The sequence below is a fragment of the Capricornis sumatraensis genome, chromosome 7 (assembly GCF_032405125.1).
Source record: "Capricornis sumatraensis isolate serow.1 chromosome 7, serow.2, whole genome shotgun sequence".
NCBI classification, from domain to species: Eukaryota; Metazoa; Chordata; class Mammalia; order Artiodactyla; family Bovidae; genus Capricornis; species Capricornis sumatraensis.
Window position 1 is genome coordinate 61,159,691 of NC_091075.1, and position 121,896 is coordinate 61,281,586.

Here is a 121,896-nt window from a genome sequence, read left to right on the forward strand (position 1 = left end):
CAACTGTTGAGCATCTGCTGGATGCCAGTCATTATGGGTATAGACAGTGAGGTGCAGAAGATATGAGACATGATTCACAGAGAATGCATAGTATAATAGAGTATTTATTGTTGAGAAATTGTTTAGTCAGGTGTTTTAAACTCCAATCTAAATGTGCTAAAGGAGGCATTTTGATTTCCTTGTCCTTAAAGCACAGTAAAAATTTCCTGAGAGTCTCAAACCATGATTGCCTAGGTTCTTAAATGTACAGTGTTTGATTTGGACAAATCTGTTACTTTCAGTTCCTGTTTCCTTTTCTAAGATGACTTCAGAAATAGACTAGTATTAATAGAGTCCAATCTCAAGATGCCTCTTTAAATTTACATCACAACCAGCAGCCAGCCAGCTCTGTGCTGCTTCCTTCTGGATCCCTTTAATTGTCAAGAATTAAAAGGTGAAGAAGGTATTCTTTCAGAGAAAGAGAAAAGGAAACAAAGCAAAATCACCAGCAACCAAACAACAAATGAACCTCAAGTTATTGTGAAGCCTTAAGTTCCAAATGTTAAATTTTTTAAAAAGCCTCTAACCACACTGCTGCTGCTAAGTCACTTCAGTCACGTCCGACTCTGTGCGACCCCATAGACGGCAGCCCACCAGGCTCCCCCATCCCTGGGATTCTCCAGGCAAGAACATTGAAGTGGGTTGCCATTCCCTTCTCCAATGCATGAAAGTGAAAAGTGAAAGTGAAGTTGCTCAGTCGTGTCCGACTCTTTGCGATCCCGTGGACTGCAGCCTACCAGGCTCCTCCGTCCATGGGATTCTCCAGGCAAGAGTACCGGAGTGGGGTGCCATGGCCTTCTTCATCTAACCACACAGTCTAGGCCAGTTTTGTTCTCTGTCACTCACAGTCCCCTCATTTCCTTTCTAAGTCTCAAAACGAAGCATTCAGATACATAATTATCTAGGGAGATATAAGTAGGAAATTTGTCTACTTTTCTTCCAATGAGCAGTACTATCAAAACAGCATTTACGTTTTCAGGGAAACTCCAAACCCCCTCCCTCATCCTTGTCTTCATTTTGGATTCTGACACATCCCTAGCATCCTCTCTGCAAAGTGCAGTTGAGAGAAATAGGATGGGTGAAAAAGGTTGGAAAGGGAAGCCCACACAGACCTAGAGAGCCAGTGACTAATTATAACTCAGGATTTTTCAATACAACATGACAAAGAGTTGTGACATTGAAAATACTTCCTATATATTACTTTGTATAAAAGAAACTTGCTTTGACCTCATTTTCTTCTCATTATCCCTCTTCTCCTTTATCACCTATTGCAGGTTTTTTGTTTCTGTCTTCTTTTTATTGAATTTACATTTTTTCATAGTGTCCTTTATACATTAGTTCTCCTTTTCCCTTTTCTTTGCACTGCTTAGTATATTGTACAAATGTATACTTTAAAGTTTCTCATACTTTTTGTTCTTGAATAGAAATTGGGCAAGAGGAGGAGTTTATGATACAAGAAATTTGTGGTAGAGTCATTGTCCGCCTCGGTAGTGAAATAGTGCCTTCTAGTGTTTACAATAACACTTTCTGTTTGCACCATTTCATCTGAAAAGCAAAAGTATTATTTTGTAATACTTTTACATTTTATAATTTTCCTACCATATTTTAAAATATATAGCTGGCATTATTATCTTTATTTTGGAGATTTAAAAACCAGAATCATAAAACATTTATTTAATGCTGACTTGATGATAGCACTTAGACCAAACATACGAAAGGATTAGAAAAATGTATTCTGTTCAATGGATTCCCCATCCAGCTGCCAGCAGTCACCAACCAGTCACGAGACAGATCATGGGTATGATTCATGATACTGGCAAGTCCACTAAAAATATCATAGACAGAGAAATGCAAAAGCTGGTTGAAGGCAACATGAACAGGAAATGTTACAAAAGAGTTGCTCAAACTTTCTATCCTTCAAGGTAACACTTTTTAGGAATGAGTTGATCGACATGTATTCTTTGGTTCTGCTGCTCCTGAGTCCCCTCACATTCTCCTGGAACTAGCCATGTTGTTTTAGAGAAAAGCAGCACTCTCAGAGAGGCAGATACATTCTTAAGAGGTTTATCAGATGTGAGAAGTTAGCTGTTGCCTAGTATTTCCCAACTTCTTGTGGATTTGCATAAGTATTCCCCGAAATAGATTCTTATTTGTTGACTATTCTGAAGACATGAAGAATAAGTAAGTACACGTGTATATCTATGGTATGATATTAGTGTCCTTATGAGAAACAGAACCATTAAGATCTGTGTGTGTATTTATAATTATAAAGATAATTATTACAAGGAATCAGCTCACATGATTGTGGGAGCTGAGAAGTCTCAAGATCTGGAGGGTAAGTAGTTGAGCTGGAAGCCCAGGAGAGCTGATGTACTTCTAGTCCAAGTTGAAAGGAACAGAAGCAGGAGAGTTAACATTTCAGTTCCAGTCCAAAGGCTGGCAGGCTTGAGAACCATAAAGAGTTGACATTTCAGTCTCAAGGTAGGAAAAAATCTCTCTGACTTGCAGGAATATCAGCCTTTTAATCTAGTCAGTCCTTCAGCTGATTAGATAAGGCCCACTCTCTCAATTAGGGGGAAATCTGCTTTACTTAATCTACTGACTCAAGTATTAATCTCGCCTGGAAACTCCCTCACATACACACCCAGAATAATGCTTGACCAAATATCTGGGCACCCTATGGCCCCGCCAAATAGAGGTATAGAATTGAGCATCACAGGTATTATCAACATATACAAATTAAAATGTGTTTATTTCTTTGTCCTGCATACTCCTTAAAATGTTTTGAGAACCATGGCTTTAGAACAAGGGTATGACTCCAGTATTTGTATCTTATTACTTCCTTTATTCAAAGTAGCATACTGTACAGTCTCTATATGAGTTATTATAGACAGCACCCTTGCTTTGCAAATAACTATTACTACAAGGAATATGAAGATAACATTTATTGAATACCAACCATCTGTTTGGAATTAACTATGTATTTATATGTTTAATTCTCACAACAATCAGTTGAAATAGGTAAGATTACTATCATTTTGAAGATGAAAAGACAAGCCCTGAGAAGTTAAATAACTTGACCCAAGTTGCATAATTAGGAAGTGGTAGAACCAAAATATGATTAGAAATATTTGACTAAAACCCCATACTCTTTCTACTCCAATTTGTTATCATTAATAAGCTATATAACTGAAGGCAAACTAACTTCTCTAGGCTTCAGTTTTCTCATTTGCAAAATGACTATGACCTAGATGATTCCTTGGGTCTCAATAGTTAGGGAGAGATTTCAAATTGTCTATGCAATATCAATCAATCTATTCTTCCTTACCAATAGAATGGGGATAAACTCATTTGGCATTCATACTTCCTTTTGCTTTTCACCTTTACCCCTAATCCTTCCTGGAATACGGACATACTGCTAGAAGAGAAGCATTATGTCCCAATTTCTTGGTGCAATGTTTGTTTTCTACTGTTCTCCTAGTTAATGATTTTTTTCAGCTCAATCCCAGAAGGCAATGTTGGCCTTTGAAACAGAGGGTCACTGTTTCACACAGTCCACTCCAGGGCAGAAGCAAGCCAATTATAGGTACAAATAAATAAATAAATAAATATATGTGTATATATATATATATATATAAAGCCATAGGTTTCTTATGAATTCAGGGAAAACTTTATTGAAGTAAATTGGAAAATACAGAAAAGTAAAAAAGAAGAAGCTTGTTATTCCATAATTAAGAGAAAGAGCAGGGACTTACCTGGTGGTCTAGTGGTTAAGAATCCACCTTGCAATGCGGGGGATGAGGGTTCAACTCCTGGTTGGGGAACTAAGACCCCATGTGCCACAGGGCAGCTAAGCCTGTGTGCTATAACAAAGAGCCCACCCACATACCACAACTAAGACCCCATGCAGCAATAAATAAGTAATTATTAAAAAGAGAGAAAGAGAAAACCACTTTTGAATTGGTGCTATATTTGGCTTCCACTTCTGCTCATAGCGGAATAATCAACCATAAAACAGCACAAAACATATCAAGCAACTATTTTGAGAGTATTCAGTAAATAGCATAGATTGCAATTTCTGAGAGAAAGGATACTCATGAGGTGAGTTCCATGATCGATCAGCTCTCTGCCTGCAAACAATTTTCTATTGTTGAATCTGAGCAGAGAATAGAGATCTTGCTGAACTGAGGAGGCAGATATGAGAGTTTGCGGCCTCTGAGCTGGCTAAAATCTGTGGGGCAATGCATTAGAGAGGAACAAGCTATACTAAAAGAAGGCTCCAGATATATATATATAGAGAGATATAAACATAAGTATGTGAATATATATATATATCTAGATATGTGAATATATGTAGCTATGTATCTCCTGTCTACCTAGACAGAGAATGCATTTGCTAAAATTCAACAACCATTCATGACATAAATTCTCATCAAATTAAGAATAGCAGAGAGTTTCCTTAGTCTGAGTAGACACATGTACAAACACTGCCGCTAGTATCATACTTAATGGTGGAGTAGGGAAAGCTTTCCCTCTGAGATTGGACATAAAGATAGACTATCCACATTCACCACTCATATTATATAAGAGGTATTAGTTAATGCAATAAGGCAAGAAAAAAAAAGATATGGAGAGTCAAAGGAAAAGTAAAACTGTTTCTATTTGCAGATTATGTGATTGATTTGTTACACAGAAAATCATAGGGAATACACAGTAAAGTGCTTTAATTATTAAATTTAGCAAGGAATCAGAGTTAAAGAATCAATGGATGTCAACATCTTAGCAACAAACTACTGGAAAATACAAAAACTAAACACTATTTTTGTTGTTGTTTAGTTGTTATGTTCAACTCTTTGCGACCCTAAGGATTATAGTCCACCAGGCTCCTCTGTCTATTGGATTTCCCAGGCAAGGATACCGGAGTGGGTTGCCGTTCCCTTCTCCAGGATATCTTCCTGACCCAGGGATCAAACATGAATAGCCTGCATTGGCAGGAGGATTCTTTACCATTGAGATACCTGCTGCTGCTAAGTCGCTTCAGTCGTGTCCGACTCTGTGCGGCCCCAGAGATGGCAGCCCACCAGGTACCCCTGTCCCTGGGACTCTCCAGGCAAGAACACTGGAGTGGGTTGCCATTTCCTTCTCCAATGCATGAAAGTGAAAAGTGAAAGAGAAGTCGCTCAGTTGTGTCTGACTCCTAGCAACCCCATGGACTGCAGCCTACCAGGCTCATCTGTTCATGGGATTTGCCTGTCAAGAGTACCAGTGATGCCTAAATACTATTTACAAAGCACTAAAAAATAACGTTATTGCAGAGTTCCCTGAGGGCCTACTGGTTAGGATTCCAGGCTTTCACTGCCATGGCCCAGGTTCAATTGCTGGTCCTGGAACTGAGATCTTGAAAATTTCATGGCATAGCCAAAAAATGAAAAAATAATAATAACATGTATGCTATGTGCTCAGTTGCTCAGTTGTGTTCAATTCTTTGTGACCCCATGGACTGAAGCACGCCAGGCTCCTCTGTCCATGGAAATTTCCAGGCAAGAATGCTGGAGAGGGTTGCCATTTCCTCCTCCAAGGGATCTTTCTGACCCTGTGTCCCTAGTGTCTCTTGCATTGGCAGGTGGATTCTTCACCCTTGCGTCACCCAGAACATAATCAGGAATAAATGTAACAAAAAGTGCCCAAGACTTCTTCATTACAAAAGAGTAAAACATGACTGAGAGAAATTAAGGATATAAATAATAGAAAACTATATGATATTCATGGGTTGGAAAACTCAAAATTGTTAAGATGTCAATTATCCCCAAACTGATCTACAGAGTCAATGCAATCTTAATCAAAATTTCTGAAGACTCTTTGGAGAAACAGACAAACTGATTTTAAATTTTATAAGGAATACATTGAACTAAAATAGCCAAAACAACATTGGATATCTTATTGTTTCAACATTATTTGTTGAAAAATTTCCTTTCCTCATTGGATTGTTTCGATGCCTTTGTTTTAAAACAGAAAAACGTGATGTTATAAGTGTGGATCTATTTGGGGCTCTCTATTTTATTCTATTGATCTATTTACTGATTTTTTTATGCTAGTACTAGACCATTTTGATTGACTTATATAAGGCTGTTGTTTCTGAGTATCTCGAGTCTGTACAGAGCGGGTACTCAGAGAAGAAAGATGGATGTGAACTGGCAGAGGCAAGAACAAACTGAAATCTGTGAAGTTAACAGGATGGACTAGAACTGAGGTGAGTCTTTTATCACCTCTGAGTTTCCAACTTTAATGATGGGGGTATAATACAAGGAATAAACTGGTGACTTTTATTGAAGGGCTATGCAGGCATCTTCCCCAGGAGGTGGAGAAGCTGGTGGAGGAGATCTGGCAGGAGCTAAAGTTGCTGTTAGTCCGTCTGCTGCCCCACACCAGCAGCATGAGCCAGCAGATAAGAGACAACTCTAATACTTGCTAGTACTCTGCACTAACATTACAATTATACAAAGAAGATGGCTGCTACTTCACTTTTGCCTTCTAAGTCTCGTGCAAAAAATCCCTCATGGTCATTGAGCTATGTGCTGGGCAACAGTTCTCCATGGTTCTCTTACTCTTCTGTACATCTTGAGAAAAAGGCAATATCAGATTGTATTATAGTGCAGCCTTGGAAGAGAGAGAGAGTGTCTTGCTCTGGGACAGAGGGCAGATTGCCTCACTCTGCAGCATAACCAGACAATAAAGTGATGTCACCTTCCAAGGCAAAGGTTGAGCAGATTTGCTTGCATTGCATGCTCAGTTGCTCAGTCATGTCCGACTCTTTGCAATCCTATGGACTGCGGCCTACCAGGCTCCTCTGTCCACGGGATTCTCCAGGCAAGACTACTGGAGTGGATTGACATTTCCTCCTCCAGGGTATCTTCCTAACCCATGTCGGGATGGAGCCCACATCTCCTGTATTGGCAGGTGGATTCTTTACCACTGAGCCACCTGGGAAGCCTAGATTTGCTTACAGTCCATTACAAAAGGTTGGGAGGTTTTTTGTGTGTATGTGTGTTTTTTGTTTTGGTCAGGGTGGGGACACAAAATGAGCTGTATGAATAAGAAGCTTATGCAGCCTGCTATGCTGTGAGTAGCAAAATCCTCTAACTAACTATAACCTTGGAGTCTCATGTCTTCTGCCAGATCCATGAACTGTGGCAGACTTTTATATGCACAGAATCTCAAGACTCTTTGTGACACTATGCACAGAAATGAATTCTGGGAAATGTAGTTCCAGCTTAGCTAAATTGACAACAGGAATCCAGTGCAGAGGGCCAGGGAGAGAGAAGGGGGAGGAGAGCCACAAAAGTGGCAAAAAGTTAGCACATGATATATCCAGAATAAAGCTATGTCAGTATACATTGTACTATTCTTTCAAGTCAGAGAAGGCAATGGCACCCCACTCCAGCACTCTTGCCTGGAAAATCCCATGGATGGAGCAGCCTGGTGGGCCACAGTCCATGGGGTCACTGAGTCAAACACAACTGAGTGACTTCACTTTCACTTTTCACTTTCATGCATTGGAGAAGAAAATGGCAACCCACTCCAGTGTTCTTGCCTGGAGAATCCCAGGGACGGGGGAGCCTCATGGGCTGCCGTCTACGGGGTCACACAGAGTCGGACACGACTGAAGCGACTTAGCAGCAGCAGCAGCATTCTTTCAAGTGAAATTTTACAAAATAGAAGGAGGGAAAAACTACTCAGACTGCTATGTAAGAGAGCAGAGTGGGAAGAATTGAAGCAGGAGTACTAGCTAGCAAGCTATCCAAATCACAAGCTAGAAATCTAGTGCCAATCAGTCAGGACCTAGGCTAATACAATAATCTCCTAAATGGTGATTCTGCCTTGAGTACAACTCTCTGTAAGTTATCCTCCATATTTCTGGATGCCAGGATGATTTTCAAAGATCCTTCTCTGATAAGTCATTTCTCCATTCAAAACCATCCACTTGTTGTTCAGTCACTAAGTTGTGTCTGACTGTTTGTGACCTCATGGACTGCAGCAGCCCAGGCTTCCATGTCCTTCACTATCTCCTGCAGTTTGCTCAAACTCATGTCCACTGAGTCAGTAATGCCACCCAACCATCTCATCCTCTTCATCCCCTTCTCCTCCTGCCCTCAATCTTTCCCAGCATCAGGGTCTATCCCAGACAGACAGCTCTTTGCATCAGGTGTCCAAAGTATTGGAACTTCAGCTTCAGCATCAGTCTTTAAAATGAATATTCAGGGTTGATTTCCTTTAGGATTAACTGATTTGGTCACCTTGCTGTCCAAGGGACTCTCAAGAGTTTTCTCCGGCCCCACAACTGGAAAGTATCAGTTCTTCGGTGCTCAGCCTTCTCATGGTCTAACTCTCACATCTGTACATGACTACTGGAAAAACCATAGCTTTGACTGTTTGGACCTTTGGGCTTCCCTGGTGGCTCAGATGGTAAAAAAAATCTGCCTGCAATGCAGGAGACCTGGATTCAATCCCTGGGTTGGGAAGATCTCCTGGAGAAGGGAATAGCTACCCATTCCAGTATTTTTGCTTGGAGAATTCCATGGACAGAGGAGCCTGGCAGGCTACAGTCCATGGGGCTTCAAAGAGTTAGACATGACTGAGAGACTAACACTTTCACTTTCTCATCCAGGCGAAGTTCAAATTTATTTACATGGCATATATGACATATGACATCACAATCTGGACTTCACACTCCACTTACACATTGCACTAGAACATTGGTCATCTTTATTTTTACACACATCATGTTTTTTACATGGTGTATCTGCTATCTGGAATGTTCTTTGCACCTTGATTTCTTGGTGCATACCTATTCATTCTTTCATATCTGTGACTGGAACATTCACAGTATTCTGTGACACTTTTCTGAACCTCACAATGAGAATGTCCTCCTTTGCACTATTTCACTCCTTTGCACATGTTTCCCTTGTTTCACACATCACACATGGTTGTATTGGGTTGGCCAAGAAGTTCGTTTAGGTTTTTCAGTAAGGTGTTATGGCTAATGCCAAGCTAACTTTTTGGCCAACCCAGTATTTTTATTGCTGTTTTTTTTAATTGATATAGCTATCTTCCCAACTAGGCTGTGAGTGTCTTAAAGGGAGAGACTGACTCATAGTTGTAATCCAATGCAAATAACAGATACGAAATGTGGCAGCTGTTTTAGAACACTTCATGGAAGTGAACTGAAAATCCTGCTACATTAAGAGAATTTAGGGAAGGCAGAGAAGACATGAAATGCTGAACATAAATCTTGCATAAATTTTACAGTGGCTGAATCCTAAGATTCCAACCCAAAGAGTCATCTCTGAGTCACCTCTTTTGAGTTTCAAAGTCCCATAAATGAAGCAACTGAACATAACATCTAACCACTTACTTTGAAGAGGATTTCTTGCTAGCTATTTGGGGAAATACAAAATTATGCAAATATATTTTTTTAATGGAAAATCTATGGAAATTCAAATCAAGTATAAAAATGCAAGGCCAGCTTACCTCTCCAGAGAGAATGAATAACTTGTAAGGGGGGGAAATAGTCTAAACAAAATTTTTGTTATTAATATAACATTTCTTATTTTTTCCTGCATTATCATTTTGTACTTTCTGGGAGATGGAACTCAACTTCTATTCCTACCATTTAAACAGGCTTCCATTTTAATTTGAAAAAGCTGAATGCAGAGAAACAGAGAGTAGAGTGGTGGTTACCAAGGGCTGGGGGAATGTGGGAAATGGGGAGATATTGGTCAAAGGGTACAAACTTCTAGCTATAAGATTAACAAGTTCTGGAGATCTAATTAATATACAGCATGGTGGTAATTGTAGCTAGTAACACCATATCATGTACTTGAAAGTTGCTAAGAGAGTTGATCTTAAGTACTCTCACCAGAAAAAATAAATGGTAGTATGGCACAGGATGGAGGTGATAGCTAACACTATGGTGGTTATCACTTTGCAATATATAAATATATCAAGTCATCATGCTTGTACACCTTAAATATATACAATGTTCTATGTCAATTATATCTCAATAAAGTTGGGGGAAAAGGCTTTCATTTTAACAATAAAGTAGTTGAATTACTGTCTGAAACTCTGCATTTTCAAGGAAATGTTGTAAATAGTATACTTTTCAGTTATTGTTCCATGAGAGAACAGCTATAAAAATGCTTCAGAATAGGTAAAATATTTTTAAAAGCAAGGTTTTATACTAAACTGCCTATGAGGTAGTTTAATAAATTAATCCAAAAACACTAACTTGTAATAATCATGTTTAACAGAACTACTACATAAAGACAATGTCACGGAAATTGAGGTTCTGAGCAAGAACAAGGAACAGAAAGTGTGATGATAACATGGCAGAGAAAAAAGCAGAATTTATCAGCTTCTACTTTGCTTCCATTTTCTATCACTGAGAATTATCATCAAATTAGAAAGGCTAGGACCTACATGGGAAAGAGGGTTTTGGGGGTTTTTTTTTGACTGAGTCACATGGCTCACAGGATCTTAGTTCCCCAACCAGGGATCAAACCTAGGCCTTCAGCAGTGACAGCACAGAGTCCTTACCACTGGACTGCAGGTAATTCCCCTAATTTTCTATAATGAGGGGGGGAAAAAACCTATAAGCCTGTGAGCACAGTTTTCCTTGGGAAACTATAAGCCCATGAGCACATTTTTCCTTGGGGAAATTATAGAATAAATAATTAAACAAATGATATGTGAATATTTAGAAAAGTGATGAACATGAGGCCTAGCTTGAATTCACTAAGAAGTAAGTGGGTCTTCCTGATAGGTTTCCTATTCTCCCTGGTCTGATCCCAGGCCCACAAGGGAAGAAAGTGGGCCTTGGAGTGGAATGAGGCTGAATTTCAATCCTACTTCCACCACTTACCAAAACTTCTCTGAGCTTGTCATGCTACCCAAATGTAATGGAGCTCTTTTGGGCTAGCTCTATTCTCACCCAGGGCTTTCTTGGAGAACAATCTCCCACGCATGGCCTTATCACAAAGCAACAATAATAATCCAAACTTTGAAGGCATTGATAAAAAATGGGAATTATATATGACAAAACAAAAACTTCACAAAAATCCCCTTACTTAACCTGGACCTTTCCCTAAAATTCCTCCCCGAGGGTATCCAAATCATCGGCTTCATTTCCAATACTCTCAAAACAACAGCAACAACATTCCAGTTTCTGCAGGTATATTTCTGTTTTCCCACCAGTCAGGAAAACAATAATACTTAGAAAATTATGTGGTTAGCCAAAACCAAACCATACCTGTGTATGTCCTAGGGAGCCTGAATTATTCTGCCATAGCAAAAATTAAAATAATAATAGTGGACTTTCCTGGTGGTTCAGGGGTTAAGCCTCTGTGTTTCCAATGCAGGGAACATGTGTTTGATCCCTGGTCAGGGAACTATGATTCCACAATAATAAAATAATAATATGATAATAATACTTACTTCACAGAATTTTTGAGAGGATTACATTTAAAATAGTATGAAAAAATGCTTAGACTGTTGACTCAATAATATTCATCACTATTATTTTTCAATGCTACTCTTACTACTGTAGCAGATCAAGAAAATGGTGCGAACCTTATATATCCTTATTTTTTAAGGCATTTGACAAAGTTTCATGAACATGGAGAGCTGGATGGTAGTACATTTTGTTGGAAGTTGAAATGATTTATGATTCCAGTAGCTTGTCAGAGGCCTCTATAGAGCCCCATCCTGTTAAATATTTTCATGAATCACTTAATATGAATCAGCATATTGGAAGCTCATTATCAAGTTTTCAGATAGTACAAAATGGGGGGTGTTTAGTAGATGATAATCTAAATGACAGAATAAAGATTCCAGAAGATCTAAAAAAGGCTGATCCAAAAGGAAATTTAATATGGGTTAATGTAAAGCCGAGTTTGTGTGCTAAAACAAAACAAAATAAACAAACCAAAAAACTCTGCTGCTTAAAAACTGAATGATGAGGCTTGGATTTACTTGTATTTCAAGGGAAAAAAAATTGGAACATCTTGACTACAAGATCAAAATTAGCAGTCAATATTGTATGAACATTAAACAGCAGCTACAGCCCTACAGATAGAATGCAGAGACAGAGGTGTCTGGTTTTGGTTTACATTCCCACTTCTCTATAGCACAAGGTTGTGGTGTCACAGCTTCAAGATACCAGCTTCTAGTCTTGGCTCCGAGCAGGCATTATCTACATGACTTTGGCAAGTCTGTGAACCTTTCTGGGAACTCCTTAATCTTGAAATTTAAGAGACGTAGTTAGGAAAGTTTGGACTAAATTATTTCTAAAAGAACTTCTGGCCACGAAGTTCAATTTCAATATTTAATTCAAGTAGTTTAAGTAATTTACCTTAGCAGATTAACTGTCACTTTAGACACGGTTGTAAGTGATATAAATCTAACTCAAATTATTTTAGGTAAAATGAATGCATATAGGCTCTCACAATGTGAAGAACCATTAATAAAGTCATGAGTAACAGAGAAGCTGGACTTTAAGAACTCTGATGTCCATACAAAGACAGATTTTGGTTCTGAGGGAAGCAAAGTTTGAACCTGGTTAGTTGATGTAGATGGGAATGCCAGTCTAGAGTGATAATTTAGGGAAAGTAGGAGAGTTGATAGGAACTAAGCTTTGTTGAAGAAGGAAATGGCAACCCACTCCAGTGTTCTTGCCTGGAGAATCCCAGGGACGGGGGAGCCTGGTGGGCTGCCGTCTGTGGGGTCGCACAGAGTCAGACAAGACTGAAGCGACTTAGCAGCAGCAGCAGCAAAGTTTGTTGAATCAACTATGTGTCAGGTTCTGTGTTAATCTATTTCAAGTACGCTACTTTTATAGAAACTGGAATTCAGAGTCATTTCAGAAACTTGCCTGAGGTTAAGCAGTAGAGCCAAACAAGGTGCCAATGGCCAGTATAATTTTCAGTGGTATGGCCTAATGACGCTTGACTAGTAATGTACTTGCCTGCGTGCTAAGTCACTTCAGTTGTGTCCGACTCTCTGTGACCCTATGGACTGTAGCCCACCAAGGTCCTCTGTCCATGGGATCCTCCAGTCAAGAATACTGGAATGGGTTGCCATGCACTCTTCCAGAGGATCTTCCCTACCCAGGGATTGAACCTGTGTCTCTTATGTCTCCTGCATTGGCAAGTGGGTTCTTTACCACTAGCGCCACCCAGGAAGCCCAATGTGCTTACAGATGTTGCTTAATGATGCTGGCACATTTATCGTGCTTACTGTGTAACAAGAACTATTCTAAGTGCTTTATGTATGTTAAGTTTTTAATAGCGTTTAGTTTTGAAATAATTATAGGTTCAAAAGAAGTTGCATAAATAGTACAGACAGGTCTTACATATCCTTCACCCAGTTTCTCCCAAAGGTTGCTGCTGCTGCTGCTGCTGCTAAGTCGCTTCAGTCGTGTTCAACTCTGTGCAACCCCATAGATGGCAGCCCACCAGGCTCCCTGTCCCTGGGATTCTCCAGGCAAGAACACTGGAGTGGGCTGCCGTTTCCTTCTCCAATGCATGAAAGTGAAAAGTGAAAGTGAAGTCGCTCCGGATAGATTTTAGATAATTGTAGTACAACAACAAAGCTGGGAATTTGACATCAGTACAATGTGTGTATATAGTTCTGTCATTTTTCCACATGCGGAAAAAATTTATTGGTGTTGACATTTTACCCTACCTCCCTTTATGTACCTTTACCTTCCCCTATTTATATTAATAATCGAATTGCCTTAATGATTAATTATGATGTGTCTTGACATCATTTAAGCATCCTGTTTGGAGTTCAGTCATATAGTCATAAACTGCATATTTATCTTTGTTGCCAAATTTGGGAGATTTTCAGCCATTATTTGTTTTTCTTTGACAGAGATTATTTTAATTTATGTATGTACACATACATACATATATTGCAAAGCTAATGCAAATATTACAGATTTTTCTAAAGAAAATATTTCTTTTAATTGTAGTAAGAATATTCAACATGAGTTATACCCTCAACAAATTTTTAAGTACACATATATAGTATTAACTACAGGCTAAGTGTGGTACAGGTGATCTCAGTTGTTAAGAGGATGCACAGTAAGGATTATAAAGCCTTTTTGGAAAAATGATCCCTTATTAATGATGTCATACCCACTCTATCCCTGATAATTTTCCTTGCTGTGAAATCTGCTCTATCTGAAATTACTATAGTTACTATAATCCTTTTGATAAGTGTCAGCTTGGTATATCTTTATCTACCTTCTCCTCTTTATCTATCCATTATTTCTTTAAATGCTGTCTTGGCCCTGTTCTCTTTCTCCTCTCCTTCAGGGCTCTGATGATAGGAATATTAGATTTTTTGTTATAGTTTCATAGGTCCTCAAGATTCTGTTAATTTTTTTAAAAAACTCCATTTTCTCCTAGTTGTTCAGAGCAGATAATTTATATTTTTCGATCTTCAAGTTCACTGATTCTTCTGACCTCTCCATTTTTATGTTGAGCTCATCCATCAGGATTTTATTTTAGCTATTGTATTTTTTTAGTTCTAAATTTCCATTTGGGTCTCATTCATGTCCTATTTCTTTTCTAAGACTTCCTATTTCTTTGCTGAAACTTTCAATTTTTAAATTTGTTTCAAGTATGATTATAGTTGGGTTTCCCAGGTGGCACTAGTGGTAAAAATCCTGCTTGCCAGTGCAGGAGACATAAGAGACCCAGGTTCGATCCCTGGGTAGGGAAGATCTACTGGAGGTGGGCATGGCAACCCACTCCAGTATTCTTGCCTGGAGAATCCCATGGACAGAGGAACCTGATGGGCTACAGTCCATGGGCTCGCAAAGAGTCAGACATAACTAAAGCAACTCAATGAACACACAAACACACATACATGCTTATGATTGCAATTGCAAGCTGCTTTATCTGTGTCACCTTAGTGTTGGCATTTGCTAATTGTCTTTTTCTCATTTGCTTTGAGGTTTTCTTTTTTTTGGTATGGTGAGTAATTTTTTATTGAAATGTGGACTTTCGGGATATTACGATAAGATTTTAGGTCTTATTTTGTTGCTGCTGTTTAGTCGATAAGTCATGTCTGACTCTTTTTCAACCCCATAGGCTGTAGCCTGCCAGGCTGCTTTTTCCATGGGATTCCCCAGGCAAGAATATTGGAGTGGGTTGCCATTTCCTTCCCCAAGGGATCTTCCTGACCCAGGAATTGAATCTGTCTCCTGCATTGGCAGGTAGATTCTTTACCACTGAGCCACCTGGGAAGCCGAGATCTTATTTAGGTCTTGTGTTTTAGCAAGCCTCCTCTGACACTGCTCTGGTGGGTAAAGGGGGCAGGGATTGCCACCTCATCACTGCCAGGTGCGGGTGGAAGTCTGGGTTCTCCTCTCTTCTTCCCTGGATGAAGAGGCATTTTGTTACTGTTGAATGAGGGTCGAAGTTCTGGCTCCTTCCATGGCCTCTGCCAGCTCTGTGGAGGAGTGCACTGTTACCATCAAGAAGTGGTGAAAGTCCTGACTCTCTACTAGGCTTACTCTGACATCACTGGGCAAGGAGGAGGCGGCGTGCCTTGGGTGTGGATGAATGTCCCGGTTCCCCATATGGTCTCCGTTGACACCTGGAGTTGGAGGATCCAGTGCTCTTCCCCACTAAGCAGAGATTAAAGTCATGGCTCTCCGTTTGGTTTTCTCTGTTACTACCCTGACTAGGACTTTGGGATGACTCATCACAGCCTGGAAACAGTGGAAGTCTTGGCTCCCCACCAGGCCTTTGTGGGAGTTGTGTGGGTGGAGCCACAGTTTATTTTCTGTGATATTTGCCTAAAGTAGAGAAGTAATTGTTTAAAGGTTTTTGTCTCACTAGACTGCCCCTTTCCTAGTCCTTTGGCTAGAGAGAGCAAGTTTTTCCTGGGGCCTTTTTTTTCTGTCTGTAATCATTGGTGTGTCCAAGCTGCTGGCTTCTCCAGTATTCAGTCTGGAATACATTTGGTGAAAATGAAACCAAGGAGCTTACCATTATATTCCTCCTTGGGTCCTAACATCTTTAGTTGGTTTGCTGAGCTTCCCTGGTGGCTCAGATGGTAAAGCACCTGCCTACAATGCGGGAGACCCAGGTTCAATCCCTGGGTCAGGAAGATTTCCTGGAGAAGGAAACGGCAACCCACTCTAGTATTCTTGAGTGAAAATCCCATGGATAGAGGAACCTGATAGGCTACAGTCCATGGGGTCACAAAGAGTTGGACATGACTGAGTGACTTCACACACACACACACACACACACACACCCCTCTATACTTCTTAGAGTCTCCTTATATTTTGTTTTATATAATATCCAGAGATTTTAGTTGCATTTAGTGGAAGGAATAAGTACATCTGTTCCATTCTCCTTGGAAGTAGAAGTTTGTGCTAGATTTTATATTTTCAGAACAATCCTATAAGGTAACTACAGTTATAGCCATTTCAGATGAGGGAGCTGAAATACAGAGAGGTTAAGTCATTTGTCCAAGATCACACAGATAGTAAGCGGGGAGGTGAGGCTCAGACTGTAGTAATCTTGTTTCAGAGCCCATGACCAGCCATTTATTTATTCATCACTTTATTCACAGACTGTTCACAGTATGACACTGTAACGGTGGTTTCAGTGCAGTGTGAAAACATATAGACCATAACTACAAACATGTTTATATCCATGAGAAAGCAGGAGTTGTGTGAGATCCATTTGCTGGAACATGAATGACAATTGGGCAGTTTAAAATGTCTGGGCACTTTAATTAGTTTTCCCTGGTTGTACTAAATGGGACAAGTGAGTTTGGCACATTTTGTGGCCTTGTTAATGTTTTCCCATCAATGCTGATTCAAGAAGATTATTATTCTGTAACTAGACCAATGATTTAACTCATGCACAGTGGTGAGGAGTGGGAATTTTATTCAGATAGGTCTGGGTTGCTATTTGGTCCAAACCTGAGCTTTTTCTTTGTATCAAACCAACAATTTTTGAATTTCCAATAGAGTTTTTCCTTTTCTGAGATCAATTGTTTGGACCTTCTCTAGCTAGTTTTTCTAAGTTTTCATCTGAGGAAATATCCTTGCGGACAATGACAGGGATCTGGCTGCTGCTGGTCCCTTTAAGGGCAGCATTCCTTGAGGAAATAACAGCAAGGTAATTTTCCTTAGCTTCCAGAGAGTGAAGGTTAGAATTCTCTGAAACGTTAGTAATTAGCATTTACAATCCTATTAAGTAACTACAAGTTAAAGAGGCAGGTAAAAGTATCACATCTGATAATTCCTGAACATAGAGGTCATTGTAATTTTTGTGAGTAAGTATTTTGAAAGTAAGGAAGCCATATTGCTTCCAGCTCATTCCAAAATCATGAGCGCTGAAAACATATCAATATATGTACTGGCAGTTTTATCCTTTGCTAAAGTTCAAGTCCATGTAAGAGCCTACAGTTCATTATGTTGGGTTGAAGTCAGCTCAGTTCAGTCACTCAGTCGTGTCCGACTCTTTGCGACCCCATGAATTGCAGCACGCCAGGCCTCCCTGTCCATTACCAACTCCCGGAGTTCACTCAAACTCACATCCACCCAGCCATCTCATCCTCTGTCGTCCCCTTCTCCTCCTGCCCCCAATCCCTCCCAGCATCAGAGTCTTTTCCAATGAGTCAACTCTTTGCATGAGGTGGCCAAAGTACTGGAGCTTCAGCTTTAGCATCATTCCTTCCAAAGAAATCCCAGGGCTAATCTCCTTTAGAATGGACTGGTTGGATCTCCTTGCAGTCCAATGGACTCTCAAGAGTCTTCTCCAACACCACAGTTCAAAAGCATCAATTCTTTGGCACTCAGCTTTCCTCATAGTCCAACTCTCACATCCATACATGACCACAGGAAAAACCATAGCCTTGACTAGATGGACTTTGATGGCAAAGTAATGTCTCTGCTTTTCAATATGCTATCTAGGTTGGTCATAACTTTCTTTCCAAGGAGTAACCATCTTTTAATTTCATGGCTGCAGTCACCATCTGCAGTGATTTTGGAGCCCCCAAAAATAAAGTCTGACACTGTTTCCACTGTTTCCCCATCTATTTCCCTTGAAGTGATGGGACCAGATGCCATGATCTTCGTTTTCTGAGTGTTGAGCTTTAAGCCAACTTTTTCAAGCTCCACTTTCACTTTCATCAAGAGGCTTTTTAGTTCCTCTTCACTTTTCTACCATAAGGGTGATGTCATCTGCATATCTGAGGCTATTGATATTTCTCCTGGCAATCTTGATTCCAGCTTGTGTTTCTTCCAGTCCAGCATTTCTCATGATGTACTCTGCATAGAAGTTAAATAAGCAGGGTGACAATATACAGCCTTGACGTACTCCTTTTCCTATTTGGAACCAGTCTGTTATTCCATGTCCAGTTCGAACTGTTGCTTCCTGACCTGCATATAGGTTTCTCAAGAGGCAGGTCAGGTGCTCTGGTATTCCCATCTCTTTCAGAATTTTCCACAGTTTATTGTGATCCACACAGTCAAAGGCTTTGGCATAGTCAATAAAGCAGAAATAGATGTTTTTCTGGAACTCTCTTGCTTTTTCCATGATCCAGCAGATGTTGGCAATTTGATCTCTGGTTCTTCTGCCTTTTCTAAAACCAGCTTGAACATCTGGGAGTTCACAGTTCATGTACTGCTGAAGCCTGGCTTGGAGAACTTTTAGCATTACTTTACTAGCATGTGAGATGAGTGCAATTGTGCGGTAGTTTGAGCACTCTTTGGCATTGCCTTTCTTTGGGATTGGAATGAAAACTGACCTCTTCCAATCCTGTGGCCACTGCTGAGTTTTCCAAATTTGCTGGCATACTGAGTGCAGCACTTTCACAGCATCATCTTTCAGGATTTGAAATAGCTCAACTGGAATGCCATCACCTCCACTAGCTTTGTTTGTAGTGATGCTTTCTAAGGCCCACTTGACTTCACATTCCAGGATGTCTGGCTCTAGGTGAGTAATCATACCATCATGACTATCTTGGTCGTGAAGTTCTTTTTTTGTACAGTTCTTCTGTGTATTCTTGCCACCTCTTCTTAATATCTTCTGCTTCTGTTAGGTCCATACCATTTCTGTCCTTTATCAAGCCCATCTTTGCATGAAATGTTCCCATTTTCTTGAAGAGATCTCTAGTCTTTCCCATTCTGTTGTTTTCCTTTATTTCTTTGCATTGATTACTGAGGAAGGCTTTCTTATCTCTTCTTGCTATTCTTTGGAACTCTGCATTCAGATGGTTGTATCTTTCCTTTTCTTCTTTGCTTTTCACTTCTCTTCTTTTCACAGCTATTTGTAAGGCCTCCCCAGACAGCCATTTTGCTTTTTTGCATTTCTTTTCCATGGGGATGGTCTTGATCCCTGTCTCCTGTACAATGTTATGAACTTCTGTCCATAGTTCAACGGCACTCTATCTATCAAATCTAGTCCCTTAAATCGATTTCTCACTTCCACTGTATAAACATAAGGGATTTGATTTAGGTCATACCTGAATGGTCCTGTGGTTTTCCCTACATTCTTCAATTTAAGTCTGAATTTGGTAATAAACAGTTCATGATCTGAGCCACAGTCAGCTCCTGGTCTTGTTTTTGTTGACTGTATAGAGTTTCTCCATCTTTGGCTGCAAAGAGTATAATCAATCTGATTTTGGTGTTAACCATCTGGTGATGTCCATGTGTAGAGTCTTCTCTTGTGTTGTTGGAAGAGGGTGTTTGCTATGACCAGTGCATTTTCTTGGCAAAACTCTATTAGTCTTTGTCCTGCTTCATTCTGTATTCCAAGGCCAAATTTGCCTGTCACTCCAGGTGTTTCTTGACTTCCTCCTTTTGCATTCCAGTCCCCTATAATGAAAAGGACATCTTTTTTGGGTGTTAGTTCTGAAGGGTCTTGTAGGTCTACATAGAACCATTCAACTTCAGCTTCTTCAGTGTTACTGGTTGGGGCATAGACTTGGATTACTGTGATATTGAATGGTTTGCCTTGGAAATGAACAGAGATCATTCTGTCGTTTTTGAGATTGCATCTAATTACTGCATTTAGGACTCTTTTGTTGACCATGATGGCTACTCCATTTCTTCTAAGGGATTCCTGCCCACAGTAGTAGATATAATGGTCATCTGAGTTAAATTCACCCATTCCAGTCCATTTTAGTTTGCTGATTCCTAGAATGTCGACATTCACTCTTGCCATATCCTGTTTGACCACTTTCAATTTGCCTTGATTCATGGACCTGACATTCCAGGTTCCTATGGAACATTGCTCTTTATAGCATCGGACCTTGCTTCTATCACCAGTCACATCTGCAACTGGGTATTGTTTTTGCTTTGGCTCCATCCCTTCATTCTTTCTGGAATTATTTCTCCACTGATCTCCAGTAGCATATTGGGCACCTACTGACCTGGGGAGTTCCTCTTTCAGTATCCTATCATTTTGCCTTTTCATACTGTTCATGGGGTTCTCAAGGCAAGAATACTAAAGTAGTTTGCCATTCCCTCCTCCAGTGGACCACATTCTGTCAGACCTCTCCACCATGACCCGCCTGTCTTGGATGGCCCCACAGGGACATGGCTTAGTTTCATTGAGTTAGACAAGGCTGTGGTCCTAGTGTGATTAGATTGACTAGTTTTCTATGAGTATGGTTTCAGTGTGTCTGCCCTCTGATGCCCTCTTGCAACACCTTCCGTCTTACTTGGGTTTCTCTTACCTTGGTCATGGGGTATCTCTTCATGGCTGCTCCAGCAAAGCGCAGCTGCTGTTCCTTACCTTGGACGAGGGGTATCTCCTCACTGCCGCCCCTCCTTACCTTGAACGTGGAATAGCTCCTCTAGGCCTATTGAAGTTGAAGTATGGGTTGAAGTAGCCATAGGTAAAAATGCTGCCTCAGAAACATCAAAAGAGTTGCAACAGCAAACCCAGCATAATATTTGCCATCAGGATAGTTTAAACAAGAACCATCAGTGAACAATGAGAAGTCAGCTTTAACTACAAGCGTTTCTTATAGATCATTATGAGGAGTCAGGAGGTGCTTCATCAGCATTAAGCAACTCTTCACAACCGCTTCATCAGGACAAAGGGGAAGTAGTAGCAAGGTTAAGGCTGCTAAAAGATCTATGTGAGGAGTGGTTAACAACAGGACTTCATAGGAGGTAACGTGGTTGACCTCAAATTGTTGAGTGATGCCAGTTCAGTAGAACTTCTATAGCATTTGGTACAAAACTGGTTAAAGGGAGTCCCACAATGTTTTTCTAGGTCTTAAATCAAAAGAGCAGTGGCTGTAATCATTCCAAGGTAACGGAGGAGGTATCTGTGTGTTCCTGGCTACCTATAATACCCTATGGGTTGAGACTTCCCTGGTGTTACAGTGAGTAAGAATATGTCTGCCAAAGCAGGGGATGGGGGTTTGATCCCTGGTCTGGGAAGATTCCACATGCCCTGAATCAACTAAGCCCATTGGCCACACAAAGACGCCACAACTAGAGAAAGTCTGTGCATACCAACTAAGACTCAGCACAGCCAATAAGTAAATATTTTAAAAATAAATTAGTTGTGATGATTAAAAATATTTAAAAAAAATTTTTTTTAATATCCTATGGGTTGATGATGGTCCCTGTATTTTTGGGCAAGTACTCAAGTATACAAAAAGGAAAAGAGAACTCTGATATTTAGGCTACCCAGAGCATGTGGATTCAAGCTCTCCTTTAAGGTCTTGAAGGTAACGTTGTCCCATTCTTTCCATAAAATGGAGTCCAGGTTGTTATTGTTTAGTAAAATATACAGAGGGTTCACCATAAGGGAGAAATTTGAAATGCAATTTCAGCAATAACCAACTAGCTCAAGAAAACCTTGCAGTTGGCATTTAGTTTTGAGTTTTAGGACACTTAGAACACCATGAAGTCTATCTGGATCTAGGTATAGTCCTTGTTTTGATCAGATACCCTCACTTTCAAACTGTGTTTGGGCAAAATGTAGTTTTTGGTGATCTTATGTTCCTTTAAAGCTAAAAATTGCATTTTATTTTTTTAAGGCTAAAAATGTTAGTACATGAATGCTGCCTTCCTGTGAGGAGGCTTGAGAAGAAGAACGAATTACCCACATACTACAACAAAGCAAGGCCTCTTGAGAATTTTATATCATTCAAATCAGCCTTCATGATTTTGGGGACATAATGACTCTCAGTAAAACCCTGAGGAATCCTCTTCAGGTGAATTGTTTTTCTTTCCAAGCAAAAGCAAAAGGGTATTGGCTAGCTTCATCAACTGAAATACTAAAGAATGTACTGCATAAATCAATTACAGTAGAGAATTTACTTCCCATGGAAATGGAAGTTAGTAACTTAACAGGCTTATAAACAATGGGGTGTCAATAATGATGCTGTTTGTCGCTTGGAGGTCCTGGACAAACCTCTACCCTCAGCCCTTAGGTTTTCTCACTGGTAAATTGAAAGTGTTAGAGAGCCTAGTACAAGGAATTATGAGGCCTTGAGCCTTCAAATATTCTATTATGGGTTTTGTGCCTTGAAGGGCTCATTTACACATAAAGTATTAATTCTGGGAAGAGGTTTTGAGGGATCTATTTGAATCTTGATGAGAGGTGAGCTATGTAAATTTTGCCAACAGCAGCTAGAAATTTTGCCCATTAGGAATGGGTTTCCAGAATCTGTTCTAGTGTCATCAGAGATGGAGCAAATAAAAAATGTCAAAGTATGGTTTGATTCACCTAGTGGGTTATTTTGACAACTACTGTCGAATTCTAGAGTTAGTTCACCCTTTCAGGAGAGAGAAAATTCTGGCACAATATTTCTCTAAGAAGTCTCAGCCTAATAAATGGGTAAGGGTGGAGAAGGTAGGAGAAAATGGTGTGTATCTCGCAAAGGGGCTAAATAAATCGGAACGGGTTCAAGGGCAGGAAACCCTTGAGAAGAGAGCCCCACTATTTGAACTGTTTTAATATTCTGAGGCAAGGGCTGTTTCATAGCGGTGGGGTCAAGCATCGAAAGTGCGGCTCCAGGGTCAGTTAGGACTGGAAGAGATTAATCCCCAGTCTGGAGAAATGTTTCTCCAAGCTAATTAAAAGTGAGGATTGAGAAGAGCCCCTGCTGTTCCTCAGAACCTCATCATGGAGAACTGGGAGGATGTCAGAAAGTCTGGTTAGAGGACTGAAGGCCCTTAGAGTGCTTATATTTGTAGTACTCTCTTTTCCAATGTCCTCGCGCTTTGCAGCAACAGAAACTAGAAGGGTTCTGGTTTCATTTAGAAGCAAGCCTTCATTTGCTGGAGTTGAAGATAATGAAGTTTGGTGGTCTTTCTTTCAGATGACTCATCTAGAGTGTGAGAGAGCTGCTTTGACAGATTAACAAAATATGGAGTGGATATAGTTTCCCATTCCATCCTGATCATTTCTTACTAAAAGTAAAGGTCCTGTGCTATGCTGTGCTAAGTAGCTCAGTCATGTCCAACTCTTTTCAACCCCAGGGACTGAAGCCCACCAGGCTCCTCTGTCCATGGAATTCTCCAGGCACGAATACTTGAGTCGGTTGCCATTTCCTACTCCAGGGGATCTTCCCAACCCAGGGATCGAACCCAGGTCTCCCACTTTGCAGGCAAATTCTTTACTGACTGAGCCACCAGGAAAGCCCAAAGATCCTGGTTTAGCCAACTGATAAACAGAGTTAAAAGCCACCCACATGGAATCAACATCTGACGGAAGACCAGACTTTTCTTTAAAAATAATCTGAAATCAATTATAATAGTCATGAACAGACTCATCAGATTTTTGCATACGAGCCTGAATTTTGGTCCAGTCAATGGGCTTTGGAAAAGTTCTAGGACTTGCTTGGTGAAGTTGCCTAGAAATTGCCCAAACCTGATTATATAATAAGCTCGCAGACTGGTCTCCTCTCTATAATTCTAGAGAGCTTCCAGGATTTTCCTAATTAGCAGTTTGTATCTAACTGCTGGGCCTGGCTTTTGCACGTAAGCATATGAACTAGCTCCTATAAGTCATAGAAATCAGGTCAATAAGTTTGAAAATCTATGTTAAATTTCTTAACAAATATGTGAGAATCTTCAGTTACTTTGCCAGAATCTTTGTGGGTTGCAGTTCAGTTTTGTCTAGGGAATACAAGAAATTAAGGATTTGGCATTTGGATCCTCAAAAGGCTTAATTTTAAAGGGACAAGTTCAAAGGAAAGGGGAGTAGGAAGAGTTTCAGAGAAAAGTAAAAGTTTGGTGAAAGAATCTGTGTCGGGGAGTTTGAGGGAATAGACAAGGTATAGGTGGCATAGAGGAGAAGGTGATAGCACCCCACTCCAGTGCTCTTGCCTGGAAAATCCCACGGGTGGAGGAGCCTGGTAGGCTGCAGTCCATGGGGTTGCTATGAGTCGGACACAACTGAGCGACTTCACTTTCACTTTTCACTTTCATGCACTGGAGAAGGAACTGGCAACCCACTCCAGTATTCTCGCCTGGAGAATCCCAGGGACAGGGGAGCCTGGTGGGCTGCCGTCCATGGGGTCGCACAGAGTCGGACACGACTGAAGTAACGCAGCAGCAGCAGCAGCAGCAGTGACATGGAAATGTTGCAGGAAAGGGAACCCCCTTCCAGGGCCCAAAAGTGGGCTCGTCTAACACTCAGAAATAAATTGTCCAAGGAGACACATGTGCTGACAAAGCAAGAGATTTTACTGGGAAAGGGCACCTGGGCAGAGAGAAGGAGGGTAAGAGAACCCAGGAGAACTGCTCTGCCACGTGGCTCTAAGTCTCAGGTTTTATGATGGTGACTCTGAGTCAGAATGACTGACTCCTGGTGGCGCATGCATTGTTCAGCCAAGATGGATGGCACCGAGAAGGATTCTGGGAGGTGGTTGGACACGTGGTGTCACCTTTTGACCTTTCCTGAATTCTTCCAGTTGGTGGTGGCTTATTAGTTCCCTGTTCCTTACCAGGCCCTCCTGATGTAAAATAACTCATGCAAATTGTTACTATGGTGTCTGGCCAGGGTGGGCGGTTTCAGTGTGCTTCCCCTAACAACTGCCCCTTGAGAGACTTTATACTCAAGATACTTTTTGGGAATTGGGGTGTTCTCTTTCTTCTGTAACATCTTTCTGCTGTGTATGGGTGGAGGCCTGCCTACGAGAGCAGAAGTCTCTCTCTACCTGATCTAACTCAAGGTATTCTGTGTCTGAAACCAGCATTTACCCTTGTAAAAACAGCAATTTAGGTTTAATCCCCTCACAGAGATTAAACAGACAGGGCCAAACAGGAGGCCTAAAAGGATGGTCATCAGTTCAGTTCAGTCGTTCAGTCATGTTCGACCCTTTGTGATCCCATGGACTGCAGCATACCAGGCTTTCCTGTCCATCACCAATTCTGGATCCTGCTCAAACCATGCCTATTGAGTCAGGGATGCCGTCCAACCATCTCATCTTCTGTCGCCCATGGCCATCACTGGGCCCTAGAAAGAGAAGGCAACATTTGGGGCAAGGGCTGCAGGGTGTGTGACTTTCTTCTGACTGGTTGTTGGTGGTGAGGCAACAGAGCGGTGCTCCAGGAATCTAGTGCTCAGCCTGAAGTTACCATCCTCCACCTGGGTGGGGGCCCCAGTTCTGCAAAAAAACTCAAAGACACTGTTAAGCGTATTTCTTGAGTAGAAATCAGGACCCTGCCTCAAGGCTGTACCATTATTTGATTGTTTCTCCTCCGTTTCCATATTCCCTTCTTTCCCTGATCAGCAATTGTTTGAATCTGCCCTTTGGGACTCAGGAAAGGTCAAGGAGGCTGAATAAAGCCTACATCCTACAAATAAGAAACAGAGATCATAGAATGGATCCATACTCCAGAGCCCCACAGAATCCTGCTCAGTTTTAACTCAGGGAACTGAGCAACTATGACTTTGATAACTTCCTGTCAAAATGGGGCATAGGACTGTTTCAATTTGGCAAATAGACACTGAATTAGAAGTATTCTTGAGTTCTGAGTCCTAGATCTGAGTCTTGTATGATTAAAATCTCAATCCCTTGGTCTGACATTTTGGTGTAACAAACCCAATTAGAAATAATTGGAGGAGTGACAACAAGAATTTAAATAGACAAAACAAATCTCATTTCTTTTCAAGAATAGACCTGAAACCCAGTCTGGACGTGGCACTTCAGAGAGACTTGGAGCCAGGTAGCCAGCTGCCTAGTTTTATAAAAAGTAAGGTTGTAGTTACTAGCTGCCAGCAAACACTTTTCTGAGAATGTCTGGTGGTATCCAAGCCTGACACAACTCAGAAAACTCAAGTATTTAGCAATACAAGGTCTAATCTGAAATTACACCCATAGTATCACCTAGTTATTTCCTTGGATGTCTGAACCATAGCTACTCTATTTTGACTTTTAATTGTAAAATTTTCCTTAATAGCCAAAGCAGATATCACTATTAACGATGTCATTGTTTTTCTAGGTATGAGAAGATGCAAGAACTGGGACTCATAAAATCTTCTCCTGAAAAGATCTAACTATCTAAAGGCCTGTTCTGCAGTTTTTCCCAGAACACAGAGTGCCTTATTCTGATTTTCACCCTGAACTCTTTTTAGGGGTCTTGAAGGTCAACAGCTGCAGTGGCCATGATTTAACCTTTCTGGAGGTAGATGGCAAGTGTCCCTTTTCAGTTGGCAGGGCCCTTTCTTGGTCATAAACTTGACCATGATTTTGAGTGGGGGGCATTTCATGACCATGTCATCCCATGGTGCTGAGAACGTTCACTCTCAGGTCTGGCAAAGATTCTGTTGACAGGCCACTCAATGTGTTATTACTGGACTGGGCCATAAAACAGTATCCAAAGTTCTCTGGACCACTTGTCTTACTAGCCTCTTGGTCCAAGAAAACATTTCCTCTTGTTGTTTCTTCCCATATCTAGAGTTATACTGTTATCATCATTGATCTCATATGGAACTACATATTGTTTTGTCAGAGGCCTCAGTCACACATTTGGCAGTTTAAGAAACAGCAATTTTGTAAAACAGGCAAAATACAAATAATATCAGCTCAGTTCAGTTCAGTTGCTCTGTCGTGTCCAACTCTTTGTGATCCCATGGACTGCAGTATGCCAGGCTTCCCTGTCCAAATAACATAGCCCAGCAGTATTAGTAAAGTCATAAGTAAGACTTAAGAACTTCCATTAGATGTAGCCCAGTATATCCCAGGTCACCTGACTTAGTCTATTCTATACTAAGAATTTTTATCTTCCAGGGAAATTATATACTAGCACTGTCTATAAGGCATATAACCCAGTTTCCTAGTGTTACTAAACTGATTATCCTTAGCATGATTTAATTGTTTCTAATATAGAGGAGACTTTCAACCTAAATTACCATAGCCTGGTGTTATCTATATAAATCTATCCCATAATTGAAGGAGATTTTTTCCCTTTGTTGAAACTTTGCTGGTTGTTCTGATTGAGCTTGAATAGTAGGAGAAAACTCAAATTTATGGCCAAGGTCAGGAGCAGGCATTATTAATTGGCCAGGTGAGGGGATCTCATTTAGTAATATCAATAGTGATCTGAATATGACTATAATCTTTCAAGTAAAATTTTTCAGGGCCAACTAGTTGGAGCCTTGGAGTAGAGAAATTCCCCAAGGTAACCCAGAACTAGACACAGGTAATTGGTCACAAAGTCAACAACTGGATTGATTTCTAAGACAAGCATAGGATCAGACCTATGATGGAAAAGCACTTGATTTATATGCAAAGGTCTAAAAAGTCAAGAAAACATTATGTATGATTATATGAATCAGGTCTAGCATCTTGGGCAAGCTGTCTATCTCTGATGTTGTCATCTTCTTGTCCTGGTGTAGTGTAGTTTCTCTTCTGTTTGAGAGTCATTTTAAGGTGAGATCAGGTCAGCTGTCCTCTCTATAGACCAGTCCAGTGTATGGGCCTTTGGAAGTGGGAATTAATCTAAGAGTCAATTTCCTTTCTATTTCACTGTGCATTAGTTAGTTAAGAGTATTTGATAAAAGGTCCTTCCATCCAGGTTGGAAACAGTCCCTTAAATTATGTCTTTTTTCAGTCCTGGTTGTAGGTCATGAGGCATCTTTATCCAAAGATAGATGACTGAGATAAGCTTCAGAAACAAACAGCGTGGTTTTAAAGAATTTAATTAAATTTTACATTAATACCACACAATAGCAAAGAACTATCCAGGAAATGAATCTTACTAGATACAGCCCTCCATTAACAAACTGAAAATCCCATGGATGGAGAAGCCTGGTAGGCTGCAGTCCATGGGGTCGCTAAGAGTCGGACACGATCGAGCAACTTCCCTTTCACTTTTCACTTTCATGCATTGGAGAAGGAAATGGCGACCCACTCTAGTGTTCTCGCCTGGAGAGTCCCAGGGATGGAGGAGCCTGGTGGGCTGCCGTCTATGGGGTCACACAGAGTAGGACACGACTGAAGTGACTTAGCAGCAACATCTTTGAAACATCTTTTTCTCCCTAAAATTACCCTTATTTTTATCAAATATAACCAAATTAAGACTAGTTTGTTTGCGAAATAAATTTGGCCTGATGATTTATATAATCATAATTGATCATAGACTTTTTGCTTTGTTGAAACTTTTATAGAGTCTCAGACTGACCTTTTAAAATAAAACAGGGCTGGGAAAGTCATGCTAAAGGCTTATCACAGATTTCACCTAACAAACCTAGGTGAATTTTTCCCTTTTCAAGGTCTCAAAAATTCCATGAGATTTCTGTACCTGTTAGTGAGATAACCTTCCTAACTCATCTGATAAAGTTACTGGAAACCTAAGAATTTTCAATCTCTGGAGGAGTCAAACAGAGAGAAAATATAATTTTTAAAATTTGTTTATAATGTATAATTTTACCAAATTACTGTCATAATTAGTTTGAGGGGAAGGTTTCCCCTACTTCTAGAAAACGCAGATTCAAACCTCTAATTTTTTCAGATAGAAACCATAAAAGTTACAAGCATATTTGCTGGTTCACTCAGTCCTTTTGTTAACTTTTGTGAAGTCATCAGCTTTCCCGTTAGAATACCAGGACATATTAGAACATTAGGAACTCCATATAATTTCTAGGATATCTATATTAGTAATATTTACCATACATTTTAACCTGAGAGGATTTATTACTCATTTGATAGTATTTCCCATGTAATTTAACCAACCAAATAAACACAATTAGTTTAATAACTTTCTTTGGGATGTTTCAGGGGCCCTCTGAAGCATCCCAAAGTTAGCTAGAGGTCAAAAGAACTCGAACAGAATTCGATTTAGGAAGTTGTGTCCAAAAAAAATCAATCAAAAGGGTTTAGAACATTCCATCAGATTTAGTCAATGCTGATGGGTGGATCATTTAGCTTGTTGATACGTCTCAATGGGTGTATATACCGGAGGCTCAAGGTCTAATGAAAGTCAACTCTGCCACATTGGACCTAGTTGGCTCTAACCAGTTTTCCTATGGTCATGTCATTCCTAACAAAATCTATTTATCTAATTGTAATCCAATCCTGATCATGGGTAACTCTTTTTAGTATTTTTTTATATATGTCTTCTACTGAAAACACATCTTAGTTTCCCTGTTTTCTACAATGAGGTACGTTTCTTGTTGACAGATTTGTAACAGAATACAGTCTTATTTGACCTCTAGTAAACCTAGGTACAACAGAAGTATTATACTTACTGATAGTTCTGAAGACATGTCTATGTTACCAGGTATCAATTTAATATTGAATATTTATTTCCCAGTTCACATGAACCTGGAATTCATTTAGTTTAATTTAAAAGTATTTATTTGTAAACACTTACTTTTCTTTAAGCCAATTAAATAGAGCTCATTTACAAATAAATCTTAAAAATATTATCCAGAGACAAAGACATACCAAGACATACGCATTTTCAGACAGACATTTAAAATGCAAGGTCTAGCTTCATTTTCTAAACAATTCTAAGTTTAGAAATTATATTGTAATTTTATATTAAAATATAAAATTCACTAGTTTATAAATAACAGTTGGAATAAATAAAATTGTTAAAGGCTTCTTCCCATTTTTTCTCAGTCTCAGGAGTTAGAGATGGTCTAGGTAAGTGAGCCTGAGAGCGGTGGTCTCAAAGCACAGGGAAAGAAAAGCAAGTTCTAACAAAATGGCTGCAGGTCTAAACCAAATGGTGACCACACAAAGCAAAATGGCCATTACAAATCACGACACAGAACACACAGACCTGGCAGCCCCAATCGGACACTCCCTTAAATGCAAGATTAGTCTCTCAGAAAGCCTGCTATAGAGACATAGAACTTCAGATGCAAGCACTAACAGAATAAAAGAAAGTATCTCAGGTCCTCAAAGATTTCAAAGAGAGGAAAGGAAACCAGATTGAAAGAAAAGGGAGGTGGAGGCAGGAGAGGGGGGCAAAAGGGGTGGCCTTACAGACGTCTCCTGCCACCTGCAGACAACCAGGTGTTATGGAACTTTACACTGAACTTCCAGAGAAGGGAGGAACTTGGCCCTACCAGAAACCAGATGAGACTGCAACAGAACCAGAATTCAAACCAGAAACCAGACCAGAACAGAAGCAGAATTTGAGTTCTCTGCCAAGAGGAGGTGATCAGCCTACAAGCCTCAACTCAGGCTGAGGCCCTTTGACCAGATTTCTGTGTGCAGGACTGGGGGACTAGAAGAAAAGTGTAGGATAGGAAAGGTTAAGGAGAGGATCTGCTGGATCATCAAAAAAGCAAGAGAGTTCCAGAAAAACATCTATTTCTGCTGTATTGACTATGCCAAAGCCTTTGACTGTGGATCACAATAAACTGTGGAAAATTCTGAGTGATGGGAATATCAGACTACCTGACCTGCCTCTTGAAAAATCTGTATGCAGGTCAGGAAGCAACAGTTAGAATTGGACATGGAACAGACTGGTTCCAAGTAGGAAAAGGAGTACATCAAGGCTGTATATTGTCATCCTGCTTATTTAAATTATATGCAAAGTACATGGGCTCCAATATCACTGCAGATGGTGATTGCAGCCATGAAATTAAAAGATGCTTACTCCTTGGAAGGAAAGTTATGACCAACCTAGATAGCATATTCAAAAGCAGAGACATTACTTTGCCAACAAAGGTCCGTCTAATCAAGGTTATGGTTTTTCCAGTAGTCATGTATAGATGTGAGAGTTGAACTGTGAAGAAAGCTGAGCGCTGAAGAATTGATGCTTTTGAACTGTGGTGTTGGAGAAGACTCTTGAGAGTCCCTTGGACTGCAAGAAGATCCAACCAGTCCATCCTAAAGCAGATCAGACCTGGGTGTTCATTGGAAGGACTGATGTTGAAGTTGAAACTCCAATACTTTGGCCACCTCATGTGGAGAGCTGACTCATTTGAAAAGACTCTAATGCTGGGAAGGATTGGGGGCAGGAGGAGAAGGGGACGACAGAGGATGAGATGGTTGGATGGCATCACTGACTTGTTGGATATGAGTTTAGGTAGACTCCGGGAGTTGGTGATGGACAGGGAGGCCTGGCGTGCTATGATTCATGGGGTTGCAAAGAGTCGGACACAACTGAGCGACTGAGCTGAACTGAACTGAAGGAGAGGAAAGAGAGAGGGATGGGGAGAGTGGTCAATAAAGTCTCTTATTCCTTACCCTGTTGGGGCACTCTGGCCAGTTGTCCGCATCAAGAGGAGACCACAGACAAAAGGGTCCCAGTTGCAGCTGCTGGGTCTGGTCCATCGGTGGGCAAGCTGGTTCCTAAGTACCCTAAGTGGTCAGGATATCAGTCACAGCGAAGAAGAGTCCCACCAGAGTCACCACTTGTTGCAGGAAGGGGGACCCCTTCCAGGACCCAAAAGTGGGCTCTTGTCTCATACTCGGAAATGAATTGTTCAAGGAGACACATGTGCTGACAAAGCAAGAGGTTTTATTGGGAAGGGGTGTCTAGGCAGAGAGCAGGAGAGTAAGGGAACCCAGGAGAACTGCTCTGCCACATGGCTCACAGTCTTGGGTTTTATGGTGATGAGATTAGTCACTGGGTTGTCTTTGGCGAATCATTCTGACTCAGAGTCCTTCCTGGTGGTGCATGCATTGTTCAGCCAAGATGGATGCCAGCGAGGATTCTGAGAGGTGGTTGAACACATGGTGTCACCTTTTTACCTTGGTCGTAGCTTAGTTCCACGTTCCTTATCAGGACCTCCTGTTGTAAAACAACTCCATGTAAATAGTTACTATGGTGTCTGGCCAGGGTGGGCGGTTTCAGTCCGTGTGCTTTCAGTAACAGAAAGGAAGTAGGAAGATGGTGCCAGCGGTAGAGTCCAGACAAAAGGGGCAGAGGGAGATAGACGAGATGGCACTGGAGGCAGAGCCTGAGACCAAAAAAGTTAAGGAAGAGCCTGAAGCTTTGGGAGCCATTTTATCTTTAACTGTTTGCCTCAGTTCATTTTAAAGTTTTATTTAAAGTGGAAATTTTATGGAGACTCCTGATAATGCTGGGAAGCCCCAAAATACCAAATAAGCATTCCACTTAGGTCTGGAAATTTTCGAGCTATTGTAATTAAATCTAGCTTTAAGGAAATTAAGTTTGAGAATTTCAAAAGCTCCCCATAATGGCCACTGGTATTCCAAACTGCCTTTGGGGAAGACAGCCCATTTAGTTAGAAGACACATGAGCAAGGACCATTGCTTTTAAACAAAATCAGCTGGAACCCTGTTGGGGGAAGCACCCTCAAAATATTTAGATAACTGGGTTCTCAATTCTTGGAGGTTTTTCTCTAGAGTTTAAAAAAATGATTTTAAACACTCAAAGATTTTACTGTTCAAACAGCTAATTCAAACTGCTTCCAAGTTAATCACAATCAATTCTAAGGAAAGAGCTTGGTCCTGGAGGAGCCAGGTGAAATGCTTTTTAAAGTCAGTTTCCAGCTGAAAAACCTGGTACAATTTCCATGAGGCAGCTTCTATTTCCAAAGGAATGAGCCAAGTGAGATTTCAGCTAGTTTTAATTCAAACAGTTTGATCAAAAAATCAGAATGAAGGGCCAAACAAGTACTGGAATACAGAACCAAGACTTACCCTGGAAGAAAAAAGCCTTAGAAACCTGAAGATCTTCAAAATGTAAACAGGATGTGAGACTGGATCCAGGAGAAAGATGCACCACCAAACTTCAGGATCAGTGAGAAAAGTAGTGAGTGACAATGGGCTCCGTTTGAAGGTTCTGCACTTGTTTGCTCATCAGCTCCAGGGTCTTCCAGGGTCTTCTCTGGTCCCTGTATGGGCCACCAAAATGTTGACCTAAAACAGACTGCCAGATATCTCTTCAGCAATGATGGGTTTATCTGGGATTAGAATATTATTGCAATTTGGGGTCTGCAACCACGAACAGTCCTCCTCATGGCAAGGGAAGGAGAACAAGTCTGTAGGTTGAAAAAGGAGTTGGAAGGGCTATAATAAACAACGAGTTCTTAGCTTTTCATTGGCTGAGTCCTTAACAGGAAAAAAAGAGTTTTTCTTCTTCCTATTGGGCTCTGCTATCACTACAGGGCATGAGAGTTCCCCATGCTGATCTTCCAGCTCTACTTAGTTGAGATTTATACTAGTTAATTTTTTATACATACTGAATTCAATATTTCTAAATAACTTTCATTAATATTTTCCTTTTGTTAACAGTCATAGTATCTACAAATAATTACAATCCTGTCCCCTGTTTTCTGATCATTGTAAGTTGAGCACTGACGTTAAGGGTGTAAGTTCTGGAGTCAAAGACCTGTGGGAATCCTTTTTCATTTCCTAGTATTTAACTTTGTGTGGGGCACGTTAATTTGACATCTTTCAGTTTCCTTATCTGCAAAATGAGGTTATTATGAGGTTAAAAGTTAACTTACATTCTAATAACATAATCACATGTGTAAAGTACCTGAGCATGTCTGACACTAAGTAAATTCTCAAAATGTTCCTTCTATTCCCTGGAACTTTGAACTGTCTAGAACTATCAGAACACTGTTAAATAGTACCCTTACAGTAATGAGATGGCTGTAGCAGTTCCAGTTCAGCTAACCTCAGTTCAGTCACTCAGTCATGTCCAATTCTTTGCGACCCCATGAACCACAGCATGCCAGGCCTCCCTGTCCATCACCAACTGCCAGAGTCTACCCAAACCCATGTCCATTGAGTTGGTGATGCCATCCAACTATCTCATCCTCTGTCGTCCCCTTCTCCTCCTTGCCCCCTCAATCTTTCCCAGCATCAAGGTCTTTTCAAATGAGTCAGCTCTTCGCATCAGGTGGCCAAAGTATTGGAGTTTCAGCTTCAACATCAGTCCTTCCAATGAACACCCAGGACTGATGTCCTTTAAGGATGGACTGGTTGGATCTCCTTGCAGCCTAAGGGACTCTCAAGAGTCTTCTCCAACACCACAGTTCAAAAGCATCAATTCTTTGGTACTCAGCTTTCTTTAGGAAGAAGGAAATGGCAACCCACTCCAGTATTCTAGCATGGAGAATCCTGTGGACAGAGGAGCCTGGAGGGCTGCTATCAACAGGGTCGCACAGAGTCAGACATGACTGAAGTGACTTAGCATGCATGCATGCATTGGAGAAGGAAATGGCAACTCACTCCAGTATTCTTGCCTGGAGAACCCCAGAGACAGAGGAGCCTGGCGGGCTGCCATCTATGGGGTCGCACAGAGTTGGACACGACTGAAGCAACTTAGCAGCAGTAGCTTTCTTTATAGTCCAACTCTCACATCCACACAAGACTACTGGAAAAACCACAGGCTTGACTAGATGGACCTTTGTTGACAAAGTAATGTCTCTGCTTTTTAATATGCTGTCTAGCTGGTCATAAATTTTCTTCCAAGGAGTAAGTGTCTTTTAATTTCATGGCTGTAGTCACCATCTGCAGTGATTTTGGAGCCCCCAAAAATAAAGTTAGCCACTGTTTCCACTGTTTCTCCATCTATTTGCCATGAAGTGATAGGACCGGATGCCATGATCTTAGTTTTCTGAATGTTGAGCTTTAAGCCAACTTTTCACTCTCCTTTTTCATTTTCATCAAGAGGCTCCTTAGCTCTTCTTCTCTTTCTTCCAAAAGGGTGGTGACATCTACATATCTGAGGTTATTGGTATTTCTCCCGGCAATCTTGATTCCAGCTTGTGCTTCTTCCAGCCCAGCGTTTCTCATGATGTACTCTGCATATAAGTTAAATAAGCAGGGTGACAATATACAGCCTTCATGTACTCCTTTTCCTATTTGGAACCAGTAGTCTGTTGTTCCATGTCCAGTTCTAACTGTTGCTTCCTGAACCTGCATATAGGTTTTTCAAGAGGCAGGTCAGGTGGTCTGGTATTCCCATCTCTTTCAGAATTTTCCACACCTGAACCCTAACCCTAACAGAAGCAGAAGATATTAAGAAGAGGTGGCAAGAATGCACAGAATTGTACAAAAAAGATCTTCACAACCCAGAAAATCAAGATGGTGTGATCACTCACCTAGAGCCAGACATCCTGGAATGTGAAGTCAAGTGGGCCTTAGGAAGCATCACTATGAACAAAGCTAGTGGAGGTCATGGAATTCCAGTTGAGCTATTTCAAATCCTGAAAGAAGATGCTGTGAAAGTGCTCCACTCAATATGACAGCAAATTTGGAAAACTCAGCAGTGGCCACAGGACTGGAAAAGGTCAGTTTTCATTCCAATCCCAAAGAAAGGCAATACCAAAGAATGCTCAAAGTACCGCACTCATCTCAGACGCTAGTAAAGTAAAGCTCCAAATTCTCCAAGCCAGGCATTAGCAATACATGAACCATGAACTCCCAGATGTTCAAGCTGGTTTTAGAAAAGGCAGAGGAACCAGAGATCAAACTGCCAACATCTGCTAGATCATCGAAAAAGCAAGACAGTTCCAGAAAAACATCTATTTCTGCTTCACTGACTATGCCAAAACCTTTGACTGTGTGGGTCAGCTAACCTAGAGGTAGGAAAAGAGGAATGACTCGGATTTATGTCCCTTTAAAGAAATCTCCTTCTCCCATCTCAGAACTCCAGCAGATCTCCCCTCATTGCTCACTGACCAGAATTAGACTTATAGAACATGCAACTGTAACTACTATCAATCAACAGTCACCTTTTGGGTCTTAGGGAGGTGCCCAGACTCCCTGAAGTACATGGCCACATGGAGGATGAACACTTGAACAAAAAGGGACTTAGCTAAGAAGGAAATGGGGCAGGTGAGGGAATCGAATTTGGACAGGCAATTAACAGTGTCCACTTCATAAATCAGCTCAGAATGTAAATGATTGAACTCACTGTCTTCTTCCTATACTAGCACCTCCACCTCTTCTCCCTATATCTGTTAATGATACCAAAGAAAATCTGTGAATCTTCTGTGCTTCCTACTTCTTGCCTTTATTTTCAAATAGTTGACTGGAAATACATTACTTATATATTATAAGTGTTTCTCCATGCACATCATTACCACTGTCTCTCAGATACCCATTACTTTTCTCCTAGAGCAGAAATATTCTCAAATATTTTCCTGTATCAGAATCTCCAAGAGGATGTATTAAAACAGACTGTTGGACCCTAAGGTAGTTTCTGATTCTAGCTCTGAGGTGGGAACCAAGAATTTGCCTTTCTAACAAATTCCTAGGTGATGTTGACACTGTTGGTCAGCATTTGGAAACTACTATTCTAGAATAATTTAACAGCTACCTAAGCAAGTTTTATCCTTCCAGTCCCTCTCCATTCCAGTCCAGCCTAATGAGAGGCATCAGTATCAATGTTCCTAAAACATATAAGTGTATCATTACCTTAAACAAAAACATTCAATAATTGCCCACTGTCTCAGATATTAAAAATTCATACTCTTCCATTGCTTCAGATAGGATTTTATAAACCTAAGAGAAACAGGTCATCTGGCCCAGACTATAGTTCTTTCTGGATTACTGATTCGAATCTTTGGTATGTTTTCTTTTTTTTTTGCCTTGCTGTGTAGGATCTTAGTTCGCCAACCAGGGATTGAACCTGTGTCCCCTGTATTGGAAGACCAGAGTCTTAACCATTGAACTGCCAGGCAAGTCCTCTTTTCTTCCATTTGTAATAACTGCTTTGTTGAGATGTAGTTCACATATAAAATTCACATTTTTACCTGGACGGATGGGATTGGTGAGGCTATTTTTAAAATAACATGTTTATTGGAATATAACTTGCATACCATACAATTCAACCATTTACAGAGTTGCATAATTACCATCATAATCAGTTTCAAAATACTCTCATCAGCCCCAAAACAAATTCTATGCCCATTAGCAGTCACTTTCCATTCCTCCCTCCTCTCTTCCTCCCCTTCCATCCAGACCTAGGCAACCAGTAATTTACTTCCCGTTTTGTATGGATTTCCTTATTCTTGGCAGTTTATAAAAATGGAGTAACACAATATGTGGTCCTTTATGACTGGTTTCTTCCACTTAGCATAATGTTTTTAAGGTTCATCCATGTGGCAGTCACCACTTTCTTTTAACTGCTGAATAATATTTCATTATTCAATATGATCACATATGGTTTATCCATTCATCAGCTGATGGACATTTGCATAACTTCCATTTTTTTGCTGATATAGATAATGTGCTTAGTTGCTCAGTTCTGTCTGACTCTTTGTGACCCCACGGACTGAAGCCCACCAGGCTCCTCTGTCCATGGAATTTTCCAGGCAAGAATACTGGACTGGGTTTCCATTTCCTACTCGAGGGGATCTTCTCAACCCCAGGGATTGATCCAACCTGCGTCTCTTGCATCTCCTGCATTGGCAGGAAGGTTCTTCACCACTGCGCCACTTGGAAAGCCCAATATGAATAACACTGCTGTGCATATTTGTGCACATACTGGTATTTTAATGCTTAAAATCCATTTCTAAAACCACAAGCTCTGAACTCTCAAGACATGTAATTTCTGTGCTATTTATTTTAAAATTAGCATGCGCTATCCTGTATTTGTAGTCATTTTTAAATGAGATATTCTATCTCCCCCAATAAATAGGTAGTTTCATAACCAGAGGCCATATCTTTTTTCTCCATGTATCCCTTTCATCTAACTTGATCTCTTGCATTATAGTTACTTGAACATCCACAAGGTTGATAATTATAGTGGCACTTATTCAAATTTAAAATTCTGCCTGGAAATAAAGATAAGACTAACATTCTGTGGTTAAAAGCTTGAGATGATTCCTCAAATGTACTGTCAAGTGTATTTGTATCTGACAAGGCTAAGACCCTTCAAGAGAGAAAGGATAGTCTCTTCAACAAATAATGCTGGGAAAACTAGATATCCACATGCAAAAGAATGTAGTAGGACTCTTATATCAAATGCAAAATTAACTAAAAGTGGATCAAAGACAGCTAAACAACTAAAACTATAAAACATCAAAAACTGTAAAAGCCTTGGAAGAAAATATAGAGGAAAATCTTATGACAATGGGTTTGACAATGATTTTTTAGATACGAATCCAAAAGCCTGGGTGACAAAATAATTGGACTTCATCAAAATGTAATACTTTTTTTGCATCAAAGGACACTATCAAGTTAGAGAAAAGTTAATGCACAAAATAGGAGAAAATATTTGCAAATCATCTATCTGAATAAGGGATTAATATTGAGAATATATATATTTTAAATCTCCAACAACTCAACACAAAACAAACAACTTGATTCCAAAATGAGCAAAGGACATGACTAGATACTTACTTCTCTAAATAAGATATACAAATGCCAATAAGCATGTGAAAAGATGCTTGACATCATTAATCACTAGGGAAATGCATATCAAAACCACAATGAGATATCACCTCACACCCATTAGGATAGCTATTGTTTAATAGAAACAAAACAAAGTAATAAAGTGTTGACAAAGATGTAGAGAAGCTGGAACCCTGCTGCACGGCTGGTGGAAGTCTAAGATGGTGCAACCACTGTGGATAATGGTATGATGGTTCCTCAAAAAATTAAACAGAATTACCAAATGATCCACCAATTTCACTTCTGGGTATATATTCAAAAGAACTGAAGCAGAGTCTCAAAGAGAATTTGTAGACCCATGTTCATAGCAGCATTATTCATAGTAGCTAAAAGATGAAAAAAAAAATCCAGTTGTCCTTTGATGATGAACAAATAAACTAAATGTGGCATATATGTGCAACGGAATCTTAAATTACTCTCTTTTGAAAAGAAAGGAAAGTCTGGTAACATGCTACAATGTAGATGAACTTTGAAAATATTGTTAAGTGAAATGAGACAGACACAAAAGGACAAATACTGTCTGATGCTACTTACATGAGGTAACTAGAATAGTCAAATTCATAGATACAAAAAGTATAATACTGTTCCTGGAGGCTGAAAAGAGGGAGGAATGGAGAGTTATTTTTTAATGGACATGAGTTTCAACTTGGGATGATGGAAAAGTTTCAGAGATGGATGGTGGTGATAGTTACACAACAACAACGTGAGTGTATTTAATGCCGCTGAAAAGTACACTTAAAAATGAGTAATAGTAAATTTTTTTTTACCAAAATTTTAATTTTTTTTACCAAAATTTCAAAACAAAAAAAAAAGTTGTAATGAAGTGTTGCAAAGAAGTCTAATGAGAGCCTTTATAGAAACCCTTGGTACTTAGTTTTATATAATGGCAGAAATCTAAAAATCCAATTATCCAGTGTCAAGAATAAGGCATTGTGTGGACTCCTGTGGTGGTCCAGTGGCTAAGATTCGGTGCTCCTGGCTCAGGTTGGATCCTTGGTCAGGGAACCAGATCCTACATGTTGCAACTAGGAGTTCACATGCCTCAATAAAGATGGAAGATCCAACATGCTGCAACTAGAGCAGCCAACTACATATTAAAATATCGAACAAACCTTTATGTTTTTTAAAAATAATTCCATTCAGCAGCGAATGTGCTTCGTCTACACACTAATCTAGACATATCTGAAACTCTAATCGGTGTAGTCAGTTCAGTTTATATTCACTCAGTCTTGTCTAACTCTTTGTGACCCCATGGACTGCAGCACGCCATGCTTCCCTGTCCATCACCAACTTCCGGAGCTTGCTCAAACTCATGTCCATAGAGTCAGTGACGCCATCTAACCATTTCATCTTCTGTTGTTCCCTTCTCCTGCGGCCTTCAATCTTTCCTAGCATCAGGGTTTTTCCAATGAGTCAGTTCTTCGCATCAGGTGGCCAAAGTATTGGGGTTTCAGCTTCAGCATCAGTCCTTCCAATGAATATTCAGGACTGATTTCCTTTAGGATGGACTGGTTTGATCTCCCTGCAGTCCAAAGGACTCTCCAAGAGTCTTCTCCAACACCACTGTTCAAAAGCATCAGTTCTTCTGTGCTCAGTTTTCTTTATGGTCCAGCTCTCTTACATCCATACACGACTACAGAAAAAACCATAGCTTTAACTAGGTGGACCTTTGTCAGCAAAGTAATGTCTCTGTTTTTTAATATACCGTCTAGGTTGGTCATAGCTTTTCTTCCACGGAGCAAACGTCTTTTAATTTCATGGCTGCAGTCACCATCTGCAGTGATTTTGGAGCCCAAGAAAATAAAGTCTCTCACTGTTTCCATTGTTTCTCCATCTATTTGCCATGAAGTGATCTTTGTTTTTTGAATGTTGAGTTTTAAGCTAGCTTCTTCACTCTCCCCTTTCACTTTCATCAAGAGGCTTTTTAGTTTCTCTTCACTTTCTGCCATTAGAGTGGTATCATCTGCTGTCTTGATTCCAGCTTGTAACTCATCCAGCCCGGCATTTCTCACAATGTGCTCAGATATAGGTTATATAAACAGGGTGACAGCAGACAGCCCTGCCATACTCCTTTCTTGATCTTGAACCAATCAGTTGTTCCATACAGGGTTCTAACTGTAGCTTCTTGACCCATATATAGGTTTCTCAGAAGACAGTAAAGATGGACTGGTATTCTTATCTCTCTAAGAGCTTTCACAGTTTGTCATGATCCACACAAAGGCTTTAGTGTAGTTGATGAAAACAGAGATAGACGTTTTTCTGAAACTCCCTTGTTTTCTCTATAATCCAGCGAATGTGGCAATTTGATCTCTAGCTCCTCTTCCTTTTCCAATCCCAGTTTGGATATCTGAAAGTTTTTGGTTCGAATAATGCTGAAGCCTAGCATGCAAGATTTTAAGCATGGCCTTACTAGCACGGGAGATGAGTGTAATTTTCCGATGGTTAGCACATTGTTTAGTACTACCCTTCTTGGGGATTGGGATGAGGATTGACCTTTTCCAGTCCTGTGGCCACTACTAGGCCTTCCAGATTTGCTGACATACTGACTGCAAAACCCCTTCATGGATCACTGCCTTCTTGTAGTGAAGGGGTTTGCGTAACTCAATGAAGCTGTGAGCCATGCGGTGCAGGGCCACCCAATACTGATGGGTCACGGCAGAGCTCTGACAAAGCGTGATCCACTGGAGGAGGGAAAGCAAACCACCTCAGTATACTTGCCATGAGACCCTCATGAATTGTATAAAAGGCCAAAAAGATATGACACCAAAAGATGAGTCCCCCATCTCTGAAAGTGTCCGATACGTTACTGGGGAAGAGCAGAGAATTACCAATAGCCCCAGAATGAATGAAGCGGCTGGGCCAAAGAGGATAAAAATTCATACTACTGGCTAATACATCAAAATCATTTTAAAAAGAGTAAAATACAGTTTTTACTGAGCACAGTGCTTTTGCTGAGATGTTTATATAATAAACATGTCTTCTGCTACTTTAAATTATGATTTTCCTTATGTTTCTTTAGTGTGTCTAAGTCGTGGGCCTTGCTAACTTCAGGACCTATGAGGGAATTCTTTTGCATATGCTTCCCCAAGCCTCTGGATAGAGGCTGAATTGTTAACCCTGGAAAGGAGTCATTTCTTAGGATAGTACAGCTGAATGCTCAGCTGTAGAGAGGGGAAAGAGGGTGTGAATCTCCACTCCAGGGAGCACCAATTAAGGGAAAGATACTGATCTATTGTTCATAAGGCAATGCCTCAGCTGACCCTTCAGAGTTTCACCTTAGTGGGGAGAACTGTAACTTTGAGTTCCTCAAAATAATCCTGATTTAGAGACTGTAGAGCAGGAGAGATTGATTAGTAATTTTTCTAAAGAGCAACCACATTCAGGAGAGTAGGGAATTATGGTTGTACCTTGGTCTATCAGACAGGGTCCCGGCAGGAAGTCAGTGGTTAATGAGAAGAATTTGTTCAAGAGACTGTTTACAAAATGTTAAAGGAAGCTAGCAAAGGCTAACAAAAGCAGGGAGCTTTTGGTGTCTCCAGGCTTGAAAGGATAGGAGCCCGTAATTCCTGGAATCTTGAAAGAACTATAGCAGTAGCTGTAGCTGCAGCTGAAGGAAACTGAAACTGAAGTTGCTCAGTCATGTCCGACTCTTTGTGATCCCATGGACTGTAGCCTACCAGGTTCCTCAGCCCATGTAATTTTCCAGACAAGAGTACTGGAGTGGGTTGCCATTTCCTTCTCCAGGGGATTTTCCCAACCCAGGGATCGAACCCGAGTCTCCTGCACTGCAGGCAGACGCTTTACCGTCTGAGCCACCAGGGAAGCCCGCAGCTGAAAGAAAGAGCTATTGAAATTGTGGCCTTTGGGAGGGAAAGGTAGCATTGTTAACCCTTGGCCTCATCTCCTGCCAGAGCATTCCACTGGCTGTGTTCAACTGGAATCCAGAAAGTAAGAAAGCTTTGTACATGTAGTGAACTCCTTGGCAGCCCATACTTCCAGCATCCAGAGGCACAGAGTAGAGAAAAGTGGAGAGCAGATTTGGAGGAGCAAACAAAGAATATCTGGCCAATTTAATGAGGCTTATATGATCTGTCAGAATCTGTATTCTGAATGAATGATAGGTAATTGACAATCAAGGGACTAGGTAGGTAGAAGTTAGTTGTGGATTTTAGTTAGCAGGAAGTCCCATGTTGACTAGTTCATGGTCTTTGAGACAACTAAAAGAAGAGGAATTTGAAGAGTGGCCTCTGGAGGACTGGGATCTTTCACTGGAGACCCAGTGATTCTAGGGTCTAAAAGAGAGCACTCTGGTTTAGAGGACAGAAAGGAATTCAGGAACTCAGCAAAAATAATTGGGATGATCAGCAGAGGGCAGTCTACCGGAAAGGTGGTTGGTATCTTGACTATGAAGTATGAAGGTCCTATAACCATGTCCCAGCTGTAGTTGCATATTCCTTGGACGGAGTGGAATTATGAGGTCCTTTCCTAAAAAGCTCCCACCTAAACAGCCTCTGTGTCTGACAGGAAGAAAAGGTAATTTATGGCAAGGGAACATTATTCTGTGCTATTGAAACAGCTTTCCCTGCCATGCTACAGATATGCTGAAAGCCACAGTGGTGGGGGTTCTGATCTCTTCTCTATATTTGAAATAATACAGTGTGCATTACAATCAATACTGTGGTGCCCACTGGCCTGGAGCTAAGTTCAACAGTTCAACTGTGGATCTGAATGCTGGTTTCCACTCTTGCTGCTAGAGTTCGTCATCCCAGCTGGGGTGGTAGGGGAGAGGAGCTAACAGGATGGGAAGGGTAGGACTCAGTGAAAGAGGGGGAAAAAAATGCAAACTGACCTTAGAATTATGACTGGGTGTTTCAAAAGGAGAGTTAAGTGAGGGGCTTGGATAGAATAGGCAGTGGTGAGGGACAAAGGAAAAAAGTCTCAAAAAAACTAGCAAAACACAAGGTCAGGAGAGGGCTGTAGGAAAAAAAAGTTCCTCTACATATAGAACAGGATATTTGAATCTGTAGCGCAGTCATAGTAACTAGGAGGAGCTACAAAAAGGAAGACTTACTTGTTTCCAATGTAGGGGAGTATTATCAATGGTCAGCAAAGCACGATTATGCCTTGCCACAATTCTTTTTATGCGAATCAACATATCAAAACACAGTGTTCTGTTAGAGACAGCAGAGAGCTGGCAGATGAACTTTCCTCCATACATCTAAAACCAATTTCACACACTTCAATAAATAAGTAATTATTAAATAAATAATGTTTATATACACTATATATTCTGAAAGTGGAGAACTTTCTAGATCTAAATCTCATGCTTCAGCAGTACATTTAAACAGTCACAGGCACCAGGGACCAAGCGGTGGTGTATGCTCAGCTGTGTCCAACTCTTTGTGACCCCATGGACTGTAGCCCACCAGGCTTCTCTGACCACAGAATTTTCCAGGCGAGAACACTGGAGTGGCTTGCCATTTCCTACTTCAGGGGATCTTCCTGACCCAGGGATCAAACCAGTGTCTCTTGAGTCTCCTACATTGGCAGGTGGATTCTTTACCAACTGTGACACCTGGGAAATAGTACAGTATGGTCAAATGTACTTCATTATACTCTTAAAGAATATACTGAGGATTCCAAAAAACATTTGTTTACATCAGTTAAAGGGCATTGTGTTAGAAATTAAAACTAAGAAATTACTGAAATATTTACTAATAAATAACTATAATAAAATCCATTATATGCTTATATAAATAGTATAACCAGTGAAAAATAACTATTTTCTAAAACAAAATCTCTTTAATGCTGGCTTAATGGAACACAGCTGAATTTTAATATATGCCTTTGCATTCAATATGTTGCACATGTTGCTCTGATTGAAGTACATAAAGAAAATCTAGCCTTATGCAGATTGGAAAGGGAAGGAATATTTTAATAACCTTTTCAGATAACTGTGGATATTATTAACACCACACTAAATCTAGACAAGTGGTAATTTCTCAAAGGTTAGCTGAAATGTTATGAACTTTTTGTACTGTTACATTAAAATCCATCAGTCTGTCTTGATCCCTGAATGGATGTTTTCCCCATGATGATTTTGTAATACTATGCATTGGTATTTGGACCAATTATTACCTCACTAATTTATGCAGATCTTCCAAATGTTGACATACTCCACTGTATAATTTCTAGTAATCACATTTGTCAATATCACCCAATTTAATCAGAAAGGTCTTTAAGCATATTGGTAAGCTATCAAGTCACAGTGGCAGACATGTTTTGTAAAACTTTTTCAGTTGAAAGCTTGAATTTATCATGTTTAACAAATTCTGTCAGTTATTTTTCCTTGATGTGATAGCTTACATTGTTCATTTTTGATAAATCATCTGCCAAATAGCCAACTCTTAAGAAAAGTTGTTTGTCTCAATCATTAAGGGAAAATGGTGTTCCATGAAAAAAATGATTAAGTTCAGCTTGCAGCTCAACCATTTTGTACAAGTGCTTTACCATGAGCTTTGGTATACAGAAGTCCTTTATGTATCCTTTTCCTGTGTGTGTGTGAGAGTCGCTCAGTCGTATCCGACTCCTTGCCACCCCATGGACTGTTGCCCACCAGACTCCTCTGTCCATGGAATTCTCCAGGCAAGAATACTGGAGTGGGTCGCCCTTTCCCTTCTCCAGGGGATCTTCCCAATCCAAGGATCAAACCCAGGTCTCTTGCATTGCAGGCAGATTTTTCACTATCTTAGCCACCAGGGAAACTCACTTTCCATGTATCATACAAAACATTGAGACTTTACTTGAAAGCTGAGGTTTAATATAATTAATAATCCCGACTGCTTCAGTGAAGACATTCTAAAGTGAAAGACAGTTTTAAATAGTGAGTGGATGAGTTTAGTAACATACTAGCACAGTAATTTTTTTGCTCACTACTGCTTTTACAGCACCATTATACCATTTTTTAAAAAAGACTTCCCTGTAGCTCAAACGGTGAAGAGTCTGCCTGCAATGCAGCAGACCAGGGCTCGATTCCTGAGTTGGGAAGATCCTTTGGGGGTTGCAAAGAGTTGGACGCGACTAACACACAAACACTGCTTTTACATCAACACGGTAAAAAGGAAAATAATGTCCTAGGTTTATTTTGATAATAGTTTAGGCATTGCAGACATCTCAGGGATCCCTCTTCCCAGGTGACTGCAGACTATACTCTGAGATGAGTATTTCCTTACCCTTGCTAGAATGTAAATCCTACCATTTGAGGATTTTTTTGATCTTGTTCACTGGTATGCCTCCAGGGATTAGATCATGCTTGGCACACAGTAGGCATTCAATAATTATTTAATTAATTAATTATTTAATGAAGTAATCAGCACTAACTTATATCAGTGAAGAGATTATAACATGCTTTCTGGAAATTCATTTTTAAAAATTTAGATATGAATAGGTAAAACATACAATAGGATACATGATGAAAAGTCTCCCACTTTGCCTTCCCCAAGGAACTTAAACTGCTATCTCAGAGATTACCACTGCTGTCAGTTTCTGATGTATTTTTCCAGTGATACTTTATGGATTCACGAGCATATACACAAACATATTCCTTTCTTCCCTCACATAAACGGTGGTATATTATACACAATCTGGACAGAATCGTAATTTTTTAAAAACAGCAATTATTTATTTATTTGGCTGCACTGGGTCTTAGTTGCAGCATGCAAGATGTTCAGTTGTGGCATATGAACTCTTAGTTGAGGCATGTGTGATCTAGTTCCCCAACCAGGGATCGAACCTGGGCCCCCTGTATTGGGAGCATGCAGCCTTAGCCACTGGACCACCAGGAAAGTCCTAATAATGATTTTTAAAGTAAACTTTTTCTTTCGGAATAATTGTGGATTTACAGAAATGTTTCAGAGAATCTTGTATACCCTATACTAACTTCTATTAATGTTAGCATCTTACATAATCATAGTACCATGTCAAAATTAACAGTTACACTATTAACAGTTACACTATTAACTAAATTACAAAATTTTTTCAGATCTCACTAGTTATGTCCTTTTGGTTCCAGGGTCCAATCCAGGATACCACATCACTTTCAGCATAGTGTTCTTTTTCTCCCTAAAACGTATTTTGAGGATTGCCTCATGTCAGTTAACTGGCAGTTGCCTCATATTCTGTTAATAGGAAGGACTGTAAAAATGGAGTGAAAGTGGAATTTCAGGGCCAGTGATTATGTGCATTTAAAAATGACCAAACTTCTCTTCCCCAAAGAAATTAGCATACCCTTCTAATTAGTTCCCCTGTGATTTGAGTGTTTTAAATTTCTTTGAAGCGCCAAGATTAATATTGGGGACTGAATTAAAGTGATAAAGGTAAAGTATTCAAAAAGTTTTTTCACACATTGAAGTAATTATTTTTAATGTACTGGTACATACACATAGCATTGCAACACTTATACATTATACCGTATTTTATTGTGCCATGACCCACATGTATAGTTGGTTCGCCTTAGGACCACTAGGGGGCTCTGCTGGAAGGGTTTTTATAGTTCTTCCGTTTAGGGGAATGTTTCCAGATGCTTTAGAATTCTAAACTCTTAAAACTTGGAGGAGATCATCTCATCCAGCTTCCTTATCTTGCAGAAGAGGAAACCAAGGTTGAAGAGAGAAACCAAGGTATGGAAGAGGGCTGGAATTTAAAATCCCCTCTTGGTTCCTGCGGCAGTTCAAGAAATTCTTTTCTTGCCATGTTCCTCCACTGAATGACTCATACCCAAGGGGCTTATTTTTTTTTACTGCCACAATTTTGGTAATTTTTGCTAAGACGGTGAATTTGTGATATTTTCCTAACAGGATGCTTTACTGATTAGTTAGGTGAAAGAAATGCATGAAATATAAACTTCTAAATAAATATTATTTATTACAAAATGTTTTCTACTCAAAGCATCCCTTAGTATCAAAACCATATTACTGGAAGCCCTAAAAACCACTTTCAAATTGCCTTTCAAATTTACTTCCCACTTAAAACATTTACTCTTTACTCATTTATTTATTCAATATTCATTGAGTGCCTACTAGCACTAGCCACTGTTGTAGACTCTAGGCTTAAAGAAGTAAAGCTGCCCTTCCTCCCCAAGAGGGATAGGTTTCTCCAGTTTTCCCTATATATTCAGTTACTGAACATATTTTAGTTCAGTGGTTTTCATACTGTGGTCTCTGAACCAGCAGCACGAGCAGCAGCACCTGGGAACTTGCTAAAAATGCAAATTAGGCCCACCTTACACTCTTTTGTTTTTTCTTAAGCTCTCCAGGGATCCTGATGTACATTCAAGTTTTAAAGCTATGGTTTTAGTTCCACAGCTTGTTATTAATTATCTAAGTAGGCCAAAGATCAACATCTGGCTTCTAAACCCATCTCAGGCATCTCCACTGAGACCCGGTCTCAATTACAACTGAGATACAACAATGACCATACTTAATTTAATGATTTGTTGTACCTGGAAAGATCCTGGGATGACTGCAGTAATAGAACTGTAACGGCTGCAGGACAAAAACGAACCGCAGTGGCTTTTCAGAACCAACAGAAAATGGGCCAGACCGAGTTCCCGGACAGTGTTTTCCGACACTAGACACAGCCGGATACATTAAGCCCGTGGTCTGGCTGAGTCAGGGCGGCGCTCCAAGCTTAGAGGGGCCGCGTGAACCCGTCAGGTTGGACTCGAACCTTCGGCTAGAGGCGAAGATCTGGAAGCCTCCACCGTACCACCTACGTTCGTACAGGGGCGGAGGCGCCGGAGACGACCCGTGAGGCCCGGGAAGCCCTGGCCCGCGCGGAAGCCGCACCCTCCTGGCTCCAGACGCCGACAGGGCGGAGCCACGCGGCCGCAGCTCAGGCAGAGACGCGGCGCACAGCGCGGCGCAGGTTCGCGGCTAAGGCGTATGGGGCTACAACGGGAGCGGCTGCGCCGCCGGGCCGGGTCAGCGTCGTGCGCATGCGCGGACCCGGCGCCATTTTGGTGGCCGGGCGCGGAGGTGATTCCACACTGAAGATAGTGCGGCGGCCGGGGTGGCAGTGGCAGCGTTCGTGTGCTCGGGTGTGAATCGCCGGGGGAGGAGGCGGTGGAGGAAGTGGTGGCGGCGGTGGCGGTGGTCGTAGCGGTGGCGGAGGAGGCGGGTACGAATCAGCTGCGGGCGGAGACATGGCCAACATCGCGGTGCAGCGAATCAAGCGGGAGTTCAAGGAGGTGCTGAAGAGCGAGGAGGTCAGAAATGAACTCCCGGACGTCCCCCACATCAGCCCAGGGCGGGAGGGCCCTTCCGGTGGCAATCCCGATATCCCTGGTAACCCCCGGTTGGCCTTCTTTGCGGCCGCCCTTCTGCCTGTGGGGAAGCAGCAGTCTCCCCCTCCTTCCGCCGCCTTCCCCTCCCCTCCCCGGGCCCTGGGATGGACGGTCTCGCGGGCGGGGGGTCTGGGGAGGAATAAGGTTTAAGGGGCAGATGGAGAAAGGGCGCTTATCATCGGGTGTGAGCTCTAGAGAGCGCCCCACGGCAGTGGCAACAGCTGGAAGTGTGGCTGTAGGGTGGGGAGGTAGCAGGCCGAGCCTGAGAAAACCCGGGAAGTGGGTTGGGGGAAGGGGAAAGGTGGTAACTGGATCCGGAGAGCCGCGTCGCTCAAAGGCCCACACTTTTCAGGGTATTCTGGATTATAGCCGGTCTGGCTGCCACCCTCCTTTCCTTACCGAAGGAGTGATTGATGAGAGAAGGATGTTCGGAGTTAACTCCCTCTCGGTTGGGTGTTGGGAGAAAAGAGAAGACCTAATGGGGTACTAGCTTATTTGAGTGGGCGATAAGGGAATTTTCACCTGAGATAGAAAATTAATTCCGTATTAGACTATTATCTCATTTCCACTTACTCCGACATTCTAGGCCTCTTTTTCGATTGACATCTGAAGCTTTTTGACTAGGTAAAGGCACGTTCGGTATATTAAATATGTTTAAATATTTTTAGCTAAGATTAGGAAAAAATAGTGGAGTGTATGAGTAGCTTATTTCAGAATACTGTTTACAAGTTATAGATGAGAGAGTCTGTCCTAAGACAATGCCTCTGTGACACTGTTGTGTTGTGCCATTTGTGCCATGAAACTTCATTATGATGTCCCCATAGTTCTTACTTTTGAAAAAGTGTCCTACTTAAAAACATGAGATTTCAGATTAATACATTGTTTCTTTATTAAGTAGGTTTATTCCAACATATATCTGAAATGATGAAAAATTTTTGTCTCAAGCTACTACTCTTCAGTCCTGTAGAAATTTTAGGTATGCTGATATTGGCCACATTTGTTAATATATTTTAAATGTTTCGGTAATTTGACTCAAAATTATGAAAGTATAGTACATTTTTCACACCCATAATCAACAGGAATGCTGGTTTGTTTTTCCTGCTTGGACTCAACAAAGATTAAAAATACTGAATGGTTATTTTCAAGATGTCAAATATCATTATCGAATATATTATTGCTATTTGTGCTTTTCTCATTTGTGAAATTCAGCATTCTAAGTATGTGATGAGTTATTGACAAGTCTGATAGCAAGCACTTGAACTTTATTTGTGCCACTGAATCTGAAGTGATTTTGTGTCTTTACAGTTAGACGTGGAGAAGATTCTTTAAAATTATTTAAAAATGCCAAATCCTAGCAGATTTATTGAATATAATAGTATATAAGTAATGATTGGTTTTACAGAGCATGTGTATGAACTCTGACCTCTGTATTTGTTCAAGTGCCAAAACTCTGAATGGAAGGATGACTTTGTGTTTTTGTGGTACAGTGCAGAAAAAAGAATCATAAATACCTGCACTGTGATATATAGTGAGACAGTGATTCTAAATTTTTCTTTAGTAAGAAAAGATTTTCCAGGATACTTGACATATATCTTCCTAATGAAAGTTTGCAGCTAGTATTATTGCCAGTAGCCTAGAACATTTCTTCTGTAGTACGGTTGTACAAGCCTGAAACTTAGTAGTATAAGACTTTAATGCTTTATTTTCTATTACTTAGAAGTAGTCACTGCTCTTGTAATTCGTATAGTCTCTGCATTATGTGAAGTGACTTTTCACCATGATATTCTTACTACTTGAAGTTTAAAAGAAATCTTGTATTGCTCTAGTAATGCATATTGTTAAAATAATACAGCCTTTTATATATAAGCAATGATGAAACCTTGTTTCAAGTAAGTGACGTAGTGTTTCAGAGGAAGAAAACAAAATCCAAACAGGAAAATTATTTTTTTAAGAACAGTGTCTTTATAAATCTGGAATGAAACTTCTTCCAGAAAGAACATTTAGGAAATGTAATTCAACTAATTACAGATAATTTAATATTGGAATTTATAACCAATAAATAGCTTTATTTTCACCAATATATTTCATTTCATTGATACTTAAGTCCAATTCTATAGGTGTATTATGTTGATTATTTTCAGTACGTTGAAGTACAGTCCACATGTTTCCTTTATATGTATGTAAATGCAGTATTTGAGTGGCTGGTATAATAAGTATTTCCTTATGTCATCTATGTAAATCTTCATTTTACCAAAGTTTATTTCATATTTTTGTGTTTACTAAGAATATTGATTGATTTTAAGGATTTCCCCTCCCCCTTTTAAGTGTCTTTGTAAAGATAGCTTACATCTGGCGGTAAGAAGTTGTAAATGGCCACTGTTGGAGTGTGTTGTTAATTAAAATACAGCCTCAAGATAAATTAAATGTGGAAAGTACAGGATAGAATCAGTGAGAAGAGGCCACCTATTAGTGTCAGAAGTAGGGAAGTATGTGTATTTGTATAGGTGAAAGGATTAACGAGAAATTGGTAACATTGTTTCTCTGTAGAAGAATTGGGTGTCTGGGGCAACAGGGATCAAAAGAATCCTTTTGAATTTTGAGTCATGCTAATATGTTATTTACTAAAAATAAATAAACCATGTAGGCCTTTTTTCCATGAGACTGTGTTTGAAAATCTGTCACTTGTCTGAGATATTAATTTATTTAAATCTGTAGAAGTAATATTTCAAAGTTGCAAGGAATAGAAAATTGATTTACAGTACACTTAATAGGTGTATTTTTAGTTGAATTACATAAGTGAATTGTAGCTTATGAGGACGGAGTAAAGCTATAATCTGTACTCATAGGTTATATTGTTATTTATTATAAATTGTTACTGGTATTAACAACCACCATTTGTAAAGGAACTAGCAGCTCCATTTGTTTATATACGTTACTGCTAATTCTCAAGAACAAGTCCTTGAATTAGATTTTTTATTTCTTAGATGAGAAAATTGAGATTCAGAGAAGTTAAATTATTTGTCTGCAAACATACACCTCTGGGATTTAGATCTAAGTTTGCTTGTGTTTATATTATACCATGTTGTCCTGACTTGTCAAATGTAGGCATACTTTTAATTATTTAAAAATAATTGAACTTGGTTTGTATTACTGAGTAAAAGATTTAAATGCAGCCTAATTTAATTGTTTAAACGTTAAGCTTTACCTTTAATTAAAGGTTTGCTTGCATTTCAGTATGCAAAATATTTTAAACTTTGAAGTTCACTGAAGTAAAATGCCCGTAAATCAGTCCACATACGCTTGTTTGTTCTCGTCCTGTATGGTACCTGTAGTTTTTTTCATATTGTAACTGCACTTTGCTAACATTTTCTAGGAGTCTCATAGGGAATATTTAAATATGTGGCATTAACAAATTGGTTTCATGAAAACTACTATTGTATAAATTTCCCTTAAATATTTAAATGGATTTTTGTACCTGTTTTCATTTTAAATTTTATGTATTTGACTATTCTGTATAGAAGTAGTTACGAATCTTTAAAGGGAAGTCTTTTAATTTCTGTTGACCATGGTTTCTCAACCTTGGCACTGTTGACGTGGGGCAGGTAATGACTTCTTTGTTGTGGGTGGTTCTCCTGTGCATTGTAGGATGTTTAGCACAATCGCTGACTAAGAGCACTAGATGCCAATAGCACAGGCAATCTTCCTCCCACCTCCCTACCATTTCCCTGCCATTGTGTCAACTAAAAATGTCTCCATACTTTGTCAAATGTTGAGAAGCACTGCTGTAGACAGAACTCTTTAGAAGAACATTTAAGACAGTTAACTATATAGAGTTTGTAGTATAATTTATCTAAAAGATGAATGGACAGTAACGGTACAAAAAAATTAATATAGCATGACTACTGCCCACTCCAGTACTCTTGGCTGGAAAATCCCATGGACAGAGAAGCCTGGTAGACCACAGTCCATGGGATCGAAGAGAGTCGGAAACGACTGAGCGACTTCACTTTCACTTTCACTACTAGCTTTGAGTGTTCTGTTTTTAAGACTTTGCCCCTGGTTTATCAATTAATTATTATCTTTTTCTTTTAAACTTTTTCCTTTCTAGTTTAAAGACAAAGGTGAAATTTCCTGTATAAACTAATGTAACTAGAATTTGAACAATTTTTTACGAGTAGAAAAGCGATTTTTTATAGCTATGTAAGTTTTTAGTTCAGTGTAGCTTAACCTTATGAGGTTCTGGGTTTGTTATTGACTGAAGTAAAAAAATTAAAAGCCTGTCCAAGTAATGCTCTTGGAGTGCATTTCTTTTTTAATTTTTTAAAGGCTTTGATCTATCTATCAATCATCTGGGATTCCTTTGCAGATCATCCCTTTGTAAAGAATATGTTTTCTTATTTCTCAGTAAATATGTTATCAGCATTTATTGAGGATATTTGCAAACAACCCTGAAAGACTTACTTGGTTGGAGACAGATAAAAATGATGGAGAGAATCAGTGCTGTGGGAATTTTGAGGGTGTGTGTATGTAGGAAGAGAGGTTGTTGAGCTCAGTTCCAAAGGAAAGTTAAGACTGAATTTCAGGAGACAGTCTTAAAAGAATTACAGGAATGCTGTATAATTCATAAGTAAATGATCTCTTCTGTAGACTCCTGAATTGGAGTTAGGGAGCAGGAGTTGTGGACAAAATTAAGCTGGAAACATACAAAGGTTGCACAGCTCTATTATACACAAACATAGTTATGGAGTTAGAACACACAAGTTATCTTTGGAGGAAAGCCACCTTTTTCAGGTCAAAATAATAAATGGTAATGTATAAAGCACATATGATAAAAGTGTGACCAACACCCAAAACAAACAATGTTAATATTACCAGCATCATCAGAATCCCCACACCCACCCCTTTTCAGTCAGTTTCATGATTTTTAATAACACAGGTTAGCTTTGGATATGTTTGAGTAAAAGGATAGACATAAGAGCATATACTATATGAATTAATTTTAAAGATTTTTCAAAAGCTGCCTTTCAAAGCCTTTGTTCAGAAAATACATTAACAGTGTCTAGAGAATGCGTTAAAATGCATTGAATGTTTTAGTTGAAAGAGGCCTTAGATCTTGGTGAAAAACCTCACCTGTAAGTTCAGGAAACTGAAGCCTAGATAGATTGATTGTTGCTCAGTGATACCTAGATCTGGTTAATGGTGAACTTCACCTGGGCTGTGTTTTTTTTTTTAATAAGATTTTTGTTTTTTTGGTTGTGAGTCGTCGTTACTCAATGTGGGCTTTCTCTAGTTGTAGCGATTTGGGGCGACTCTTCCTTGTGGGGCTCAGGCTTCTCATTGCAGTGGCTTGTCTTGTTGAGGAGCACAGACTCTACGCACACAGGCTTCAGTAGTTGCGGCACATGGGTGCATTGCCCTGCAGCATGTGGGATCTTCCCCGACTAGAGATCGAACCTGTGTACCCTGCATTGGCAGGCAGATACTTAACCACTGTGCCACCAGAGAAGCCCCCTTGTCCAGGTTTTTTGCATACCAGTTTACTCCAGCTGTTATATATGATTGCTTTATGAGATGATATTTTTCATAAACAATACTATAAAAGTTGAATACTAATATAACTGTATCATTACAACAGTAGATGACATGTCATTCAATATTGAGAATTGCATTAATCTTTAAATATATTCTGCTTTTCTATCTTGGTGTGAGAACTTGTTTGCCAGGAGGCAGAGATACTTCGTTTCCCAAGCATAATGTAGTAAGTTTAGCTTAGTGATTAAGAGTGTGGGCTTTGGAATTTCAGTCCTGGCTTTTCAGCTTAATACCTACAGCACTATTTCAGTTTTCTTCTCTCAAAATAGGAGATCAAGAGAGTCTTTTCAGTGCTTAGAGCAGTGCTAGGAATATTCAGTAAGTAGATAGTTGTGAAGATGTCTGAATTAATTATACTTTCATATTCTGCTTATTGTTGTCCTTGGATCATAAAAATTTCCTTCAATGGTTCAGTGATAGCTCTATGTGAATGTGGCTCGAGGAAAGGCTGAAGGTGATGAGGGACTTTAGTACTGATACTTCTGATAATGTTTCTTTGTGTGTAAATAACCTATGGGGACGGTGGCCGAGGGGAATGCAAAAGTATATTTGGACTTAGTTCTGAAAATGTTGGTTAGTCTTTCTTAAGGAGACAGTGGGATTATTTTGGATTTCTTCACATGACTCTGGACTCCTTTAACTGGACCATGGAATCCAGATTGTAATCCTGTGGTGTGTAATTTTGAATTCCTTTGTAAAATCCCTATTTTAAAATTGGGTCTTGGAAGCTAGAAAGTGGTAGTCGCATACATCTGACATCAATGGTACGTTCTGCTATGTAATTCTGAAAAGGTGAGGCAAGTTCATTGCGTTCAAAACCCTTGCCATTTCCCTCCATTTAGTTCTTTTCTTTTACTGCAAATTTAAAATTATAACTACCTATAGTTGAGTGCCTTCTATTGGGTATTTTATATCTATGACAGCCTTATGAGATGGGTTGCTTCTATTACAGGTAAGAAAGTTGTAGCTCTGAAGAAATTAATTTTCCACATTGTCAAGTAGCTTGGTGGTGGTGGTGGTGGTGGTTCAGTTACTAAGAGTTGTCTAATTCTTTCTGACCCCGTGGACTGCAGCGCGCCAGGCTTTTTAGTCCAAGCAGAGGTTTAAAACCAGGTCTCCTGACTCCATTTAACTTATTATGGTGAAAGAATAATCATATGCTGCTTGCTTCCAATCCATTATTTCTAAAGATGCTTTTAAAAATTACATTTTAGACTTAGAAGTTTAGAAATAATATATGAACCTTTATATCCATGGTCCAGATTTAAATAGATCTTAATTCTCATACTAGCTTTAGCCCCTCCTCAACTCCCCAAGAAATAAAACCTACAGAGGAAGCTCACTTTCTAACGTTTTCTCTATTCTGTACTCTCCTTCTTGGAAGTAACCGTTATGCTAAAGTTGAGTATATCCCTCCCATACATACTTTTTTACTACTGATAAACATAGTATTTTTGAGCGTAAGGTCACTTTTTAGTGTTTTAAAATTCTTTAGAAAAATTTCATCAGTTCAGTCGCTCAGTCGTGTCCGACTCTTTGCGACCCCATGAATCGCAGCACGCCAGGCCTCCCTGTCCATCACCAACTCCCGGAGTTCACTCAGACTTACATCCATCGAGTCAGTGATGCCATCCAGCCATCCCATCCTCTGTCGTCCTCTTCTCCTGCCCCCAATCCCTCCCAGCATCAGAGTCTTTTCCAATGAGTCAACTCTTCGCATGAGGTGGCCAAAGTACTGGAGCTTCAGCTTTAGCATCATTCCCTCCAAAGAAATCCTAGAGCTGATCTTCAGAATGGACTGGTTGGATCTCCTTGCAGTCCAAGGGACTCTCAAGAGTCTTCTCCAACACCACAGTTCAAAAGCATCAATTTTTCGGCGCTCAGCTTTCTTCACAGTCCAACTCTCACATCCATACATGAGTACTGGAAAAACCATAGCCTTGACTAGACGGACCTTTGATGGCAAAGTAATGTCTTTGCTTTTGAATATGCTATCTAGGTTGGTCATAACTTTTCTTCCAAGGAGTAAGCGTCTTTTAATTTCATGGCTGCAGTCACTATCTGCAGTGATTTTGGATTTAGTTCCTTTATTTTTAAAATGTGTCTGTGTATAGTATACTACAGTTTATGCATTGGATATTTGGTTTATTTCCAGTTTCTTGCTGATGCATGTGTGCAAGAGTTTAGGGTATATGGATATTTGGATGAAATTTTAAGTGGGTATGTCAGACTTTTTAAAAAATATCTCTTGACTTGGTCATATTTTGATTATATCCTTAGGTGTTTTCTTAGGTGCTTTGTCTCCATCTGCCCAATGAAACTGAGTTTGAGTCATTGAGGACAGAGACCTATCTTCCTGATTTTTCTATTCTCCATTGCTTAACACATTGCCTGATAAGCAAGAGGCATTTGTATTCGTGAATGAGTTTAAGGATTTCTTAAGGTCCAGAAGCTAATCCTCAAGCCCTATGAAAGTAATCTTTCATCCTACTTCTGGTACTAGGAAGAGTTGAATATGCTGATAAAGATGGCCTCCACTGAAGTTGAGTTTCTTTTGATAATGTAGTTAGGTTCTGAGTTGGGGTGATATCAGGTCTAAGTCCAAAACTTGAAAATAAGATGGAGGGAAGCGAATCTTTTCTGCTTTTTTTTGGTAGTTCTCCTTTGATGATCTCAGGGGGCATCTATTTAGTATTATTTATGACATCGTCTGTACTTACTGTTTAAGCTTTTTTTGGCGCGCTTCACGGCACACAGAACTTCCCTGACCAGGGATCAAACCTGTGTCCCCTGCAGTGGAAGCAGAGCATCTTAACCATTGGACCACTGGGGAAGTCTGATGGTTTAAACTCTTTAGTAATTCTACATCTTCTTCATTTATTCAACAAATATTTATTAAAAGTCACTTACGTTTGTTAATAAGATAGACATGGTCCATGCCCTTATGGAGTACATTATGGTCCAGTAAGACAGTAAAACATTGAACAGGTAGTTGTGTGTGCTTGCTGAGTTTAAGGAGAACTGTGAGGATGAGGTAACCTAAACTCAGGGGAAGAGTTCCTTGGAGATAACCCTTAAACTAATACTTGGGAAGATAAATTAAAATTAACTTAGTCATACATTAGGATGATCAACTCTTACATGCACATAGAAAGCTAATAGTCATTATATAGTGAAGAATGTAAACAATATAATTGCTTTTCTCTTTTAAATAAATAGTCAAATTCTTGTGAATGTAAAAGTAACAAACATTAAACTTTGATAAATATGGGGAACCATAGTCAAGTAAAAATTACCTGTAATTTCACTCCTAAGAGATAATTCTTTATTTTAAAGCAAAGTTTTTGTTTATGAAATATTTCATATATATAGAAATATATCTTAATTTTGATATTCCTTTCATTATATCTGTATATGTACATATGTATGCGTATTTTTAATTTGGTGTTGGGGAAAGCTTTGAATACAGTTCCCATGGGACTTTAACCCAATCTGTAATTTTTAAAATCACTTGAAGCTGTTTTCCCTATGAGACTGCAAGCTTCTCACAGGTAGGCATCATGTCTCATCCATCTTTGTATTATTAGTACCAAGAGCTCTTTAAAAGATACTTGAGGGCTCCCTCTATGCTAGGCACCATGATATGTGTTGGGGATATAGCAATGAATGGGGCAAGGGAAGACAGACAAGTAAGTAATAAATGCAGTGCAGAGTAGTATAGTAATATTGTACAGCTATAATAATAATACTGATGAAAATAAAATTGATAAAATAATACTGATGAAACTAATTAGTTGGTTTTGATAGGGTGTTCAGAAAAGGCCTCTCCTAGAATTGTAAACTTAAATTGAGATCTGAATGATAAAAGCGTGTCTCTAGGGGAAGAACAGTCCAAATCAGAGGAAACTGTTAAAGTCTTTAAAGTTGGGAATGAATTTGCAATGTCTCAGCAGCCAAAAAGGTTGAAACTGGAGTATTGTGGGTAAGGGTGGAGAATGGTGTAAGATGAATTTGGAGATGTACACAGGACTTAGCAGCAGCAGCAGGAGCCAGATCACATGCAACTTTATAAGCCCAGAGTAAGGAGTTTGGATTTTAAGTGACTCTGAAAGCCATTTGAGGATTTAAAGCAACAGACAGAATTTGTGTCTTTTTAAAGATCATTTTGGCTGCTGTGGAAAATGAATTGACACTGAAGATGTGAGGAAAGGTTTAGTATTTAAAGGTTGAGTTTTGCTGGATATAACAAAAGAAACAGTAGTAGTGATTTAAATAAATAGGAGTGGGGAAGGCACACTGGAGGTTGAGGAAGATGAGAACTTTGTATTATTCTTGTTAGGTTTCAAGGCTAGAAAGTAACAAGCAGTTGATGATGTGAATCTGGAGGTTAGAGCTGGAGAGAGATCAGGGCATCATAGGTATAGAGATGGTATAGTTTAAAAGTTAGGCTGGATGACTTAACTCTAGTAGGAGAATTTGATTAGAAAGGGAGGGGTCTAGGACAAAGTCTGGACTTTGTCTTGGGTCCCTGGCATATGTTGAATTGATGAGAACCTACAAAGGAGAGTGTGATGTCATTGAGGCTAAGAGAAGATGGAATTTCAAGAAGAGAGTGATCAACTTTGTAATGCTGGTGACTAGGAGAAATGACCATTGAGTTTGCAGTGTGATTGTTGGTGACCTTGAGTGGAGTATTTTCATTGGAACGGTGTGCGTGTCTTATCGCAGTGGATTGTGAGAGGAATGAGATGAACTAATTGGCAACTATGGATGGTCAGCTTTTTAAAGGAGTTTTGCTTTGATAGGAAAGGAGAGAAGATAGGGAGCTGGAGAAGACCATGACTTCAGAGATCTTTAAAACAATTTTCTATTAGCTTATCAGAGTATGTTTGTATATTAATGAATGGGAAAAATTGATTATGCTAGAGAGAGGAGGAGTAATTGAAGGTGCAAAGTCCTGGAGAAGAACAGGGTGCAATGTTCCAAATATAAGTGGAAGGATTAATCTTTAATATGAGTAGAGATACTTAGGGCAATGTTAAGTTTCCACTTGGGATTTGTGGTTTTCACTTGAACAGGAGACTTATTAATGGTGGTTGTCCCTTGCCCCTCCCCCAACAAAGGTGCTAGGGGTAGATGCAAGGAGTTTTTTTTATTTGTTTTTTAGTTAATTGGGGGAATGAGTTTAATTAGCATTGGGGCTTTGCCATATGAGTACACTAAAGGAAGGAAAGTATCGTTTGTCAAGAGTATTTGCAAAGGATTGATTATAATGAATGTCCAAGAAATCAAAACTGGTTAAGGAGGGAAGTGAGGACAGTAAAGATGATTGATAATGAGGGAGAGTGGTTCTGTTTTGATGAAGTGAGCTAATAGCTGGGTTTGGAGTATCAAAGTGAATTTATTTAATCCACAGAAGTTGGGAATCTGAGGAACTTAAAATGAGTTTTGGAGAAGGTGCAGGTTTAGGTGATGGCAAATGCAAATAGATCGGGAAACAGTGTCAGACTTTATTTTTGGGGGCTCCAAAATCACTGCAGATGGTGATTGCAGCCATGAAATTAAAAGACGCTTACTCCTTGGAAGGAAAGTTAGACCAACCTAGACAGCACATTAAAAAGCAGAGACATTACTTTGTCAACAAAGGTCTGTCTAGTCAAGGCTATGATTTTTCCAGTAGTCATGTATGGATGTGAGAGTTGGACTGTGAAGAAAGCTGAGTGCCAAAGAATTGATGCTTTTGAACTGTGGTGTTGGAGAGTCCCTTGGACTGCAAGGAGATCCAGCCAGTCCATCCTAAAGGAGATCAGTCCTGGGTGTTCATTGGAAGGAATACTGTTGAACCTGAAACTCCCAATACTTTGGTCACCTGATGCGAAGAGCTGACTCATTGGAAAAGACGCTGATGCTGGGAAAGATTGAGGGCAGGAGGAGAGGGGGACGACAGAGGATGAAATGGCTGGATGGCATCACCGACTCAATGGACATGAGTTTGGGTAGGCTCCAGGAGTTGGTGGTGGACAGGGAGGCCTGGTGTGCTGTGGTTCATGGGGTCGCAAAGAGTCGGACACGACTGAGGAACTGAACTGAAATGCAAAACGGCCAAATGGCTGTCTGAGGAGGCCTTACAGAGAGCTAAGGAAAAAAAGAAGAGAAGTGAAAGGCAAAAAGAAAAGGAAAAAGAGGAAAGGAAAGATATACCCATCTGAATGCGGAGTTCCAAAGAAAAGGAAGGAGAGATGAGAGCCTTCTTCAGTGATCAATGCAAAGAAATAGAGGAAAACAATAGAATGGGAAAGACTAGAGATCTCTTCAAGAAAATTAGAGATACCAAGGGAACACTTCATGCAAAGATGGTCACAACAAAGGACAGAAACAGTATGGACCTAACTGAAGCAGAGGATATTAAGAAGAGGTGGCAAAAAGACACAGAAGAACTATACAAAAAAAATATTAATGACCCAGATAACCATGATAGTGTGATCACTCAGCTAGAGCCAGTGTGAAGTCAAGTGGGCCTTAGGAAGCATCGCTATGAACAAAGCTAGTAGAGGTGATGGAATTCCAGCTGAGCTGTTTCAAATCCTAAAAGGTGGATGCTGTTAAAATGCTGCACTCAATATGCTAGGAAATTTGGACAACTCAGCAGTGGCCGCAGAACTGGAAAAGGTCAGTTTTCATTCCACTCCCAAAGAAAGGCAATGCCAACGAATGCTCAAACTACCGCACAATTGCACTCATTTCACATGCTAGCAAGTTTAGTTGCTCAGTCGTGTCCGACTTCAAAGTAGTGCTCAAAATTCTCCAAGCCAGGCTTCAACTGTGTGAACCGAGAACATCTAGATGTTCAAGCTGGATTTAGAAAAGGCAGAGGAACCAGAGATGAAATTGGCAACATCTGTTGAATCATAGAAAAAGCAAGAGAATTACAGAAAAACAACTACTACTGCTTCATTGACTATGCTAAAGCCTTTGACTGTGTGGATCACAACAAACTGTGGGAAATTCTTAAAGAGATGGGAATACCAGACCACCTTACTTGCCTCCTGAGAAACCTGTATGCGGCTCAAGAAGCAACAGTTAGAACCAGACATGGAACAATGGACTGGTTCAAAATTGGCAAAGGAGTACATCAAGGCTGCATTATTTGTCACCCTGCTTATTTAACTTCTGTGCAGAGTACATTGTGAGAAATGCTGTGCTGGATGAAGCAGAAGCTGGAATCAGGATTACTGGGGGAGATACCAATAACTTCACGTATGCAGATGACACCACCCTTATGACAGAAAGTGAAGAGGAACTAAATAAATAGCCTCTTGATGAGGAGAGTGAGAAAGTTGGCTTAAAACTCAACATTCAAAAAATGAAGATCATGACATCTGGTCCTGTCACTTCATGGCAAATAGATGGGGAAACAATGGAAACAGTGACAGACTTTGTTTTCTTGGGTTCCAAAACCACTGCAGATGGTAACTGCAGCTACAAAATTAAGACACTTGCTCCTTGAAAGAAAAGCTATGACAAACCTAGGCAGTGTCAAAAAGCAGAGACATTGCCGACAAAGGTCTGTCTAGTCAAACCTATGGTTTTTCCTGTAGTCATATATGGACGTGAGAGTTGGACCATAAAGAAGGCTGAACATAAAGAATTTACGCTTTTGAACTGTGGTGTTGGAGAAGATTCTTGAGAGTCCCTGTGACTACAAGATCAAACTGGTCGGTCCTAAATCAATCCTGAATATTCATTGGAAGGACTGATGCTGAAGCTGAAACTACAATACTTTGGCCACATTATGCAAAGAACCGACTTAAAGACTCTGATGCTGGGAAAGATTGAAGGTAAACAGGATGGCAGAGGATGAGATAATTGGATGGCTGAACAACAACAAAATGAAGGCTATGATTATGTGGAGATAAGAGCTTACAGTCTATCAGTATTTGGAACCCACTCAGTCCTAATCTTGTCTCCTTGCTCTTCTGTGAGAATTGAGAAGAAATGTACAAAGATGACAAGGCAGGCAGCAGTCTCTTTTCAACTATAGATAGCTGTTGATATTAACATCCTTCTGTTGTTTAATCAAATCAGAATCTTACTGTATATTTTTTTTCCTGTTAATACATTTGTGTTTTTTCTTCGGGACATGAAGTATTCTTTTTAAGTATTTAGTGTTTAACTTGAGCATTAGAATTAAATAGTATTTATATATTTAATATTTAGTACTACCCAGTGAACCATCTTTTTTTGAGCATTTATATGTTGTTTCTATTTTTTCCCACTGAAAGGAATATCTTTACATAATACTTCTGAGTTTATTTCCCTAAGACAGATTCCTGGAAAGAAATTACTAGATCACAGAATCTGAACTTATAACCAAGGTGCTTTCTAGAAAAGTTGTTGTAAATTTCTCCGGCACTGGCAGTGCATGAGGCAGCCCATTTCATCATATTCTCAACATTTAATGTGACCTTTTTTTATAAGTCAGAAAAGTTAACTGTCCAGTTTTATCTGTTTAACTTTTTTCTCCTTGGAAAAACTTACATAAACATTTGACCAAGCCCTCGTTTATCCAGTCAACTTGAGCAAGTTCTGTGTACTAGACATTCTATGGACAAGTGGTGGGAAAAAAATTTTTTTTTAATTTTTATTTGACTTTTTATTAAAATTTTCAGTATGCTTCTGTCATCACTGCCTAGATTCAACAACTGTTAAAGGTGCTGTCATGAAGACAATTTACTACTGAAAGACTACTGAAAGCTGAGCATGTAGCTCCTCTGAATGACATTCTTTTACATAACCACAGTATTATTATTCTACCTAGGAAAATTGTTAATTCCTTAGTATCTAATATTCATATTTTCCCATATCTCCCCACTTTAAAAATGTCTTCTGTAGTCTTTTTTTTTTTTTTTTTTTCACTTTTAGTAGGATCCACTTAAGGTTTACACGTTGCATATTGAACCCTGGTAATGGCCTCTTGATGAAAGTGAAAGAGGAGAGTGAAAAAGTTGGTTTAAAGCTCAGCATTCAGAAAATGAAGATCATGGCATCTGGTCCCATCACTTCATGGGAAATAGATGGGGGAACAGTGGAAACAGTGTCAGACTTTATTTTTGGGGGCTCCAAAATCACTGCAGATGGTGATTGCAGCCATGAAGTTGAAAGATGCTTACTCCTTGGAAGGAAAGTTATAACCAACCTAGATAGCATATTTAAAAGCAGAGATATTACTTTGCCATCAAAGGTCCATCTAGTCAAGGCCATGGTTTTTCCAGTATTCATGCATGGATGTGAGAGTTGGACTGTGAAGAAAGCTGAGTGCCAGAGAATTGATGCTTTTGAACTGTGGTGTTGGAGAAGACTCTTGAGAGTCCCTTGGACTGCAAGGAGATCCAACCAGTCCATCCTAAAGGAGATCAGTCCTGGGTGTTCTTTGGAAGGACTGATGCTAAAGCTGAAACTCCAATACTTTGGCCACCTCATGAGAAGAGTTGACTCATTTGGAAAAGACCCTGATGCTGGGAGGGATTGAGGGCAGGAGGAGAAGGGGACAACAGAGGATGAGATGGCTGGATGACATCACTGACTCGATGCACATGAGTTTGGGTGGACTCCGGGAGTTGATGATGGACAAGTAGGCCTGGCATGCTGCGATTCATGGGGCTGCAAAGAGTCGGATGCAACTGAACTGAAGTGAATGGCAGTGAAAGCACTGAGTTCTAGCCAGGGAATTCCCTGAGTGTAGTTTTTAGTCTTTTAAACTTTATGACAGTTCTCCTGCAAATCCCTCCATTTTTAATCCTGGAGATTTCCTCATGGTGGTGTTTTAACTTGTATTTCTTATAAACTGGGAGTTAAGGTATAAAGGTTTGACTAGATTATCACATTAAACATTTTTGTCAGGACTCCAATTGTAATGTGTAATTCATGTTGAATCATGTTAATATATATGTGTAATACCGGGCTTTCTCATTGTTAGTGATGTTAGGTCACTTGGGTAATAACTTGATTAAGGTGGGAGCCACAAGATCTTTTTGTGAAGAGATATGTTTTATTCCTTTTACAGTTAGCAAGTAAACTGAAATGAGTCAAGATATGATATAATAGTCACTTCCAATGGCAACAGAGGATTTTCTTCTCTTTTTAATCAGGGTGTGGATGTGTTAGCCGATGCTGCCCCAGGAAAATACCATAGACTGGGTGGCATAAACAACAGAAGTTAATTTTCTCACAGTTCTAGAGGATAGGTACTTAAAGTTACAGCTTTGAAAGTAATTTGAGATTGGTGTCTGTTTGAAAATTCTTGTGGTTAAAATAAATTTTATGCAAAATAAATTTGTGTTTAATTTTATAAAAGAGTTTGTGTTTAAGTGGAAGGATTGCTGTAAGTGGTAGCAGTAATGGCAGATATTCTTATCTTTTCTCTTTTTTAAAGAAAATGTAATTTTACCTCAACTTTAGATATATGTTCTTTTTCAGATTAAGAGTTGTATTTGTCAAGTTAAGGCATTTCCAGATACCTTTCTGATAAAAATTTTCATGGAACTATATTCTTGAATTCTTGGAGTAAAAACCCTCTTGGTCATAGTAAATGTTCAGTTGCTCAGTTGTATCCAACTCTTTGCGACCCCATGGACTGCAGCATAGTGAATAGTACTTTAGATTTGTTATGGTATGTTAACCAAGAGTTTGTGGAGAATTGTGTATCTTTTTATGGCTTCCCTGGTGGCTCAGATGGTAAAGAATCTGCCTGCAGTGCGGAGATACAGGTTTGATCCTTGAGTCAGGAAGATTCCCTGGAGAAGGGCATGGCAGTACACTCCAGTATTCTTGCCTGGAGAATTCCCTGGACAGAGGAGCCTGGTGGGCTGTATAGTCCGTGGGGTTACAAAGAGTCAGACATGACCAAGTGACTAACACACAAGGGAGACTAGCGAATATTTGTTCAGAATTGTGCTGGCTAAGTTTGGGGGATCAAAACTAGTATTTGTCCTATAAAATGTATTTATAATCATTCTATCTCATTTTTTTTTTTTTTGAAACTGTGAGATCTTTGGTTGTTTTTTTTTATTTTTGTAAAGTGGGATGTATGTTTGAGGACCAAGTGGCTTTTTAGAATGTGGCTGCTAAATTTTTGTCAGTTGAGGCTTTAAAAAGTCTTTTATTTAAAATGTACTAGATTTCATTTATTAATTATGGTCTGTTTTTAATATGTGGTAAACACAGGATATGGTTTAGCTTTTTTTTTTGCTTTATCTCTCTTCTTTGTTTCCTTTCTTTCTCCTGCCTTTAGTTCACATATTCTCTATTTTATCAGTTGAGCCTATGACTTTTGGTTTTATTTTATTGAGTCACAGTTTCATTGTTTTTCTTCATTTTTGTTTGGTTCAGTTCTCTTTTTAAATTTTTTTACGGTCAGTAGTTTGAACCCTTTAAACTTTCTTTTTAAATGATACAGAAGTTTGGAAGGTTAAAGTTGTTTTTTATGGCTACAGGATTTCATTATTAAAAATTTTCAATTATGGAAATATAGAGTAAAAGTTCTCATTACCCATCCATTCTTTCCTTCCTTCCCTCTCTTTCAGAGGGAATCTTTAACAACTTTTTCTATGTGTTTACATATTCAGAAAACATAGGAACTTCTAGTTTGTCAACTGAAAGAAAAAGCACAGCCTAAAAGTTGAGAATTCTGTTTTATTTGGTGGGTTTTCTGAGGATTTAAGCATGCAAGACTCTCAGATTGGTCTAAGGAACTGACTCGAAGTAAGGGAGGATCCAGGGCTTATAGGAGTTTTGCAGATAGTCGGAACATGAAACGGTTACTATCAATTAAAGAAAACTAGACATCTCAAGCACTTTTCTATGTATGGGAAGATGTGAGAGTCTGGACTAAATGAAATCATTCCTTTGTTATGTACCTTAACTATCTAGGGGCTTCCTTGGTGGCTCAGACAGGAAAGAGTGCCTGCACTGCAGGAGACCCGGGTTCGATTCCTGGGTCAGGAAGATCCCCTGGAGAAGGAACTGGCAACCCACTCTAGTGTTCTTGCCTAGAAAAATCCCATGGACGGTGGAGCTTGGCGGGCTATAGACCATGAAGTTGCAGAGAGTCCGACACGACTGAGCGGCTGACACTTTCACTTTAACTATCTAGGGCCTATATCCTGCTTTTTCCATCCTGTGTTTATTATTTAGGAAAGTTCCTGAACTTTTATAAATACAGACAAGAGTACAGACAACATTACAAGTATTTTAGGGCTTCGCTGGTGGCTTAGTGGTAAAGAATCTGCCTGCCAGTGCAGGAGACTCAGGTTCCATACCTAGGGCGAGAAGATTCCCTGGAGAAGGAAATGGCAACCCACTCCAGTGTTCTTGCTTGGGAAACACCATGGACAGAGGAACCTGGCAGGTTACAGTCCATGTGGGTAGGGTAGCAAAAGAGCTGGAGAACAACTTAGTGACTAAACAACAGCAGTGATATATTTGATAAGTTTTTTAAAATTAGTTTACCTGCAAGGAAATGTTGAGGTCTATGATTAAAATTATATTTATTTACTTTTTGTATTTCTGCTTGTTTTTCTGATGCTAGCCAAATAAATATTACAGTATTTTTGATGTGCTTGTTGTTTCTCAGTGCTTTTTAGATAATAGGTAATGACTACTGGGTTTTGTTATTAATATATATAGTGACACATTTGAAATTGCCAGTTGTTTAGATATGTTAATATCTTATTTATCATTTAATATTCTAGTATTCTTGTCTCTCAGACTTTGTATTTGAAGCCTATTGTGTCTGCAGATATGGTAATTGTTTGATAGTTTCAGGTCCTTCAGGTCTTGGAAATACGTTAGTGACCCAAGGATAATTTTCACCTTGCATTTTCTTTATTCAGGAATTTTAAAGCATATGTAGGTTATCTTATCTTTTTAGCCTCGTGTATAAATGTCTTCCATATTCTCAGCTTATGTTAATATCTTTTTTGTTTTAATATATTTAAAAACATTTTCTTACACAGAAGTACCGGTATTACTTCTAACAAATTAACCAAAACATCTTGATATCATGTAATAAAGTCCATATTCAATTTCTTCAGTTGTCTCAAAAACATGCAAAGACTCTTCTTCATTTTTGCTATCTTTTTAGTTTTTATTCTGCAGATTTTTGTAGTTGGTAATCACAGTTCTGCTGTTTTTTTTTCTTTACATATCACGAACACTTTTGAATGTTTATTTAGTATTCATTTTTTTAATTTAAAGACTTTAAAAAAATAGCAGTCTTAGGTTCACACAAAATAGAAAGAAACATACAGAGATTTTGCATAAACCTCCTGCCTCCACATGTGCATAGCCTCCCTTATCATCAGCATCCCCCACCAGCATGTGCGTACATCTGTTATAATGGATGAATCTACATCGGTACATCATATCACCCAAAGTTCATGGTTTACCTTTGGGTTCACTGTTAGTGGTGTTTACTGTTTGGACAAATGTATAATGACATGTATTTATCATTGTAGTATCATATAGTATATTTTCACTGCCCTAAAAATCCTCTGTGCTCTGCCTATTCATTCCTCCCTCTCCCCAGAATCCTAACAGCCACTGATTTTTCAACTGTCTCCATATGTTTGATTTTCCAAAATGTTAAAGAGTTGGGATTTTACAATATATAGCCTTTTCAGATTGGTTTGTTTTAGTTCTTAAGTTTTTGCGTGTTTTAAGTTTTCTCCATGTACATGTTTAAGTTTTCTCCATATCTCCTTATGGCTTGATAATGATTTTTATTGCTGTATAACGTCTTATTGTCTGGTTGTAATACTTATTCATTCAGTTGCTAAAGGACATCTCGTTGGCTTCCACATTTTGGCAATTGTGAATAAACCTGCTGTAAACATCGTTTTTGTGTGGACATAAGTTTTCAGATCCTTTTGGTAAATACCAAGTAGTCTTATTGCCAGATCATATGTTAAGACTATGTTTAGTTTTTTGACAAACTGCCAAACTCTTTTCAAAGTATCTGCATAATTTTGTATTCCTACTAGCAGTGGATGAGAATACCTGTTGCTCCGCAAGCCTTGTTAGCATTTGCTCTTGTCAGTGTGTTGGATGTGGGCCCTTCTAATAAGTGTATAGTGATATCCCATTTTAGTTTGCATTTCCCTGTGACTTGACTGGCATGTCTTTTCATATGCTTGTCATCTATGTGTCGTCTTTGCTGAGGTGTCTGTTTAGGTCTTTGGTCCATTAAAAAATTTTTTTTCATTAAGGGATAGGCATTCTTTGTGTATTTGGGATAACAGTCCTTTCAGTCAGTTCAGTCGCTCAGTTGTGTCCGTCTCTGCGACCCCATGAACTGCAGCTCTCCAGGTTCCCTGTCCATCACCGACTCCCAGAGCTTGCTCAAACAGTCCTTTTTGCCAGATACTTTTTGTGCAGATATTGTCTCCCAGTCTAGTCTTCACTCCCTTGATCTTTTCTTATGCAGAAAAGTTTTAGTTTTTTACTTTAATGAAGTCTAAGGTAATGCTGGCCTCACAGAATGAATTAGGAATGGTCCTTTTAATACTAGTCCGTGAAAGAGATTGTAGAAAATCTCTTCCTTAAATGTTTGGTAGAATTCATCATTGACACATCTGGGGCTGGCATTGTTTGTTTTGAAAAATTATTATTAATTCAGCCTTCTTAATCTGTATAGTCCTGTTCAGAGTGTCTACTTGTCTTTGCGAGTTTTAACAGATTGTCTTTTAGGGAATCAATCCACTACATCTGGGTTATCAAATTTGTGAGCATAGTCATTTGTAATACTCTTTATTCCTTTGATGTCCATGGGATTAGTAGAGGTGGCTTCTTTCATTACTGATATTTAATAATTTGTGTCTTGTCTTTTGCTGTTTTTTAACCTGTGTAGAGAACTATCTCCAGTACTCTTGCCTGGAAAATCCCATGGACGGAGGAGCCTAGTAGGCTACAGTCCATGGGGTCGCTAAGAGTTGGACACAACTGAGCAACTTCACTTTCACTTTTCCCTTTCCTGCATTGGAGAAGGCAATGGCAACCCACTCCAGTGTTCTTGCCTGGAGAATCCCAGGGACGAGGGAGCCTGGTGGGCTGCCGTCTATGGGGTCGCACAGAGTCGGACACGATTGCAGCAACTTAGTAGCAGGAGCAGCAGCAGCAGAGACGTATCAATTTACTTGATTTTTCAAAGGACCTGCTTTTGATTTGGTTGGTTTTCCTTTGTTTATTTTGTGTTCTCAGTTTCATTGATTTCTGCTCTAATTTTTAAATTGTTTTTTCTTTTGCATACTTTATATTTAATTTTTTCTTTTTTTGGTTCCATAAGGTAGAATCTTAGATTATTGATATTTATTTTTCTTCTTTTCTAATATATGCATTCAGTGTAAAGTTTGCTTTAAGCACTACTTCACCAAATCCCACAAGTTTTGTTGTATTTTTGTTTTCAAATTTCAAAATATTTTAAAATTTCTCTTAGTTTGTCTTATTTCACCCATGTATTATTTAGAACTCTGTTTAGTATTTTGAGGTTTTCTTGCTGTCTTTCTGTCATTGATTTCTAGTTTATTCCTATTGTGTTCTGAAAGCAATTTTTGTACAGTTTCTGTTCTTTTGAATTTGTAAAGTTTGTTTTATGGCACCAGATATGTCTACGTGGTGAATAATCTATGTGACCTTGAGAAGAGTGTGAATCTTGCTCTTTGTTGGATGAAACAGTCTATAGATATAAATTATAACATATCAATTTGATTGTTGGTGTTGATTAGTTCAACTCTTTTTGTTTTTCTGCCTGCTGAATTTGTCAAATACTGATGTTGGAATGTTGAAGTGTCTGGCTATAACACTGGACTCATCTATTTTTCCCTGTAGTTCTATTGCTTTTGCCTCAGGTATTTTGAAATTTTCTTGTGCTCATACAGTTTAAGTTTTTTATTTTTATTTTTTTTTGCCACACCTTGAGTTTTACAGAATCTTAGTTCCCTGACCAGATTTCAAACCTGGGGTCTGGCAGTGAATACACCAAGTCCTAACCAGTGTGCTACCAGAGAATTTCCCAGTTTAAGTATTTTTAACATTATCTTGGATAATTGACCTGTTTATCATTATATGATGTTCCTCTGGTAATTTTCCTTGCTTTGAATTTATCTGAAATTAAAATGACTACAGCTTTCTTTGATTAGTGTTAACATAGTATACTTTTCTCCATCCTTTTATTTTTTTTCCCAAAATTGTGATAAAATACACACAAAAGTTACTGTCTTAACCGTTCACATTGCTGTGTTTCCAGTCTTCAGAATATTTTCATCTAGTAAAACTGAAACTCTGCACCCAGTGGATTTTACTTTCTGACTCTAAATCATACAATATTTATCTTTCTTTGATGGATTTCACTCAGCATGATGTCCTCAAGGTGCATCCATGCTGTAGCACGTGTCAGATTTCCTTCCTTTTTTAGAGCTGGACAGTATTCCATTTTATGTACAGAGCACATTTTGTTTATCTATTCATCTACCAATGGACAGGTGGCTTCTCCCTTTTGGTTTTTTGAATAATGCTGTCATGAACAAGAGTGTGCAGATTTTCTTACTTGAGACCCTGTCTCATTTCTCATGAGTATATACCCAAAAGTGGAATTGCTGGATCACATGGTAATTTTGTTTTCAATTTTTTGATGAACCATACTGTTTTCCATTGTGGCTGCACCATTTTATATTCCTGCCAGCAGTGCTCAGTGTTCCAGTTTCTCCACATCCTTGCCAACTCTTGTTATTTCCTTTTTTTTTTTTTTTCATAGTAGCCATCTCAGTGGATGTGAAGTGGTATCTTGTGGTTTTGATTTGCATTTTCCTAATGGTAGTACGTAGTGATGTTGAGCCTCTTTTTGTTTGCTTGATGACCATTTGTATATTGTGTGGAGAAATAATCTGTTTGAGTTCTTTGCCCATTTTTAAAATAGGTGGTTTGTTTTTGGTTGTTGAGTTCAAGAGCTCTTTATGTATTTTGGATACTAACGACTTGTCATTTATATGATTTGTGAATATTTTCTCCCATTCCATAGTTTGCCTTTTTTACTCTTGATTGTATCCTTTGATACACAGAAATTTTTCATCTTGATGTAATCCATTTTATTTTTACTTTTGTTGTCTGTGTTTTGGTGTCATAGTTAAGAGGTCATTGACAATTCTGTGTCACAAAGCTTTTCTTTTGTGTTTTGTTTTTTGACTTTCAGTTTTTTTCTTCCCTTTATTGCTATTGTATCTGTGTCTTTGTATTTAAAGTGCAATTTTTACGGACAACATAAAGTTGAATCTTTTTTTATCCACTTCAGTAGTATATTGTATTATTATATTTATACCATTGACATTTAAGGTTATCATTGATTCAATTCGATTAGCGCCTACCGTATTTTTAAAATGGTTTTCTGTTCCTTGCTTTTTTCTTTCACCTTTTATTCTTTTCTGCCTTATCTTGCTGTAATTGATTATTTTATATGATTCTGGCTTTTTTCTTCTTAGCATAGCAACTATGCTTTTTTAAAAAAGCTTTTCTAGTAGTTACCCTTGAATGTGCCATATACACTTACTTAAAAGTGCTCTCCTGGAAAATCCCTGGTGGTCCAGTGATTAGGACTCTATGCTTCCACTACCAGGGTCCTGGGTTCCATCCCTGGTGGGGAACTTAAGATCCCAGAAGCTGTGTGGCGTAGCCAAAAAAAAGTGCTCTTCCAAATTACATTACTTCATAGGTAGTACATGTTTTATCTTCATTTGTAATGCAGTTCCTTTCTTCATATACATTTAAAGTTTCTGATCTATATCATTACCCTTCTTTCTGAAAAATTTCTTGTTTCTTGCAAAGCAGGTCTGCTGGCAACAGATTCCCTCAATTTTTTGTTTGTCTGAAATGTCTTTATTCTTGATTTCTGAGGGATAATTTTATTGTGTATCAAAATCTAGGTTTGTGGGACTTTTTTCCTTTTTAAAATTTATTTTTAATTGAAGGATAATTGCTTCACAATATTGTGTTGGCTTCCCCATACATACATCAACTTGATCCAGTCATAAGTATACATACATCCCCTGCCCTTGAACTGGCCTCCCACCCCTTCCCACCTCTGGGTTGTTACAGAGCCCTAGTTTGACTTCCCTGAGTCATATAGCAAATGCTCATGAGTTGTCTGTTTTGCATATGGAAGTGTGTATGCCTCCACGTTGTTGTCTTCATTCCTCCTGCCCTCTCTTCCTCTCCACCCCTCCTGTATCCCTAACTCTGCTTTCTGTGCTGCGTCTCCACTGCTGCCCCATACATAGGTTCATCAGGGCCATCTTTCTAGATTACCTGTATATGATATTTGTGGGGTTTTTCCCTCTATCTTACTTCAGTCTGTGTAATAGGCTCTAGGTTCATCCACCTCATTAGAACTGACTCAAATGTGTTCCTTTTTATGACTAATATTCCATTGTACGTATGTACAACAGTTTCTTTATCCATTCATCTGTTGACGGACATCTAGGTTACTTCCATGTCTTAGCTGTTATGCTAGTACTGCAGTGAACACTGGGGTACATGTGCCTTTTTGGATTTTGGCTTCCTCAAGGTATATGCCTGGTGGTGGGGTTGCTGGGTCATATGGTAGTTCTGCTCCCAGTTTTTGAAGAATCTACATGCTGTCTTCCATGGTGGCTGCATCAATTTACATGCCCACCAACAGTGTAAGAGGGTTCCTTTTTTTCCACACCCTTTCCAGCCTTTCTTGTTGGTGAATTTTTTGATGACGGACATTCTGACCAGGGTGAGGTAATAATATCTCATTGTAGTTTTGATTTGCATTTCTCTGAGTGATGAGCGATGTTGAGTATCTTTTCATGTGTCTATTAGCCATGTGTATGTCTTCTTTGGAGAAATATCTGTTTAGGTCTTTTGCCTGATTTTTGATTGGGTTGTTTGTTTATCTGGTATTGAGTTGTATGAGCTGCTAGTATAATTTGGAAATTAATCCTTTGTCAGTTTTTCATTTGCTATTATTTCCTCCCAGTCTGAGGGTTGTCTTTTCACCTTGTTTATAGCTTGCTTTGCTATGCAAAAGCTTTTATGTGTAATTCTGTCCCACTTGTTTATTTTTGTTTTTATTTCCAGTACTCTGTTAGGTGGGTCATGGAGGATCTTGCTGTGGTTTATGTCATTGAGTGTTCTGTCTATGTTTTCTCTAAGAGGTCTATAGTTTCTGGTCTTACATTTAGGTCTTTAGTCCATTTTGAGTTTATCTTTGTGTATGGTGTTAGGAAGTGTCTAGTTTCATTCTTTTACATGTAACTGTCCAGTTCTCCCAGCACCACTTATTGAAGAGCCCATCTTTTTGCCATCGTATATTCTTGCCTCCTTTATCAAAGATAAGGTGCCCATAAGTGAATGGGTTTATCTCAGGGCTTTCTCTCTTGTTCCATTGGTCTGTATTTCTGTTTTTGTGCCAGCACCATACTGCTTGGATGACTATAGCTTTGTAGTATAGTCTGAAGTTAGGAAAGTTGATTCCTCCAGTCCCATTCTTCTTTCTCAAGATTTCCTTGGCTATTTAGGGTCTTTTGTGTTTCCATACAAATTGTGAAATTTTTCATTCTGGTTCTGTGAAAAATGCTATTGGTAGTTTGATAGGGATTGCATTAAATCTGTAGGTTACATTTGGTAGTATAGTCATGTTTACAGTATTGATTCTTCCTACCCAGGAACATGGAATATCTCCACCTGTTAAAGTTATCTTTGATTTCTTTCATCAGTGTCTTACAGTTTTCTGTATAGAGCACTTTTTTGTCTCATTAGGTAGGTTTATCCCTAGGTATTTTGTTCATTTTGTTGTGATGGTAAATGGGATTTATTCCTTAATTTCTCTTTCTGATTTTTTATTGTTAATGTATAGAAATGCAAGTGCTTTCTGTGTATTGATTTTGTAACCTGTGACTTTACTAAAGTCACTGATTAGCTCTCTAATAAATTTGTGATAGTATCTTTAGGGTGTTCTAAGTATAGTATCATGTCATCTGTGTACAGTGAGAATTTTACTTGTTCTTTTCCAATCTGGATTCTTTTTAATTCTTTTTCTTCTCTGATTGCCATAGCTAGGACTTTCAAACCTATGTTGAATAATAGTGGTGAGAGTCAACACCCTTGTCTTGTTCCTGATCTTAGAGGGAATGCTTTTAGTTTTTCACTGTTGAGAATAATGTTTGCTTGCTGTGGGTACGTTGTATAGGGCCTTTATTATGTTGAGGTAGGTTTCTTCTATGCCCATTTTTTGAAGAGTTTTTATCATAAATGGGTGCTGAATTTTAGGGGACTTTTTTTTTTTTAACATTTGAAATATATCAGTGTTTTCATGTAGTTTTCATGAATTCTAAAGAGAAGTCTAATGTAGAGCAGTCCTCTGTAGGCAAGGTGCCTTTTTTCCTTTCGATTCTTTCAAGATGTTTTCTTTGTTTTGATTTTCTTCAGTTTGAATGTTATTCTTGCCTTGGAAATCCCATGGACAGAGGAGCCTGGTGGGCTACAGTCCATGGGGTCTCAAAGAGTTGGACACGACTTAGCGACTGAACAACAACAACAATACACTTCGGTATCGATTTTGGGGAGATTTAGCTTGGTTTGAACTCTGTTTCCTGAATCTGTGATTTGGTATCTGTCATTAATTTAGGGGAATTCTCAGTTATTATTGCTTCAAATATTTCTTCTTTTTTTCTCCATCTGGTATTCCCAAAATTCTTATTTCAGTTTTGGAGGTTTATTGACATTTCTTCTAGCTCACTTATTCTTTCTCCATGTTTAGGTACTAACGAGTTTATCAAAAGCATTTTTTTATTGGTTAGACAATGTTTTTGATTTCTAGCATTTACTTTTGATCCTTAGAGTTTCCATCTGTCTCTTTACATTATCTATCTGTTTTGGATGTTGTCAGCTCTTTCTCAGAGAAGGCAATGGCAACCCACTCCAGTACTCTTGACTGGAAAATACCATGGACGGAGGAGCCTGCTAGGCTGCAGTCCATGGGGTCGCTAAGGGTCGGACATGACTGAGCGACTTCACTTTCACTTTTCACTTTCATGCATTGGAGAAGGAAATGGCAACCCACTCCAGTGTTCTTGCCTGGAGAATCCCAGGGACGGGGGAGCCTGATGGGCTGCCGTCTATAGGGTCACACAGAGTCGGACACGACTGAAGCGACTTAGCAGCAGCAGCAGCTCTTTCTCTTAGAGCACTTAGCATGTTAATCATAGTTTTAAATTTCAAGTCTAATTCCCACACTTCTGCCATATCTGAGTCTGGTTCTGATGCTTGCTCAGCCTTTTTAAACTGTGTTTTTTGTGTTTTAGTATACCTTGTAATTTTCTTCTTGAAAGTGAGGCACGTGTATCTAATAAAAGGAACTATGTAAGTAGGCCTTTAGTCTGAGCTTTTATGTTTATCTGGCTAGCAATTAGGCTGTATTTACTATCTGTAGTAGCTATAGGTGTCAAGCTAGAGGGGGCTGGAGGATATTGCCCCTCTCTCAGATGGGTTGGATCTGTTAAAACCCCAGGTGATGTTACGCGCTGGCAAAATAGTTTCTCTTGAGGAGGGCAGGCCTTGTTAGGAAGAACCGAATACTCTGGGTTTATTTCTAAATGAGAAAAATGGCTTCTTTCTCCCTTCCCTTGCCAGAATCTTGAAAGGAGTTTTCTCTGATCTTCTCTCAGAAAACCTTATAGGAATCCTGGAGGTAAAACTTCAAAAAAGTGTCTTCTGGAAGTTTTTCACTCTCAAACTTAGCCCCACTGTGCCGCCAGCAATGTCAACTATAATTTAGGTTTTCATTCTTTGGTAATGGTTCAAGCAGAGATGCTTGTGATCTTTTGTTCTGGTTTGATTCTCTTTTTTTGCCCATTTGTCTCTGTTTTGGGGCCAGTGGTTGAACCTGTAACTTCCAGTCTCTGGATTTAAGAGTAGTTGATTTTCAGTTTGGATATTTATTATTCTCATTCAGGATTTTACCCATTCTAGCCAATTCCACCTTCTTCGTTACATTACCTGTCGTCCTTATTTTTAATTTCTCAGCCCTCTACCGTAGCTATCCCATGAGCATTTAAACATACTGCCTAATGGCTGTGTTGTGAAGAAAATCAACCTTCTGCCCTCTTTCTCTGTCCAAACTACTTTGTTTCTCATTCCCCTCTTCATGGTCAGTGTTTGGAAGAGTTCTCTCTAATCATTGCCCTTCACTCCCTCACCTTTCATGTACGACCAGGTATAATGGGTGTTTTTATCTTTTCACTTTGCAAAGACCTTCCTGTTGCTGTCCATTAGGCTTTTAAAAGTGTTCTGTAACAAAAGTTGTATGTATGTGTCTTTAAAATAGTTTTCAAAAAGCACCATAGCCTCTCATTTATCTCAGATTCATAGTTCTTTGTTTTCCTACTCTAAGGGATTCCTACCCCCCATTGCCAGTTTCTTGTGTGTGTTTTCAGAATTGTGTGTGTACATGTTTAGGGCTTTCACTGCAAAGAAAATAATGTTTGCTTATTTTTCCTTATGTAGTCTTAAGAGTGATGTATGTAAAATCTAAAGTCTCTTTGGATTTGTGTAAAGTAAAAATTCTAAATGATAAAAACTGTGTCATAGTGTAAATTTTTTTTGTTTTTTGTTTTGGCAAACAGCAGGGCATCCTGTAATTGATGATAATGAAATAGAAAGTATATGCCGTGGCTCCTATGTCACTTTTGGAACCAGGCTTTGCTGATTATTAGCTTTGTGTAATCTCTTTGTGTCTTAGTTTCCTTATTGGTAGACCCATGAAATTATTATGAGGTTTAAATGAATTATTACATATAAATCAGGATACAATTTATAAGGTATAGTAGCTATTATTATTATTAGTCTCTCAGCAATGTTAGCTACTCTTTGAAACATTTTTCTTTCTTTGGTGCCAGTGATAACAGATGATCCTGAATTTTCCTCTTGCTTACCATATCATCAGCCCAGATCACTCTGAATTTTCAGCTGTCTACTTGACATTTTGGATTTTTGTAGACATCTTTTTTCAACATGTTTAAAATGGAATTTTTTAATTTTCTCTTTTCCTCTATTCTTTTATTTTCTCTTCTCTCTTTCCCTTTTTAATTTTCTCTCTGACCCCTCAATTTCATGTTTCCTCATCTTAGTTGTTTTACCATCCACTCAGTGGAAAATCAAAACCATAAGAGCGATCCTTGTTTCCTTCCTTAAGATCATACACTTGCAGTATGTAATAGCTAAATCCTATATATTTTATCTCCTGCCTCTCTTAATTCAGCTACTTCTCTTCATCTCAGTGAACTTTCTAATAATTCTCACTGGATTCCTAACCTTTTTCTGTGTGTCTGCTTTAATCTCTCTCCAGGCATTTCCCTCCCAATACAGACAAGTTGTTTTAAAAGACTCAAACCTGTTTGTCATGCCACAAACACATTTTTCTCACTGTTCTTCATGACCCTGCATAATCTGGCTATTGCCTACTTTTCCTTCCTCGTTTCTGCTCTTTCTTTCCCTTGCTTTTTTATTCTGTGTATTTTAGTTACGTTGGTGGCTTTTCAGTTCCTAAACATGCCAAGTCCTCCTTTGCCTCTGTTTTCTTTCTACAGGATGAACTTTCTGCCTGAAATGCTATCATTGGCCTTACCTAAGTTAATCTTTAATGATGGTTTCCTCAGGGAATCTTCTTCATGACTCTCTTAGTATCCTACACTTCTTTTAAAAATTATATAATTTATTTTTTGACTGTGGATTGTGAAAATTGATAAACATCTTTTACTGTTGTGATTATATTAAAAAAATTAAATTGCTGTGTAATACCTTAGAATGAAAATTTGTTTATGGCTTTAGGTTATGTTAGAGAACATTGCTGTTGATGCTTTTACCACCAGTACCTATTTGCTTTGCAGATAGTGGGTACTCAGTAAATATTCATGAAACTAGTAGGTTCAGAACCTTAATTATTCTGCATCTAGATTGTGTCAAGTGTGATGACAACAGTCCAGAAAGTAAAATTTTAATGGCACGCTGTTGTTGTAATTGGAGAGGCTACTACCTCCTGGTTCTCTGGAGCTGCACTGTCCAATACTGCACCCACTAGCTATGTGTGACAATTTTTCCTTCAAATTAAAAAAAAAAAAACTACTCTTTTGAATAATTCAGTGATTTTTAGTATATTCACAGGGTTGTGCAACTATTACCAGTATCTAATTCCAGAACATTCTCATCACCCCCAAAAGAATCGTTACCCATTAATAGGTTCTTCTCATTTCCCCGTCCTTCCCCAGAAACCAATATTTTACTTCCTGTTTCTGTCAATCTGCCTGTCACATGTGGCTTTGGAACACTTGAAGTGTGGCCGTTCCAAATCGAAATGTTTTGTAATTGTAAATTAGACGCTGGATCTTGAAGACTTAGTAGTATAAAATGTGAAATGTCTCCGAAATTTTAATGACATGTTAAAATGATAATTTTTAATATGTTGGAAGTAAATATTAAAGTTAATTTCTCCTGTTTACTTTTACTTTTGTTAATGTGATTACTACAAAATTTAAAAATGGTTTATGGAACACTCTCATACCATACATAAAAATAAACTCAAAATAGCTTAAAGACTTAAATATAAGACACAATACTATAAAACTAGAAGAGAACATCGGTAAAACATTCTCTGACATAAATCATATCAGTGTTTTCTTAGGTCAGTCTCCCAAAGGCAAAAGAAATAAGAGCAAGAATAAACAAGTGGGAACTGATCAAATTTATAAGGTTACATAGCAAAGAAAACATAAAGAAAGCAAAAAAACCACCTATGGACTACGAGGAAATATTTGCAAATGATGGAGCTGACAAGGGCTTAATTTCCAAAATATACAAACAGCTCACTAACAACAACAACAACAAAAACCCAATTTTGAAAAATGGATAGAAAACCTAAAGTAGCCATTTCTCTAAAGAAAACATACAGATTACCAGTGGGCACATGGAATGGTCAGCATTGTTAATTATTAAGAGAAATACGAACCAAAACTACACTGAAGTATAACCTCACACCAGTTAGAACTGGCCATCATTTAAAAATCTACAAATTATAAATTTGTAGGAGAGGGTGTGGAGAAAAAGGAACCCTCCCTTATATGACTAGTGCGAATGTGAATTGATGCAGCCACAATGGAAAACAGTATGGAGGTTCCTTAAAAAATTGAAAATGGAGATGCCATATGATCTAGTGATTCCATTCCTGGGCATATATCCAGACAGAACTATCATACAAAAAGATCCATGCACTCCAGTGTTGGTAACAGCACTGTTGGGTTGGCCAGAAATTTGATTCGGTTTTGTGTAAGACGGCTTTAGTAGCGCTTAGTTGTCTTTAATTTGAAACATTTTAGATTGTATTGTGACAGTTGTCATATCAGTGTGCATTTAAAAAAAAGAATTCATTTGAATCAGTTCTGATGAGATGGATGAAACTGGAGCCGATTATACAGAGTGAAGTAAGCCAGAAAGAAAAACACCAATACAGTATACTAACACATATATATGGAATTTAGAAAGATGGCAATGACGACCCTGTATGCAAGACAGGAAAAAAGACACAGCTGTGTATAACGGACTTTTGGACTCAGAGAGAGAGGGAGAGGGTGGGATGATTTGGGAGAATGGCATTCTATCATGTATACTATCATGTAAGAATTGAATCGGCAGTCTATGTCTGACGCAGGATACAGCATGCTTGGGGCTGGTGCATGGGGATCACCCACAGAGATGTTATGGGGAGGGAGGTGGGAGGGGGTTTCATGTTTGGGAACACATGTAAGAATTAAAGATTTTAAAATTTAATAAAAAAAAAAATAAAAAAAAAATACCATCTTAAATTACAAAAAAAAAAAAAATAAAAATTGGTGAATTTTTGTGTAGCCATTTTAATATTGAAGATGGAAGAAAAAAGTAACATTTTCAATATATTGTGCTTTATTATTTCAAGAAAGGTAAAAATGCAACTGAAAGAAAAAAAGATTTGTTCAGTGTATGGAGAAGGTGCTGTGACTAATCAAATGTGTCAAAAGTGGCTTGTGAAGATTCTGGCTGGAGATTTCTTGCTGGCCAATGCTCAGTGGTCAGGTAGAGCAGTTGAAGTTGATAGCAATCAAATCAAGGTATTAATTGAGAATAACCAACATTATGCCAGGCTGGAGATAGCCAGTATATTCAAAATACCCAAATCAAGCATTAAAAATCATTAGCAACAGCTTGGTTATGGTATTAATCACTTTGGTTTGGGGTATAGCATAAGTTAGGCAAAAATAAATTTCTTGACCATATTTCCACGTGCAGTTTTCTACTTGTGAGGAAAACATTCTGTTTTTGAAACAAATTGTGATGGGTAGTGAAAAGGGGATACAGTACAATAATGTGAAGCATAAATAGATTGTGGGGCAGGTGAAATGAACCACCAGCAACCACATTAAAGGCCAGTCTTCATCCAAAGGTGGTGTATATGGTAGGATTGGAAAGGGAGTCTTCTATTATGAGCTCCTTCTTGAGAACCAAATGATTAATTCCAACATGTACTTCTCCCATTGAGACCAACTGAAACCAGCACCCCACAGAAGTGTCTGAAATTAGTTAACAGAAAATGCATAATCTTTCATCAGACTAACTCAAGACTGTCCGTTTCTTTATTGACCAGGCAAAGACTGTTACAGCTTGGCTGGAAAGTTCTGATTCAACTGTTATTTTCACCAGACCTTTCACCTTCAGATCTCCATTTATTTTGGTCTTTACAAAATTCTCTTAATAAATGTCACAGTTCCCTGAGACTGTAAAAAGCACCTGGAAGTCTTTGTTCAAAAAGATAAAAAGTTTTGGGAAGATGGTATTATGAAGGTGCCTGAAATATGGCAGAAGGTAGTGAAACAAAATGGTGAATGCGTTGTTCAATAAAGTTCTTGGTGAAGATGAAAAATGTCTTTTATTTTTACTTAAAAACTGAAGGAATTTTTTAGCCAACCCAGTATTTACAGTAGGCAAGACCTGGAAGTGCCCTTGATGTCCATCAACAGATGAATGGATAAAAGAGATGTGAGACACATATATGTGTACATACACACACATGATGGAATACTACTCAGCCCTTAAAAGAAACAGTGCCATTTGCAGCAACATGGATAGGCCTAGAGATAATCATACTAAATGAAGTCAGAGAAATATCATTTGATACCACTTACAGGTGGGACCTAAAAAAAAAAGTTACAAATACTGAATTCCCTAGTGGTCAAGTGGTTAGGACTCTATGCTTTCATTGAGGAGACCCAAGTTCAGTCCCTGATTGGGAAACTAAGATCCCACAACATGCATGGCGTGGCCAGAAAAAAAAAGCAAATGAACTTATTTACAAAATAAAAACAGACTTACAGACATAGTGTACAAACTTACAGTTATCAAAATTGGGGGTTGATAAATTGGGAGTTTGGGATTAGTAGATACAAGCTGCTGCATATAAAAAGATAAAACAAGGTCCTGCCATTTAACACAGGTAATAACTATGTTAAATATCCTGTAATAAGCCACAATGGGACAGAATATGAAAAAGAATATATATGTATAGCTGGATGATTTTGCTGTATACCAGAAGCTAGCACAACATTGTAAACCAACTGTATACCTCAATTTAAAAATATACAGTCACTGAAAAAAACTGGAAAAACCACATTTGTGGTTTATGTTCTATTTCTGTTGGACAGCCCTCGTCTAGAATTTGTTTTTTGTAAGTACCGCTAATGCATCCCCATGGCCTCAATTTCCCATTTTTCTTAGTTTCTTAGTTTTTCTAGTCTCTCAGTTTTCATATCAGCCCTGCTTTGGAAATATGACATGTCCTAAGCTTCAGGTTTGCTTAGAAGGTAGAAATCTTTTTTCTTGAGCCCTGGAACAGTAGGGAAAACATAAGTTATTTATATTAAATTATGAGAAAATAATGGCAACTGTTAAATCTTTTAAGCCTCATTTCCAACAAATAAGGAAGCATTGAATTTTACATTTATTTACATGATAGTAATAAGCAGTGTTCCTGAATTTGATAATTGTGATTTGTCTAGGGAACAAACTAACTTTTTTAAATAGCATATGAGAATTATCAGTAACTTCAGGGGTCATTTAGAATTATATTTGCTTATCTGGAATTTGGATTTAAATTGTATTTTAGAAAACTTTCCTCAGAATAAATAGAAGAGTGGCTAATGTGATAAATTATCCCTTTAAAGTACAGTTTCAAAGTTTTCTGCTCCAGCATCATCATCAAAAGTCAACATATTGCAGTGTTAAGTGACTACTGTACATTTAAGTATTTACTGTTTTGCTGGCATTATTAGTACTGTATTCATTAAATTCCCCCATGACTGTATATGGTAGGTCCTGTTATGATCTGCAGTTGACTGAGGATGAAACTGAGGTACAGAGTGGTTATTTAACTTGCTCAGAGTCAGGTAGCTAATGAGTTTGAAACAGGTTAAACAAAAGTAGCTTTATACTTTGTGCTTTTGTGATAAAATATTTCAGTTTTTAGTTTTTCACAGGAGAATGTAAGCTCCAAGTGGGCAAGAGCTTGTTTTTGTTACTTAGTTGTTTCACTGACATTTAAGATATAATATGTAGTAGATCCCAGGAAGTATTTGAAAGAATTTTGTGATTTTGATGATGTCAGTTCGTCAAGAGACTTGGTTTTGAGAATCTACCAGAATTGCTTTAAATTCTGCACTGTTGCTTATTATCAGTAATGTTCGTTCATATATCAGATTAACTTCAGTATTATGTACTGTTTTGCATACTTCATGCATGTTATATCAATAAAATAGTTTATTTAAAAATTGTTTATTAGGAGCTGTGGCTTCTTTTCATCTCTTTTCCTTCTATGTGTTGGAAATGTATTGGAGCCACAAGGAAATGTCAGAAAAATCAAGACAACTAGAGGCTCCACTGTATGTTTAGATGAGTTAGGAGAAGAAAGTGTAGTAAAGCACCTTCCAGCTGTCCTCAGAAAAAATGTATAATGATAGCAGCATTCTTTAAGGTTTTATCCAAAAGCCTCAGCCTCTCTGGTTGTTTCGGTCATTAAAATTTAGAAACACGTAATTTTATTTTTAGAAATTACAGTTTCCATTCTTAGTTTGAAAACAGGCCTGTGAAATAAATTTTATAATACAGGGCTTGAAATCAAAGGTTTTTGTAATTAATATTTTTAGGGGAAGGGTATGTGTGCTACTTCTATCCAGGAAATTTTCATTTAATTCTGAAGTATATTCTCATCTTATAATAAAATTGAGAGTTAGATGGTAAGTGACTTACCTGAATTAGCATCATAAGTAACTGGCAGAACTGGAAATTAACTCCTTTCTGTCTGAATCCAAAAGCTATGATTTTTAAAAATATTGTCTGTCATTTTGCTATTTTCTTTCTCCCATATAGTTCTGAGTCTTAAAGTGGGATTTTAAGTTAGCTTGTGTGGGCAGTGGTCTTGGAGTTTTGGATTGTGAAATACTAGATGTTTGCATTAGAGTATGAATGTAATAAAGAATAATTGGCATGATATAAAAATTAAGCTGTGAAAAATCTTCATCTTTAACTTTCCAGAAAAACCGACTCTAGAACAGAATACTTCTTTATAATGGGATTCATCATGGTGATGTATTTTCTTAAGCTTTTGTAGTAAATTTTTATACACAAAGTTTTCTTTCCCTGGAGTGAAAAAAATAAGACCCATTTTTCTCTGAGTTATAATTTGGGGGGCAATGAGGACAGAAATAAGGACAGAGCTATGACAATTAATAATTCTTTAGCATTTTACTGATCAGACAATTGGGGCAATTTGCAGGGCAACTTTTCTAATTTGTTAGTGTCCTTTAGTATCCTGCGGTTTTAAGGTTACTTACTTCTTTGGGGGAAGCAGATATTGTGGGGTGCTATAGAGAACTTTGAAAGCATTCATGATTTGCAAGATCCATTTACTCTTTTGTTTTCCTTAGAAGTCTTAGGGGAGAAAAATAGATTCTGTAAGTTACACTTTTGGCTTCTTAAATTGGTTAATGAACATCTAATACCACTGATTTTCATTTTAACATTCTTCATTCCTGTGCTTACTCAACAAAGTATTTTACCATTACTAAAGTTGTACATTTCATCCTCTTCTGCAGATATTAAAGATGATAATGACTTTTTTTTTTTAGGGCATAGGAAGAAGTTCCCTATTATGCATATTTATAATTAAATCTAATTTGGGGGTAAAATTATCTTCAGAAAAATATGAAATACTTTAATCTCAAATGCAGAAATGGTTGTGAATCTAATTTTAGTTAAAATGCATAAACTAAGATTTTTAATCCTATATTCTTATTAAAAATAAGATAAAAGTCACATAAAATCTTTAAAATTTGGGTTTTAAAGTTATATTTTTTCTATACTTAACATTCGATACTAAATTGTTTAGAAAAAGTGAAAATGATGGTATCTTCTTTTGGGATGGTGGCAGTTAAGGACTTTAAAATAATCTTACATTTTTCCATCTAGTAAGCAAGATTAAGAGGTATGTTCAAAAGCAAAAATCTTCTTTTGAAATCTTATGGGGCTCTCTTTTGTAAGAGTACATGTGTCACTTAGGTATAAAGTGTAAAGTACAAAGTAAGTTGTTGTTTAGTTGCTAAGTTGTACCTGACTCTTAGCGACCCCAGGGATTGTAGCCCGTCAGGCTCCTCTGTCCATGAGATTTCCCAGGCAAGAATACTGGAATGGGTTGCTGTTTCCTTCTCCAGGGACTCTTCCCAACCCAGGGACTGAACTCGAGTCTCCTGCTTGGCAGGTGGATTCTTTACCATATGGGAAGCCCCACAAAATAATTAAATGTAGATAAATATTTAAATCCTAACCAAAAAATGAAAACAAAACCTGTATTTGAGGAATTATGGTTTTAAAAATTGAGAAAAGGGGAGGATTGTTGTGTTAGGTGAATAGACCAGTCAGATACTAGTGAAGTTACAAAATCTAAGTAGAGAGCCCATTTGCAAGCAAGTACATGTGACCACTGAAGTGAATCCCACTGGAGGGTTTTCTGAATCACAATCATTATTCTCTATGAGAATGGATTGTTAAAGATCATTGAGAGATTGAAGTGATAAGATTGATACGACAGTACTTTGAGAAATGTACAAAATATAGTAGATGTAGATAAATATAATACAAAAATCTGTTTTGAAAAGTAATTGCCATTGAAGTAAACTAAGCAAAAAAACAGATTGAGGAAGGCATTGGAAGATTCTAGTGGGCATTTAGGCTTCAGGAAATTGTTTGGAAAGGGATTAACTAGACATGGCTTTCATCATCCTGCTTGATGGTGTATTATTTTCAGTTAACCTATGCATCTAGAAATTTAAATGAGAGTGTGTAGCCTAAATGAGTTATAATGACCCTGAATTTTCTGTTTATCTCTAACCCATGTAGCCCAGGGTATCAAATGGCAGTGTTCGTCTATAGATGAATAGAATTATCACTTTGGATCTAATACACATGAATTTGGCAGGTATAAAATAGGTGTTAGCTAGTTTTCTCTAAACATTCCTATAATAAAGTCAACAGGACATTGTACTATTATTCAAAATGGCGTAATGTCATTAAAAACATTGAAGTTAAATTTTGTTAGTGTTTTTGTTTTAAGTATTCTTCACATTGGCTCATTACATTCTTGAAAATTACAGAATATTATTTTTACTAGAGTAGATAAGCTTATGAAAGAACGGGTTTCAAAAAATTTTTATAGGTAATACTTTAATAAAAATAGATTTTTTTTCCTTGCTGATATAACTAACATTTATTTTCTGTTTATTTTTAAGACGAGCAAAAATCAAATTAAAGTAGATCTTGTAGATGAGAATTTTACAGAATTAAGAGGAGAAATAGCAGGACCTCCAGACACACCATATGAAGGCAAGTACTTTTTTCTGTATCAAAATATTGTGCGTATTAGAACTTATCTGAAACACTAAATCAGAATAATCTTAAGCATTTATAAGCTATGTGGAAGGTAACTTCATTTGGCTTAAGGATATATACAGCAGTTTTTAAATAATAAATTTAGATACTTACCTAGACTGATTTTTCTTACTGAATTTTAGCTAACTTTTTTCTTTTCCCAAAACAGATTTAATAGAGCTTAGCTACAGGTAATATTATGTTAGAATTTAACAGTGTAAAATTAAATTTACAACTAGCATGTTAAACATTTAACTTACACGAACTCTCAGTTACCCTTCATATGGTATCTGTAACAAACTTTGTCTTAAATTTCTGACTTATGTTTATTTTTTAAAGCAAAGTTCCTCTTCCCTGTTTGTCATTTAGCGTGTGATTCACTCATATGTCTTTATACAGGCTGTATTCCAAATATTTAATTTTCTTTATTCAGGAAAGCTTTAAGTGATCATTTCAAGGCATATAGAAAAGAAAGGAGGCAGCTTTCCTGAACTCTGTTGACATACTAAGTCTTTATACTTTAGACCATGGAACTGGGGTGGTAAGATAGAGAAAGAAGCTTTGTAAGCTTTTTATTCACTCATTAGGCAGATCTTCAGTAGTGAATATTATTATATATTTGAGTTTATATGGTATAGCCAAGATTCTTGCATATAATAGGCATTCACATATTTGATAGAAGTCATGTAATATTGTTTGTAGTAGCATTTATTGAGTTCTTATTTTGAGGTTTATGTGTCTTTTCTCATTCAGTCCTTAAAATATATCTTATGAGGTAAGTACGGTTATCACTGTTTCACAGATGAAGAAACTTAAGCTCAAGAAAGTTAAGTAACTGTTTAAGTCATCTAAGCTGCACAGCTGGGATTTGAGTCTCTAATAGCCTTTGACTCTAAAGCCTTTTTTTCTAGTCTCTTTCTGCTCTTGAATAAAACAGGATTGATTGATTGTTGGAAGTGGCAATGATGTCTCTTTTGAATGTAGTGGTTCTATAATTCTGTAATGAACAATAACTTAAAGTTTTTCAGAAGAATTAAGTGTCCTAGACTATTTTTCTGTTTTCATTTGAATTTTTAAAGGCCCTAAAATATCCTTAGCACATTCTACCAAGTCTGAAATGATAAAATTTTATTTTTTGTTTTATAGTTCATATGAGCCATTTCTAGACTTACTTAATATTTTATAGTACCTCCTATATGCCAGGCCTCATCTGGATTCTTTCATGAATGACTATTCTTGAAGTCCTTTTGACAATTGTTAGTTGGAGAAGAGATCTTGAGTTATCTTGCAAAAATCAAGTTCGTCCTTAGTAGCATATGTTATTTATGATATACTAGCTTCTTCTGAAGGCATACATTATAAATATTCTTGAGTTAGTTTTTTTTAGGTTGTTTAGATGTGTTTTTAAAAGATAGTAGGGCATTATCACCCTGCAGCTCTTCCAGTAAATTGATATTTATAAACAAGAGAGCTCCTGAACTAGACAGAGAGTTTGTTCCCTTCTTAGCAACTCTTAATAAAGTTACATGAAGTTTTTAAAAATTGGACAATACATACTTACTTGCAGGATGATTAAGTTATAACTATACCACATTCATTAGCTAGAAACAAGCTTGATCATTTTTAAGTGCTTATTTCTTCTGTTGCTGCCACTGAGACATTAATGTTTTATAACTTTAGTTTTAATATGCTTCTTGGATATGTATTTGAAATAGATTAATTTAAATTGTATTCTCATAAAACTATTGAAGAGAAGTTCATTTTGTTTAAGAAAAGCATCATTTGAGGGCATTAGCTTAGATACCTTTTTTTGCAACATGAATGGAATAAAATATTTTGATAATGTGTATCTCAGGGCTCTTGATAAATTTTGAGGGTTTTTTTTTTTTAATCTCAATAGCTAAGGCAAAAGTTTACATGGGAATGTTAAATTGTTAATAGCCATCATTAAGAAATCAGGCAGCTATTTTATATAGTGTAGAAAGTAATCAGATTGAGTTAAAATGACCATGTTATTGTATATGTTACCTCAGTTTTCTTCTTTTGCCTTAATGGCTCAGTGGCAAAGGAACAATTCAGTTCTTGAGCCATTCTCCCTAAGAGCTGTTTTAAATTTACGGAGTCATTCTTGATGTTTAAAAAAAAAAACATCTCACTGCTACCCCAGCTTCCCTTTGGACTAAGTTAAATTTAAAGATTATAGATGTTTAATATTAAAAGCTGTTGTTCAAGAAGTAAATATTTTATAGTGAAAGCTGTTATGATAGTAATGTAGTTATTGAATATTATAAAGCCTTCTTAGTTGTGTTGTTCTGATACATATCAAATAATGTTGCGGTTAATGCTGTAGTGATTATATATTGAAGTTGTCAAATAATGCAAGACAGAGCATACTAACAGCATATGGAGTAGAAATAGGATTTGGGGGACTCTAGGGTCCGGAAAATCCCACAGACGGAGGAGCCTGGTGGGCTGCAGTCCGTGGGGTCGCTAAGAGTTGGACACGACTGAGCGACTTCACTTTCACTTCTCACTTTCATGGCATTGGAGAAGGAAATGGCAACCCACTCCAGTGTTCTTGCCTGGAGAATCCCAGGGACGGGGGAGCCTGGTGGGCTGCCGTCTATGGGGTCGCACAGAGTCGGACACGACTGAAGCGACTTAGCGGCAGCAGCAGGGTCCAGCATTATTTCTGTAGTATTTCAGGGCTCTCATACTGCTCCTAAGAGATTGTTTTGGACATTCAAGAAGGAAGAACCTTATATGAAAGGTTATAGAGACAATAATTTGAAATTTAATGGAAAAAAGTAAAGTTCATAGGAGGAAAAAAGAAGACTGTACATATTACTCAGGCCAAATTTATTATACCTACATTTGAAGCTAACATTTATAACTCTGAACATAAAGTTATCTCTGTATACACAAAAATTTCCGGAGATCCTCTTCTCTTGGCTCTTTTTCTTTTGTTTCTTTTTGGCTTCTTTACTTCCTATTTCACTGCTGTCACGTGCTCTGTGCTTCAGGCATCTAGTTCTACTTGTATACCAGTCAGTCTGAGAGTCTATTAAAAAGAATAAGCAAGAAAAGAAGAATTGGAACCAAAAAGGGGTGAAGAAAGTGGTACCAAGTGAATTACTCTTTTCATTCTCGGATCCGCATTCATTTATTCCTAACAGTGAAAGAAGTGAAGGATATACTGAGGATTGAGTGTATAGAATTTTGAAATCGATAGTGTTCCTAGTGCACAGTTACTATTTGTATTTTGTTAGTTTTTATTATGGAAAATTTCAGATACATACAGAAGGCAAATAGTATAATGAAACTTCCATGTACTCATCAGCCAGCGTTAATAACTATCAATTCATGGCCAGTCTTTGATCTAATTTGCTTGATTATTTTGAAGCAAATTCAAGACGTAGTTTTATATATAACTATTTCACTGGCACAGTTTTGTTTGTTGTATTTTGGAATGGTAAATACTCTCTGTTAATGGAACATAAAATTTTAGAATTAGAAGTTACTTTAGAGTTTGGACTCAAATCCAGTCTGAAGTCCAGTGCAAGACTCCCCCACTTCAGAGTTTCCTGAGGGGCAGTTATCCTCCCTTTTAATATCTTAGTATGGAAAGCTAGATAAACTTTTTAAAAAAATACCCTGTTAGCTGCTAGTTGCTCAAGATAACTTCATACCAGTATGTTGCCTACTGTGTATATATTACTGGTTAGAACAATCTTTTTGTAAAGTTTTGCATTTTATATACCTATTTAGAGGAAGAGAGTAGGTTTTTGTCTTTGTGCCTACCTCTTGTCTTATTGTTGAATTTTGATTTTTAAATTTTAACAAGAAGTATTGGCATTTTATGTCCCAAATAAAAGTTTGGGACAGTTTCACATCTGAGAGAACCAGCTTGATATAGATTTTTTCAGTTTATGGCATAATCTGTGTATCTTTATTCTCTGTACCTTCTGTGCCTTTATACTTCCCTATCTTCTTTCCTTTTTTCTTTCCATTTTTTTGTCTTATTTAGCAGCTTTTATCAGTGTGGACTAAAGGAAGCAAAAGCAGATAGAACCTGTACTCCGTAATTGTTCCAGTGAAGTCTTTGGCATTGGATTGTCTATAGATTTAATGTATTCATCCATCTCTAGTCTGATTAGTCACTGATAAGCTAATATCAGTTGTATAAAGTGGGTATTCTGTATGCTTTAGGTGACTTTTAAATTAAAAACTAGTAATATTTTGTCTGTTTCCTTTTTGGGTTTCAACTTTAAAGTGAATCCATTGTAATTGAATATAAAATAGTATATGTTTTGAAAAGTTCTATCACTGTATTTGGCTTCACATATTTGAGGCAAGCGAGATTCTTAACTTTCTGTTTTCCCCATTTTTTAGGAGGAAGATATCAACTAGAGATTAAAATACCAGAAACATATCCATTTAATCCCCCTAAGGTATTGTAAGCCCATTTTTATGCATGAACTATATTTCTTGGTTCATTTAATTAATACATACTTTAGTATTTATTAAAATTACAGATTTTGTGTGTGTGTGTGTGTGTGTGTTTGCTTTGTAAGTTTGGTGTGGACAAGGTTTCAGGTAGTGGCAAACAGTTTGCTTCTGGAATTAGAATGAAAAGCAAGCTTACTTAGAGGCAGCTAGTAATGTATTTAGAGAGGAACAAGATCTATATCTGACAGTGGCTTAAATTCTAGGTCTGGAAAAACTTGCAGTGTCCCAAATTTAGAGAATCGTAAACATTTTTATTTGCCTCAAAGAAATATATGTGTGTGTGTGTGTGTGTGTGTGTGTGTGTGTATTTTTTAAGGGAATAGTGTATTCTGGATTTATTCAGCATTTATTTGAATGCTCTGTGCCAGTATAGCAGTAAATAAAGCTTTTACTGTCCTTGCTGTCGTAGAGCTCATGTTCTAGTGGGATGAAAAAAATGAACAAATCACTGCAATAGTGATAAATGTTAAAGAGGAAACAGAATAACCTAGGATTGTGTATAACAAGTGGAACTAACCTAAACTTACATTTTGACTGAACTGCTTCCTTTCCGTCTTTCCTTTTACTGTCCTCACCATTTTAGTTTAGGCTTTCAGCCTTGTTACTTACCCTGTTTTGCCTGTTACTTAATCCCCATTTCATTTTTGCCACTACTGTTCATTCTTTGTAGTGCTGTACTGTAAATCTTCCTAAAGTGAATTTTTGATCATGTTTCGTTTCTTCTCTTTCCTTGTTAATAGTCTAAACTCCTTGCAGCGATGGGCATTTAAAATCGCCTATAACGTGCCTCTGTGGTCTTTTCCACTTTGACCCACAAAATCGGTTTCATTTTCCAACCTAGATTATTTGCTGTTTGTATAATGCTTATTCTTTCACACTTTCCTGTCATTTTCACTTGAATCATTATCCCTGTCATTGACAATGCTAGTTTTCTTTTGAGGTCTGGGTAAAGTATTACTTTCTCCATTAAGCTATGCCTGTCAAAATGTTTCTCCCTTTACTCTCAATAGCATTTTATATAACTTACATAGGGCTAACACAGTTATAGTATGAATTAATGTATTGTATTATTTGGGGATATGTATCTTTTGCTAGCTTTTGTGTTCCTGAAGTCAAAGACCATGTCTTAATACACCTTTGAATTTTCTCTGATTCCTAAAAGTACAGTGTCCCTTGAGCATATATTAGTCTTTCCAGAATTCATTCACTCAACCTACTGGTTTTCCCCTGTTTAAGAATAGACAGGGTAATGGAAGTTCCAGGGTAAAGTGTCACCTACCATTGTGAGGTGCCTGATTCTCTGTTATTTATGTTCATCTATTTTCTGATAAACCTGATTGATTTTTTAGATTGTGGTAAGTAAACATAAAACTTGCTACCTTAACCAATTGTACATGCACAGTTTAGTGGCATTAAGCAGATTCCGTTTGTTTTGCATCTATCACTGCCATCCATCTTCAGAACCTTTTTTCATCTACTAAATAACAACTCCCTGTTTCCTCATGCTGGTAACCAGTTATACTTTATGAATTTTGGTCTACTCTAGGTACCTCATTTAAGTGGAATCACTCAGTTTGTATTCTTTTATACCTGGTTTATTTCACTTAATGTCTTTAAGGCTCATCTATGTAATAGTTTGTATTGGAACTTGTTTCTTTTTTAAGTCTTAATAGTATTCCATAAACACTGCATTTTATTTATCCATTGATGGGCATTTTGGTTGTTCCTACCTTTCAAGCCTGGTTGATTTTTTTTCCCCCCTGCTGTTATAAAGTAGTTTGTATTTGCTGTAGAAATTTGAATGGTGATGTATTTCTTTAAAAAGAACATCTTTTCAGTATGACCACTTAGAGGTGACCACTATTAAACTTTCATTTTATATCTGTGACATAATATTCATCCTCATCTTAGTTACCCTCTAACTAAGTAATCTTGATTGTCAATATTATCATTAAAATAAAATAAGTAGTATTCTCTTCAGTTTATATTAATTGTAGAATACTATAAATTTAAGAAAAGATTTTTAAATGTTTTGAGATAAGGATGACCTCCAAGCCTAAACAATAATTTTTCTAATGGAAATGAGGGAAGAAAGAAAAGATCTCAAGAGAGACTGCTTTCAAACACTGTATTTTTACTATTAAGTTAAAAAAAAAACACCCACTATATTTTTACTATTAAGATGTCACTTGCATTGTGCTAAGAATTTTATATGCCTTCCTAAGATAGTCTTAATGAATGAGGGAACTGAGGGTTAGAGGTCCAATAGAAACTTGATTTGTAAGGCCCACCGTGCTCTACTTCCTTGACCCTAATGAGAAAGGGGTAAGGGCCGAATCCCTGAAACAGTGAATGTGGACCTGCCAAGAACAAGAATAATCACCCACAGTTCAGATCTTACAGCATTTGACAGACTTTGATCTTAGGCAAGTTGTCTAAAGTGTTTCTTCATTTGTAAAATCCTTTCGAAGGAGTAGTCCATTAAAAAAATTGTATCTCAATTATGCTGTGAAACTTTTTTTTCACGTTTTTAATATTTCTCAAATCAGGGTATATCTTTTAGTGGATGAGATAATTTAATTGGCCCAGTTTTTTTCTTTCTCATGGTATATAAAATAATGGTGTATTGAGTAGTTGATGGTACCTGTGGTTCAGTAAAATACAGTACTTAGAACAGCATGCTGTAAATATTAGCGAGCATTATTTTTTACCGGAAAACATCATGGTTAGATGCAATGAGGTAAGTGGCAGTGCCTTAACCATATGCATGTTGTCAGGCTCTAGAGTCTCTTCTGTCTTAATCAAGGGGAGTGCTAACCTTTCCTTTCATACAACACATAGCAATTCTAGATATCTACTCAATAGAAATGAAAATGTGTCCATACAACAACTTGTACACAAGTGTTCATACCAGCACTAATTCGTAACTGCCAAAAAGTGGAAGCTCTCTAAATGTCCGTCAACTTAATGGAAAAATTAAATGTGGTGTATTTACCACTTCTGTTTATAATGATGAACGTGCTGATATGTTCTATAAAGTAGATGAACTTTGAAAACATCATCCTAAATGAAAAAGCCAGGCATAAAAAGCCACACATTGTATAATGTCATTTACATGAACATTAGAAGAGGAAAATCATAGAGAAAAAAGGTAATTTGTTGATTGCTTATGGCTGGAGGAGTATGAAGGAATGGGGAGTGACTCCTGGTGGTTGCATAATTCTTTTGAGGTGTTGAAATGGTCAAAAATTATATTTTGGTGGCGGTTGTACAACTCTGAATATACTTACCACCAAGAAGTTGTGCGTTTTAAATGAGGATGGATTATTGTCTCAATAAAAGTGTTTATTTCCCTCTGTTTTCATTCAGTTGCTAAGTCATGTCTGACTCTTTGCAACCCCGTGGACTGCAGCATGCCAGGCTTCCCTGTCCTTCACTATCTCCTAGAGTTTGGAGTTTGCTCAAATTCAGGTCAATTGAGTTGATGATGCCCTCCAACCATCTCATCCTCTGCTGTCCTCTTCTCCTGCCCTCAATCTTTCTGAATGTCAGGGTCTTTTCCATGAGTCAGTTCTTTGCATCAGGTGGCCAAATATTGGAGCTTCAGCTTCAGCATCAGTCCTTCTGATGCATATTCAGTGTTGGGTTTCCTTTAGGATTAATGGGTTTGTTCTCCGTGCTGTCCAGGGGACTCTGAAGAGTCTTCTCCAGCACCACAATTCAAAAACATTGATTCTTCAGCACTCAGCCTTCTTTATGGTCCAACTCTCACATCCATGCATGATTACTGGAAAAACCACAGCTTTGACTATATGGATATGGACCTTTATTGGCAAAGTATTCTCTCTGTTTTTTGATACTCTGTCTAGGCTTGTCCTAGCTTTTCTTCCAAGGAGCAAGAATCTTTCAATTTCACGGCTGCAGTCAACATCTGCAGTGATTTTGGAGCTCACAAAGATAAAATCTGCCACTATTTCCCCTCTTTCCACATCTGTTTACATCAAGTGATGGGACCAGATGCCATGATCTTAGTTTTCTGAATGGTGAGTTTTAAGCCAGCTTTCTCACTCTCCTCTTTCACCCTCATTAAGATGCTCTTTAGTTCCTTTTTGCTTTCTGCCAGTAGAGTCGAATTATCTGCGTATCTGAGGTTGTTGATATTTCTTCTGGCAATCTTGATTCCAACTTGATTCATCAAGTCCGGCACTTTGCATGATGTACTTTGCATGAAAGTTAAATAAGCAGGGTGGCAATCTAAAGCCTTGACAAACTCCTCTCCCAATTTTGAACCAGTCCATTATTCCATGTGCGGTTCTGCTGCTGCTTGAGCTGCATACAGGTTTCTCGGGAGGCAGGTAATGTGGTCTGATATTCCCATGTCTTTAAGAATTTTCCACAGTTTGTTGTGATCCACAAAGTCAAAGGCTTTAGCATCGTCAGTTAAGCAGAGATAGGTGTTTTTCTGGAATTCCCTTTCTCTGTGATCCAACAGATGCTGGCAATTTGATCTCCAGTTACTCTGCCTTTTCTAAATCCACCTTGTGCATCTGGAAGTTCCCAGTTCATGTACTGTTGAAGCTTAGCTTGAAGGATTTTGAGAATTACCTTGCTAGCATGTGAAAGGAGTCTAGTTGTACAGTAGTTTGAACATTCTTTGGCATTGCCTTTCTTTGGCCATTGACCTGTGGCCATTGCTGAGTTTTCCAAATTTGCTGGTATATTGAGTGCAGCACTTTAATAGCATCATCTTTTCACATTTGAAATAGTTCAGCTGGAATTTCATTACCTCCACTAGCTTTGTTCGTAGTAACGCTTCCTAAGGCCCAATTGACTTCACACTCCAGGATGTCTGGCTATAGGTGAGTGACCATAGTGTTTATCTAGGTCATTAAGACCTTTTTTGTATAGTTCTGTGATTCTTGCCACCTTTTTTTTAATCTCTTCTGCTTGTTAGGTCCTTGTCATTTTTGTCCTTTATTATTGTGCCTGTATTTGCATGAAATGTTCCCTTGGTATCTCTAAGTTTCTTGAAGGGATCTCTAGTCTTTCCCATTCTGTTTCATATATTTCTTTGCATTGTTCAGTTAAGAATCTCTTTTTGCCATTCTCTGAAACTCTGCATTCAGTTGAGTATGTCTTTCTCTTTCTCCTTTGCCTTTCACTTCTCTTCTTTTCTCAGCTATTTGTAAGGCCTCCTCAGACAACTATTTTGTTTTTTTGCCTCTCTTTTTCTTTGGGATGGTTTTAGTCACTGCCTCCTGAGCAGTATTACAAACTTCTGTCCATAGTTCTTCAGGCCTTCTGTCTACAGATCTTATTCCTTGAATCTATTTGTCACTTCCAGTGTGTAACCATAAGAGATTTGATTTAGATCATACCTGAATGGCCTAGTGGCTTCCCTATGTTCTTCAATTTAAATCTGAATTTTGCAATAAGAAGCTCATGATCTGAGTCACATTCAGCTCCAGGGATTGTTTTTGGTAACTGTGTAGAGCTTCTCCATCTTTGACTGCAAAGAATATAATCAGTCTGATTTCGGTATTGACCATCTGGTGATGTCCATGTATAGTGTATAAATATAAATCGAGAGTGATGTCATAGTCCTAGCTCTGTTTTAGGCACTTGATACATTATTTCATTTAATCTTTGAAATCACTATTTTAACCCTTCCTCTTTCCACCAGTTTTAGAAAAATTAGAAAAATAGACTAAAAACATAAGAACTGAGGTTTGTCTGATGTTTTTGCTCCTGTTGATAGCTCATGTTGCTTTTCAGGCCACTACTGTCTTAATTCCAGTCATTCCATATTGAGGTAGCGTCAAGATTTAGAAAAGTCTTCCTTCAGTCAGCCCAAATTTGCTTTCCTTTGACTTCAACCAGTTAGTTGTAGTTGGAATTTAGTATCATTTTAAATATGGTCCTCCTCTAATTTATGGTATTAAGCTTTTGCAGTAAATGCTAATTAATGTATGATAAATATGTTTTGGATATTTCCTATATTAAACTTGAATTTTTACTGCTTGGTAAATATAATGGAAAGAGTGGGGAATAATTGTGTAAATTTCTTGCATAATTATATTCACATATGTTTAATATGTAGCCTCAGGTTTCTTTTTTTTTTTAATAATCATCTTATGTGCCTTGGATGCTTGCCAAACTGTTCTCCAGAAGTCTTTTTTAATAATAATTGATTTTTGGTTGTGCTGGGTCTTTGTTGCTTTGCAAGGCCTTTCTCTAGTTGGTGACAGGGGGCTTCTCACTGTGGTGGCATCTCTTGTGGAGCTCAGGCTTCAGTAGTTGTGGCACACAAGCTCAGTAGGTTTAGCGTGTGGCTCTTGGTAGCTGCTGCTTGTGGGCTTATTTGCTCCAGGCATGTGGAATCTTCCTGGACCAGGGGTTGAACCTGTGTCCACTGCATTAGTAGGTAGATTCTTATCCTCTGCACCACCAAGCAAGCCCCTCAGATTTAATTTTAAACTTTATGAGATTAAAGTATTGAAGTTTAACTGTTAAATTCTCAATGCTGTGAAGCTGAAGTTGCACCAGATTGAAAGCTTACATTGATTTATTTTAACATGGTCACAGAGAATTTTCTGCTCATTTTTTTTTTTGCAATAAACTATTGACCTCAAGAGCAGAAAAGGTTTACTTCTGGACAGAGAAGATAAATCTTTGAGTCAGCTGAATATAGTGTAGAAGGAATTTGATTCAATGCATACTTAAAAGTAAATTGTAATATACACTCTATTAATGAAAAACTCATTAAATTAGGAAAACTAGCTCAGTGATTTGTCCAGCTGATTGTTGGAGATTAGATTGTGAGTTTTCTTCTTTATCCTTGGTGTTACAAATATACTCTTATATGTGAAATGAGTTTAAATACCAATGATAATAACCTTTAGTGAGTATTCTCTTCTGCATATGCATATTTAAAATAGCACTTTCTTTTGTACAAGTTAGTTAAAGCAGGTTTAATATTGTAACTTCCATGAGTTCCAAGCTTGAAACTGGAAATTCCTGATGGAAATAGAGTTCATATCTGCCATGAGGTAGAAGGTGAAATTTTTGTTGAATTAGAGAGTGTAAAAATAATAGGATACATCCTGTAGGAGGAGATAAGATTACTGATGATGGTGCACTAATATAGAGAATGAAAAATAGTCCCCTTCCTTCACTTCAGTCTGGTCACATTATGTACATGGTATTAAGATTTTTGTTTCTAAATTCTTTAAGAGCTCCTCAGAATTAATGATTGTTGTCAAGTTACCCAGATGGTGCTATTATTGGTTTCATTTGTGAAAGTAAGGAAGCTTGACTTGTTACTTGTATAAGTATTTTAGTACTATTTGTTTTTGTTGTTGTTTAGTCGTTCATTCATGTCAGACTTTGCAGCCCCATGGACTGTACCATGTCACACTTCCCTGTCCTTCACTGTCTCCTGGAGTTTGCTCAGACTCAGGCCCATTGAGTTGGTGATACCATCCAACCATCTTCTGTTGCCCTCTTCTCCTCCTGCCCTCAATCTTTCCCAGCACCAGGCTCTTTGCATCAGATGGCCAAAGTATTGGAGCTTCAGCATCAGTTCTTTCAGTGAATATTCAGGATTAATTTCCCTTAGGATTGACTGGTTTGATCTCCTTACTGTCCATGGCACTCTTGAAAGTCTTCTCTAGCACCACAATTCAAAGCCATCAATCAGTTCTTCAGCACTTAGCCTTCAGCACATGGTCCAGCTCTCACGTTCCTACATGACTACTGGAAAAGCCGTAGCTTTGATTATACGGATCTTTGTCAGAAAAATAATGTCGTTGCTTTTTAATACGATGTCTAGGTTTGTCATAGCTTTTCTTCCGAGGAACAAGAGTGTTTTAATTTTGTGGCTGCAGATACAGGGAGCTCTGCCTGGTGCTCTGTAAAGACCTAGAGGGATGGGTGGGGTGGGAGGGAGGGTGAGTCAAGAGGGAAAGGATATGTGTATACTTATGGCTGATTCACGTTGTTGTATAGCAGAAATCAACACAACATTGTAAAGCAATTATCCTCCAATTAAAAAAAAAAATGTGTGGAAGACCACACAAAGAACTACTTACAGGACAGTTATATCTGTACTAGTAGATAATGGAGTGACTTTGAAAATTATTCTCTTTACTATTATCTCCAAATTCAGAGTTACTTGTTCCTAATTGTAGATTGTAGTACAAATAAATAAAGTTTAATAATTTCACATATTAATAATAATATGCATATTAGTTTTCATGTAGAGTCTACTGAGAATCGTGTACTGAAGCTTCTTTAAACAGCAGTACACAATCCACACATCCTTAGATCATCAGCCTAAATCATAAACCTTTTGACATCTTCAGTAGTCAGTGTTTAAAATTCTGTTTTCCCTGGGACTTCCCTGGTGGCCCAGTGCTTAAGACTCTGAGCTCCCACTGCCTGGGGCACAGGTTTGTTCCCTGGTTAGGGGAACTAAGATCCTGCATGCCTTGTGGGTGTGGCCAAAAAGGAGAAGAAATTTTCTTTTTTTTCTAATCTTGTTGAAAATATTAAAAGTCAAAATGCTTTGCTATCCTTGTGTCACTGAAATTGTGGCTTACTGTTATATCATTGTAAAGCTTTGAACTCAAATGGTAAAAATTACGATGTGAATATCATGGTTATATCTGTTACCAGAAATGTTTTTTGTACATGAGCCCTTATATGCCTGTCTTATTTGATCTTCACTATATTTGAGAAGGATAATGTTTAACCTTTTAATAACAAGTTTGTCGTAATGTTAATTTTAATTGTATATTTATTCAGTGTGAGGCACTTCAGATGCTTGGAATGCTCTACTAAGCAAATAGACATCATGCCTTTTAGGGAGGACTAGGCAAATGTGGAAGAGATTATAGAAGTGTGATCAGTACTGTGAAAAAGAAAAGTGCAGGATGCTATGGGATCAGGTTGGGGAGAGTGGTTATGGAAGTTGAAACTTGGAGAATCAGTGTGAGTTAGCCAGAAGAGGATATTAAGGTGTGTTATTGGAAGAAATGTATGAAGGCCCTGAGGCAAATAGGACTTACTGAGTACTTGCTTTGAATGTGGGGTGATAGTGAGGTTTGAAAGGTAGGCTAGAGCCAGTTTAAGAGTGTGGGCTTACATAAAGGAAATGAGAAGTTCTTAAGGGGCCTTAAGTGAGTGGTGTCATGAATCTGGTTTGTTTTAAAGAGCTCTCTGGTTTCACTGTAGAAAATGGATTAGAGGGAACAAAACTGAAAACAGTAAAGTCAGTAAACTGTTGAGTAAGCCAGGAGCATAATGATAGTCTCCTTTAAGGAAATTGGTGTTCTGTGGATGGAAAGAAGTAGGTATCAGTGAAAGGAGTAAGTGTAATTTTTTAAGAATTATGAAAGAACTAGGAGTGGAAAGTCTCCATTAGTTTTAGGTATTTTGAAGTCATTGGTGACTTAAAGTGCTTTTTCAGATGGTAAATATGTTGGTGAGTTTGTGGGGAATCAGGGACAGATAGCATAGACGAGAAGGAAATGGCAACCCACCAGTACTCTTGCCTGGAGGATCCTGTGGACAGAGGAGCCTGGTGGGCTGCTGTCCATGGGGTCGCACAGAGTCGGACACGATTGAAGTGAGTTAGCATGCATATATGCATTGGAGAAGGAAATGGCAACCCACCAGTACTCTTGCCTGGAGAATCCTGTGGACAGAGGAACCAGGTGGGCTGCTGTCCATGGGGTCGCACAGAGTCGGACACGATTGAAGTGAGTTAGCATGCATATATGCATTGGAGAAGGAAATGGCAACCCACTCCAGTATTCTTGCCTGGAGAATCTGTGGACAGAGGAGCCTGGTGGGCTGCTGTCTGTGGGGTCGCACAGAGTCGGACACAACTGAAGTGATTTAGCAGCAGCAGCATAGACAAATCACGAGAAGCAGAAACATAAATATTTTAGCTACTTTCTATTTATAGCTTAGATTGGAGCATACATTGATGAATTAATTGTTGTAAGGTACTTTTAGTTTGGCTTGTAGTAATCTGTTAAGTGTTAAAGAATTTTGACTTAGGTGACTATCATATACATGTCAGATAAAACCCTCCTTCATCTTCTCCTATTCCTCCTCCAGAAGCTTATAAGTAAGAGCTGATGAATCTAATTTCATTTCAGAGTTAGCATTTTCACTTGTTAATTTCTTGTTCTTTCATGCTAAGACAAACAGGTACATTTAGAATCTGAGATTAGATTGTGTGAGTTTGTATTTTCTATTGCTAGCTAGTTATTTGATATTGAATAAATTTCTTAGAAGCCTCAATGCCTGGCAAATAATAGTAGACCTTTAAGTATTACATTTTTCTAAAGTATTTGAGGAAAAAATACTACAGAAAAATCAGAAGCGATCTTGCCATCACTTACTACATCTGTTTTCACGTATTGATTTTGCTTTTTCCTTCAAACCTATTCTACACCCTTTGTCACACTAAAAAAAAATCATCATTTGCTATCTATATTGACTTTATGTACTACTGAAATAGATCTTAATTCATGTTAAATTTCTTATAACATCTAACACTATGCTAGGTAAATTATAAACACCTTTAGTTATAGTCAATTGGTGGGTTTCTTTGAGCATTTATTAAAAAGAATGTACGTCATTGACAGCGTTCAACTTACTGAATGCTTTGTCTTCTACACCTATCCCTTGACCTAGGCAAAATGATGTAATGTTAAGTATGGGCTTTAAAAAAAAAAAAAAAAACTTGAGGATTTCTTTTTTTTGAAGTTTTACTTAAATTATATGGTTGGTTTTTTTTCCTGTTACTTAAAAACTCAAATGTGCTTTATATTCTAGGTCCGGTTTATCACTAAAATATGGCATCCTAATATTAGTTCCGTCACAGGGGCTATTTGTTTGGATATCCTGAAAGATCAATGGTAAGAGATTTTGAATTCATGTTCAAGCCTCATATGATTCTAAGTCTGTTAGAGTGTTAAATATGTACTTGGCCTCAAAGCATAAGCATATTATACTTTCTCTTATTTGGGAAGTAATTTTAAAACTTGATGAAATCTCTCAAGTACATTAGAGAAAATATGTTATAATTGAAATTGGAATCTGTATTTAAATAGTGATTTATTAGGAAATGTCAGATGCTAACCTGACATCTTGAAAAGTCTTGGATTTTGTTTGTTGTTTTGGTAATTTTAATTTTTTGCTATCTTTGGAAGATTTTTATGAGAGACGAAACTGAAGTTTTGAAGTAATCAGCTCTGACTTGGGTGGAGTGTAGGCACCAAAATGTTAGAAGTTGTGCTAATTGAACACGATTAAGGTTCTAAGAGTCTATGAAGTACCACCTCTATAGGTGGTGTCTTCATTTGTACAGTGCTTTCACATATTTTGTCTTGATTTCCTAGCAGCATTGTGTTTAACCATTAGGTTAAAATTGTGGCTCTGCCATTTACTTACTTGTGTGGTCTTAAGTAAACCTGGTCTTTATGCCTTTATTTCCTTATCTGAAAAAAAAAATGAGGTTACTGTCTGTTTCATAGGGCTATTGAGAAGCTTAAATGAGTTGTTTTATGTGTTTCTCTTAGAGTAGAGCCTGGAAATACAGATTGAAAAATTCAGACAAGAGATAAAAAGTCATTGGAGTGGAAGAAAACAATTTATGTGTTTGATTTGTCAAGAAAGGGAAAGAATGGAAGCTGAATAAGATAGAACAGGAATGACAACATTTAGCATATGGGTCAGTTGGTATATTTGGAAACTGGATGAACAGACAAGAGTTCCTGGTTTTGTTTTTCCATTCTGATAGCACATCTGAGTAAAGCCTCTTCCTCAGTAGATCATCTCTTAAGATCCAGTTCCTTGATCTGTGTTTCCATACTCTTAAACGTTGAACATTATGGAACAGACCTAACTTTTTTCTGTGATTCTTTTGATTTGTGACTATATAATTTGTTGAATTTCTATGCCTCCATGTTTTTATCTTTAAAGTCATCTCAAAGGTCCCTTGTAGCTCTTATTGTTCAGTGATATTAATGAAAATTTGCAGTGTTAGAGACATTGTCATTTTTTTCAGTTGGTTGCCAGGACATCATTTCTTCTTTTTTCCCCTTCCTTTTCCCACTCTCAGACTTAACTAGTTCCTCCCTGATCTCCTGAGCTTTTGCACATGATAATACCTCAGGGCTAAGTCATGGCCTCTGCTTCTTTCCATCTATACTCACTTTCTTGGTGAGCTCATCTGATTTCATAACTTCAGCTTTTATATACTAGCAACTCACAAATTTATCTTTTCTGAACTCCAGGCATAGCACCTATAGTTGACTATGTAATAGACATCTCAAACTTAAAACATGTTGAAACTAAACTGTTGGTAATATTTCCCCAACCCCAAACTTATTTCTGCTCCATCTTTAGTTTTGGCAGCAACATCCTTAGAGTTGCTAAGGCCAGACCTCACTGTGATGCTTCTTTCTTTCTTTGGTACCCTTATACTCCATCGGCAAATCCTGTTATTGAAACCAACAGGGTTTTATTGGTAGTCTGTTACTACTACCCTGGTCCAAGCTGCATTGCCTCTTGCCTGGATGATTGCAGTAGCCTGTCCCTCTGCTTTTAACTTCAGTCAGGCTATTCTTAGCAGACAGAATAAAACCTCTGTCTCTCTGAAAACAAAACTCCACACTAAAATTTTTCACTGTCTTCTCTTTTTGCTGAGTTAGCCAGCAGTACTACCACTTCTGATTACCTTCCTATAAATAGTTGAAAGATTATGGTGTATATAGAGACAGAAAACTTGAATTTTTGTATCAGATCACTATTGTCAGCTATTTTCATTTTCTAAGGCGGATCATATAGCTGAATTTTTTTTTCATATCTATATCGTTCAAATAATCAAAGGTATCAGAGACATCAGATAAAATAGTTGAGATTGGCTATCCATGGGTTTACTGGCCCTCCCCCTGGCCCACCAGCTTTGTTGAGGTAATAGACCTTCAGTGTATTTGTAAACGTCAATTTTTAGGCTAATTTGGAATCATTATGTTGGAAAACAGTTTGTTAATCTAAATCTTTTATTAGTACATGTGGATGGTGATTTACCTTTAATATTTGATGGCTTATATGTTAGTATGGTTTATTTCTTTACTTCATAACATAACCCTATATGCAAACTATTTTCTAATGTTTTTCCCCTGACACCTCTTATGACTAAAGGTGTCTGTTTACTGGGGAAGAAAATGACAACATGTAAAAATAGCACTCATTGATACTGCTCTTTCAAAAGACATGAACAGGCAGAGAACATTTGGATAGTTGATAAGTTGTGCTCAGCACCATTAGTCATCAGGGAATTGCAAATTAAAATCATAGTTAGATACCACTGTAGTGGTGGCTGTTTAGTCACTAAGTCGCATCTGACTCTTTGCAAGCCCATGGACTCTATAGTCCACCTGGCTTCTCTGTCCATGGGATTTTCCAGGCAAGAATACTGGAGTGAATTACCATTTCCTCCAGAGGAACTTCCAGACCCAGGGATCGAACCCAGGTCTCCTGTGCTGCAGACAATCTCCTGCATTGCAGGTGGATTCTTGATGGACTGAGCCACCAAAGAAGCCCATGATGCCACTACACACTTGTAAATGGTCCTCAGGCGTTGCTGGTAATAATGTGTTTCAGACACTCAACCAACTGTTCCTGCCAAAGCATATACCTTCAGTATGGCATAACAGTTCTACTCCTCAGTATTATATGTCAGAGAAATCTGAGAGAAATGAGTGCATATGGCCACCAGAAGACTTGTTCAAGAATATTCATAGCAGATTTATTCAAACTGCAAGTAACCCTAATGTCTATAAGCAAGAGAATGGCTATATAATGGATTAATTGTACACCGAAACACTACATAGCAGTAAGGAAAAAAAGTCATGTTCATGTTGACACAATAACATGAATGATTCTCATAGACATGTTCAGTGACAAAAGCTAGACACAAAGAAGTACATACTCTATGATTTCATTTTATGAAATTAAAGATGAGTCAAAACTAATTTTGGATGATAGAAACTATGAGAGCGTTGGGGATAGGTAAGGGTCGTGAATAAGAGGGTCAAGAGGGAGGCTTTTTGAGTGCTGGAAGTACTCTATATTTTTATCTAGATGGTGATTGCTATGAATATATACATATATAAAAATTCATCTAGCTGTCCGGCAGTTTACTCTTAGTATACCTTAACAAAAAATTATAACAAAAAAACCCTGCCATTCTCTTTAAGTAGATGCTCTTTAGGTAGCGTTCAGTGTTTGAATGAAAATAGATTATTTATTGATGGTCTTCTGAAAGATCCTTGACAGAAAAGTTAGTCTATAATACAAACAATTCAGTGCTTTTTATTGTACATATTAAAGGCCCCACCTAGTCCATATGATGAAGAAGGCAATGGCAACCCACTCCAGTACTCTTGCCTGGAAAATCCCATGGATGGAGGAGCCTGGTAGGCTGTAGTCCATGAGGTCGCGACAAGTCGCCACGACTGAGTGACTTCACTTTCACTTTTCACTTTCATGCATCGGAGAAGGAAATACCGACCCACTCCAGTGTTCTGCCTGGAGAATCCCAGGGACGGGGGATCCTGGTAGGCTGTCGTCTATGGGGGTCACACAGAGTCGGACAGGACTAAAGCGACTTAGCAGCAGCAGCAGCGGCAGCAGTCCATATGAATGAATATTTCAGTAGCCATATTAACTGTGCTTATTCAAGTTTGAGATCTGAGCAAAGTTAATTTACTGAAGATAGTTTATAAAGTACTCAGTCATCAGTCATCAGTTCACTTGCTTAGTGTGTCTGACTCTTTTTGACCCCATGGACTGCAGCACACCAGGCTTCCCTGTCCATCACCAATTCCCAAAGCTTGCTCAAACTCATGTCCATCGAGTCAGTGATGCCATTCAACCATCTCATCCTCTGTCGTCCCCTACTTCTGCCTTCAGTCTTTCCCAGCATCTGGTCTTTTGCAGTGAATTAGTTCTTTGCATCAGGTGACCAAAGTATTGGAGTTTCAGCTCACTCATATCCGCTGATTAAAATTAGCTAACACATTTTGAAATTTCATACTCCTTCTTGGCTGTTAGGATTTGTTTTTAATAGATTTATGCTAATGTTACACATTGTATGCTAAAAATCTCAAAGTTATCAGTAGTATGAATTTATTTATTTATTTTTAGTAGCATGAATTTAATCAGTACTTTGTGAAAAGAAAAATAAATGAAAACTAAAGATTGTATTTTTAGTTGTATTTTTTTTCACATTACCAAGTTTAGATTCAAAATTTCATGTAGAGCAGTCAAAAAATGTACACATATCTTTATACCATCAAAGATGTTATAGCTTCTATTGTATTTGGGGCCAGAAGAATAAGCTTTGTTTTAATGTTAACTGTATTACAACTAATTTTGAAAAAATTGTTGTTTACATTGATTTTGTGTTTAACTTTTAGGAACTTTGCATTTAAGTTTCTTTTTAAACCAATTAATTGTTAATAGTTTATGAATACCTCTCCATATTTATTATGAAAGTTTCAAGCATACAGGAGACTTAAGACTTTTCTCATCGAGATTGTTATGAATTAAACCCAGTTACAACTCTAGATTTTCCTTCAGTTTTCAGAACAAACTGTCCCTTTGCATTCCCACCAACAGTGTACAGGATTCCAATTGCTCCACATCCTTGCCAACAAATGTTATTTTCTATTTTTTAATAAAGTCAGCCAAATGGATATAAGGTAGTCTGTGAAGTTTATTTTTTTTGTTGTTAACAAGTTGTGGGAGTTCTTATATATACATATATATAATTCTTACATAGTTGTATATATAGTTCTTGTATATAATTCCCTTGTCAGATGTATGATTTTGTAAATATTTTCTCCCCATTGTGTGAGTTGCCTTTCACTATTGATTATACTCACTGCATAGGAAGATTTATATTAAAACTTTTTTTCTTTACATAGGAGTTCTTAATTTTGATACAGTTGTAGGCCAATTTTTCTAGTTTTTACTCTGTTAACTGTGCTTCTGCCTGTCCTTTGATATGCTGGAAGTCATGCCATGCTGCACTGTCATGGAGCTTTCACCCTAGTTTCACCTTCTAAGAGTTTTATAAGAAGTTTTAGTCTTGGGAATTCCCTGACAGTCCACTAGTCAGAACTCACTGTTTTTACTGCAGGGTGTGGGGTTTGATCCCCGGTTGGGGAATTAAGATCCCACAAGCCAGGCACAGTAGCCAAAAATAGTTTTAGGTTTAGGACTTTGATCCATTTTGAACTGATTTTTTTCTTCTTTTTTTCTGATTTTTCAAAAATTGAAGAATGGTTAACGTGTTGTTAGTTTCACATGTGAAGTGATTCAGTTGTACATACATATTCTTTTTCTGATTCTTTTCCATTGTAGATCATTACAAGATACTGAGCATAGTTCTCTGTTTTTATATAGGATACAAGGCAAGGTAGGGGTTTTTAAAACACAACTTTTAAAAACTTTATTGAAGTTTAATTGACCTTAAATTACACACATTAAAAATATACAGTTTGATAAGTTTAGACACATATACATCCATGAAACTGTCACAAATCAAGATAGTGAACACAATCAACATACTCCAGAGTTTTCTAGTGGGTTCCTTTGTAATTGCTTCTTCCAGACTTCCTGCTCCCCCATCTCCCAGCAACCACTTATCTGCTATCACTACAGATTAGTTTGCATTTTATGGAGTTTAATATAAATGACAGTTCCAATAGCATTTAGATAAAAAACTATTTGTATTATAATTTTTCTCTAATAGATAAAATATAGTCTATGTTTGTGACACTGATTTTATTTCAGTTTAGAACAGCCTTTCTCAATGAGCTTTAAGTTGTATGCACTGGAGCAGTATTTCTCAGAAATTAACTTACATCAGAATCACTTGGAATATCTGTTAAACCACCCAAGAGGTTCTAATTCAGTAGATCTGGGATGAGGCTAAGAATTTTCATTTCTTTCAAGTTCCCAGGTGATACTGACACTACTGTTGGAAGAAACTGTATGAGACACAGTTCATCAAGAAATTTGTTGCTGATAATAAAGTAGCTTTCCTAAGCATGAGATGGTACTATTTAGATAACCATTCTTAGGGAAATCGAGACAATACTTAATTTTCTCTCTTCTCTTATTAAAATGGGGAACCCAGTTGAAAAAGACTGGTTTGGAATTATCTGTGTCAAACTTTATTTTGGGGGGCTCCAAAATCACTGCAGATGGTGATTGCAGCCATGAAATTAAAAGACGCTTACTCCAAAAAAAAAAAAAAAGACGCTTACTCCTTGGAAGGAAAGTTATGACCAACCTAGATAGCATATTCAAAAGCAGAGACATTACTTTGCCAACAAAGTCCATCTAGTCAAGGCTATGGTTTTTCCAGTAGTCATGTATGGATGTGAGAGTTGGCCTATGAAGAAAGCTGAGCGCCAGAGAATTGATGCTTTTGAACTGTGGTGTTGGAGAAGACTCTTGAGAGTCCCTTGGACTGCAAGGAGATCCAACCAGTCCATCCTAAAGGAGATCAGTCCTGGGTGTTCTTTGGAAGGACTGATGTTGAAGCTGAAACTCCAATACTTAGGCCACCTCATGCAAAGAGTTGACTCATTGGAAAAGACCCTAATGCTGGGAAGGATTCAGGGCAGGAGGAGAAGGGGACGACAGAGGATGAGATGGCTGGATGGCATTACCGACTCGATGGACATGGATTTGGGTGGACTCCGGGAATTGGTGATGGACAGGGAGGCCTGGCGTGCTGCAGTTCACGGGGTCACAAAGAGTCGGACACGACTGAGCAACTGAACTGAACATGTGGTGAAAATGGACATGTTGTTTAATAATCTTCTACATTTAAAATGGTTCACTATTATGTTATTTCACTGTTGTATTCATAAATATTTTTATAGTAACTGGTCGAATAATTTTTTAACAGAAATGCTCAGAATCCTTACTAGTTAGGTAGGCAGCATTTTCTAGATAAATATTTGCTTTATGAACATTTAGAAGCATGAATATTAAGCAAAATGCTTTCTTTTTTCAGAATGTTATGGAGTGATTTATTGTCCTTCATTCTTCATTAAAAAATTTTTATTGTAGTTGCTAAGTTACTGGTGTACAGTATAGTGATTTTCAAGTTTTAAAGGTTGTATTCCATTTGTAGTTATAAAAGATTGGCTATGTTACTGTTAAGTGCTTAGTTGTGCCCAGTGCTTTGCAACCCCATTAACTTTAGCCTGCCAGGCTCCTCTGTCCATGGAATTTGTTGTACTGTATATCCATGCAGCTTATTTTATACTTAATAATTTGTGCTTCTTACATCCCTGGGCTTCCCTGGTGGCTCAGATGATCAAGTATTGTACAGTGCAGGAGACCAGGTTTAATCCTGGGGTCAGGAAGATACCCTGCAGAAGGGTATGACTACTAATTCCAGTATTCTTGCGTGGAGAATTCCATGGACAGAGGAGCCTACTGGGCTACAGTTTATGGGGTCACAAAGAGTCAGACACAACTGAATAACTAACCCTAACACATCCCTACTCCTATATTGCCCCTCCCTTCTCCTCTCTCCCACTGCTAACCACTAGTGTTTACTTTTTTGTTATAGGCACTAGTTTGTTTTATTTATTTTAGATTACACATTTAAATGTTATTATATTTTTTGTGTGTGACATATCACTTAAGCATAATGCCCTCCAAGTAATTTTATACTTTCTTGAAAGTAAAGGATATTTGCTTGATGGTATCTTGTTTTTAGAGTTACACAGAAAGGAAGTTTCACATGTTACTTTGTCCCTTTATGTCTAGAGAAATGGATAGAAAGTTAAGTCAGTAGATAAAGCTGACCAGAATATTGGCAACAGTAATGGGGGCAGGGGGGAAGCTAAGGCAATTTGAGTTATCTTAAGAAATGGAAAGATCTACTTGTTTTAAAATATATATATTTGTATATTATATATATATATTGTTTTTAAAAATATATATGTATGGTAGGCAGTTATATAATTATACATTTCTAAGACTTAATTATATGATTGAGATAAAAGTCTTTTTTAGCTCCAGTAGTTTCCATATTTATTCAGAAAACATCTACTTTGTCATGCAAACTGTTTTCAACTGGGGTATCTTCCGGTTTTGAATTTTAGGGCGGCAGCGATGACTCTGCGCACGGTATTGTTGTCATTACAAGCGCTGCTGGCAGCTGCAGAACCGGACGACCCACAAGATGCAGTGGTGGCGAATCAGGTAAGATGGTTCCTTTTGAAAGACTTCCTTACCTCGTGGTTTGCAGGGTTAGGACATTAGCATATGTCTATTGAAACTAAATCTGGAAATGGTTTCCTTTCTTGCTGTGAGATTATTATATTACATATAATAGTGAAAACCTAATTTAGTGATTTTTTTAACATAGTAGTTTAATTGGGTGTATTAAATAAACCCAGTACAGTCAGTTGTTTTTTCCTAATGTGCCGTTTTTAAGAATTACACAGTGAATACCCATTTATCTGCCTACTGTCTTGATTCTATGATTAACAGTTTACTTCATGTGTGTGTCCATTTGTCTTTTAATTCAGTGATGATCTTTCCCTGATGATACTGTTAATCAGCTCCAGCTGTGGCACTGAAGTGGCATGGTGAAAGTTATCTAGGACCTTGTAGTTGCCAAATGGAATCAATATTTTTCAGTTCTGATCTTTGATTTCCAAGGCAGAGGTTAGCAAATTACAACCAGACTGGTGTGTAAATAACGTTTTATTGGAACACCCCCATTTGTTTACAGCAGAAGGTGGCAGAATTGAATAATTATGACAGGGACCACACGGTCTGAAAGCCTGAATAATTATTGTAAGAAAGGTTGCCAGCTCCTACTCTTAACCATTAGGATTTATTGAGCCTTGTAGGGTTTTTGTTTTTTTTTTTAACCCAGAAGTTTTTTTCATCTCTTGACTTCTCTTCCTATCTTTGTAGTTGTGGTTGTTCCCTCTTAGTTCCTACCATTACTCCCTCGCCCCCTTTTTTTGGCCATGTTGCCCGCCCTCTAAAATCTTAGTTCCCCAACCAGGAATGGAACCCTCACCCCTGCAGTGGAAGTGTGGAGTCCTAATCATTGAGCTGCCAGGGAATTCCCTCTCCTCCCTTTTAAATACACTTCCTCAGTTCTTACTACATCCTTTCTTTTACTTTCTATTTTATACTCTCACTTGGATGATCATATCCACACTGATGTTGTCACCTGTATGTTGATAACAATAGTCAGGCTTGACCTTTCTCCTAAACCCAAAAACCTGTTTGGAACCAGAGAGCTCTATATGAATATCCCATGGGTACCTTAGTACAACATTCACATAACTGAAGGCAGACTCTTAAACCCTGTGAACCTGTCCATCCTTCTATAGACAGCTTGTTTATATATCCAAGTCACAGATATGGAGTACTTCTCTGTGTCTCCTTTTCTCTCATATCTCAATATCTCTGTCATAATACTTCTCTAACTGCTTTAGTTCACATATTTAAAAATTCTCACTTGACTGCTCTGATGGAATTTCCTACCTCAGCCTCTTCTCTTTACCTTCTACACTGATAGCAGTTAGCTTTATAAAGTTCAAATCCTATTTCATTTTACTATTAAAAACCTATTAATACCTCTGCTGTCACCTGCTTGGTAAATCCAAATTATTTAGTTTGAAAAGTTCCTCCATGATTTGAACTGTCTCTTAAATTCTTCAGTTCAGTTCAGTTGCTCAGTCATGTCCGACTCTTTGCGACCCCATGAACAGCAGCATGCCAGGCCTCCCTGTCCATCAGTAACTCCCGGAGTCCACCCAAACCCATGTCCATCGAGTCGATGATGCCATCCAACCATCTCATCCTCTGTTGTCCCCTTCTCCTGCCCTCAGTCTTTCCTAGGATCAGGGTCTTTTCCAAAGAGTCAGCTCTTTGCATCAGGTGACCAAAGTATTGGAGTTTCAGCTTTAGCATCATTCCTTCCAAAGAAATCCCAGGACTGATCTCCTTTAGGATGGACTGGTTGGATCTCCTTGCAGTCCAAGGGACTCTCAAGAGTCTTCTCCAACACCACAGTTCTAAATTCTTACTGTTCCTCAAACTCATGCTATTCAAGATGATCATTCCTACATGTCATTTCACCCAGTCTGTCATGCCTCCTGCCTAAGAAAACTTTTCCTCTTGCAAACTTCTTCCTTTCCTTTGAAAAACTGTTCACTCCTTATTTTATGTATATTCTTGTTAATATGTCCTACTATTACTTGCTGTAGAGTGCTTAGAATTATGGTTTAACATGTTATATATGTCCTATTGATTTCAGTTTTGATAGAAGCATGGCTTGGGCCTCAGCTTTGATTTCCTGTTGAGTTCTGAGCCTCTTGAGATTGGACTCAGTTTTCTTTTGACTCTGTTGGGTCTTCTCACTTATTTCCTTGTTAATAATGGTATAAACTAGATTTATTATTTTAATGTATAGAAATACGCAATGTGTATAAAACATCTTAAGAAATAGTAAAGTGAATTTAATATTTTAAATTTATAATTTGCTTTATTAAGTAATGGTATTCTCAGAATACTTGAGAATAAATTTACCTCTTCCAATGCATATGAAGAATCTTACATTTTAAAAAGTGCTCTGTCGTGAGTTCATAATCATCTTAAAACATGTGCTTAAGTTAGGACTGCACATGGGGTTTCCTTAAATCACTATAGTAATACAACTCTTAACAAAATAGCCAGCTCTATTCTAGCCCAAGCTGTGATTAATACAAAAATTAGTCACATTTATTAGTTACTGTCCACGTAATTTTTGAAGCTAGTAATTCTGTTTATCTGTGTAATGTTTCCCACTGCACGATGATTAGAGGCATCTCTAATAACTCCGTTTATTGTTAGTTTTCTACTACTTTGTCGAAATTGGAGATTAAAGTTGATAAATATTATATCTTTGTTTTTCTTTCATCAGTGCAACTTGTGAATTGCAAGTTCACGTTAAACAGTCTTTTCTTCAGTGACATAGTTTGCTATGGAAAGTGAATCAGTCACATTTAAAAAATCTAATCTATATTTATTTAGAAAAATCAGGTTTTTAGGCAATTAAGAGATGAGTTCCTATTTTGAATACTATAACTGCATTGTCATATCAAACAATTTTTCCTCCATATAGTACAAACAAAATCCTGAAATGTTCAAACAGACAGCTCGACTTTGGGCACATGTGTATGCTGGAGCACCAGTTTCTAGTCCAGAGTACACCAAAAAAATAGAAAACCTATGTGCTATGGGCTTTGATAGGGTAAGTACATACAGGCATGTTGATTTTTATTTATTTGTTAAATTATTGTTGCAAATCCTTGGCTGACAAAAGTGGTTCAGTGGTACTCTAAATCTAATTTTAATAAGCAAACTTTGTTATTAAAACTAGTGATTTTTTTTTAACTTTGGCTGGTTCCAGTCATTGATTTTTTATTTTAAAAAATAATTTTATTTGCTTATTTTTGGCTGTGCTGGGTCTCCACTGTTGCTTGGGCTTTTGCTCTAGTTATGGTGAGCTGGGGCCACTCCCTAGTTGTGGCATGCGGGCTGCTTATTGTGATGGCTTCTCTTGTTGCGGCACATGTCGTTGTGACTCCTGGGTTGTAGAGCACAGGTTCAGTAATGGTGGCACGTGGGCTCAGTTGCTTCACTGCATGTGGGATCTTCCCCGACCAGGAATCAAACCTGTGTCTTCTGCATTGGCAGGCGGATTCTTTACTTCTGAGCCACCAAAGAAGCTCTAGCCATTGGTTTTAGAGTTTTTAATGCACTGCAAGTGCAGGGTAACTTAAAAATGAAAAAACAAGGTGTGGTTTCTTTAATATAAAGACAGTGAGTGATACGGTATTTTAAAAATATTTCCTTGAGATTTTATTTTGTCCCCTTTTCTTTTCTACAGAATGCGGTAATAGTGGCCTTGTCTTCAAAATCATGGGATGTAGAGACTGCAACAGAATTGCTTCTGAGTAACTGAAACATAAAGAGAGATGCTGATATAGTCAAGCTTGCCCCTTCTTGGAGGAGCATCAACATCTGTTATTTTTAGGATTCTGCATAGATTTCTTTTAAACTGGCATTCTTGCCTAATGATGTTATCTAGGCACCATTGGAGACTGAAAAAAATCCCTGCTCTGTAAATAAAGCTAATTAAACGTCTGTGTAAATTTAAAAAGGGGAAATACTTTAATTTTTTTCTTACTTAATAGTGTAAAAATTCTTTTGAGCTAAGCTAAAACCATGGAAAAAACATGCTACTTTAGTGTTTAGCAGTATACCAAGACTAGCAAGAGTTTGCTTCAGGATTTCGTTGAATAATTAAGATAATATTTTGAGTGTGTCAGGGCCATTCAAATTGTTGGTGTTGCATCACAGCTACCTTAACTGTTTTTAACATGGATCCTCTGTGCCTGTGAATTTACTTGCATGCTTGTACTTGACTTCTTAGGATGGGTAGCTGAAAAGACCACCATTTTAAGCATTTGAGAATTCTTCAATACGAGATTTATCCAGAAATGAAGATGGTGACCTAGTCAGAGCCTTTTTGTCCTTGTCAACAGACTGGGACAACATATTTGTTTTTCCCCTCTTTCCACACACAGCTAATATTCTAATATTAAATTTCTTTATATTTGGTGGGGAAATGTGCTGAAGGACAGTATCCCTTGCTCCATTTTAGGTCATCCATTTGGAATGTTTTGTCACAATTCTCCACTCTTAAAACTTTCCTATATAAATACTGTAAAAATGGAGCTGCCAATTTTGTTTCTTTTTTTTTTTTTGTAAAAACAGTAAATACTTGATATTGCAGTATTCCCAGATGAAATGAAAAGAACCCAGCTTAATTTTTCAGTGAATTTAACGTCTTTTGATTTTTAAACTGATGGAATTTTCTTTGAGAACTTGCAAGGATGAAATCAACTGTTTGCAGGGTTTTTAGCCTGATTTTGGCTTTATAGAGATTGCTTGCACTTCCCCTATTAACACATGAAAGCTGTGTTGGTGTTTTACTGTACATACTTCAGATGCACATAGGAATAGAAGTGTGTTATAAATCTAGCTTTCTTTATGATGTTTCTGATAATATGAGAATTGAAAACTTTACCTTCTCTTGTACATAGTCAGACTTTCTATACGTATTAAAGTTACACTTCACTCCAAGTTTAAAGTTTGAAAATTATTAGTTTTGCAAGCTCTAACACTAATGTGAACATTTTATGAAGGGTGAAATGGATTTGTGTAGGCAGTTCTATACATAGAAACACAGTTCTTATTAAATATTCAGGACCAATGCAAAAATAACAAAAATGTAATGAAATCTGAATGAATTAAAGTAAGGCTGTATATGGAAAGTCATATTATAAAAGGTTTTTGCTTTCTTCAAGTGTTATTTATCCTAAATTATAATGGTTAAGTGTTTGGAAAATAGTTTTGAACAGTAAATTCAGCATAATTTCATTTGACTTCTCAATAATCTTAGAAGCAATAAAAAGAACCATTATTAAATATATTGTAATGTTAAGATGTGAAGGTTCTTCCAGAAACTTGTAAGGGTTTTCTAATCAGTAGTAAAACTCTTGTAGTTGATTTTATTGCATACTAAACACAAGTTGCTGTTTTTTCCCCTTTGTTTGCCTAAGTATAAATTTCTTTATACAATCACCTTCTTTAATTGTAATTTAGTTACTTTCTAAAGATGCCAAAGGAAACAAGATTTTCTTTATTTATTTTAAATAGCTAAAACCATGTACTTTTCTTTATATTTTGAGGTAAGGTTGGAATTGTGTGAAAATGTGGACAGTTTTTGTTCCATTGTTGTTTAGAATTAATTTTTTTTTGTTTAGTGGAGGGTGGCTTGGTAATGTTAGTAATATTTGCATTATTTTAAATATCAAACACCTCTACCCAGTTTACTATTTGCCTGTATTATCAGGGTATATTTAATTGTCCTGTGGTTTGACAAATGAGAGAGAGAACTCAGAAGTTACTAAGGATCAAGCATTGTATACTTTGCTCTTGGTGGCAGCTGTAACTTGCCTATGACTTTTATGCACATTAGCCCCTTAGGGTATACTCATCTAACTGCAATTCAACATCCCCAGTGCCCAGGAAATGGAAAACTACAATATTTGGTATGAGAGGTTCTCCATAATGGATCTTCATTTCAAAAATTTACCTCATGTACATTTAATGTGATTATCTGTTTTCTGGTACATTTCCCACTATCGCCTTCTTACGGGGATTTTGTTTTTTTCCTATTTTCTCCTATTTTCTACAGGTAGATTTATTTCCCCAAACATAAAAATAAAGGCAGTTGCTTTTTTCTCTTGTCTTATGTATGTTTAGAAAAAGAACAGTAAAAATGCAGGTCTAGGGAAAGTATGCCCTGTTGGAAATTATTTTTATAATTCTCAGTGGTTTGTGATTTGTTAGTTGTAAAGGCTTCAAAAATTATAGTTAAATGTATGTGTAGTTTTATCCCATCTGGGCAGACAGTTTGCTGCAAGTCACTGATACTCAAATAGTCTTCTGTGATGATCAGGTCTATTTCCTGAGTGTGTGTCTGACTTTTAAAAGAACAAATAATTAGTTGTGTTAGTATTTCAGTACAGACTGAATGAATAAGTAGCAGTTTGTGATCCAGATAAGTATACGGTAAGGTATATAAATATTTGATGAACTTGGTACTAAATTAGATGCTCCATGCTGGCTCTCCCAAATGTTTGGAATTGTGGCTGTGATTTACATAAACACATAATGCATTCGAGTATATGTATGTGTGTTTATATTCTGACCATTTTGCTTTTGAGAAGCATTTTCTGTGAAATGAAAAGCTGTTTTTTTGTGTTTTTTTTGGGGGGAGAAGTGTTTCACATTTGTGATTGCTGATAGTGCATAAAACTATGCAAAATAATTTTAAAGTATGAGAAAGAATTGGCAGATAAAGTACATATTGCTTATTTATGCAGTACAGAATGCAGCATGTGTGTTACTGCTGCTTAACAAGTTTATCAGTGTGAAAAGCAATTCTTAGCTCTAAGTGTATGCCTGATTGGAGCTTTTAAAACTCTGCAATAGGGGTATAATAATGTGTCCACAATCCTTGTTAGTAACACAGGAAACAGAAGCTTTGTTTTTTTTTTTTTTGTTTTGTTTTAGAGATACATTTGGGCATGGGACAGTTGGAGCCTTGTGTACTTTCTTGTACATAGATGGAAACAGTGTTTGGATAGGAAAGAGGAAGCTGTTTACAGTTAACTTTATTTCATGGATTTTTACAAAATAATGTATGAATCACTTTTTTCTTGTACAAACCATTGACTTTGAAAATTTGCATTTCCATTCTTTTAGTACTAGTTAAAAATAAATGCTTAAATCAGCTGTTTACTATCACTGGGGGAGAAGTTAACTTGAAATATTTACTGATAAATAGCCTTTTCTAAAGTATGACTTTTCTGCCTTGTCTGCATACTATGTCACATGTTCTATTTGCACTGTTGCAATATGGGTCAAAAATCTTGTGGCATAGGGCTAGGGAAATGTCAATATCTCACTTGTCCCATTTGTTGTTACTGTTCTGTTGGACTGATCTACCCTCATAAACCTGTGATCATCACCTAAATGTTAAGTTGTGAATGTGTCACCTTTTGCTTGGTTGTTCCAACCAGGCATTGAATATATATGTATATGTATATATTCAATGCTGCTGTATATAATCAGAGTGGCACAGTTTATCAGTTGGTCCTGGGGATGAATGGATTCAAAAATCATTTGCACTGTGCTGTTAAATGATCCTTGTGTGCTTGCTGTTACCTACTTTTTACAGGCATCGTAATAAAAGCTAGACTGTTTCTTTGGGGGGAAAGAGACTTATTTAATGTAATTTAAAGACTTTTCCAATAGAAAATGGAATACTATTGAAAATAATATCTATTTTTTAGCTTTCAGCAATTGATGGTGCTTTGTTGTGGTGTCTGCTGGAAGTCTACTGCCATTATAGGGATACTCATTAACCTCACCGAGAAAGAATCTTGCTTGTTAGCTTCTCTAGATCTCTATTCTAAACAATCTGTTAGTGATGATAAATTCTATAGGAGGATCTATTCTGAGCCGTTAACTTCCTGTAAGGGGATAATGGGTGGGTTACCAGAAAGACCATTGAAGCAGGGTGGGCCGGGGGTGGAGGGCTGGGTATTTGTCTTGAGAATTAAAAACTACGAAACACTTTTGTACACAACTGATTTTTTAAAAAATAAACACATTTTTAAAGATGTTGAATTTTTTTCCCCCTTTACTGGGAATTCTTAAAAATAAATGCATGCGTGTTTTCCCCTGAAAATGGTTTATATCTTCTTTCTGGGTACTCAGCAATGGACAGGCAATTAAGCCTCCACATTACTTTAAATAAGAAAAGGAACCAGGTGGATAGTTTTACTAGACAGCTTTATAGTAATGAGTGTATGTTGATAGTGCAGTAAATTATATTTGTCCTTTGGAGTTAATTTCAATTGATTAAAAGTGAATTGGAGTTAATTTCAATTGATTAATTTATTTGAAAATATAACATTATTTGGCTAGATTCTGATTCAGAAATTTAGAATAATCTAGAGGTAGTTGATACTGAAAGTAGTAATTTTAATTTTCATGTAAGCACAAAAATCTTTCTGAAACGGTTGCCTGTTACAATGGAAAGGACTGAATTGTTTCAGAAGTGGGTTATTCTGTTTGTGGATTACTCCTGCCTCTATTGATACTCATCATTAGAAGAGGCTATATTGTTAGGATTTGTATTAATTATTTCAGATGACAAACTGATTGTTACTTTGTGTCTCTAGGACATTTATAACCAGCTTTCAGCAGGCCTATGAGTTACTATAGCCTGGAGATGGAATTGCTTCTCACTGGAGTAGCAGGATGAAGGGCTAAGTATTGTGCAAGCTATATCTTTATGTAGTCAAGGAAAACAAATGGAATTCAAGACCACTCATGATGTTCCCTAGAACAGGATGGTCAAATCTAAAGGATGGTAAACACTTGGTATGTGCTTTGTCATTCATCAAAGAATTAACGTGAATTCTCTAAAATTTTCTGAAAGTATGTCCTGTAGTAATATACCGTCTACTCAGATATTTATGTTGTAAAGTTCATTTCCCATCATTTAATTTCAGTAAAAATACATTAAAGCACAACATTATAATTTTACTTATCTATTACAGTAAATTACTTTTTGATAGGATGTTGACCAAAGTCAAGAAGGCCAAGCTGTTTTAAAATCAGTTAACGATACTTGATGGTTGTAGATCCTTTTTTCAAGAACACAGATAAAACAGGGCAAACACTAAAAAACTGGGCAAAATTTCAGAAACCCAAGAATTTTTTATTTCTTGCTGAGTTAATATACTTAGTACTTTGTTTCTTCCTTACAGTATATAGAGAAAATACCTAATTTTTATTTAAGGGCAGCAGATAGTGCCTTTTGTTTTACATAGCTAATGTTCTGATTATTGTATTTAATCCTCAGCTCTCCATTTTTAATATGTGAACTATAATTCCTTTGCTATATGCGTTCATTATTTGTATTATAGTGGTTAATACTGAGGAATAGGATTAATGACATACCACTGGTATCTCCTAGCCATATTCATAGGATTGCAGAATTTTAAGGAAAGGGAGACCTGTCAGTCTCCTTTTTAGAAATAGATCAATTAAAGTAAGTAGGATACCCAGTGAAAGTGAAAGTCGCTCAGTCATGTCCGACTCTTTGTGACCCCATGGACAGTCCATGGAATTCTCCAGGCCAGAATACTGGAGTGGGTAGCCTTTTCCTTTCCCAAAGGATCTTCCCAACCCAGGGATTGGACCCAGGTCTCCCACACTACAGGTAGATTCTTTACCAGCTGAGCCACAAGGGAAACCCAAGAATACTGGAGTGGGTAGCCTATCCTTTTTCCTGCGGATCTTCCCAACCCAGGTATCGAACCAGGGTCTCCTGCATTGCAAGCAGATTCTTTACCAACTGAGCTATCAGGGAACTTAGTCATAGGTTATTTTGGGGGGAAATCCCATAATACTGTTATTTATGTTTGCCTACTAAACCTGGTCTTTGAGACCTGAAATGTTATTCTTGTTTTCCTTAAAAATAGGAAATGTGGAGGGATCATTTGCAAGCATGAATGAAAAGGAAAAAGTTCAGGTGAGAGGTCTTCAAGGAGAGTATATACAAACCAGTTCTCGTGGTGAGAATTGAATAGCATGTTTTGATGAACTAGGTTTAGTAGAGTATCCTTCTACTAAATTTGCTTCACATGCACAAAATACTTTTCTGATATTCGGAGGAATAGAATAAATACCATTGTTTTTGGTTTATGGGACCCATAGAAAATGATTATCTAAATAGCACAGTTTAATTGGCCCTAAAAGTCATTGTATTCCATTACAGATACTTTAGTTCTTAATTTCATAATGTCATATTTCTGTGTATGTGAGAAGAGGTAATTTCCCTTGGTTTAACCTTAAGATGTCATGTATGACCTGGAGGTAAAATGAAAGGGCAAAGTTTTAATAAACATTCAGGAGAATCATCTGCTGAGGTGAGGGTTGATTTTCTCCATTAAAAATTTTTCTCAAGAGGTATTTTTGAAAATTTGTAGTAGCAGAGAATCCTCCGTGTATAATGTATGATCCTTTTCCTACCTCTACTACTAGTCCATAGAGACAATAGCTTCTAAATTCCTCTGCTTAGGTTTTTTTTTTTTTTTTTAAGTTAATTACCTCCAGGTGACTAAACAATATGCTTACTCCTCTTTTAACTCTAGGTTTTATTTATTTATAACAGTAAGTTAGTTACATTTCTGTAGCATCAGTTACAACTAGTATCTCTTCACACTCTCTATCCCTAATCTTTATCTTCATTTAGTAATGGAATTTATATTGAGGGAGGGCTGTTGAATGCACAAAAGCATTGAGAAAGTAGTGTGATTTTAGGGGCAGGGAATGTACAGGTAAGGATTTACTCACTGAAACAAACTTCTTTGGAAATGAGCTAGGGGTAGGATTCAAAAGTAAACTGAAAGGAAAACTGATAGCTAGATGGGGTATTAATTACAAGATGAAGAGATGGGGAGAGCTGATGAAAGAAAGGCAAGATGTAGTAAAAGATCAAGGTTGTGAACCTCTGGAAGGGAGGCTAGGAAGGGAAAAGAATGCCTGTGTGGGAAGACATATGTAGGAAGTTTAGGCAAAGACCTTGGCCCTAAATGGTAATCTTTAATCTGTTCAAGTTACATTCTAGCCCCAGCCCTTTCAGCTCAATTCAGTAGAGTGATGATACTCTCTTCACTGGTTCTTTGAGTAAGCTTCTCTTCCCAAGGATACCTCCTTACACTGTTTATTCCTTT

At 37.9% G+C, this 121,896-nt stretch overlaps 1 protein-coding gene and 1 non-coding gene across 5 annotated transcripts; one reads left to right on the forward strand and one right to left on the reverse strand.

The window, feature by feature from the left end:
- The first annotated feature begins 49,031 nt into the window (after positions 1-49,031).
- Positions 49,032-118,612, forward strand: UBE2K (ubiquitin conjugating enzyme E2 K). Of its 4 annotated transcripts, XM_068974825.1 has the most exons (7): positions 49,032-49,144; positions 86,743-86,836; positions 91,274-91,332; positions 102,239-102,321; positions 110,608-110,707; positions 113,634-113,762; positions 114,402-118,612. In XM_068974825.1, exons 1-7 carry the CDS (start codon positions 49,082-49,084, stop codon positions 114,474-114,476), a joined length of 603 nt encoding a protein of 200 aa, XP_068830926.1. In that variant the 5' UTR covers positions 49,032-49,081; the 3' UTR covers positions 114,477-118,612. The 4 variants fall into 4 exon arrangements, with proteins under 4 accessions (XP_068830926.1, XP_068830927.1, XP_068830929.1 ...); XM_068974826.1 differs by lacking the exon at positions 113,634-113,762; XM_068974828.1 differs by lacking the exons at positions 102,239-102,321; positions 110,608-110,707.
- LOC138082474 (U6atac minor spliceosomal RNA) lies at positions 94,105-94,227 on the reverse strand. The gene has a single exon (XR_011145103.1). It is a non-coding gene; the product is annotated as a U6atac minor spliceosomal RNA (small nuclear RNA).
- Positions 118,613-121,896: the final 3,284 nt, after the last annotated feature.

Bases quoted from the DNA above. Each gene is read 5' to 3' on its own strand.
- UBE2K (XM_068974825.1), top strand. From the start codon at position 49,082: ATGGCCAACATCGCGGTGCAGCGAATCAAGCGGGAGTTCAAGGAGGTG. The intron at 86,837-91,273 runs GCAAGTACTTTT...CCCATTTTTTAG, and splicing joins TCCAGACACACCATATGAAG to GAGGAAGATATCAACTAGAG. The intron at 110,708-113,633 runs GTAAGATGGTTC...TCCTCCATATAG, and splicing joins ATGCAGTGGTGGCGAATCAG to TACAAACAAAATCCTGAAAT.